General features: G+C 40.7%; 4 protein-coding genes and 1 long non-coding RNA gene across 7 annotated transcripts; 2 read left to right on the top strand and 3 right to left on the bottom strand.

The window, feature by feature from the left end:
• Positions 1 to 17,945: 17,945 nt before the first annotated feature.
• On the top strand, positions 17,946 to 26,513 carry shha (sonic hedgehog signaling molecule a). The gene is made up of 3 exons (XM_074693424.1): positions 17,946 to 18,708; positions 22,647 to 22,908; positions 24,778 to 26,513. Exons 1-3 carry the CDS (start codon positions 18,409 to 18,411, stop codon positions 25,449 to 25,451), a joined length of 1,236 nt encoding a protein of 411 aa, XP_074549525.1. The 5' UTR covers positions 17,946 to 18,408; the 3' UTR covers positions 25,452 to 26,513.
• Positions 26,514 to 29,260: 2,747 nt separating this feature from the next.
• rbm33a (RNA binding motif protein 33a) lies at positions 29,261 to 62,773 on the bottom strand. 3 transcript variants are annotated; one of them, XM_074693085.1, is made up of 19 exons: positions 62,558 to 62,773; positions 59,550 to 59,628; positions 57,918 to 57,966; positions 57,453 to 57,526; positions 57,075 to 57,375; positions 55,205 to 55,372; positions 52,636 to 52,804; positions 52,305 to 52,534; positions 50,916 to 51,240; positions 48,305 to 48,366; positions 45,689 to 45,818; positions 44,937 to 45,292; positions 43,751 to 44,014; positions 43,306 to 43,587; positions 42,179 to 42,892; positions 37,865 to 38,041; positions 36,810 to 37,001; positions 34,969 to 35,057; positions 29,261 to 34,858 (listed from the first exon to the last, which is right to left on the bottom strand). In XM_074693085.1, exons 1-19 carry the CDS (start codon positions 62,574 to 62,576, stop codon positions 34,810 to 34,812), a joined length of 3,729 nt encoding a protein of 1,242 aa, XP_074549186.1. In that variant the 5' UTR covers positions 62,577 to 62,773; the 3' UTR covers positions 29,261 to 34,809. The 3 variants fall into 3 exon arrangements, with proteins under 3 accessions (XP_074549186.1, XP_074549184.1, XP_074549185.1); XM_074693083.1 differs by having other exon boundaries at positions 44,925 to 45,292; XM_074693084.1 differs by having other exon boundaries at positions 44,925 to 45,292; positions 50,916 to 51,237; positions 62,558 to 62,772.
• Positions 62,774 to 65,737: 2,964 nt separating this feature from the next.
• Positions 65,738 to 86,555, top strand: LOC141807821 (uncharacterized). The gene is made up of 6 exons (XR_012599866.1): positions 65,738 to 65,997; positions 66,558 to 66,638; positions 68,432 to 68,488; positions 69,045 to 69,098; positions 81,989 to 82,061; positions 82,167 to 86,555. It is a non-coding gene; the product is annotated as an uncharacterized LOC141807821 (long non-coding RNA).
• On the bottom strand, positions 86,440 to 91,428 carry en2a (engrailed homeobox 2a). The gene is made up of 2 exons (XM_074694039.1): positions 90,568 to 91,428; positions 86,440 to 88,693 (listed from the first exon to the last, which is right to left on the bottom strand). Exons 1-2 carry the CDS (start codon positions 91,052 to 91,054, stop codon positions 88,374 to 88,376), a joined length of 807 nt encoding a protein of 268 aa, XP_074550140.1. The 5' UTR covers positions 91,055 to 91,428; the 3' UTR covers positions 86,440 to 88,373.
• A 12,981-nt stretch (positions 91,429 to 104,409) lies between these two features.
• Positions 104,410 to 112,992, bottom strand: insig1 (insulin induced gene 1). The gene is made up of 6 exons (XM_074693796.1): positions 112,808 to 112,992; positions 112,358 to 112,705; positions 110,350 to 110,474; positions 109,980 to 110,146; positions 109,496 to 109,595; positions 104,410 to 106,672 (listed from the first exon to the last, which is right to left on the bottom strand). The coding sequence occupies exons 1-6, from the start codon at positions 112,863 to 112,865 to the stop codon at positions 106,643 to 106,645; spliced, it is 828 nt and encodes a 275-aa protein (XP_074549897.1). The 5' UTR covers positions 112,866 to 112,992; the 3' UTR covers positions 104,410 to 106,642.
• Positions 112,993 to 130,832: the final 17,840 nt, after the last annotated feature.

Below are 130,832 nucleotides of genomic sequence, written 5' to 3' on the forward strand. Positions count from 1 at the left end.
TAATGTGCATAAAGATAAACCAAAGCATGGAGCAACAGTAAGATCAAAACATGCTAGCAGTAATTTTTTGTTTATTCTTTTAAGTGTAAGTGTTTTTTTCTGGTAAACTTATGACTTTAGGACTCTATTGTTTGAGATTTAATGTTTTCTCAATGACTTTTTGTTTCTTGTCATCTAGTTTTTGTTTAGATTTCATTCTTGATGTGGACATAGTCTCCTATAGAGTCAAGTGTCTAATTCAAGGCATAGCTGAGTTGACATGTAGTCTGACTTGACGTAGCTGTAAGACCTCACCAGCTCCTTTCCTTTGCTTTCAACGAGACTGATTAGAAGTTGTGGTGTAAAGTTTGCATTACCGACATGGTGACACTTACTGTTGGGCTTCAAGATGTATGTCTGAACATAACATCACAGAGATTTTTTTCCTGTTTGGATCAATCAAAGCTTTTTCCAACTTTTTAAGAGGGCAGGGCCCAAAATGTAAATGAAATATTGGGATACTTTGTATACCTTTACTAATAGGACAGCTGGGGAGACACTTGAAGCAATTGGTCCAAGCCAGCTGTGACAGTTACCCAAGCGGCAACACCAGCCACAAGAAACTGAGTGTCAAGAGCTGCAGTTCATTGAGAGTCCACTTGGGGCAAGCTCCAGAAGAATTAGTAACCAAAAATAATAAACATGTTTGCAGCTGGTACAAAATATAACTTAAGGCCAAATAGCTTATTTCTCTATGAGAAATTGCTCACCTGACCTGTTAGCAAAGAGGCTAAAGGCCTGCTCCTTTACCTCACACTACAACAGATGCTAGGTTGAGTTCAGCTTTTCTAATATGGTTACGATGGGCTTCATAACTCTGTACCAGAAACATAATGGGTGATGTCACAGAAACTATGTCCAAATAATATACTGTCTATGCAAGGACCACAGTTTCCTTACATGGGGCGCATACTCAAACTGCCAGGCTAAGAGCAGTTTTAAACCATTATAAACCAAATTTGATGGGGGGAGTGAGCTGCTATTTTTTTCAATTTATCACATCAACTTTTTTCTCAACAAACAGATTGTTTTCAAATTATGCGCAACCAAACTTTACCCTGGATAGTTCATTATTTAGAGGCATATAATGTCAAAATAAGGTTTCTCTGTTAAATAAATTCTACAGTTTTACTTTTCATGTTGAAGGGTTCAGCGAGCCTTTAAGAGAGTTTCTTCGTCCACTCTGGAAAGCAAAGGTTATAACTTGGTTGGGTTTTTTCTCCCAGACCAGCAGAGGTCAGGGAGTCGGAGACGCGACCCAATAACAATGATGTATGATTACATCACCATCAGGCCCCCAAACACAGACAGATACACACTCCATCAGCTCCCACATAACCTGTTCCTCCCGAGAAATACTGCTCACTCCACCGGCATGAGTTAGCAAATAATTGCTAGTCAGGGGAGGAGGTGGCTTATAATATGCATTGGGAATTTTAATCTTGACTTTTAATAAGCTTTTGACCTTCTTGCGTCTGTAGCCTATAATTAGAAACTGTGGCTGGGCCAGATTGACAGAATGCTGTGTCTTAGGGGAGGTAAAACCTTGTGCGACTGCGGTCAGCAGACCTTCTAAATCATGCGGCTGCATGAGAAATGTTTAATCTAACAAATTGGTTTCTGTTTCTCTCCTATTTCTTTTTTCATTCCTTCATGCGGGAGGTATTCTGAATATGAAGGTGATGTCATCGTCTCATCCTTTTAAGAGTGACTGTGCAGCATATATTCAGGGTGGGAGGCAGAGAATCAGGACCTAATGGTGTTCTCCCTCCTCCAGCCAAATCTAATTGTGCCCTTATCTGCTCCAAGTTTAACTGCTCCATTGAGGAGGATTGAGCTGGCTGGACTTAACTGTTGAATTGCCTTAGTGTAGTTTTAATATTTTAAGGTATCCATCAAACTGAGTGATCATTGACATTTCAGTATCAATATAAACAAACTCTCTTCTTCTTCTTCTTCTTCTCGAGTGCCAGGCAGCACTAAATTTAGCTGCTGCCTTTTATTTACTTTCTGTCCTTGCTGGTGTGTCCTTGCTAAATGAAGGCGAACAAAACTGTCACCATCCAGAGGACGGCACTGCCCAGCCTCTCAGAGCCTGGGGGGGTGATGGATAACCTAACGTGTGAACAAGAATATACATGCAAGAGAAAAATCTGAAAACTCCTCCTGCAAGATAAGAGTTTGCAGAAAATCTGACAGGAAGTTTGGTGCACACCCAGCCATCACAACAGGGCCTGTGTGCCTGCAGTCATACAGGTATTTGCCGCCTCTGAAGGTATTCTTGCTTCCATGAGGCATAGTGGTATTTGCACCTTTTGCTGTTTCAGTGTGTCAGCGTTGAGCGCTACACGGCGGTATGGATCAGTGCCTCTGTATGGATCCCTCGGAGCAACCCTCTTGTTCCTTTAACATTCCAGGTACATCCACGCCAGCTCCTTCCTGTCGCTCCCCTTGTGTGGCGCTGATTGACAAGCGTCCGCTTCTCTCAGGCGCGTAATCAATCTGCTAATTGGTGTCGGAGGGTCGGTTGCTGTTGAAGCGTTCCCCAGCTCTTTCTTTGGCTAATTTATCTTTGTCACCAACCAGACTCGCAAAGGTACATTAGTTTGGAAAGTTCAGCTTTCTGCCGAGCCTCATCTCTTTCTTTCCCTCTCACACAGTATGCTACTGTGCTTTGTTCATCTTTTTTTTTCTTCTTTTACTGCAACACATCACACAAAGGAGTGAGGGTAAATGTTAGCCTTGCACTGTTTCCATTGGTAACCGCTGCTCATGCAGGTCAGTCTCTCCCCTGCAGGATAATTGGTGACAACAATGAGCTTTATCATAATTCAGCAAACACCTCACAGAAGAAGAGACTTATAATTAGTGGGAAGGCTTCTCAAAGTTGTTAAATGCTGTTTTTTTTGGTGAAGGCTGCATAAATGTAGAAAAATGAGTCCTGATAGAAGCAGCATCCACCCTCAGAGAGCTGCTCGAAACACTACTTAATATCTGATTGATTTACAGGCCGTTTCTACCCAGGGTGCCAATCAGCCTCTGATTAGACATCACTGACTCGCTGATGACGCTTCAGTCGTGTCCGCGGTCTCAACGAGAACACAAGATTGATTGCATGAGGCTGGCTGCCTTGCCCCAGATTAATCTCCTTGCAAATGACAGAAGAGTGGGGAAGTTTCTCTAGCTTGCCTCGGTTTAACCGGGCTCACTGAGTGTTACTGAGGAAGTGGAAAGGAAAGGCATTTGAACTGCTGCTTGCTCCCACACTTGTGGATTAGGCCCCCAGTGCCCCCTATTGGCCCCCAAATCATCTGTTGATCCTCTCATACACACTGATCCTCTGCATTCATGGAGAAAAACAAGGCTACACTTTGAGAAGCAGCGGGAATGAGCTGTAAAAATTATATAACACAATAAACTCAGAGCATGTTTCACCTTTTTATACTCCTATTTGCTTGCTTCTTATTTCTAGGTGCAGTGATGAATAGGTGCAGAAAAAGGAGGGACATAATGGCGAGCAGCAGCAGGGGGGAGTAGTCCATATTCTTGCCCTGCCTGCTTCCTCGTCTGCACGCTGATCATACCGTCATTAAAGTTCTTCACTTTCTCCTTTTTCACTCTTATTTTTTTTCCTCCCTTTGATGCACTCACTGCTCTTTAAGTGCTTCGAGCGCCACGGCAGTCGCCTCTCTAAAAGTCTGTCTCTGAGCTGTTAACAACCACCTTTTCGACAATGTCAGGACGATCAGACGATGATTTTATGCAAACTTCCTCCGCAGATCGATCCGCCTCCATTACCTCCGCTTTTATTCACTTGCTACTTTCATATTAGTGCCTTAAATGCCTTTTCAATGCAAAATAAGGCTCTTAACATAGCTTAGGGATCAGAACGGAGCTGATCTCCGCGTTATTATTATTCATCGCAGTCGTGTGAAAGCTGTGCCAGTTTTCTGGGTTTTGGTTTGACTTTCAATACTTTTACAACCCTTGGTGTTAAGATAACTTCTTAAAAACTATTACAAATGTGGTCCTGTCATTCAAAAAGTCATCCTGGAAGTTTTTCTTTCAACATATTCTGCCCATGAATTACATTTCAAAGACTGTTCTAATGTCTGATTTAAGAGGTTTTTACAACCTAAGATTAGATACAGAGTGCTGGAAGATGAGATTTAAATGCGCGTAGATTCAGATTTCAGAGTAAATCTGTCATTTTAATGAGATTTGGGAGGACGTTGAGGTGCTTCTTACTCCACATCAAAGGACGAAAACGGCCGACAGGTCAGGACCAATTCTGTGGGGCCCAGATATCTTCAAGACACCTCCGATCAGCGGCACTGCTTCCTCCACCGGCCTGCTATACGTCATAGCGCACGTTGTTTCAACCTTCCTAATTCTATTCAGATGTTTTAATATCTCCACTGCTGTTCAGATGACAACACAATAGCCTCCACAGTCATCCAAACACCACTGTCAACTCCCACTTTTCTCTCCTCTCTGCGTCTCTGACTATATTTGAAGAAAAAACCATTCAGAGCAGTAAATTCAACACATTTTTCAATGCCCAGCTCCAGTCTTTTCGGCAGCTTCCTCCACATTGTAGCGGGTGGGTGAGTTTTTACACACAGGCGTGTCAGTTTTCAGGGAGCCGCGCAAGCAGAGGATGTGGCGAAGTCTCACACCGGCTCCGACCTTTTTTTTTTTTTTCTCGAAAACTGCGGTGGAAGTCGGCCTCTGATAGTTTGGTGAGATTATACGGAGAGAAAAAGAGACTTTGAGTTGAACAAAAACTATTCAGCAAATCTGGAAAAAATATCCCAAAATACGAGCATACAGTGGAGTTTTCTTACCAGAAGTGGCGTGAGGTGAGGTTATTCAAGACACAAAAGTAGATGGGAAAACACCTCCTTTGCAAGAAGCGAGCATAAACACCAATTTGCGCAGCACTAAACAATAATCAATGTGTGCTACTATTAAATAATAGAAGCCTTGAGTGAGCTAATCTCTGTGAGATTGGCTACACTGTGAGGTGTAACCGTCATCCCAGACTGAGGGAGTCCATTTCCTGTACTTTTGATGTGCAGACAGAACACGTCATCTCAAAGCTGAGAGGTAACGCACAATATGATATTATGCTCGTGGTGCTAAAACAGCCTTCAGTGCTCTGCTCAAACACCTGCACAGTCTCCTCTGTGATCCCCTCACCTGTGATCTAAGCCTTTTATAAACCTCTCCACCCTACAGTCGAGAAAACTTTAAACCCGTAAACTCCTCCCATTTTTTTTTCCTGACGGGGCGACGTTCTCTTCAGGCTGTAAAGATAAAGGATGAGGAGTTCCCCACCTGCAGACAGGAAGCGAGGTGAAGTTCAATTCAACACACACTCGGTCGTACTTTCACCTCTCAGACCTGATCCTGTCCAATTTAAACCAACATCAAGCACAAATGTAGGTCTAATCACAAAGAAATATGACGTTTGGGACTTGTCCTGACATGCCCGCGCAGCCCCTTCTTCTCCATATATCCTACCTCCAGCTATGTTCCACCTTCTTGTTTGTATTCTCCAAATGTATTGAGTTCTTGGGGTTTTTATTTGCAGTGTCAGGATGGGATTAGTTGCAGCTTACCAGGCTGTACACAGACGCATCGAGAAAGAGAAGCAGTCAGCTCTTTGGACTGTGTGAACCCTGTCTGAGCGTGAAAGAATGTAACCGGCCTCAGTTTGTACTCAAGGAAAAAGACGAATAAAGGAACTAACAGAATTATGTAATTCCAATGTTACATGGGTTGAAAGCAGTAAGTACGCTGCGACTCAATCTGTACTAAATATTTCTTTCATATCAAAAATGATTCAAATAACAAAATGCAGTGAAAAAAGATTACTAGTTGTTTGACGTTTGACCCTGGACTCTGTATTTCCCCGCTGCACTGTGAGCTTTTTAGCATTTTTTAGCGTAGCATTTAATGCTAAAATTAGCATTGTATCAAGCCACAAGAAGCACGTTTGATGGAGTCAACCCCCAAATACACTTCCTGACACATTTCAAAGCAGCAAACGGTGGCCAGCTGTAAAGGTACTGAGGCATTAAGGCACAAGGTGGTGGAGAACAAAACAGAGATAAAAAGAGGCGGAAAAGCATTTATGAAGTAGTGTTAGGACATGCTCTGATATATGTCAAATTATGTAAAAAGACTATAGTCACACCATAGTGGAAAATGTGACAATGAGCAATACATACTTTCGATGTGCAATGCTTCGCCAAACCTTTTTGAGCAGTTTGTCTCTATGTTAGTCAAAGACTACGTTAACACTGCAGGCCTGAATGCTCAATTCCGACTTATTACTCAAATCCAATTTTCTGTTTGGTTGTTCACATTTTATTTTTAAATGTGGCCTGTCTGCAGACTGCGATGTGAACTGCTCATTCTCTTAAAGTGACCACCATGCTCAGTTGTAAATTAAAGACGTCACGCACAGAATAGTGTTTACCGAAACAAACTTGACTCCAGGTTTTGGGGCTTGTCTTTTAAAGTGATGCTGCTTAATAGGGCTTGGTTAGGTTTCACTTTTGCTTTTCTTCGTGCACTTGTCTCTTCGCCCCTCCTATCTCCAGCTCCGCGTTCTTCCATATTTGTTTTTACTGAACGTGACTTCTGCTCCAGAATGACATCAAAGTTGCATTAGATACAACCTGGCTGTTCAGATCGTAGTCACATTAAAAAAACAAAACAAAACAGATACGTATGCGATTCAGTACCACATTTGAAAGTGGCCTGAATCTGATTTGAAAATGTCACATTCAACGTGACTTGTGCTGTTCAAACTGTCAAAAAAAAGACAGATATGAGTCACATTGCAGCAAAAAAATCAGATTCAGGTCACTTTTAACTGCAGTGTGAACATGGATGAATCGCCCATTAACTGGTACCACTATGTTTTCTGCTTGCTTTTTCACAGCAACCCTGAGTGTATTCTGTTCTACTGGAGCTGCTGTTGAATTTACCAAAAATTGTGACATAAGAATGGAGAGGAGAAATTGGAGGTAATGAAATGTAGGTTTGATGTACATGAAATGTTGTGAAATGTCAATGCTAACCAGTGGACCAATCACAAGGCTTGCATTCCTTGTAAAATTTTGGAGGAGGTGCATGTCAGGCTACATGTGTAGGCTTCTTCATTAGCAAAAGGCTACGCAGATCTACCACCTAGGCTATGATTTGACACAGTATAAAACAGAAGTAAGATTTTTGTATTTTTGACCCAGAATCAGAAATACTTCATTGGTCCCTGAGGGACAATTACATTTCAGTTTCATTCCTTTCAAGAAACACAAAAAGACGTTGACATATAACATGGGGAGTACAGGAGTGGGAGGACTGTGGAGGTTTCCAACTAGCAGTGCCCTGTTTTAAAAGATATCTAATGAAAAACAGGAAGGAGTGACCCAAAAGTATTGATCCAGCTTGTTCTTTTGGTCCAAAAAGACCCAAAAAATGTATAAAGGTTTGAGAGACTCTGACAAATTGGACTAAACAGTAGAAAATGAGCAGCAAAGTTTCTCTTTTTGATGAAAAATCTCAAGACTGGGTTTGTTGATTTGACAAAATGAGCCAAACAATGCAAAGTCGGTCACATCAAGACCGTTCTCAAGGGCAAGATAGTGATATTAGTGACTTAAAACAAAACAGATGTATCATTTGATGTTTTCTTCCCCTTTTAAGAGGGAACAATAAATAGTCCAAACAAAGGAATTGAATTGAAAAAATTTGTCTTATTTTCAAAGCCCACCAGATACCAAATGGAATTAAGATGATGTCATTTAACATCTTTAACATGATGGCACTGATGTTTGTTTGCAGCTTCTAAGATCATTTTTTCATGTCTTTTTAGAAGACAGGACAGTCTGAAACTGGGAAGGGGGAGGGGGTATGACCATAAGACTGTAAAAAAATGGACGTCATCTCGCTTGGCTCAAAGTGAGGTTGCCATAAAAACTGCTGGTCTCATGTCTACAAAGTCTGTAAATAGAGATTAAATGTGGTAAAACTCAACATCTCCCAGTCTCTACCGGGTATCCCACATCTAACCGATGATGTCTCTGTACACTAATCCACCAAACTTAAGGACTAATCATAATAATAAACGTCACAAAGCCCAACCTTAGAGAGATATCCTCTTTGAGGTTATTACAAGCCATGTGGTAGGAAGTGTGAGTCTGTTTTGTAAATAGACACACCCAACTGTGATGACACAAGTCTGATTTGATGTCTGCATTGATCCATCTATCTGTCAATCTGTCTGTGTTGCCGATCAGACATCAAAGGAGGTTTTAATGTAGGTCAGTGCCCGACATTTTCACTCAAGGGACACAAACAAAAGCCTCTTCCACAGAAGATAATTAACCCGAAACCTTCAAACCCACAGCAGATAAACAAATCATAAAAAAATAGTTATGACAGCTCAGCTGCTCTTTGTTTGGCAGCATTTTATGAAACTGCCATAAAAGGATTTGGTCTTTACGTGGCCTATTTGAAGTTTCACAGGAGTTGCTGCTTGTTAAAAAAGGGAGATGTCTGAAGGTAGATTTGGTTCGAGGAAAAGCAAAAGAGGTGCAAGGGTGATTGTTAGAGAGGAAGTGCAGCCTGGGTGCTAAATATGCTAAACATTCCCCATCACTCCTCATCTTAAAACCTCTGATCAGATGAATTGATTTTAAAGTGTCCTGACAGAACAAATATGTACTTTTAGTGTTTGTTTTCATTAGTGGTACACAACTAACAACACTTTTCAAATAGTTGGAAATTTCTAGAAGGGGTCCTGGATCTACTTTTTTCCCACAAACCTAACCAAACCTCCTTGTGGAACCTAAGAGGAACTGCCTCAGACAACGTGTTTCAAATCAAAAATATTAAATTGTTTCGCAGACCTCTGGTTAGCTCCTTAATTTCAGTAAAAAATTTGGGCCTTACCAGAGTCTGCATTTCCGCTGACAACCCAGGGCTATATTAACCACCATTGGCATATCAAACCAAAGTCTCACACCAAACTGTCTTTGGTTAAATTTGCATTGCGGGTAATTCAGGCTCCAGATTTTTGAAAAGGAGGGAAAATTCTTACAATATTCACAGGACAGCCATATTCTCTGACATCGTCTTTTGGTGGAAGTGTAAGGGCCTGTTCCCACTAGCAGCAGTTTTTGCACTAGTATCACCAACTTTCCATCAAAAACAGTTTTAACCAGATACAGCTATGTGTTTAAAATACTGAGTGCATCAAAAAAGCTCAACTTTGGAACAACGTAGCACTTATTATGTGTCTTATGCTACAGTTACTCATCTTAACCAGGAAGGGGCATGACTAAGTGACAACCTTGGGTCTGAAAATCTGCAGCTCATCAATTTGACTTCTAACTCTAAAGATATTAAGATCATGAGTTTGCCCAATCAGAGGTACTGCTAAATGCTGATTATGAGGCGGCTGTTAGAACCCCCTAATTTCTAACATGGCTTCTGCTGACAATTTGCTTCAAACCCCATTTTCAGAAATGGACAGGTGACATCACAGATACTACACCTGTCTATCGGTGGGACTTTTAGATCTCAATCAACCACAGTGATGAAAGTCCTTATGACAGCTACTGGTGTTCTTTGATGGTACAATTTCCAGCTGCTGCTTACACCAGGACAATATTTCTTTAACTGTCTTCAATTTTCTTTGTACATTTTCTTGTGAAGACAAAAGGCAAGTATTAAGTACAAGAAAAAATTTAAAACACATTTAAAGATAGAATTTTCCTAAAAAAAAAAAATCAACTTGAACAGGAATAATCCTGCTGTATCGTCACTTCTGGGCCTCTAAACATGTGCGTCAGTGTCTGTGTCTGCCTCAACCCCCTTCTCTGCTTACATGTTGATGTTTTGGTACATTTCGGGACGTTTCTGGGCAGGGGGTAGATGTGGCTTCATCAGCCAATTACAGCACGCTGAGTGCGCAACTGACTGCGCATTAATAATAGTCTGCAGAAGAAGCTCTCCCAAGCAGCTACAATAGTGGACATAGCACGGAGCAGGAAAAATACGACCAAAGTGAAACCAAAGACCAAACAGATAAAAGCTTTATCCTAAATGAGAGTGCAGCTTGGCTTGACTTTCACTCAATTTCGCGCACTTAGAGCACAGTACGGTATGAAGAGGGACACGAGTTGGCTTTCTGCTAACCAGGTATGTGTTACATACCATGACTAGCTTGGTGCTAACATGCCAAGTCTGGTGCACAGCTCTTGAGTCTCTCCCATGTAAAAATACCATGCTACAGGTGGTTGCTGGGTGACTAAGTGTGTTCACGGAGTTTTGGTTGAAGGCAGAGGGTGTGTGCTGCTGCTGGCACTGATCCAAGGAGGAGGAGCCCAGTTCTGCCCAATTCTGTGTTTACTAACAAATACAGAAAATTCCTGCAGACCCTACCTTTAACAGTGGTCATGCAGGGAAACAGATATTAGGCCTGAAATGAGGTTTGCTGCCACTGTATGTGCTTAAGAATGCATTAATGGACATAAGCCCTTAGTATTGTTATAATAAACAATAATGCTAACTAGCTAATTTTTTGTTAGCCTGGTCTTGTATCTTGATAGTCAATAAAGAAGCAGTGTAATAAGGATTGGGCCAGTTTCTGACATTTGCATACCTGGTGAAAGGCAATACTTCATTAAAAAAAACTTGAAGGCCAGGTAGGAAATATTTCCAGGAAACTTTTTGTTTTGAGTGGACTGAAGGTAAACAATAACCACATCTCACTTAAACACCAGAAACAAATTCCTGGATGAAAGTATTTGTATAATTGTGCCCCACATTTCTATCATTCCACAGGGAGCATTACTTGTTAAGCGGCCCACATTACTGGACACAAATGAATTGCTGCTTTCACTTTGAAAGGCCATCAAACACCCTGCTGACAAAGATCTGTGCTCATCCAAAGCCATAACTCACAATTAGATACGAGGCAAAGACGCTTCAGTTCAGCTTCCTTGTTCCATCCAGGCAATAACTTTGATAGGTGGTGGCAATTTCCTGGATTAGTAAAGTTTGAATGAACACATTGAGCGGGAAGGATGTAAGCTGCTGTGGAAATGATCGCTATCAAGTTTGATTTAACACAATCTGTTACACCGTGGCACTTCCTGGGCATATCTGCAGTAAATCAATGTGGAGCAGGTGTCAAGGAAATGAAGTTCAGTGATGCAAATATAGTAAAAGTTGAGATTGTGAAATGTGTCTTCATCCAAATTATGCAGAGCATCAACATAACTACAGGACGGAAGAAATATTTCGCAGATTCCTCAAGAAGACAGAGAAAAACCTGAGTAGCACGTTAGCATCTAATAATTGACTTCCAGACACACAGGTGGTTGCTGTGGTTAGCATGGGTAGTGTAGTAGCCTGCTAACGGGGTGTGATTTTGTTTTCCTGTTGTTTACCGAGTTTCTACACCTCATTTCAGTCAAAGGAGAATTATAACCATCAATTCTCTTGCCCAGGGTGAAATGGCAGGCTCTCAAAGCACTCAGGGCTCATTAGAGAGATAGAATCAGTGTCCCTACTTTAATGAAAGCCAGTGCTGAAGAGATCATGTTGAAGCAGATTGCTCATCACAAAGAAGTGTATTGCAACGCCGGTACTCTCACATTGGTGTGGTTAAGATGGGTGCATCATTAGGTGTAGACTGTTTCACAACTTCATGTCTTTGAGTCATTGGCGGTGTTTTGATTGAAACTATTTCCTGTTGATCAACACACCTGAATGATTAGTGCTTAATGAGTGGAGAAGAGAAGAGGTTAAAATGTATAAGCATCCAAAGCTTGAGGTCTAACTTTAAATCTGCATTATTTTGGAGCACAGGTTTGCTTATTTCATTTCACAACCATTGCACTCCTTTTCACAGAGAAACTTTCACACATGAAGCTCGAAGCATGAAGTCGTGCAGAATCTGTTCATCCTGTTTGAACAATAATGCTTTCTCTGAAGGCAGCTTTCTAAAGTCTGAGAAATAAATCCTGATGATGTCATTGGGTTATCTCAGATTAGGCTTGAGCCTTAAAGTTTTTTTTATAGAACCTGTGTTACAAACTGAGAGAGTAAAGACTGAAAGGCAGACAGGAAGGTTGGAACAAAAGACACTTTGGAGAGTTAACACTGGAAGTGTACACTGACACACTATTAGCCAGGGTAATTTAGACATAAGTCATTGTCAGTTTAACTCAAAGTTTGTGTAAATGGTTCATTTGTGACCTAGAATATGAGTCACAAGGATTAACCTAGACCAAAATATCACTGCTCACCACAGAGCTGCCTCCTCTCAGCTAGAAAGCTACTAGTTCACATCCTTTACTCGTGAGTAGAAAGAGGTAAACTGTGTAAACTAAACAGCTGAAGGGCAAAAAGAGATCCCCAGTACAGATTTGACTAAGGTACGATTAAAAATTCATTAAAATTTTATGAAAGCCAGAAAGCTAATTTTTTTTAGTTCAAACTCTGAAAGACTCATTTTTGGGGGATTATCTTGTGATTTTGGGGGCGGGGCTTAAATTATGTTAGACAAATTTTACCCTTAATGCTTTAATTTTGACTGGACTTTCCTCATAAGCTATAACTTGTCAGTCTTACTGGAGAGTCTCAAAATATGAGACAACGCTGAACTGCTAAAATTTGCTGTTACTCAGGCGTCTGCTTGAAGCTGGCTCTGGAAGTACTGGAAGACACACGCACCAAGCCAAAAAAAGCAGATTTCACAGCAGAAATAGACATATTTACAGTCTGGTGCAAAAATATTTTAAAAATAAAAAAAACATCTCGTGTGTGAATCCTTATTTTAACTTTCAGCACACACAATACGAGCTGATTTTTTTTCTAACTCAGCAGTTTAGAAGATATCAAGCTCACGAGTTTGCGCTATCAGAGGCTCAGCTCAGCTCACGTGACTGACGGGCACCTTGTAGCTGCGAGTGTGGAGACCCAAAGCCCGCCCCACTTCCAACATGGCCCTGCCAGCTGATTTGTTTCCAAAGTCATTTTCAGAAACAGACAAATGACATCAGGGAGACTACGTCCATTTATTATACAATCTATGGTTTTAAGTCAAAGTGCCAAGGGAAGCTAAGCTAATGACATTCAGACTTAAGGTTAAGGCTACTAAACTGGGCTTGAACTTCTCAGCTTGTGTATGCATATCTGAAAAGTGAGACTTAGTTCTTCAAAATGTGTCACCAAAGCATTTCTGTTACAAACAGAGGTGAGTTTTGATCAGCTTCGTGTAACACAGAAATAATTTAAAAACAAGTACCGATAGAAAGAGAAGACAAATTATTAAACATCAGTTCTGCTGTAATATCCACAACACATTTTCTCTTTCATTTTGATCTTCTACATCAAATTGGAATGTAGTTCATAACTCTGCCAGAGGGTGGGAGCTGGGATTTATTGTAGTTTGGTGTATTTAAAGATGCTATGTGGAGGATCTGTTTTCATTGCACTCCCTCGCCACCTTCTGGCCGGGAGTATCCGCACACTGTCGTAAATTACTCTTAGTGAGGCATGTGTTTGTTTTGGAATTAAATGGAGATTGGATCAAAACAAATTTTCTTTTTCAAGACGACTTTTTTCTGAATACGACGCCAAGATGAGGGACTTATCAGTACAGTTATGTAGCGCTACGGTTTGAAATGTGACATCAAGTAAACCTTGTAGCAGCAGGCTATATGTAAGCCCGGTGCTCCAACATATCTGTAGGCTAACGTGAAAACAAGTAAACACTGTAAGTTTGTAAGTAGTTTAGTAGCCATTTATATTTGGCACAGCTGGCAACCCGGTGCTCTAAGACATGTCTGTAATGACATTATCACAGTTTAGCTCCTGTGTTATTGAGTGATACAGCCCAAGCTAAAAGCTAATTAGCCTTTAGCTTGGCTGTATCACTCTCCCCTTTAGCTGTCTCCTGCTCTTCTGTCCTTTTACTGTCTGACAGTTAGGCTCCAGTGTCCACCATCACTACAAAATCGATCACAGAAATCAATTCAATCAATATTCAATATTATATATTCAAAAAAAATCAAAATTTTAGCAAAGAAAAACACAGATCTCTGTGAAGCAGCATTTTAAAATAACCCATAACCAACAATATTGGTGCTAATAATCTCATTTTCAAGAGTTGATTACGATCAGGCATATCTAGAAGGGAGACTTTTTAAAGATCACTTTCAAACTCCTCACAGCCCCTTTAAAGAGGTTAATGATACAAACTACAAAAAGTTGTCAACAAAAAAACAGAGAAAAGAGTAGATTCATCTGGTTTTGGATGTTTTTTTTTCAGCAAAGGTGTAACTTAAAGTAAACAGCCGCATATGTTGTGAGTGAGCCTGAGCCCTTCCCTTCTCCGTCACTCTTGCCTAAGACTGTGATGGTGTTTTCTCGGTGGCCAGCGCTGACTCACCTGGAAGAGTATCACACACACATACACACACACTCACAAACTCACACACGCCCCCTGCTCACCACTCTCTCACCTCCTTCCCCTCCCTCTAAGTTCACCCTGCTCTGTAGTTCAAAGTGGTTTTGCCTGTCTAGCCTTGGCGTTTAATGTTTAAGTATTGGGAGCGGCTGGAGAGTGCAAATAAAATGCCTTTACAGACTCCGGGGCACGCTGAGGGCTGTGATTCCACATACTGTATTGTGAAATTTCCATTGTGCTCCACGGCGTACAGCCTCAGGGCATGTGAATCTGTTCAGCTTGATTTTGACTCTTTCTCTTCTTCATAATACTGGATGCGTGCGGCTTAGATAAACCATTTAAAGGGGAGATTATTCACATTTATTAAGCTGACAAAAGGGTACACATGTTCACAGGATAGAGGGCAACGTGTCCGTGCTATAAAGCCTTTGTCAGAACTTCAGAGCAGGATAAAGGTTTGAATGGCGACCCCACCTGTGAGAGAAAGCCACAATGACTTGTGGTACAGCTGGAAGAAAGGGAACTCTATTTGCAGCAAAGGAAAACAACACAGAAAGCCTGACACTACTTATATGTTTGTGCGTGATTATTCTGTAGTTCTAATCCGTCTAACAATGTTACAAAACATTCAGACAGGAGGAGGCTTTAACACAGTAATTGGGGGGACTTACTTGGGTAAAACTCCACTCAAACACTTCCAGTCGCATCTCGCTCGTGCTTGATCGAGACTGCAGGACAAGAAATCAAACATGGGTGTGGATTTAGTCTGATTCGGAGCATATCTTTTAATTCCCTTGAATGTCAAGCTGAAGAGGGAGCTGTTTAAAGAAAAGAGTGGAGAAGAGGAGCTTCAGGATATGTGAGGGGAAGTGTTTTTTAAAGAGAGGGGGTCAGGTATTGATGTGACACAGAAGGAGCTCAAACCTGATGACTCATTGGCCGTTTTCACACCGGATTAGCCATCACATGCAACAGGCTTCTTAATATGAATTGTGTAATGCCCTCAATCCCCGGCAGAATTGTTTCATAAAACATCAGCCGGCGTTTTCTTTTCTTTCTTTTATTTTTTGCTGTGTCACCTTATCAACATACCCTTGTAAAGGCTTTTGTTTATACTTTTTGATGTTCTGAAGGCTTTTACAAGAGGCAAAAACTCGGATTATGCGGTTTTGTCAGGAGAAAATATCCAGTTTGCTTGTTCTAATTTAAAATGCAAGGATTATGTGCTCTTTTGTGGTTTAGCTGGCGGGCTTTTGAATTCCTCCTAACCCAATTTGGCAAACTGAAAAAGGGCTGAAGTGCGAACTCCAAATTGTCCATACCTGTGTGAATGTTATAATTGTGTCAACCTGTGATAGTAAAAAGTGTTTACATCCTTGCAATGTATTCACTAACAGAATAGTCGCCTCGAGCAGGTTTCCTGAGCTATTTTTAGACAGCTTCTCATTAAAAAGTTCCTCTTTTTAACTGATCTCAGATACTTTGATTAATTGTCTAAACTGTCTGCTGTGATTTCCCATTGCCCTGAGTTGCAGACTCCACCCTTCTGGCACAGGAGGAGGCCAAAACCAAACAACTAAGTGTAATGTTTGCAAATAGTATTTGCCCGGGTCGGGCTGATACACGGTTGGTTTCCTCTGTGGGAGAAACGCAAGTTCAAATCAAGTCTCTCACATCAGCACACCTTGCTCTTTAGGCTGCATTATTCATCGCAATTTCTGCATTATTCATTTCACTTAGCGTCACATTTTGTCACTTGGTTCACTTACAAGAAGCTCCTTAAAGTCTCTTTTATAACTTGTGTTATACTCTCATCTTTATTTGGTGTGAGGACTTTTCGAGCTCCTCCATCTCTCTGGTTTTTTGGGTGTTTGTGGAACATGTATGTTTTATCTCAGAGCTGTGACACCTGACCTAAGGAGCCGAGCTGAGCTTCAGATGTCCCTCAGGGAACCACAACTGCTGTCAGCTCATCAGTGTTTGAACAGTACACCTCTGCAAAAACAAGCGCAGAAATACATCTCTTAGACAGCTTTGTGACCAAAACGAAAAAAAAAAACAAAAAACAGGAAACTATTGAGTGAGTAGCGTGCCAAGTGCACAAACCATCTTTTGGCCAAGACTTGATGTTCACAGTCTGAGCGAGCGGCAGGTAGTCTCACCTGCCCCGGTTGCAAAGCTGGCGCAGGCTGAAGCAGACTGGAGGTCAGCCAGAGTGAGGTTTATAATGAGACTGAAGCCACACCAAAGGCTGCCGTATCTGTCCTCGCCTCAGAGCGCTTGTGCCACACCACTGGTGTGATGAGAGCTCAGAGTTGTGCTCAAACGGCTCCTCTTCCTGTAATTAGTCAAACAGTTGGTTTGTTATCACACAAACAACATTTGTGATTTCTTTTCAACTGGTTATCCTTTGAATGTGGATCCAGAAGTGCAGTTTTTAATCAACAATACCAACAGAAATCAAAGGGATATATCATTTAATGTGTGTTGGGGTAAAAACAACAAATTAGGTTGTTGACTGGAGTTTATTTAACACTTGAATTCATAACACAGATGGAGATTCTCCTCCAGTGCTGGGTGAGGAGCCCACCTCCTCTTTTTCTCCTTTAAAGGAAAAATAACACTAATGTGGCGACTAGGTACAGTGGTTTCTGAGGCTTGTGCTTCACCTTGAAGAGGGGCAGCATATTAGAGAACTTGTGTGTAATGTAAGAGCCATTACATATAAACACAGTCAAATATGTTAAAAAAGAGATTTTCCTTTGGATGACAGGAATAGGCTTGGATCAATTATATTTCATCATGTGAAGCAGGATGTTCCCCACTTTCATTCTTTAGGTGCAAGGAGTTTTCGAGTTTACCATAATAAGTTGAATATAGGAGACCACAAATTTCATTGGAATGAAAAATGAAGATTGATGCGTAAAATAGTTGGCGCGTAAGTACGCACAATGCGCACTCTCCACAAATACAGTGAAAATGCAGCTTTGAGCGCAACTGTAAGCAGAACAAATAGTAAATTCTTTTTTTGGTCTGAATGTCTTCAAATGGATGTAAATGGCACCAAGTATCTCCAAAGTCACTCCATGCGCTCATCCGCGTTCACGAGGGACTCTCATCTGAATGCTTTTACAATTCTAAATCCAACCACTTAGGTCATTTTGACGGCAAATAAACTCTTCACTGTGTTATTTCGTTTAATCGTAGGATACGGGGTCACAGCAAAAAATCATCCGGCACAGCCATGCGCAGTGCGCGTCCACGAGTACTTTTATTCTCCAAGGCAATGCATTCTGTGCGGAAAGTTGGTTTCCCTCCCGCGCACACACACACCGAGATCACTTCACCTAACTACAGCGCGTTGGATTTGCACTGTGTGGCACTGTGTCTGTCCTGCCTCCCCCTGTGAGATCTGGAAAATGGGAGGGTGAAAAAAGACGGTTTATAATTGATGTTTTCCCATGGAACAGCCCCTCCTCCCCGCGACACAGGCTCACCCTCAGGTGGAAGAAATCTTTTAAGATTTTTTTGTGGGATAACATCAGGAGGGTTTGTCTAGGCGAGCCAATCAAATCCCTCCCTTCTATAGATCGGTGCTATAATACAAAGCAGTAAAAGCGGTCGCCTCACACAAGCGGCTGCAGCTCGACTAGAGATCCCGTGGCTTTTAATTCCCTCACTACTTTTTTTTCCACCCTCCTTCGATGTGCCCCGTTATTGCCATTTGTCTGAGGCGTTCATTTCCGCACCTGCCACAGTAGAGACCAGGCGAAGGCGAGGTAGAGGAGGAGACAAGGACATTGCGAGAGCCGGGAGAGGCAGACGGTAGAGATAGCAGCGGCGACTCGTTTGAGATCTTTAAAGGACAAAAAATGCTGCTCTGGACCAGAATCGTATTGGTCGGTCTCATCTGCTTGTCCTTGGTGTCCTCGGGGATGGGATGCGGGCCGGGCAGGGGCTACGGCAGGAGAAGGCACCCGAAGAAGCTGACACCTCTTGCGTACAAGCAGTTCATCCCCAACGTGGCGGAGAAGACCCTCGGGGCAAGCGGCAGATACGAAGGCAAGATCACAAGAAACTCCGAGCGATTTAAAGAACTGACTCCCAATTATAACACAGACATCATATTCAAAGATGAGGAGAACACCGGCGCGGACCGGCTAATGACTCAGGTAAGGAGACTGAATTCTCTGTCTTCTTTTTTTTTTCCTCCTAACGCACCATCACTGCGCACTGCAACAACCTCCTTGTCAGACTGATTGCGCACCTTAAGTGAAGTCTGTTTTACCCGCTGCTGAACTCTCAGCCCGAGCCTTTTAACTTCACTGTGAAAAGCAGATGCGCTTTCTGCAGCAGCATGGGAGTTTTCAGCGGCTGCAGGCTGGAAAGCGAATGTAGAAATCCAGCTGGAGAAGTGATGTGCAGGCGGACAGTCAGGACACTCGGCCTTCATGATTGTGACAGTGGATTTAAAATATTAATGTGCCCCTCTCCTCATATCTATATTTGTATCTTTGTGAGGCTCTATTTGTTGTCTTCCAGGCGCACATCCACGCTCCTTGAACACATGCAGTATTTTGCTGCTTATCTCTGCTAAACATTGCAGGTGGTTTTTAAGCGCCTTTTTCTTTTATTCTGAACACAGAGAGCTGCTGATGCGCACCGCTTCAAACAGCCGGGCTTATTCAGGCATGGCGTGGCTCATTCAGACATTTTCTCGCACAGGCTGCTGTAATTTAGCCTTTCGCATGGTGTGCAGCAGCGCGTGAAGACAGTGACATTTCTTTGAGAGTGTCCTGAACACTATCAGGACTTCATTTCTGGGTGGGACTCGGTCAATTTTTAGGAGCGAGGCGCACGGGGGTGATGGAGCCTGACTTGCACGGATGATGACATCTTTCTTTAAATACTCCATCCTCATGGAGGCAGTTAGTTATCAAAGCTCGCGCTGTGCGGATGAGACCAGGCTCAGAGTACATGGCAGAGATGTAGCCTTGATTTCTCTCCAGGCTGCAGGATGCCACGTCTCTCCAGCATGACTTTTAGCACTCAGATGCTGGTGAATTATTAAAGGCGCTTGGGTGATATCGGCTCAGTAATAATAAAAATGCCGGTGGTGGTGATGGTGGTGGTGATGGTTGTTGCTGGTAAGCGTTAAAGCCAGGCGCGCGCCGGAGTCCCTGAACCCGTGCCTCGCACCATGCATGAGCACGAGCCGCGATGAAATATTCACGGTGCGTGCGGGCTCGGCGTCCCCTCTCCAGCCCTCCCCACATCTCTCCTCTGTGAGACTCCTATAGCTTCTCATACGCGGAGAGCGTGGCTTCACTGGCGCGTGGGGATGTGATGGAGGAAAAAACTGGGGTTCAGGGAGTCCACGCGCCTTTCAAGAAGTTTCAAAAAATCTCTAGAAAAAGGAGAACAGTTATTTTATTGACTACAGTGACACGCGTCTGTAGGGCTCTAATCTGGTGTTATGTTTACAGGTCTGTATAAAACCATTTACACGCACATGGACTCCCTCAGATAATCTTAGATCAAATCTGGCTTCTGTTGCGGAGATGTCTACTTAAAATCACATGTTCTGGTGCTGCTGGTTGTTTGGCAGATGCTTTTGTAAAAAGGTCAACAGTGTGTCTGGTGTATCCTCGACTTTCCAATCAGCATCCAAGCACTTCAAGAAAACAGCCTCCAAGTGAGACATTTACATGCAAGTGCCCCTAACTGTGCTTGGAACGCAATTTGAACTTCTGACCTTTGCTCCATGGGAGTTCACGGCCAGTTAAAACAGGCGAAACTGTCCTTTTCAGACATGGATTTGTGGAATTATGTGTAAAGGGTTCATCCTCCAAAAGAGAGGGACTGTGGCGTCTCTGTATGATACTTTGCCGCTGGCTAAGCATCATCACATGGTGGGTTTACGCTGTGCCAACTACCGTTGCCCTGTTCCACGGCTTTACGCATGTGCCAAGCGGGTTTTTACGCACGGAGTTTTACGCACGACTAAAAGTGGACGTTTTGTTGTCACAGTTTATAAAACAAAACTTGACTGATCAAACGAGGCTCGTGCCTGCAGAAGCTCATATAAAAGTGGGCAATAAATAAATGAATCAACTCTCTGAGGTCTAGCCAAGAGTGCAATAGTTGATACTTGGCTGCATCAATCACCTGCTCCCGTAACTGTGAAGACACAGCTCACTTAAAGGGGAAGCTGCCAAAAGAGGTGTGTTACAGCTGTTAACAGATGTTTTTCTTGGAGTTACAGGGTCTGAGATGAGCAGGGGAATCATTTTTTACCACTTAATTCAAGTTTTTGCTTCCTGTTTAGCAGTAAAATATCGTAAGTCGCAGTTTGTTGTTGTATTTTCGCACGTGGAGCAGTATCATTCGCTTTAGCTCAAAGTTTTTCTGGAGTTTGGTCTGTTTCAGGAATTTATCTGAACACTTTATACCAGATTTATTTTGTAAACATGATAATTATCTTGTGTGAAATATTGCTACGTGCTTTGGTAACTGGAAGTGTGACTCTAAGTAAAGATCAAATGGCTCTTAAAGGTGAGTTTAGATGCACTGTCAGGCTCCTGCAGTCTCTGGCAATGCACAATGCGGGGAAGAGATGAGCTGGTGGCTTGTTTGCACTGACAGGTAGCTGATAAGTGTTTCCTCTAACCAAATCATTTGTGAAAAGATTAACAGGGAGGCTGTTGAACAACTTTACCCCGAGCACAAAGCGCCGGTCTGGGGCGCCCTGCTGCGCTTCACGGTGGCTGAGCAGAATTTGGCTTGATTTGCGGCACACGACCTGATGAATTAATAAATAGGTTAAGCTTTACGGCTCTTGACTCCGACAAACCCACTCTGAATGTGGGAGGATTTTTTTAAGGGGTCGTTTTTTATACAACACATTCTACAAGTGTGATATCCTCATAAAACACAGACTGATAAACGAGGAGCTTCTTTTTTAACCTTTATGTGAGAACATTCTCACTGGACGCACACAAGCTGCTCATAGGGGGGAAAAGGACAGTGGGTCACACACATAGACGCTCCTCTGTGCGCCCGTACAACCCCTGGATATTTCACAAGTCTGTCAGTCAGCAGCCAAAACAGCTCGACTTAAGGAGGCATGTCACGTCTCTAAGACTTTGCAAGAGAGGGAGAATGAAAGTTTCCCTCCGCGGCTGCTCTGAAAAGCCTCTTTGTGATGTTTTATTTGACATATTGCTTGAGTGTCGAGAATAGTTGTCTTGGAGAAGGCCAAGCATCTTCATTGAGAGCGCGCGCGCAAGAGACAGAGAGGGGTTGGGGTGCGAGTCGACGACTTATCTATAAGACAACCTCCAGATATTTGAAGGCAGCAGCTGCTGGTGAAGATCATCTTCATATCATCTGCATATCAATTATTGATTGAAAGAAAACAGACAAGTTGCAACCAACAAAAGGACGCGCTCATTCCGTGGCCCTAATACACACTCATGAATTTGTAATGCGTGCATGTTGGGCTCCTGAGCAACTCTTTTGGAGGAGGGAAGGGAAGGGGATGCTGCTCGCACCTTTCCAAGACCAAAGACCCATATGTTATAGGCCAGTGAAGCGAATGCAGTGCCTTATCAATATTTCATCAGGCAGCTTTCTTATCCGAGATGTGCCCTCTGACGCTGCTGCTCACGCTGACAAATGTGAGCAGGACCAGAGGAGGCTCGGGCTCAGGGTTTCACCTCAGCTGGGGAGGAATCAGAAGCGGCAGGTGTGGATGGGGAGGCAGCGATGAGGCCTTGCATTGGTATCTAATAGTTAACTTCAACAAAAGCAGGAAAACAGAATAGATTTCCATTTCTTGGAGGAAGCTGACTTCAATTTGTGGTGCTTGTGGTTTAAAATTTCGTTCCCTCGCCAACCACGTGGTATTTTTTTTTTTTATCAAATCAGAGCTCCTGCTGCTCTTATCTAAATCAACTGTAGCAGCATCAGAAGGCCTTAGTGGCAGAAGCTGCTCAATATTCAAACTTTTTCCTCATTTTACGCACCAGGACGCTTCATTTCCTCTAAACTGTCCTCTAAACCGCACAACAGGTGACTAATGGCTCGTTTTTCCCTCCACTTCCTGCAGAGATGTAAAGACAAGCTGAACTCTTTGGCCATCTCGGTGATGAATCAGTGGCCCGGGGTGAAGCTGCGGGTCACCGAGGGCTGGGACGAGGATGGACACCACTTCGAGGAGTCGCTCCACTATGAGGGCAGAGCCGTGGACATCACCACCTCGGATAGAGACAAGAGCAAGTACGGCACCCTGTCCAGACTGGCAGTGGAGGCCGGATTCGACTGGGTGTACTATGAGTCCAAAGCGCACATCCACTGCTCTGTGAAAGCAGGTAAGACAGTGCGCACAGTGGAGAGGGGTCATGCGGATTGGGAGGGGGATGAAATGACCGGATGTGAAGGACTAGTGCGCACGTTGTTAGTACGGTGTTCTAAGAGAGAGGATTCAAGTGTGGAAAGCTTCTTTAAGTTTCTTGCTTAAAAATGTGTCACGTGTTTGGTGCCTTCTGTAAGGAAAGTGGAACAACTCATGAAAGTTTCCAACAACGAGATTAGTGATCATCATTACAGATGAGCACACACGTATAAAATTGGGTTGATATCCCCAAACTGAAACATTGCATGATCCCAAAATTCTCATTCAGCGAATGATAAATCACAAGAGCGCGCGCTCGGTAATCATCTGATGAGGTAATTACAGTGCAGAGAGACCCCATGTTTCAGCGCAGTCATTCATTTTGACATGATTTGTGTATTATGAAATCTCTTTCTATGAATGATGTATGGGCGCATCTCTCTCTGCCTGTAGGCTTGTGACTGAACATTTCCCATGCAGCTTTATTTCTTGATCTTACATCGCCCCACACTGTCTCCTGGTGGGAACCACGACCACAATCTCACAAGGTTCCACAGTGTGACCTAGAAAAGCAGATCAGTTTGTTCTCCGGATTTTTACGCGCAAGTATGTTGATTATTTTGGGCAATAGTGGGTTTAATTCGGATTTGATAGCATAAAAGGAGCGGAAAAAAACGTTTGGAAAAGCTTTTCCCCTCCGAGTTTGTATCACTCAGCTCTAAAATCCTGTTTTAATTTTGACACATTCTTCATTTTAGCTTCCATTTCAGTTTTAAATAATCTTCACTAAGCCAAAGGACACCTATTGCGCTTTGGAAACACTCCTTCACACTGACTGATGCCACTTTCTCCAGCTTCTTAGCGCAGACTTTATTGATAAATCCCTTACTTATCATTCAGCACACACGATTTGAGATCACAGTATGAACCAGGCCGACGTGTCATTAGGGGTCATGCGACTTTACCAAAAGGATTTGGCTGGAACAATGTTGAATCGGCCGGGCTAAATCTGGTTTTCAGTTGTCACCTTATTTCATGCTCAGGAATCTCAAAAGAAGATTAAAAGCCCCCAAATAGTGAGTAGGAAACCCTTTTTTCCCCGTGTATGTGTGTGTGTGTGCGTGTGTGGAGGGACAGTGTTATCCTAGAGACTGGTATGTGAAGAGCTCCACCAAGGCCAAAATTATTGTCATCAGGACTGACAACAAAGCAGGGAGAGGTGGTGGAGAGAGGGGACATTGATGTTGCACAACAGAAAGCATTTAAGAGTCCGGGCCCTCATTTAAATTCAAATCTACAACTCGAGAGGCTTGGAAAAGTGGCTCCGCTGGGTAAATAGTAGTTGTGAGTCGCCTATTTGTGTGAATTGTCACATAGAGGTTTCTGCACCTGAGTAAATATGGGAAGAGGAGCTGGGAAAGGCGTAAGTGTTCTTTACCGAGAGTCGCTCGATCCACAAGCTGATTTAGAATAACAATGGCTGCCCTTTATTGGGTTTTTTAATTAAGAATAGATGAGCCAAGGCTTTCAGTTTTTCAAGTCTCAGACAACGTGAGCCAAGCCAATACGCATTTGGCAGACAGGCATCATTATGCAAAATGCATATGGCCCACCATGATGTGTGTAGGCTTGAAAAATACAAATACGCGCGTAAAAAGGAGGTTTCTGAATGGGCTTTTGAAAACAGCTCAAAAGTGGCTCAAAGCACCTGTGATTGATTTTTTTTTTCACAGAAAAGTTCAAAAACGGGACAATCTGGATATTTCTTGTGATGTGATGTTATAAAATTTTGAGCAAGTAAAAGTGAGCTTGATTTTTCTTAAAGGCATTATCTTTGTTTTGACAGAAAACTCAGTGGCTGCAAAGTCAGGCGGCTGCTTCCCAGGATCCTCCACGGTCACCCTGCAGGATGGCACCAAGAAGGCAGTCAGAGATCTCCAAAAAGGAGACCGGGTCCTGGCAGCAGATGATGACGGACAACCGATTTACACCGACTTCATCATGTTCATAGACCAAGACTCCACGACCAGGAGGCTGTTCTACGTCATCGAAACCGACTCGGGCCATAAAATCACCCTCACCGCCGCGCACCTCCTCTTCATCAGCCGCAACAGCACAGAAGAGGAGCGGATGTCTGCGGTTTTCGCGAGCCAAGTCCAACCAGGACAAAATGTGTTCGTATTCGACGCCAATCGGCTTGAGCCTGTGACCGTAAAACGGATTTACACTCAGGAGCACGAGGGCTCATTTGCGCCCGTGACCATGCAGGGGACCGTCGTGGTGGACCAGGTCCTTGCGTCCTGTTACGCAGTGATCGAAGACCACGAGCTGGCGCACTGGGCCCTGGCACCTGTCAGGCTCGCCCACTGGGTGTCCTCGTTGTTTATCAGTGCCAAGCCTCGTGCCAGTGCGCAGAATGACGGGGTGCACTGGTACTCAAAGATCCTTTATCAATTAGGAACATGGCTCTTGGACAGCCACTCGATCCATCCACTGGGGATGTCAGTTTGCCCAAGTTGAAACCTCTTCCACGGGAGCAGAGTGAGACTGAAATGTAGGACACGCGGACTATCAGTAGACGAAAAAATAAAATAATAATAATAATTAAAAAACGAACGAACAAACAGACAAGACAAAGGCCCCAGCGGAGTTGGGATATTTATTTCACTGACTTTTCCATGTGTCCCCTTTCAAAGAATGAATGGAGCCTTAAAAAAGTTTCTCTTTGAATAATTTATTCTCATGTGAACTCGCTGCTGTCACACAAATGGATTCTGAAAACTGTGTGAGCGGCAAATTGTGCATAATCTATTTTTGTATATCTCAAATGCAAAGAAACAAAAAGGAAAAAAATGAGAAAAAAAAAGAAAAAAAGAAAATAAAAAGATCGCAAAGAGAAAGACGACCATGTAGAAAGGAGCTAACTCTGACAGGTTGTAATGTTCATATGTCCATATATGTGCAACTGACTGTTATATTTTGGGGAGAACAAACTTCGCTGGGTTCCATAAATTATATTTTTATACACAGAATTGTAAATTAGATTTTGACAGATCGCTACCGAATCACATTTCGTTATTTGAAATAGTGTAAGATATGAGAATATATTTTAATTTAAATACAGTAGTTGGGAAAGTATTGGAAAAATCTTGTACTGCTTGGTTTATTAAGATTTTTATTATTTTGGAAACTGTTGTTTTAAGTTGTCGGAGAGGGACAGATATTCTGCCTCGTGTCTGCATTCTCTGCTTTTATTTTGTGTTTCTGTTCTTCTGTTTTCTTCTGAGAAAATATTAAATGCAGATTCTGACAATTCAGTAACAGTTAAAGTAGTACTGAAACAGTTTCGTTAAATAAATTAATAAGTAACTCCTGTAAATGTACTAAAATGTATTTTTCTTTTCATATTTTGTAATAGGGAAATAGTTTTATAGAAATGACCTGCGGCAGATGCAAAGTTTGGATAGTCTATATAGCCAGACCATACCAGTTAACTTTCATAACAGGGCGATGCGTCAAAAATGTCTAGAGTTTATTATTTATATGTTTATTACAAAATGAGATAAAGAAAATCTTCAAACTTGCAGTTGTTACATGTCTTTGTGTGAATGAGCTTTACAGGAATAGTTTTGAGTAACTTCTGAACGTTAAGAGTCAACCTCTGGTCAAATTAACGTCATTTATTGGTTACTTAAACAGCTCCTTTACGCCTTAATTATTCCATTTACCACTCAATCACGAAAAAAAATGCGATTTTTGGTTGGTAATAAATGCTATCTAACGGTTGTTTCACACGGTTAAAAAGATTAGCTCAACCGTTACTGGGGGAGCTAGCAAACATTTTCAACTTGTTTGCTAGCTGGAAGAAAATGGAGAAAATATCGCTCTTTGAACTCCCTTTTGCCTGCTTGCGAAATGTTGAGAGCCCATGTCGAATTTAACGAGGTTTGCCCACAGCAAATAACTCCTAACATGCAGACAAATTAAACACGAGTGTGTTTGTTGGCCCTGAATGTGTCTTTCAGTGTCTGCTGGTTGTGTAGGCTCAGATTCTCATAACTGTAGGCCAACTAACGGTCCAAACTACAAGAAGAAACGCCGCCGTTTACTGAAATTACAGCTTGGTAAAACATTTATAAGTCAAAACAAATCGCTATAATCTTCCAGTATTTTAGGGACTTTAAGTGTGGATGTAAAAGTTAATACTAGGATTTTAGAGCTCTCTTTTTATGTGTGCTGTTGTACCGGGAGGATACATTATGTTTGAAATTGATTACAGCATCAGGCTCCCCTCAGTGAGCATAGTTTTAAACTGTGCGAGTGCGACACCATGTGGTGAATCACAAGTAGTGCTGCTCAAGAAAAAAGGGCCATGATCTGCTTTTTATGAGTTATGAGCCAAGTAAATTGATTTGAGGGTCGTTTTACAGGGTAGTGGATCAAACTTAAGTGTACTTAGTTGTTTTTCTTTGTTATCAAAGAATGTTTGATCACATTCAGGAGAGATAACTTACCACTAAAATACATTTACTAACAAAGTAATACAAAAAGCTACATTATTCCACTTCAAAACAGAAAAGGAGTCCCCCAAGTCTCCCCCAAGACATATCAAAGGCAGAATGCCCCATTGAACCTGACTTTTTGAACACTGTAGCAACATGAGCAGGAATTCCAGTTCCTTCACCCGGTCGTCCACATTGTGTTTTGTTGTTGATACTATGAGGTGGAAAAATTTGGAGGAGGACAAAGCGGCCCATCTTTGCCGTCGCTGTGACCTTGGGTCCCTGACAGATACAAAAGCGTCTGTGCAGGGCGGCATTCCTTAGAGCAGGTAAACAGAGCCTCCTCTAATCCCTCTGGGGGCCCTCAGTCTGCTGGAGCTCAACAACGGCTTTTACAAATGTTGACATTTGCAAACATGAACAGTCTGGCATTCTGGAAAACAAAACTCCTGGTTTCTAAGAGGGCTCTGCAAATGGCAGCGCTCTGGTCCTTTCAGGTAGCATTTAGCTCTGTGAGTTAGTGAGCAGCAGAGAACTCACATGGCAGCGGTAAGTTGGAAGAGAGACTTGTGGTTCTAAACATGGCGACACATCTTTATGGCAGCCACTCATGCTTATGAAGACAAGTAGACTATGCAAGTCAACTAAAAGCAAGTAGAGTAAGCAATTATCTGGACAGAATATAGAGTAGATATACAGGAAAAGATAGAGTCAATGATGTGAATGCTTTCCTATAACAGAATCATATCAGACCATATCTGAATGATCAAAAGCTCAACATTTGATCTTTTCTAATACTTTGACAAAGCTACTCATTGTCAGTGTAATTTGACAACTCAAGAATATACAGAACTCTCCCTTAAAAGGGTTGTATGGTACCAAATGGAACAGAAAAGAAAGAAAAATGTACATTTAGGACCCAAACATGGTATCAATCCTTTACTACTGTTTCTACTGACTCATCTCAAGGAATATACTGGATGTCTTTTTAACAATTCATACTGGAATAATGTGTAACAATTAGATGAGATTCCAACCTAAAACAAAAAATTAACCCTCCTTGGAGGGATTTTCAGTTTTTGGGGATGTTGGCACCCCTGATGACAAAGCACCACCGTTTGTCTGTTAGCTGATTGTGTTTTGCACAAGTGTAAGTTGGGTTGTCTAATCAAACATCTCTTTCTTCTGTCTGAAATAGTCAAACGTATCACTCACAATAGATCTTTGCTACAGAGTAGTATTATTTGCATTCTGGCAGCATGTTGGTCAGTGCTATGTCTAACTGTGCATCTCAGTCAAACACTTGACAACTGAAACTCCTCTCAAGAGCTTCTTGCAACTGTTTTGGTTGGTCTTGTCAACAGAAAAGGTTTGGTTTATGCTCAAGAGCAAAAACTTTCAGTTTCATTCTTAAAGTTTTGTATTAATTTCAGAAAGGTCATAGTTTTGGTCTTCAGAAACATTTAGATATTCGTCTTTGGTTTAACATTCATCAAACATGCTGCATTGTAATTTCCCTCCTCATTTTTTCCAGAAGCATTTTTTTGTTGAATAAATTGGAAGATTAACCAATGAAGTTGCAAGATTTTGGGTTCTAAGACCTGCCCTCTTCACAACTCCCTCCAATCCTTAGATTTTTTTTTGTCTCCTTTTCCTTTTCTGCTATCAAGGGAAAGATGGCCTGAAAAAAATTGAGAAACAGAGCTTCAAAGGATGTGTCCCCATTTTAGGTATAAGACCTTAGCCAAAGGAAGTCAGATCGATACAGAAATGTTGAAACTCATTTGAGTTTCACAATAAAAGAAGCGCAACACCACAGCTGTTTGTACCAAAGTCTTTTTATTTTTTCTCAAGTTTGATATCAAATTTAACTCATTTTATCTTTTCAAGATTGAGTCACGAGAAGAAACTCTTTAGAAAGTTGAATATTTCACATTTTCACAACATATTACAGTGATTTTAGGATTTTCCAACACAACATGAGTACTTTGTGTTTGACATTGAAGTGTGAACACATGACAGGCTTGATGTTTACAGTTTCAGTAAAACTCAAAGTTGGATCTCAGTCATTTTGCTTTTGCACCGTAAAGTTCAAGATCAGGAACCCAATCTCAAGTCTTTGTTTTCAAAATCCAACCAAACTCATGTCAAGAAGTCAGGATGACCTCAGGTGCAGTGAGAGCCATAAAGTGGCTTCAGAGTAAAGTGTCTGCTATGTGAGCCGTGCTGTCGTCACAGAGATGGAAACCTCCATCCAACCGCTAACAAACAATCCAGGTAGGCCCCCCCTGCTTGGTACAGAAGTCTTAAGTTCAGGATGAGTCATTTATGAAAGTTGGGAGAACAGCGGTGGCAGGAAAAGCAGTAATGGAAGAAAAAATGGCCCAATGTGGTAAGTAAAGTCTTCATTCCCAGGAGGAACGCTGCACAGCTCCTAAAAAACCTAAAGTGTTAAGTGAGGAAGAGAGGAATAAAAAGAAGGGGTGAAGAAGTATCGTCTGGTCCGACTACTCCGCTACACTGCAAGAAATGCATGTTGTGATTTAGTCATTTCAGGTGTGTTTCACCAAGAAGAAAATGTGCAGCCCTTCAAGTTCAAACCAGGTGCATCACAAGAGTTGGACCATCCCAAATGTTTAGCATGCTTTTGCAAGACTTTTCTGTATCTTATGTGAAAAGATACAAACTCAACTGAAAAAATACTGAATCCAGCCCATTTGACTTCCCTGGTTTTACTGGGTTTATAAAAGCATAACAGAAAAAAAGGAATACAGAAATCCAATCAAGTTTTCAGTTGAATTAAATCATCAACATGCAACTAATAACTCAACTATCCGAGGACCCAAACTGGGGAAAAAAGCTGCAGCTATGCTAACACAGGCTGAATTTTGTGTATTACTTCATTCAACAAAAGGCAAATTAATTTTTGTCATGCAAGCCCAATAAAAAAGCCTCAGAAAAATTTAAAAACATCTTAAAAATAATATCAAATGACCTGCTTGCAGCTGTCAGAATTTGTTTGTGTTACTGCACATGACTAACAACAAAATACCCAACTCAAATTACAAATGTGGGATCTTTGCTTGAGAGGCTCAACAAATAAAAGGAAGCCAATAACAAGTGCATTTTCACAGCACAAAAAGCAAACTTACACTTCAACATGACGTGTGTTAAATCAAGTTTGTATTTGTTCAGTGCTTCACAAACTGGAACCAACGGCTGAATTTGAGTTGAGAATTGTTTCAGTCATATTTCGCAAACCGTTTAGAAATTAAAGCTCCTGTGAAGAACTTTGGTTTGTCTTGGTTTTGTCACCCCCTGTGGACACAGTGGTATATCTTAACTCTATGATCTTCCAAGTAGCAAGAAAAGTTAACAAGAAATTTACAGCTATTTACCTCGACTATTTATTTGAGTACAAACGTTTACTGCGCTTGATAATCAATATGAGGCTCTTAAACTACTGTGGGTGAGAATGGTGCGCCCTTTGGATGAGAGATCAGCATAGATATGAGAAGAAGATATGAGATGACAGAGACATGGCGAGACAGTGCAAGTCAGAAAAGTTCAGGCAGCTCATGCTCGAACTGAGGATGTGTCGTGGTACGTCAGAGAGAAAATGTGGGTGAGAAGGCGATCTAAAAAGCACGTTTTCTCGTTTTCTAAAATCAAGAACAGGAAGAGAGACATGAAAGAGGAGAGTCTACTTTTCTTAGGTAATTTTGCGTTTACGTAGTCAAAGAACACAATATTCTGTGGGTTTTAGAGGGTTGTTCAAGATGCTCTGAAAAGGGCTGGCAGCCGATGAGTTAACACTAAAGTTACCCCCTACCCCTGCCAGTGGTTTCATTTATTTATTAAAATTGTATAAAAATAATTTATCTTTTAACTGGTCGTCTTCTTTGCCCTTGTTGGTCATAAAGAGGCATCAACATTGATTTCAGTTTGAGTCACAACAACCCAAAATCTCACCACAGGAGCTTTAATGACAAATTAAAAACCCAGATTTGTTAAATTGCTTTAACATGCTAAACTTTTAGAATGGTCCATTAATTTGACTTCAATTTCAAGGCTGGCAAACACACTAATAATGGAGGACAGACCTGCGGAAAAAAAAGAAAAGAAAAGAAAATCATTTTTCCAGCAGCTCTGCAAAATCTCAGCACCACGGATCATCATAACGACCTGTTAGGGAGAAGAAGTTTTATGTTAAGTTGTGGAACCCAAAGTGGTAAGAGCAACCCCTTAACCCAGAATGAACAGTCCAATGCTATTCATTAGAAACCATAATGAAGGTCTCATAAAAACATAAGAAAGCTCCAAGGATCTCATATAATAAATAACCATATTGGTATCATCTAAGGGGAAGTTTTAGGAAAAACAACCAGCTAGTTAAATAGCAGATAGTGGACCACACGCTCTTGGAGCAGCATTTTCCTCAAGGAAACTATATTGATAAATTGTCTTGAGGTTAAGAGAAATTGTATACATATGTGCTTAAAATTAAGATACAAAAAGATTCAATATGAATCTGTGTTTTCTCAACAAGACCAGGTGTCTTATAACCGTAAAACTACCACCGGCATAGCCGATACGTTTTCAAACCCACAGGATTTACCACAGCACTAAAATTCAAGTGCAACACACAACATTAAAAACATTCAATTCACATAATCATGGAACAAAAACCTCCACACAAGTTCAACTCAAAAGAAAAGGAATAAAAACATGAAGTCAGTTCAGAACAACATACACAAAAACTGGTTACCACACAACTACAGGTTTTACAAAATGAGGAAATGGAGAAGTAGTTGTGTTCAATGCCCCGTTTGCACTGGCATCTTTGATACTCCTGCATGCTTAACACATTGCAACCATTAAGAAAAACCACCTTCGAGCAGCTTTTTTTCAAATGTTTATCAAGTACTGGCTAATAAAGGGTAATACCACTGAATTTATTTTATTGATTCCTACATGCACTCAAACAACAAGGCCATTCAGCTTTCTTCTTTCTTAAAAACCAGTTGAAGGTCTTGGTATGTGATGTCATCTAGATGCACAGCTGGTTTAGAAATGGTGATTTAAAAAGATGACTGAAATTACAGTGGCATGATCAATTCAAACAAAACAAGTGAAAGAGTCATTTAAAGAGCAGTTATATATTTATAGCTTTACCCCTATTTGAAGAGACTGTGGGAACAGGGTTAGGAGCTGAACATCAGTATGACATCACAGTTCAAAGGGCAGGACTAAATGTCTTGTGTTTCAGTTTGAAAACACAGTATTTCAAGATTAAAATTCAGTAGCATCCCCCAAAACTTACATGAGGTAGTGTTTGTTTCCATTAAAGATGCTGTAACTACTTTTAAAGTGTATGTGATGTGCAATCTCCACACCCCAGGATTGTACAGAATCTTCACTGATATGAAAATTATAAAAATGTTGAACAATTAAGAAGATAATTGACCATAAAGGCACATGAACATCAAACACAACCACACATCTTTGGGCTAAAGTTTAACCGGCTTCACATACCTGCATGCTCAGGGTATATTGGCCATGTTTTTATTATTTTCTTGTTTTCCCTTAAGTCTGTGTCAAATATTGGATAGAAACAGAAATATGGTCCAGTCATTCTTCATTCTGGATCTGAATTAGAAACTAAACACTTGTAAAATCACCCACGTCTGGACACGTCAAGTTAGCTTTACATATAAAAAATGTTAAACTCCATACAACATGAGCAAAGAATAGCTTGAAAAGAATTTAAATACTGAGAGAAAGTTCTGGTCTACTTATGTACATGATTACTACAAAGATAATGGTTGCCCCCTCGGATACTAATATGTCACATTTTAGCGATTAAGGTTCACAAAACTTCTGAGCACAATTGGTAAATTTTAGACAACTGCTTTTGTTTGTCAAACTCTAAACTCTGGAAAGAGAAACACAATGAAGTGAAAAGAAATAAAATCAGACTGAATGTTTTGTGCAGTGAGAGATATGAGAAGTTAAAGCAAGAGCTGGAACTTAAAATTGAATATTAACATAAACAAGGGTGCATGCTTAGAGAAAATAGCAAAGAGTTTTCAACTGTACAAGAATTCCTAAGTGAATGTATTCAAAGGAAGAGTATGTTTTCAGTGTAATAAAGGTATTTAAGTTGATATATTATCATTATAAAAATTCCAGAGCATTCAATCCGTAAGGGACAGAATTGTGGTGAATTTTCTTCTCTATATTTCACTATTTACATTATCTGCTCAGTGTAAAGCAAGCTTTTCAAAGTGCTATCCCAAGAACACTCTGCAACTCAGATGTAGATTATTTTAGATCGCGTTAGCTACGTAGCAAGAGTAGAACAGGATGGATTCATTCCAAACCACCAAACTAACCATATGATGAATATTAAACTCAATTATGTACAAAAAAAATTATTTTAAAAAAGATTCAAACATGACTCACACATTCCTTAAACACACACTCAGCACTAAAGAGAGACCTAAATATAACCCATAATCACACTCACAACTAAAATATGCATCCATCAAGGCATGGGGGACACATTCAAAAAGGATTCCAGGTAACAGTTAAAAAGGACCAACAATGTTTCAAACAAGGCGCCAAACCAAATGACCAAACCATCAACGATTGATAATCCGCCAAACCGTCCAGGAAGCAGCACAACAGAATTTGTGCCAAAGTCGCAACATTTAACCGTCTAAAACAAAGAGAAGTTTAAAAAGAAACTCAGTCCTGCACCATTTGAGTCCCAGTTACTACCCTGTGCCAATACAATAGTTCTCCACTAGGTAGCGCCATTCACCCAAAAACAGTTTGGGAACACTACTGTGCTTCAAGGCTGGCTTCAATCAAAAAACTACAGCTGCATTAGTGATGAAATACTGCCATCTACAGGGGACAGGAAGAACTGCGATGAGAAAAAGGCTAGCCACAAACGTCCCTGCATTCAGACCAAGAGCGAGCCACAAATACTCCAAATCAACTTTAGAGGTTGTTAATTTAAGACTGTGTGTTTCTTTCGATCCAAGTAGTGAGGGGAGCAACCATTATCTGTTTAAAGTTCTACTTAGTGTCCCTGTAAGATGCTCTAAACATTCTTCAACATCAGAGGTGGATGTCCAGTGTCTCTCCAGACCTATTTCATAACAATGGACGTTTGGTGGACAAAGTCAAAGAGCTACGCGCTCAAGGAGGAAGTCTCTCTGTGCTCCTGTGCAGAGATGCTGACTGTGTTTGACCCGTAAAGAGCTGCAGGAATGATCCCACGCCAGGTGAGAGGCCGTGCATGGGAGGCTGAGAGAAAGTGACATCTTGTAACAGGGCCCCCTCTTCTCTTGGCTCTTTTGCGCTCCTCATCCGTCAATCAGCGACACATCAATGTGGGACAAATCAATCATGTGCCTGTGTGGTAATTGTGATGATATTTGTTTGAGGCGTTGTCTCAGGGGGTAAAGATACAACAGGAAATGCATTTTTCAGAGGATAAAAGAAGAAGAAGGAATCTGTTTTACCTATGGAAGCTCATTTGAAAACTTGCTGCGTGTTGAGGACTGGAAAATTTGGCAACTGCTTTCCTCTGTTGGGGCATCATTTTGAACATCTGCAATAAAGCAGAGATCTTATTGGTTAAACCCTTTCCCCACTGCGAAAGCTGCAGTGATTTATTACTGAGGCTGAAGTGTTATTACCGTCACTGTCACTGTTCGTTCAATCCGAACAAAAATCTTTGGCACTTTCCAGATATATACATAGTTCATAACTGTAATCACATGCATGCGACGTAGCTAGGGATGGGCACCTTTTACATCTGAAACGATACAGTACCGATGCCCAGTACCTGGCAACTGAAATCAATACTCCATGGTACTAATTTGAGGTACTTTTGTGTTTATGTGGTAAAAAATATTAATTTGTGTATAAGTAAAATTTCTAAGTTTTTTTAATTTGACACATTTATTTCTCAATATATAGACTTGCAATACTATGTTTATATCCAGGGCTTGGACGATATGCTATTCTCACGATTCCATTACAGTTTTTGGGGTGCCGATTGGATTTAAATGTCGATTCCTCGTTAATTACGACTTTTGCGATTTTTAGTTTGCTTTTTAACACCAGACCATGTGAAAAATGTAAATGAGGACGATAATGTCTACAGATTTTATCGGGAGCCATGTTTTCCCATAAATTGCACATCGGTTGAACCAGAGAGAAACATTTCACCCTCTGCTGGAGAAAAGTGGTCACTTTTTTTCAATCCAGTCTATAAACAAAGACTGAAATCAAGAATTTGAATTTGAAAAAAACACGTTTTTTTCTTGACATTGTCAAACAATACATCCTGATTTGTCGATTTTCATTTTTTTTTCTCCCACCCCTAATGTCCAGCATGGAAAATCGCCTACTCTTCCACTCCTTCACAGTCACAAGGATGTGTTTAGGCACCAAAACATGATACCATTTGACTTTATAAGAATTGATTCTCGGTATTTGGGTTGTTGCCTATAAAAGTACCAAATTCGGTACCCATCCCTAGGCACTGGAAGCCCAAGAAATTTGCACTTTCCAGTGATATATGGTTCATTACCATAATCACAAGCATGTTACATAGCCCTGCAAAGTTACACTGGAAGTATGGCAAAAGTGTTAGCCTCTGAATGCTGGAAGTCCTTGGTTTTGTCCCGATCCAAAAAAATCCAACTCTGACAAAGAGCTGACAGAGTTCTGTCTCACTGAACTCTGAAAAAATAAATCAATTTCATTTCTGTGTTTTTCTTCTTTTAGTTAGCTAATACTTCATATCAAATGCAATAACCATTTCCCAGATGTTAAAAGTTAAGTTTATAGATTACTGGAAAAAGGGGCCAAAGCACAGACTTTACTGCATTTTCAGACCGTTTTACAGCAATAATAACTATGTGCAAACAATTCAGCCTCAGTAGGTAGGTTAGGAGTTAAAAAATGTTGCATGAATGGATTCTCCTGTCATCCACATGAGGGAGTGAGGGTGGAGGATGAAAAGTGATTGAAACATTTACTTTCTCTAATAACGTAATCAGTACGACAGATGGCGCTGTGGGATAACGTTCAGAAAATGTGAGCAGTGAGTACAAGAAAACATCTAAAGTTACTGTATTCATCATGGTTAATACAAGATAAATATACAATGTTAGAAGAAAATGTGCATATTATAAAAAGCATCTCGAACTTCAAGGTTAATTTTTGTTAGTTGTTGTACTAACTGGAGTTAGTTTGGCTCATTTTGTACATATTTGATGCATTTATTTGAGTAAAAAACGGCATCAGGCTACGATTTAAACACCAATAAAGTAGAATTTAAAGCGGCTCCTACCTCTATGGGCCCGATGGACCTCAGAAGACTCTTCAGTTGCATGTCCGTTGTGGATGAGGAGAGGCCCTCTATGGACACAGTACAGCGTTCGCTCTCTGCACCTCTTTGGCTCTGTCTGGTGGACATCGGACGACCTCGACCCAGCGGACCACCCCCTCTCCCTCGGCCCCGGCCCCGGCCCGACACCACAACCTACACCAATGCCAGGTGTGAAAACTCCTTTTAACCACATTATTTGAGAAAAAAACTACGAGGGAAGGCGGAGGGGGGGAAACACACACGGAAGCTTTCACTCCTCAAACAGGCACGTTGATGTTTTAATTCTGTATCTGTGTGAGGGCAGAGGAGCTATATCGCTCTTCAGCACGCAACAGAATGTGAAAATGCTATGTATTTTCCTCGCAGACACACCAGGCATTCACATGATTGACTTATCATATTTCTACATAGAGCATCAACGTCAGAACGTGATGCATGTGGGATGGCATATCTTCATTTGAGCTTGAGAGCGAGAGGTATGTTTCCTCAGCTACAGAGGAAGAAGAAGAAGAAGAGGAGGAGGAGGAGGAGGGGGGAGACCTGGGGAAGATAGTAGAGGAGGAAGAAGAGGGGGTTTGTATGTGTGTGTGTATTGGGGGCGGGGGAGCATGAAAGGGAGAGGAGCTATGCAAGCGTTATGGTGACTGCCTTACCCTGTCAGCGTCAGTGAGTATGGGAAGTGTGACAGCAGCCTGGTGGTGACAGGCGTGCAGAGAGGCCAGGGGACCTTGTGTAGCCCCCCGTGTTACACTGCTTTCAGCTTGTCAATACTCCTGCACCTGGCATACTGTCCTGTCTTATTACCACTGCAGCTCGATTGGTATGTCTCCTGAATGCCAGGTTGGCGCCAGAGGCACGGGACAACTTTACAGGAGACATTTCAAGCTTCTTTCATCCCAAAGCTGTCTTTAACCCACCCCCAAACTCTACTGTATTAATATATATATCTTTTAGGAAGAACGCTTCCTGGTGTCCAAAGCACACGCAGAGGAAAGGGAGAGCTCATTATGACATACCCTGTTCTGCTGCGGGTTGCCCATTCCCCCTCGGCCAGCCTGCGGTGCTCCTCCAGGTCCCTGCTGCTGCTGTCCTGTCACGGTGACCTTCCTTTGGACGCCTTGGTTGAGCGATGATGCCGTCCAGGTGCCTTGTTGCTGCGTCGGGGCATCGACGGGAACTGACCCCATTCCAGTCTGGATGGAGGAGATAAAGGATGGGAGTAATTTAGCCAGTGGAGCAGAAATTCCAACTATTTATTTCTTATTTCAGGTGTCACAGACTCCAATCTGTGCATCATGCATCAGAAAACCTTTTCATGTTGCACCAATGACAGCAGAATGAATTGGTTTTAATGTTAACTAGCGTGGACGTATTATTTCTAAATATTTTTACTTCAGATTCTGTGAGATCTTTCTTTATAATCAGGGTTTCTGTGACATGAGACAAAAGTAGACCCATTTAGACTCCGGAGCAGGAGAGGACGCTGGTGTTGACTGTTCGCCGCTTCTCCTTGCCCAGTCTCCAAAACCTTGCAGACTCCGCCTACAAACTTTCCCTATTAGTATTGCACAAACTACGGGACTCGTTTCTGTTTTGGGCGATTGACAAGCCAGGTGCCCCTTTTTCAGCTAGGATGGTGGTGCTAACACGATGCTAGCTTCCTTACATACCCCAGTGCTGGCTGTTGAACCAGCCTCTCTCTGTCTCGCTGGTCTCCCTGGCTCCTGCATGTCACCTGGGCTTAAACTGATGCAAATAAGGGGACTGCTGTCCTTTTAGAAGCTTTTGGTCATCCTGAACTGTGCAGCTGTCATCCATCGTTGCTCGTTGGGATCCTGGCTAATGGCTAACTCTGCTTTTCCTAGCTGATGTCATTGTTGACTGTCTTTTGCTGTTTTTATTCGGGATGCAAATTATCGAGTAATACATTAATTGACAATTGTTTCATCTTGTTGATTGATGATTAATTGATAAGAGGTGATTTTTCTGAGAAGCTCCCTATGAATCAATAGGTTCCTTTCTACAGAAATGCTATCTTTCTTATAAAAGAGAAAATGCAAATCACATCCCTTAATAAAAATTTTTCCTAACAGCAGGGAGCAACACATTCACAAATGGAACAATGCAATGACAAGGCTCCCTTAAGGCTACCTGAAACATGGAAATAAATAAGTGCACTGTCTGTTAGAAGCAAAACAAACTCCTCAAATTGTACTTTCATAAATAGAACAAAAGTAAAGGTAACTTCAATTTGAAAATAAATTAGTGCACTGTCTCTTATATGGTAGTATAATAAGATATATAAAATAAATTGGTGTCACAAAATTGACTATTAGAACCGTTTATAATCCTCTTTTACATTGAAATACAGGCTGCCTGTAAACAACTTAAAACATCCCTGAGAATAATGGATGTGCCCATAAACAAGACAGAAACATCCATGCCATGGCATGGTCGACAGCTGGGGGCAGGAGAGCGAGTGTTGTATCTTCACAGAGAAGGCGCTGGCAGATATTTCTTGTGGTGGTTTTACTATACAGAACGAGCTTGTCTGTGTGTGTAAATGTGCGCATGTGCACGAAACAGCGCGAGGAGAAATGTGAAAGCGGCGACGCACAAATGACATCACGTCATGTAATTTAGATGGATATGGCTATTTAGTCTGTCAAACAAAAAAAAACAAGGTATAGACCAGATTCAAGAGAAAGGTAACGCTGAATCACTTCTGCTGTGATCCCTCCTCCATACAGTGGTAGGGAAACTACTGCAGCTAAGGGGCAACAAAGTGGGAAGTAAAGGGAAGGAGATAAGGGTGGGAGAAAGGCACCAAAGCAAGGGAAAAGTTAAACAAATATTTTGCTCAAGACTGTGAAATAACCCTGATGTTAACATCAGTGTTAACAATGCAACATTAGCGACATATCGTTTAACGTTAGTGATGTTAAGTTTCGCCTTCCCATGTCTTTTCAGATTGACGTTACGTTTCGAAAACAGAATGATGACTCTGTAATGACTCATTCTTGGTTGTATTTTCAGACGAGTAAAATATTTTCAGAGAAAGAAGAATAAACCCAAGGGAGGGGGTGAGATAACATAAGATGAGAGAGGTTCAATGTTCTTGAGTTATCATGACTTTATGTCCTCGTTTTTTGGAGGAATTGAAGTGATGTGGATGAGTACAAAGGATTGATGTATCGTTGTATCATGATTTTTTTGTTTAACGATTTTAAATTGTGATTTTTTTTTTTGTTCAATTTTTTTATTTGAATTCCTTCATTTTAGTCTTTGTTTATAAGCTGGGTTGGAAAAAATTTGAGATATCAGAATAAATACTAAAAACTGGCTCATGTGATGTGCATTTATGAAAATATGGCTCCTGATATAGTCTGTGGACATCTTGTCATCATTCAACTTTTTCACAAGGTCTGGTGTTAAAAAAGCAAACTAAATTAAGCAAAAATCAGTATTATTGAAATTGAATCGGCACCCCAAAAATCGTAAGAGAATCAAATCGAATCAGGAATTGAAACATTTAAATGATCCCAACGTTAATTGTCTGATATGTTTGGCTCTCAGCCTGGATGTAAACTGTGTCTGTGGCTAAATCATGTTTGTGTTCATAAAATTAGCTGTTTTTAAAGTTTTAAGTTGTGATGGTTTTTTCAGGGTGGGTGCAGCGGGGCCCTCCTCCATAGTTCCAAAAATCCTGGAGGAAACCCTGATAATGGTGTCTTGTTTGCCTGTTCGGGTCTGCTCATGTCATATTATTTATGCATGATGCAATAATCGAATCAATCACCAATCCCAGTCAATCAAAGAGTTCGAAACGCAACGCCGCAATGCAAACTGTTCCAGCCCTGGATCTGGATCTCTATCACACACACTCTGTGGGGAATAAAGAGCAACCCAACAAGGTGATGGTCTCATTATCAAATAAAGTCACAGCTCAACTCTGTCGACACGCAGCAAGGAATTGAAGGTCGTCCCTTCCCCGACTCTACGGAGAGAAGTGACAGATCAATACAGGGGGAAGAAAAGAGGCGATATCTCTGACCTGTCCCCAGTTGAGAGTAAATGGATTAATCCCTCCTATAGAAATCACAGCTCCTGATTGCACCCATCAAATGCTAAGCTGCATTACACTGAAACGACAGCGGCTCGATGTGTACCCCATCCCCCCTCACGCCCCCTCCCTCCCTCCTCCTGCTTTTGTGTCGTGTGTTGCTTTGTATTATCCCTGATGAAAATATAATTTGCCTCTTATCTGAGTGCCTAAGCCATACAAATCCAAATCCTCAAAAGTGGCAACTTTCTTACACAGGTATTACGCTCTTCCCCCCACCACCACCACCACCGCCGCAACAACCATCACCACCCCTGTTCAAGCAAGAAAGATTAATTACAAGGGACTTGGATTGGCATTCTTTTGTTGCCTCACACCTGAGAGATGGGATGATGGGAGGAAAAGCAAAAAGGAGAGCAGGAAAAGGGAGGAGAGGAGATAACATTGTCAAGCAGGCAGTGATGACAGCAGAACAATGTGGAAGAGGGAGCATCAGGACAATCTGCTTTTCACCTTCCACCGCTATAGGCTCTTTTTCCTCCACCTCACATCCCACTCCCTCTTTTCTCTCAAAGATGCGGCACATCAGATAGCTCGGCGCAGGTTTCCATTAACGCACTGACACCCAGTTATCTTCATCTGCAGCCAGACACAGATTCTGGCTCTGTGGCTTGATCCTCAGGGATGGAGACGGAAATCGGCTTATTTTGAATACTATCACATCCCACCGACATGTCTCATCAGCGACAAGTCTGAGTGTTTAACATGCGTGCCTTTTGTGGTTTTTCAATAAAGATTAATGTGTAATTAAGGCCACAGCAGTGACTTATGAAGTCAGTGCGAGATCGCCGGAAGTGCAATTCCCGACTTTGTTGGCGTTACTGTCAGTCTCTCTGCAAAGGAAACTCCTCTGCCCTTAAAAGAGGATATCAACCTTTAAGAGCAGTGATGAGGTGTCCCCAACTCTACAGATAAATGTCACTCTCCTCTCTTTAATGCCTTTCTGTGTTCTTAAAGGTAAAATCAACGTGTACGTATTGTACCTTAAATACCATTTCTCAAAGCTTGAGCGCAGAAACTCTTTACAGATCAATTTCACCAAAATGACACAGACATCACCATGTCAGACTTATAGGTCAGATATCTTTGAGATTACAAAATAGACATCAGTGGCATTTCAAGCCTGTCGTTTGGTTAAAATCTGCGCAAGAGTGTGAGGTGAAATAAATGTCGCTGAAAACAAGGAAAGATGAAAGAGAAATCTCACCGCTCCAGAAAGTTTGACAACTCTGACTTTTTGCGGCAGCTGCTGGTCAGTGAGTCCAGCGTCCTTGGCGCGCTGCATTACAGTTCTCTTAGCTCCAGGTTTTGGTCCTTGAGCCTGCGCGTGTCCAGGCCCCACAGAGGGGGATACAGGTATGCTCTTAAGGGGGGGCTGAGCGAGAGGGAGCTGAGCACCAGGTCTGCTCTGCAGAGCACTGTTCCTTCGCTGTGGCGGCAGCTGTTGTGGAGTCTGACGGGCAGCGGGGGTTTGTGGCTGCTGGGTGCTACCTTTAACCATCTGCAGACGAGCCTTAACATTAGGACGAGGGGTGGAGGTCTGAGGTTCACCATTAGGAGGGACAGGGGTGCCTTGATTGGGATTCTTTACTGATTGATTTAATGATTGCGGTGTTCTCTGGGGGAACTGTCTCTGCTGCTGTGGTTGTGGTTGAGTCTGCTGTCTCTGTTCCTGCTGCTGCTGCTGCTGCTGTTGGTGTGCAGGCAGCAGCGTTTGCTGGTTCTGTTGTTGTTGTTGATTCAGTGCAGGAGCTGTGCCTTGGCATGGAGTGGAATTAAGCCTGTCCAGCAGCTCTTTCTTCCTCACTCCCGCCTGCATCTGCCGTCGCATCTCCTTCCTCCTTAAGATCTCCTCTCTGAGTCGCTTCTGCTCCTCCAGCTTCAGTCGATACTGCCTCGTCTCCTCATCCTCATCAGGATCCTGCAAAGATACATTTCGAATCATTAAAACAGACAATGTGATTGTGTGGCTCTGCTTACTGGAAGGGGATTTTCCACTGTGTCCTTTTTGAACCATATTACTTGGCCTGGCACTCAGATGTAATCAAAGCCAAAACCCAAGAGGAAAATGCAAGAATATTGATCTGTTCTTTCCAATGAAATGAGACTGCAGTCATTAACAGCCTTATGATTGGGCTTTTAATATACGAGAGTGCTTCTCCGCACACTAATAAGCTCGGCTAAGCTTTAAATTTCTAGGTCACTGTATTAGGAGGGAAAAAAAACACAATTTACAAATCTATTCCAAGTGGATATTAAAACAAAAACACATTTATTAACATTAATTTACCACAATGAGCGTTTTTTTTTCATTTATAGTGTTGAAAATCTGACCTGTGGAGCTGTGCTAGCCTGAGATCTTGGGATTTCCTTGCGAACCACTGTCCTGCCTTCTCCTCCAGGCAGGGATTCAGCCTTGGCAGCAACTTGGCCTCTTCCTCTGCCACTGCCAGGCACCGGCTGAGTGTTCTGCCCAGGACGCACCCCCTGCGTTGCCTTGGCAACAGGCCTAACGTTGGTGGCGGGGCGGGCACTGTTCATGTTTGTGTTGCCAGGTGCTACGGGGAGCTCCCGTAGGTTGCTGTTGCGCTGCATTTGCTTGGAGACGGGTGTGTTCTGAAGAAAGGGAGAAACAGGGATCAATCAAGTGGATGTTTAGACATTTAAGACGCAATTTATTATGCAGACACGAACAAAGCTACATTCAGGAAGTGGATTTTGGAACAATTTGAGTTCCTTTTTCAGCTGGAACAGTCCAGAGAATATGTAAATGTCTCACCATCCTCTGCCTGTTGGACATGTTTCGCTGTTGGGGGTTCTGAGGGCGCGGAGTCATCTGCCTCGGGCTACCGTGTGCCTGCTGTTGGTGGAAGAGATTCTGGCCGTGGTGCATCATGGGGCGAGGCTCATTGACATTTAGCTGTTGCTGCTGATGATGGGGCAGATCCTGCCTGTGATGTTGCTGGTGCTGGTGCAGAGGCTGATGGGACGACAAGGGGTCGTGATGAGAAAGCTGGGAGACGGGTGGCCCGTGCATTAATCCCTGGGAAAATCAGAAGACAAACGGCAACATTCGTAAAGGAGCAGAACCAGGGCGTTTCAGAGCCACTTCATTGTTCATAAAAGCATGATAGAATTCATCACATTTCTCATCATCCCTGTGTGTAATTTAATCCCAACTTTTGTGCTCAAGCATTTATACAATAATAACGCTACAACAATAGTGATTTGTCCACTAGAGGGAGCTCTTGTCTATGTCTCCTGACAAAATGCAGAGGTGCCAAACACACAAGTCCTTCCTTGATGCCTCAGTTCCAGTGAATATGATCGGTAGTCTGATGTATTTGTAATACTCTAGTGCAGCTATTGCTTCCCCCAAAGTGGTTCTGATAATGTAGAGCAGTGAGGGTTTTGAAACACTAACGAAGAGGTCGGGACCTGCCAATCCAAAAGTATTCATAATGTCATATTTCATACATTATTGTAGAAATACAAACAAAAATTGTGGTTAAATTTCATATAAAATCATTTAAACAGGAAATGTTTAACCTGTTTATCAGATTTCTGTGTGGAAGATGCCAGCAGATGCAGTTTATTTCAAAACACAGATAGATAAAGTATCTTAGATCTTTTTTGTTTGTTTTTTATCTGTTCTGGATTGGCCTTTTGGTGTATTCCCACAGCAGGGGGGGATCACCGCTCTCTGGCATTGCTATTTTTTGGGGTGCCTGGCTGAAAAGTTTGGAACCCCCTGATCCAGAGCTATAAAGCAAGCAACAAACCAGACTGCTAACTCTTCCAAAAGACTTTAAGGAGCGTAAAACTGCTCTTATAACTTGTCACACTGATCAAATCACAATATTTTAAAAAAGAGTGTAAGACAAAATAAAGAAAAAAATGATTAACATGCCCCCACAACTACACAAACATCTACTAATTATAAAATCACTTACTCTTAGTCGTACCTGCATCCCAAACTGGACTTGTGGAGGAGGGAAAAGGTTCCCCTGCTGGCCAAATGGCTGTCGAGGGCTCATGAACGGTCTGGGCTGATTAGGGGGGCCTCCTTGTTGATTCAAGCCCACCATCCCCTGGTGACCTTGGTGTGGAGGGAGGTTGGGTCTTTGGGGTTCTCTGGAAAAAAGTCCAAGTGGACCCTGGTTGGGCTGGTTGAAGGTCGGTCCTGGCGGGCCGAAGCCCATGTGGCCCTGGCTAGGCAGCTGCTGCTGATGGTGGAGGCTGTGGCTGTTGTTCATCAGGGGGCTGGGGCCCTGGTGATCAAACATGTGCTGCCCAGGAAACCGTGTTGACTCTGAGCGCTCTGAGCACACACCAGAAAGGGAGAAAACAACAGAGATGTCAGTTTTCTGCCTTGTGAGCCAATTTCAATCCATCAACCCCCTCTCTGGATGTATGGAGAAAAAATGTTAGGAGACAAGATTCATCGATGTTAACGGCCAAAGCCAAGTGGGTTTGATCCATTTCTGCGTTAACACTGTCAGTGAAATCAGAGAATCACAATGTAAATGTTTAATGCAGTTTCCAAGGCTCATTCAGATGTATATGTATACACATGCATTTAACATGAGAGCTGCTAATAGAGCAGCAGAAAGCTAGCAGCATACCCTGTAGGTATACTGCCAGAGGTGATGTCAAATAGGATTAAATATGCTAAGAGAGCTTTGTAACCCTCGTCAAGGCTGGGTGTGGGACTCACCTCCCATAAAGAGGGGCTCCCTGTCTTGAGGGCCTTGAGGTGGCTGGTTCCGAAAGGGCTCCATGTGATGAGGAGGCCGCTGGGGCTGGCCAAAATTACCAGACATGTGCTGGTGGAAGTCTCCCGGTCCCTGAGAAAAAGAAAACGAATCGAGCGTTATGAGCTATACTGGGAACTGGGTAATCACAAACAAATTAAAGTCATGGAAAAATGGGAATTTGTTGCAGGAGAATCGCATTGTGCAGGGAGCGGCTGTAATTGAAAGGCTGGGGTCATTAAAAAGACGCAGAATCTGGGGTTGTAAACATCAATATGCATGCCAGTATTAAAGAAAACCCTTCAGCTTGAATTCATGAGCGAACCCGCATTAATGCTACTTGGGGCTTTGTTGCTAAACCTTCTAAAAGCCTGTCTCTAACAACGAAAGGGTATTTCAGAAGGGGATGAGTGCCCTCACCTTTGTTTCAACCACTCCGTCTGTTTCTCAGCTTTCTACTCAGTGCATGCACATTACTTCCAATCTATCTACCAAGGAAAACTAGATAACAACCCTTTAATCCCTCCTTGGAATTAGAATCCCCCTCATAACCGTCTCCTTTATTCTTTTAAACATCCATCCCTGTTGAAAAATTAACCTGCTATTCAACACGTGGCACTTCCACAAATGGGCTTCTTGCCTCCTCCAAGCCTATTGTAAATTACTTAAGATGCTATCAAGGCTTAATCCATCTTTATTCCACTGCTGCGTGGCGGTATTTAGAGAGGAGAGGCGTACGGAAAGCTAGAAGGCCAGAGTCCCAAAAACTTGCTTAACAGAAAGTTAATCAGAGGGGCTTACGAAGACAGGGGATCACAGAGGGGGGCGAGAATATACTGTTCTGAAAGGTCAGACAGGCAGGTTAGCGCAGTGAGGACTCTGGTGTCCATATAATTCCTCTTAAATAACAGCTCTCACTTTTAATCCTTGATAAACAGGCTGCAGGCTACTCCATGTGAGAGTGATGTGAGGATGGTTCTTAACAGGGATGGGATAACCAAGACATTTATAATGGAGAGTGGTCAAATGTCAAAGTATTTCAAGAAGAAAGGAAGTGGAGGGATGGAGGGATGTTTTTCTGTTGACGAAAGGAGAACAGGACTGAAGCGTATTCTTTCTGAATGTTCAGGGAACAATTCAAAGAGTTGGAAACATTCAATCATCTGTACAGGCAACAAAGGATGAAGTCACAGGTATGTGTGACTCTCTTTTATGAGTAGCTGCCATCTTTATTTCCTGGTTTAACTGAATATCATTATTAAAACAGATTAAATATTCTAATAACTTTAATTGGCACTGAGATTAATATTTCAAAACCAGTCTCCACCAGCAAGAATTTAATGCAGCGATCCTAGAGGCTATGACCCCCCATTCGCTTGCTCTTTTAACAATTAAATTTGATGGGATGATAATGTATGATAATCATGAGTAATCACGAGCCCACTGGTAAATGGAATGTTGCCTGCTGCTCTGTCACCTGCATTTCAAATTGTGTCCTTGGCAACGGCGGCCTAAATGCGATTGACAGCTGGGGAGTCCGGCACTACATTGCCGCTCATCAGCCTAGATTTCTGCGAAACCCTTCCAACCCCATCGTTGACTGTCTACGAGGCAAAACAGCTCCCCGCTACTGTGCTATCAATATCTCGCACAATCACAGACCTGAGGGAGCAGAAGCTGCGCAGTACTGACACTGAAGGTTGAAAAGAAGCAAATAAAAATATTTTTTTCTTTGTTTTTGGTGAAAGATTGACTCCAGTGTGGAGGCCTGGCTCATTTGGCAGCAGGGCTGTAAATCCAAATGAATGCAATTGGTTGCAGCTATTTTCCAATGGCTAATTAGCATAAATCCATACAAAATGCACTTTGCAGGAAGATGTCAGTCAGCAGCAGCAGCAGCAGCACCTGATGCCTCAGCATCGTTAAAGAGAAGGAGAGTAACCAAAAGCACTTTGTTGGACTTTCTAGCCAGATTCCCCTCAAAACAGTAATTTCTTCAAAGGCATTTCCCGTCATCTCTCAGATGGCTTCTTTGTGAGTGAAATAGAGGACCTTTGCGTACAGGAAATCACTGACTTTAGATCCCTTTTCTCTGACGTGAAATTCAGCTTTCCAAATATGTGGTGCTAAAAGGCAAGAGGCTCACCCCGAGCCCCATCAAACCACCAACCAGCATGTTTCATTACTTCAAATACCGTTCAAAAAAAGGTCTCGCTGCCTTTGGGACACAAACTTGTGGAAAGTGAATTTTAACTCGAAGTATATCCTGGTTTCACAATTCCATTAAGTGCCAAGCGGGCTAGTCTGAGCCCCGGCCCATCCATGAAGAATCACTAACTAAGTCTCGCCACTGCTGCCCTGACCTCCAAAAGTCGACCGCCTAAAGCCCCTATCATGCATTTCCAGTTGTGCAGCCAGACTCGTATCAGTGTTTACAGATTTGCTTTAACAGTGTTTGGCCAGGGCAGGCGGTCTAATTGCCGTAATGATATTGCCCTCGCAAAAAAGGGACGCGAACCGTGTGTGGAGCGGGAGAGAAAGTGAGGAGAAAGGGTGGTAGAGGAGCAGCTGCTACTCACAGGGAATCTCTGAGGACCCACAGCAGGTCTGGGCTGGCTCTGAGCAGGAGGCATCAAGGGCACTGCAATGAGATAGAGAGAGGGGGAGAGGGAGGGAGGGTGAAAGGGGGGTGGTAAGAAGGGGGGCAGTAGGCAGAGAGGGAGGTGATAGCAGAAAGGGAGGAGTCCATTAGATATCTGCATGCTAAAGGCTGTTTGACAGGCACACATGTTAAAATGTATACCACAGTCGCCTGTCGTGTCTCTACACAGCTGGGTGTGAGTCAGAGCTGAAGGAAAGAAGAATTACATGAGAAACCAGCCAAATTCAACAATTACAACTGGAATTTGTACAAACTGTGTTATCATACAGCAGGTTTTACAAAAAGGTGGCTGTAAAGTCTGTAAACATCTAAAAATAATAGGCATGTTCACAAACAATTATTCATAACCAAAGGCAATCCCTGATTTTCCAGGCATCCTCTCAGCAGCTAAACCCAAATCCCCCCCCCCACACACACACACCGACATAGACACACACACATATCCGCGCTAACATGCTTTACTAACAAAATTTCAATCTCGGCCCTGGACAGACAGGGCAGATAAACCCATCTCAGGGAATGAAATGGTGATGCCAGCAGAAGAAAAATGGAGGATAAACCCATTACTGGCTGAGAGAGCTATTCACGTGTCATTCAAGCAAACAACGAAATGACATTCTAATCCAGACACCTTTCAGGACAGTGTGAGGATCACTGCCAGCCGTGACAGCATCATACACCTCAGACTCAGCATCCTGCTGATTAGCTGGAGTTGCTCGATTGTGGACAAAACGAAGCTCGTGATTTTTTTTTTATGCTTCAAATCTCAATTTCAAATATTTTAACAATAAAACGGTCAATGAACCCTTGTGTAAAAACAAGGTATTTAGGTAAGATCATATAAGTTTAAAACAATATCATCAATAAGCAGCTCATATCTTACTACACAACTTAAAGCGTAAAAGAGCAGGTGCTATCTACAGAGAATAGTCTTTGCTGCAGTGGTTGCTTATTCGATTGCCAGTCAGTGACATCACCCATCTGTTTCTAATACAGAGTTTTGAAGCCTACTTCAAATTGAGCTTGTTTACTTGTACGATTTAGGCTTTTGGTATGTTGTATTAGAGAATTGAAAGCAACTCCAGGTACAGCACTCAATTTTGCTAAATGGCACTTAAAATGTTTTTCTTAAAACTTACTGTATCGGTGACAATACTGTTTTTTTGTTTGTATGTATGCTATCATTTTATAATGTTTATAATATTTACGTGGATGTTGTGCAGAAATGTTCCTTACATGCGCTGTTCTTTCAAGTAATCAAATTATTAAAAGAACTCGTCACAAGGGGGCCTTATTCAATATATTATTCAACCTTACCTTTTTCGGGTGCGTATTTGATTCAAACTGCGATTCCTTGATATTTCCAATATTTGCAATATTTAGTTTGCTTTTTTTAACACCAAACCATGTGAAAAAGTTAAATGATGATGATAATGTCTACAGGCTATATCAGGAGCCATAATTTTCCCATAAAATGCCCATCACGTGAGTCAGGGAAAAACATTTCACCCTCTGCTGGAGAAAAGTAGTAACTTTTTTCAATCCAGTTTATAAACAAAGACTGAAATTAAGTTGTTAAATTAGAGGGAAAAAAAGATTTTTGACAAAGAACCCTAATTTAGATATTGTCAAACAAAAAAATCTCCATACATTTGTGAATCAATTTTTTCTCTCACCCCTACTAACTTTGACTTTGGTAAAGAGGCAAATCTTAAACCCCTTTATAGACAGCTACAGGTTGCCTCCCTGTCAATCAAGCTAGCCATGTCCTTTCATGGGCAAAACTTTAAGGTCAAATTGATTCTATAAATTAATTCTTATTAGAAAAAAATCACCCCCTGCACAGCATGTGCTGTAAATCGTCATTTTCTGGTTGGTGTGTTGGCGGTTTCCAGTGTTTGTGCAGCCAGCCTCAAGTGGACACTCAAAGAACTGCAGTTTTTGGCGCTTCCTCATAGGCTTCTTTTCTCTTAAGGGTAATTAAGCTAATAAGGACATATTGAAAAAAAGGTAACTACACAAAATGACACTTGGGTGTTAAAGGGTGTAATTAACCATTTAACACCCAGGTATCTTACAGGCCACCTGTTTTCTTTTTGGCCTTTAAAGAGTCAGGATTCGTGCCTGGAAAGCTAATTTTCTCCTCTTTCTGGGACAGCTTGAGTTTTCTGCTAGCTGCTACTGCTAGCTTCTGAATGGCAGCGCTAGAGCTCTGATCAGTTTTCAAGGGTTTTATGCAGAGAGTGAGCCAACATCAGCGAGTACTTCCCAAGACTGTCCTATTAATACAGGCAAGATTCCCACAAAAATGCAGAAAAACACAAATCACAGTTTGATTATATGCACCTGTATACAAAGTAGGTTAAGTACACTAGACCTAGTTTTAATCTACTGCTCATACTCCATGCATGACCATTCGTTCCAATGGTTAATATCCTTGGCAATAAAAAAAACACTGGTTGGGCATCATCTTGGGATTAAAAGAGAATAAGCACATCCTTTATCTGAATGACAATGGATAAATGTACCTTGTAGAGAGGAGGACGTGGGCCCTCTGAAATGAGGGTTAATGTGGATGTTTTTGGGCTGAGGAGGCTGCTGCTGGTGATGCTGGGGGAAGCTGGGTGGCGGGGGGCTCATCATCCGTGGTGGTGGCTCCATCTGAGGCCGCATTGGCGGTGAGCGGTGAGACATGTGCGGGGGTATGAGGGGCTGGAGGGGCTGCTGGGCCAGCGGGCGCCCGTGGTCCTGAAAAGGAGGGGGTCCTCTCGGACGCGAGGGGTGGTGGTGCTGCTGGGAGTGCTGCTGCTGATGATAGAGTTGATGAGAAGGAGGCAAGCGGGAGGATTGCTGCTAATTGGAAAGAGATGGGGAAATAGAGAGGAGGGAAAAAACCAAGACAGGCTGTCAAAACATATTTCTTTATGGGGAGATTCTGATATTGCTGCTTGCAGGCATGTAATGACACACCGACAAGTCAATTCAACAAGAAGAGAGCAGACACGATCCTATAGGAAATGTATACAAGTGCATTTGCTTCTGACAACTAAAACCGAACTTTCTGGGATCATAACTCATGTTCACACTTAGTCAGCTATTTGCTATCATCGGGAGACGTCAACCAGAGATGCACAAACTGCTAAACAGACACTAACAACAACAGGTGATGTTTCAAATTGCTTCTAGATAATTGGCCTATCTGTTTTAGATAGCAAACAAACAATCAGGCAAACAAACAAACAAACATGCCAGTGACCAAATTAGTCCAGTGGTTAAACATGCAGTATGGTGTAAAAAGTACAAGCTCATTAACAGCAGTCAGCAGGGTGTTTGTGGTGTTGGCGTGTCGTCCGTCAGTCATTAAATTTTCATTTCCATTCTGGATGTGTTTGTTTTGAATTTTACGGCCTGTTATCATTAAATAGATTAAAAAAGACAATAACGAGGTTGAGGAATTCAGCCCAGAAAGCATCTGCTTTGACACAATCAGGAAGTCAACCTTGATTAAAAGCAGATATGTTTTTAACTCTCCTCTTTCTCAGGTTACATATGAGAACTTTTTGCATAGTCCTTCAAACGGTCTCACATGGACTGATGAGCCATGTAAACCAAAGGATTAAATGCTTGGGGAGATATCTCACGACAAAAGCCCACAAGAACCTAATCCTGGGCAAAGAACAAATCTAATTTTGTTTAACGCTGTCTAAATGGACAACTGCCAAATGCTGCTATAATCCATATATCAACATTGATACAGGAAGGTGTTTTGACATTTTTCATGAGCTGACGGTGATAGCTTTGGAGGTCTTACACAGTAAATACAGCAAACGTGGTACAAAGATGACACCCGTTGTTTTGATTGTGACAAAAAGAGAAAAAAACAAATCTTCCTTATGTGGACGACAACAATGACTCACCTGCATGCCGATGTTTCCCATCAGGGGGATTCGTTGGTCATTCATTCGTCCTCTGTTTCCGCCTCTAAAATCGACCATTCCAAAAGATTGGAAGCCTCCTCTCCCTCTGCCTCCTCGCCCTCCTCCTCCACTACCTCCTCCTCTTCCTCGGCCTCCATAGCGGTTTTGTCTCTTCTGACGCTCTTGTTCTTCAAACTGCAGCAGGTCTTGTTTGGCTTTCTCTGATAGCTCTAAAGAGAAAGAGAGATCACTTCTAGAAACACTTCTGATGATATAAGACAGCGATGTGGGTCTATTACAGAGGTTAAGGTTGGTTTATTCCAAGGTGTACCAAGAGTTTCAGGGATGTTCCTCCTCTTGCTGCCTGCATCAGCCAACCGTGCCACAGCTCCATCCTTTCTCTCTGATTTGAACCGCAAGCGACCAGACTCTTCATCCTCCTCATCTTCTTCGTCTGATTCGTCCTTTGTTTCAGAGTCGTGCAGAGCTTCGTTTTCCACCTGGAGACATTTTCACCGGTTTAAAATAAACATCTACTTTCACAAACGTGCAAACGTAAGACTCAAGAGTCAGTCAGTGCAAACCATTTGCTGATAATTTGAATAGTTACCGGCTTAGAAAACAAAACAAGATAAAGATCCATTTAATGACTGCGCAAAGTTGTTGTAGGCTGGAGAGTAGGGATTGAATGGTTTATGAAAAAACCCCAACTGCAGAAGATGAAATCACACAGGTGTGTGTTTCATTATGGTCACTTCTGCCGGTCCCCAGCCCAGATAAAGGAGGAGAGTGTTTAGACATTGAAAAAAAACAAGAATGAACAGAAGAAAGTTGATTCGTAGTTCTAAACATATGTATGAGGTTGTGTTTAACCTGCTTTCTGTCTCTCCCACGTTAGTTCTCTCTCCTACATAGTCCATGACAATAACAAAGACAGCACCATCATTTAGTGGCTTTGAGTGACTTCTGGGACAGCCAATAGTGACTTTCCTTACTGATGAGTTGGCATGTTGAAACTAGAAATGTTTCATTCAGCTTTAATGATGTTTCAAATGGGAAGTAGCCTGATTCTTTATGGTTTTTTAATGAATATACATGACAAAAATGATTTAAAACAATCTGTTAACAGTGGCTTGTTGGGGTATATGGTGAAAATAAAAGTGTTAAAAACAACAACAATGTACGATGAACCGAACCAAAAACTGTGACAAAAAAACTGTGATAGGAACCAAACCGTGGATTTTGAGAATCGTTCCATCCCTTGTAGATAGTGAGGTTTGATAAACTGATAGATACAATCTATATTTGCGTATTGTGTATCTAAAACATATGTATCTCCAGGTCGGATAAATTTGCTTTCCTACAGTATATCAGGTGCCCAGAGTCACCCCTGGCGACCTCAACAACCAATGGAAAGACATCTATTACGCTACCTGTACTTATCTCATCTTGCTGCTACATGCCTAAGAGGGGGGTTATTTTATGTCAAATAATGTATTCGATTTTGAGCAAAACACTGTATGGTTTCTTTCAACAAGGTATCAAGTAGTCCATGTGCTGTGTGGAATCATCAAACTATCTGCTATCAATCGTAAACCAATGCAATGGGACAAAAACCAGGTGACGCAAGGTTTGTAAAAACAGATTATTAAAACACTGCTTACAATAATACTCGGATTAGAAATCTAGTACAATGGTTTCATTTTGGGTCTTGAAAATGTCGAAATACAGTATTTCATGTTTATTTTAAAGTTAGTGTCTTGGAACAATGGAGTCTTTTTATGCTCTTGGAAAAAAGGCCATTTGGATATGCTTTTTTTCAATAGACTAGCTATACCTAACAAAGTTTGCACCTAACCTTTTTTTTTTTTTTTATTCTACTTACAATTACATTCATATTATTTGGAATTTTATTATTACACAAGTTTTTTGTTTGTTTGTGGAAAAACAATTTTTTCAGATGCTGACATCCACTGTCTGTCTGTTATAGCCATAGACTGTCAAAAAAAATGGACGCCATCTTGCTTGGCTCAAAGTGAGGTCACTACAAAACTGCTCCCCCTGGTGACTAGCTGCAGTATAGGTAAAAAAATGCAGCTCTCCAGTCATTCCTGATGGGCTGTGGTCAAACTTAAAAAAATTAATACACCTCGTAGAAATGTTTCTCATGTCCGATTGTTGTGGTGTTTTAAAGATATTATTGGCTGCCTTGTATTCAAGTCCTCTTTTTTCTGAAAAATTTTATTTTAATTAGTTATAAGAGGTTAAAAATGAGGTTTTACGTCACTTTCAATGATGATTGACAGCTGCTGTTCTTGTGTATTTTTTCAGGGATAGTAAAATATGACAGGAGGTAGAGTCAAAAAGTGATTAGATTCTCCGATTCTCCCAGAATCCCTCACAGTCACTCCTGGGCAGACTCTGGCTGCACTGCTACCAATGGCTGCACCTGTGACGGGGGTATTTTGGCTTCATAACCATGCAATGGTAAATGGCTGAGCCACGCTGTCCACTCTATATACAGTCTGTGGGTTTAGCCCATTACAACAGGGGCCATTAAGAAGAATCTAAAATAAAGACAATTTTAATGCGATAATTGTCATAATTTGAAAGTCATAGCCCTTTCATCTTTCAAACTGGTGCAGCTGATTTCAATGTGGGGTCAGACTTTTGATGTTTTGTCATGGTTCGACGTGCAACACGACATCTCTACCTGCTTTTCAGTTGCCTCTATTTGTATTACATCTTATCTGTAATTCCTCTGCTGTTTTAACCTGTCTGAGTTATAACAAAAAGCTTAAAGGTTAAGTAACCCAATGAGATCCTGAAAAATAAACTAGAATCGATGTGGATTGACATGAAAGTGAGCAGTGCTGAATTGATTGAGGGTCTCAGCGTACCTCCTCTGTGTCAGGGACCTGAGAGCCCTCGGCTGCATCTTCATCTTCCTCTTCCTGCTGCTCTCCTTCCCCTATCGCCTCCTCCTCCTCTTCCTCCTCAGGGGCTGCCTCCTGTTGGACTCCATGTTCATCCAGAGGCTCATCATAGGAGGTTTGATATTCATCATCCTTAAAAGATCACATGCATGAACCAGTTTAAAACATCTACCTGGAGGAGGAACATAAACAGGTTTCTGTATTTCAGCCACGGGTGGACAACTGTGAATGATGACTCCTATACAAACAGTAGGCATAGATGGATGATTCTGACTTACTTTCAAAGGAATATCTTAAGAAATAAACCATGTTATGTACATTAACTCATGAATATTCTGCATAACCTTTTTTATTCAGAAAAAGAAATAAAAAAACGAGCATACAGGCAAACATTTAAATGTTATGGAGAGGATTTTGGGAGACTCCATGTAAGCCCCCCTCCCAACTCAAATTACCATAACAGTGGGAGCTGGGCTTCATTACTATTCCTGACAGCATTTGAAATTCAATGAGATGTAAATGTTTGACATGATATACAGAAATGCAGGCCCTGATAAAACACTTCTCCCCAGTTCAATGATGTTGAAAATATCATTGACTGACTCTTCGCAAATCATGCCGTTATTGGTCGGGGCTGCGAGTTCATGACTCCCTGCCAAAAACATCACCCAGACGTAAACATCCGGTGAGATGACAAATCAGTTTTTACCCCTACAGGAAGAAATTAAGAGAAGAAATGTTATCGTGAACGATGATTCAAAATGTGAGCTGTCTTATGAAACACATAGCTCTGCTGCTCTTATAGAAGTTACAGGTGAGCTAAATAACCAATCAGCATAACAGGCTCTAAGAAAAACTCATTGCTAAATAAGGTCAGGCTGTAGGTCACACCAAAGTGTTTGGTGTTGCGCTCCATTAACCTGCCAAACAGCAGCACATATTAATGCAGAAAGGAAAAAAAACACTCAGCAAACTAGACGGATGGACAGGCAGCCCCAAGGGAACACAACCGCTTAATCCTTTAAACTGTTCCACACAGAACTCAATGAATACCGTGGCGAGCGAAATGTCAAGGCCAGGCAGGTTAATGACCTTGTAAACAGTTATTACACACACCTGCAAACCAAAAATCCCAAATAAGCACCCACTTGTGCTGCACGCCCTCTATAAGAAGGTCAACATCTTATCTTTGTTTGGAGAGAGGAGGAAGGCTAATATATCTCTGTCAGGTGCCAAACACCATCACACCTCGGTAAATGGACCATAACAGACATTTGCACATGGATCTGGTCTTATCTTTGATCCTCTTAGTCCCTGCTAAGAGGGGATGGGAAGCGAATGAAAGGAAAACTCGCATCAATCATTAGAAAACTGTATGGGGCGTCCACGGGAAGGTCAATAATCTTTTCACCTGCGCGAGACTTTATCAGATCCAGTCTAAAGCGCCAGATAAAAGCCCCCCACATTAACCTCCGCCGATTGGCAGCACATCTCCGCGACACAAAGCGGCTCCTTACTCCCTAAAAGATACAGCGCCCAAGGTCACAAAGGCACAGGGACATGGAGGCGACAGCAAAGCATTACCTCATGCCAAACAAGCTGTCAACACAAACTTTGTCAGCAAGACGGAGAAATTAACTGGCAGGAGGCGATAATGAATCTGCCTGAAAACGCCTACCAACATCTCCTTCACCTGAATAGATTTTCCATCCTGAGCGTCCCGAGAAAACTGACATTATCTCTGAGACACAATAGAGTCTGACAGAAAGGGAGTGGGAGCACGTGTGTGTGTGTGTGTGTGAGTGTTTTCTTGTGGGCAAATGTGAGAACTCACTTGAAATTCACCATCTAAGGGCTCATTGATTTGGATGTCGAGCACTTCATCCTGGTAACCGTCGTCAGCCTGCTCCTCGGTGTATTCCATTTGGTCCTCGTGCATCTCTGCGTTTCCGTCCTGGCTGTAGTCCTCCGTGTACTCCTCCCCCTCTTCCTGGTAGCCATCCCCCTCCCCTTCTTGACAGCCCTCTGCACCCATGTTCACAACGTCATCTGTGTAGTCTGCTTCCTGCGAGTTGTCCTGCTGCTCATAGGATGTACCTAAGCTGTATGTGGCATTGAAGCTCACATCCTGACCGCTAAAACAAGCAGAGGAGAGTAAAGTGAGACACGTGTAAAGCTTCGAAACTACAAACACCACACACTTCTTGCTCACCTTATGTTAATTTCTTCATCATCACTTTGCAGAAGGTCGTCATTCAGCTCCTCGTCGGACACTTCTGAGGGATTCTAGCAGAAAAACAAAGCAAGAAAAGCTCTTAAGTCTCTAGGTTTGTTTGTGTGTGTGTGAGGTGTGGGGGCAGGGGACCACCTCCCACCCCAAAGGATGCTCTATTCCCATGTGGTGAAGGCAATCTGGGCAGGTCAACAAGTCTCTTTTTTGCCCACTGTACTTCCTCCTGGTTCACATCAACACCTCCCCCTGTGGAGGAGCCACCTGCTTCAAGTCCAGGTCTATTTTCTGAATGTTCCACCAACACTAACACACAGATTCTCAGTTTTCATTTCCTGTCCGTATGTAGAGCAGCCACACTGGCAGGAAAAGTGTTTTTCAGACCTGAGTTAAAAAAAAAATCAGCGTAAACAAAGCGGTGATACTGTGCAGGATTTGTTTTCTTACCTTTTTACCTGACAGCCAGTCCTCCTGCAGTAACTCCTCTTCCAGATCACTTTGAAGGAGAAAACAACAAAAATAAAAACAGGTTAGCCGAGTCAGATAAAGCTGCAATTTCTCATCATGATAAAGTTGCGTCCTCTGTTGCTGAGGAAAATATACATGTAAACAGGTACATTATGACAACTCTTCCTTCTTTTTTTTATATAGAGCTGAATTTTAGAAGACTTTAAGTCCTAACATTCTTTCCTGCATTAATTATGTGCTTAAATCATTGTGTATCATCATGAAACTAAAGAAGAGACTGCTTAATGTTCAACTGGTGCGGCTCCCTGTAAGATCTTCATCCGCAATTGATGAGCTCTCTTTAACCCTTTGTTTCCATGATGCAAGCAATCGTAGTTGTAGACACAGAGATAATACATGCGTTTCCATTACACCTACAATTGCACAAAACATAAATATCGCAATAAAGAAATGGTAATGGAAACACCACATCTTCAAAAAAACTTAAATTTCGATAAAAAGTTTTTACGCTCTCATGAGGAGGTTTTTCAGATGTTTCGATACTGAACTGTATCGCAAAAGTGCAATGGAAACACCAAAAACATGTCACGTTGTCATAACAACGCACCTCCCTCACCTCCTCGTACATATCCGCTGCCACACATCCGAACTCTGGTGCTCATATTTTAACAGCTCTGCTGTAAGTAATGTGTTCAGAGCAGATATTTTTGTGTTTGACTGACATTTGTGGAGGCATCAGGACGGTTGTGAGCGGGTCAGAATCAGAGAGTAGCAGGAGCGAGGGGCAGAGCTCTATGTGTGTTTGATTAAGAGTATGTGAGCTGAAGATGATGATTTTTATTCAGTGTTTCTTTCGTGCCTGTTTTGAGTAGGCGTGGTTATGGCCGACAGTTTGACCAGAGAACAAAACGGTAATGTTCATGAATTGGCATCATCATGAGTGCAGCGTCCGGACAGACGTTACATTTTACTTTACTCAAGTTGTTCGCAATCCTAGTCGTAATGGAAACACCGGCAAGGCCCAATTATTCTTTATCCAAACTTCAGAAACATCACTTTAATTTTGCAAAAAAATATAATCAACTAGAGAGAGAAGTGTCTTAAGATTGAGGAGATACAGGTGTGTGTGTGTGTGTGTGTGTGTGTGTGTGTGTGTGTGTGTGTGTGTGTGTGTGTGTGTGCTCAAAAAAGCAAGCAAAAGTGGGGGTGAAAATGGAAAATTATGTTTACAGGACACAAAGCTAAAGATAATCATAATTACAAAAAGGAACATGTGATTCCTGAAATATTGTCATTATGTCTGTCTCCCCTCACAAGAAGATCAGTTATGTTTCAAGTATCTATAAGCATTTTCAAACTCTCCTTTAGAAATCAGTCAAAAGTTGTCCATCACTTGGTTTTTATGGCTAATTTGATTCAAAAAGTCTTTCAACTTTTCCTCCAAACCTTGTCGTGCTTGCTCTGATCATCCAAGTATCAGCTGGGGCTGTTTAAGTGACGATGATTCATAGCTGGCATGTAGCAGTTGGCTTAAATAACACAAATTCTGATATACAGCACTATGGAGTGTCTTGAGACTGAAGATTTACAAGTCTGTGTCAAACAGTTTACCTTTCCAGATCATCTTGTTCCCCTCTCCTCCTGCGTGACCGCTCTGCACCGGGTTTGTCGTATTCATCAAAGTCAAAATCTGCAACAAAAAGAAAGCTTGGCTTACACGCTGCTCTCATCATTACAAGAAGCACACTCTTTGTGGGACATCAGTCTGCTCAATCTGAAATGTGCAGACTGTGAGAACACTGATCGAGGATGCCACCTGTACCCACTTTATTTGAGATATGTCCACATAAATACCATAGGTAGCACAATTTATTTCCTGTAAACACATGTTCTCCATCTCAATTTCTGACAAATTCAGTTCATTACACTTTTGACACCTGTCAGGTGATGGTAGAGTAAGCTATGTTTTAAACACCACTGCAACCAACATAGCAGCAAAAAATGCTCAAAGAGAAACAGTATTGGGTTGTGGCGCTCAAAGAAGCAAGCGACCACCACCCTACCCCCCATGGATGTCAAATTCATTTTATTTTCTATACAGCACCAGATCACAGCCTAAGTAATTCAAGGTGTCCTCTTTCATAGATCAGGTCTATACCTTGTTCTTTTATTTAACAGACTAAATAGCCTTATGTTATTTATCTTATTTACACAACAGGATGTCATCATTGCACTTTCACAATTCTCCTCACAGACACACTAACACGTGCACTCACTCACACAGACAAGCATACTTTGTAGAGCAGACGGAGAGTCAGGAAAACCACCACAAGAAGAGCAGAAAAAAGGCATTTCCCAGTGCCACCTCTGCATGCTCTAGTTGCAACACTCGCTCTACTCCCCCCCCCCTTCCCCTTCATGCTGCCGCTGTGAACGTAGGGAAAACACTGCTAGGAGTCTTGATGGTTGACTGACAAACCAATAGCTCAGCGGCTTTAATTCAATAAAGTTGATTGTGGAGTCACTTGCTTTGTTATTTAGTTCTTGGGGCTTCTTTGATCTGGGAACAGCCTCTCTTCACAACCAACATTTTGACTTAAAGTAAGAAAAACACAACTTCTATCACTAAATCACCTGAGATTTACTTCTAAGTGGTGCAGTAAGGCCTTCTTCATACATCACAAACCTTCAAGACTAGAGAACTGTGGCCAGCAGGCTACATGTCCAGTTATTAAACAAACAGGACCATTAGTCATCACATAACACTATGGAACAGCCCATTTGGTAGTAGCATTAGCCGCATGATCCACTGCCAAAAATTTGCAGATTTATGCATCATGTAATATATGGTATGGTGGGTAAGACAGGTGCAGAACAATACATGTCCGTGGTGGATGTCAAAAATAAAATTTTAGCTCATGTTTTCTTTCTACACTTTATTGTTACCCCCGCCAAGAAGGTTATGTTTTTTGGAGAGTTTGTCTGGTTGTTTGTCTGTGAACAATATAACTCAAAAAGTAACAAACAGATTTTTATGAAATTTTCAAGAAGTGTTCAAAACGAGATAAAGAGCTGATTATGAACTGGATAACTGTCTGGATCCGGGTTTTTTAAAGGGTTCTTTTTCATTGTGAGGTAGGGCTGTTTTCACCATATGTGTATGTAACTCCATGATAAGTGCTTTGCAAAATAGCACAAGACAAGGTCACAATAATTCCTAAAGCATGTAAAAGTATACAGATTCTGCCAATATTCTGGATACTTAGATCAGGAATAAGAAATATGTACTGGGCCATCACAATTTGCAACACTGTCAGGTAACAAATTATCATACAAACCTGCAACTAACACCAAATTGTAGCAGACAGTCGGCTGAAAGAGAGTATAACATTAAAGTAGGACTAAAGTGTTGTATGACAATCATAATATGCTTGGTAGAGTGCTTTTCTAGTCGTTTCTTATTTCGTGTTATGTTGTCAATTCTTTCCCCAAAAGATCCAGAGACCCTGCATGTTCATCATATAAGCATCGCTAAACTTTGTTATGGTCATTCATTCACTCTATTACAACATCTCAGCACAAGGTCAGCTGTACACATCTATATAAAAAACTCACACATAGCCATCTTTAAAGTAGAAAATGAAAGAGTATTTGTGAAAATAACATACAACCATAAACTCAGGAAGAAGCAGTTTGCCATAATTACTGGATAACGAAACTCAAACACATAAAACCATTATTCACATGAACATGGCTTTCATTGAGGTTTTGTTTGGTTCATTCATTCATATTTTCTTTTCAAGCAGCAAAACCTAAGAGCAGGCCAAAAATTTGGGCTCACTAACTTGCCCCCAAAACTGACACGTATGTATATCACCACCATCAATAATAAAGGTTTAACAGTGTTTCCCCAACAAACGTAAAGAAAGCACCAAACTGCGTCATATACAGATGCCCTTACACACATACTCGGAGAGAGAGGGCTACAAAAAAATACGACACAAACTAAAAAATAATCATGAGTTTAGAGCCACCAATTACATGTCTGAACTACAATTCTTCACTTAATGTTCGCTCCAAATAAAACCGATACATCCGCACCAATTAGGTTAGCTGTGACTGCTAACGTTAGCTTCGTAACGTTCGCGACGTTCTCCATATCCTTTGCTGGTGTTAGCAACTTCGAATGTGAATTAAAATTATTAATAAGACGCCAGTGCTGCTATCGCTCAATTACTCGTGGAGATAACGTTCTCACACAAAATCACAAGTAAGTATGTTATATCTGACTAGCAGAATTGACACAAAATTCAAAGCCCAACAACAAAACTAGCGCCCTCATGCTTACGTTAGCATCTGTCTTCTATCAACCAATGACTTTATCTACGACGGCATACATTTCAGCCTAATAATGCCGATATAGTTCGGTTACAGTAAGCTATTTTCAACCAATAGTGTCGACCAATCACTGGTTTGGCTATTTTCACCACCACAGTTGTTATGTGGCCTACAGTCGTGTTTTTTAAAAAAAAAACAAAAACACAGCAGCAGGCAGTGTTAGCATACTTAGCTTCACTGCTAGCACAGCACTATCGACAAAAGTCGCTAGCAGAACTCACCCTGAGCGTTGGCTGACATGGTGCAAGACGCGACCCGCGAACAGTCAGACTTTTAGACAACAGAATGCATCTACTCTATAATATTTCGTCTTAAAGACGATATAAATCAAGAGACTTCTATGGGAATAGTGTCTATGCGGCAACGACTTCCATCCACGGCCAGAGTACAAACATGGCAGCAGAGCTGTGTTTGCAGCGATGATGCATTGTGGGAGGGAAACACTGCTGGAATCGGTTTGAAGCACAAAGGCGAGCTGCATAACAACCACAACCTAAAAATCTGGCTGGCTGATCATGACTTGTTATTGGCATCAAACTGTATTGAAAGAAAAACATCTACTTGAATGAAGGTCTATATTACAATTGCTTCAATTGATCAATGTGCTGTTTCCATACAGATTTGCCACATTGATTAGGGAGGATTGTTACATCATTAAAACTATTCATGTTTGAGTTTAAAATGATCATGAATTGTAACCAAAGTAAGTGCTTTGTTTTCCCAACATTATTTGAAGATATAATAGATGGATTTGCTGTGAAATAGAAAAAAAATGTTTCAAAGGATTCAAAATTGAGAGGAAAGGTCATACAGATCAGTGCTTATCACCCATTGATTATAATCAATGGGTGATAATAAAGTCATCATTTGATATATCAAATGATGACTTTATTACCATTAAAAAATATATAACAACATCATGACCTATAACTAATAGAAGTAGAATTTTAGGAGACACATATTAACACATGGACACGTTTCAATATATGATACCTTATTGCAGTCTGCGAAGTATTTGGTTTGGATCATCAGCATAATGGCTTTGCTTTAACAAACATACCTGAGTTTATAGATGAGGGATAGGTTGTCCAACAATGGTGTTTTATTTGTCTGCTCACTCCACCTTTCTTAACCGTCATAGGGAATGTTTAATCCCAGTGACCAAGTGGATAATCAAATCTTAAAAATGTGGTCAAGGTTTAAAAATATTATTGTTTTATTAATTCTGTATGTATGAGGATCTGAACGATTTTCCTTTGGCTGAATTCCAATACAGTACTTAATCGTTATTCAATTAGCTTCTTGGATTCTTCTTCCTGTAAGGTTCACCAACTTTTATCCTCCCTTATGCTTAAGTCTGGGAGTCAAAGTTGCCTTCTGAGTCTCCAGCTAGACTACAGCAGATTTCTAACCCCCAAATTCCTTCTAGGCTGACAAACGTCAACAAAGACCCCAAGAGACACCAAAGAGAGGTGCGCAGTGAACTGGAGCCTCATTGTATTGGCTCATTATGGGGTCCTGCAGTGAGGAAGAAGCTATTTTGTAGCACCACAAGGTCAATATCTGAAAGCCAGGGCGATGGAGGGGATCAGCCGTGAGATTTTTAATTTGCAAAAGCGTAAAGGGGCTTTCCTGGTGAAAACAGTCTGTGAATTCTAATAGACTGTACAGAGAAGAGGATTGTACAGGCAAAAACACTGAATTAGCAAAATCTCTTCCCCCTTTATGCATTTGATATCAAACAGAGTTTATTGAATTACGATGTCCAAGATGCTTTCTTGAATGTATATATATATATATATATATATATATATATATATATATATATATATATATATATATATATATATATATATATATATATATATGCCATTTACTCATTTGAAAAAAAAACAGGTACAACTGACATCATTGTGTATTCCTCACTGTACCAAATATTTACATTCAACAGTTGATCTGAAAGTTGTAAGAGATATTTCTGCTCTCCCTGGATTCCCTTTCCCAGGAATTTTGATTTTACTTCCAAATAGATGTGAATGGGGCCCTGTCACACTCTATTATGGTGACCTCAATGATTCTGTGCCCAGTCCAAATCCAGTGGTTTTCCATAACAATGCAAATTAAAGGGTGCAAAGCTGAAGGGGACAAGACTTGTTATTTTTCATCCAAAGGACAGAGGTTCTTTACAACAAACTTGTCAGTACGCCTTGTGTATTCTTTGACACAATTGGAAGTTGTTTCTTAAAAGACAATAAGCTGTTGATTTTAGTTCACAGGGATCAGCAACTGTCTAGAGAAAAGTGGTGCCTTGAGCTTTGGATTCTGATATGAATCGTGAATTCATAAATATAACATCAATCAAAATAATAATCAGATGTTTTCAAAAAACATTTTCAATCAATTTGGTTTGAATTTTATCATCTCAAACTTCTTGTGGGATTTCAGCTGTTTTTTCTAGAATGAGAGGTCAAACAGTAATGTCACCACATGGTCACACGGATATTTTAAGTAGTCTTATGAATGTCTGTTTATATCTAATATTTTTGGGTTTGCATATAAAAAAATCATACTGGATCCAGTATCCAGTAAGGTGCTCTAAAGCCCTAGGGCATCTTTAATTCAGAAAACTTTTCAAATCTAAGGTCTTCCAGCACAGCACATGTGCAGTGTATAACAAAATTTGTTTGGCTTGCAGTCTCTCTTTGATTATTACTATTATTATTATTATTATTATTTATTTTATAGTTAATTAAATAGTGATGTATTCTTTTCAAACTTTTTTTTTTAAATTTTGACATCCCTCTACTTCTCTCTCTGTAATAGTAATTAATAAAACTAAATAAAAATCATCTGGAATGATTACACTTATTTTTGCTGTTTGAGTTTATAGGTGTAACACTAGGTTCCAAGTCTAGATATCTTGATTTTTTTCATGTCTACTTAAAAGGAAAAGTATATGTTACTTGTCCAACTTAACAAGTTTGATGTGTGCTCTCAAACAATAGTTGGTGCACACATACATAGGTCTAATTGTGGTTGTTGTTTTTTTAGTTTTTATTGCGAATGTTTAAAATGCAAAATTACAAATTTACATTAAGTGACGTCGAATTAACCGTAATTTATCTACTCGTATAAAGTATTCCACAGCAATTAATAACATCATGTAATTTTCCCATTGAGGGCAGACTGCAGTCAGTGACCCACATCCCAGTGCAATGAACTGCTTAACTCAGGCTGTTGTTTTATTCAGTGCACTGTCAACAGCCGGGTGAGGAGGAGGCGGAAGGGCGGGATTTAAACTCACTGGCTACAATAATTGGACACAAAATTCAGCTGTGCTTCGTGATTGGCTGTTGTTGCTGTCACTCTGAATCTGTTATCACTGCTTCCCGCGCCATTCGACGTGCACGCGCAGGACGACCAGGCACGTAACCGTTGGGAGACTGTCTGGAGTCTGTCTGAAATTGATAAAATTGGAGATGGAGTTTTGCCTCTGTTTGAACGTTTACGAGGAAGCCGCCCGCTGGAAATGGGATTTTTTGCTCACCACCTCAAACGCCTTCGCCCAGGAGACGCCAGGCTGAGCCGAAAATATTTTTAGATAAACGGTGTGAAAGTTTTTTCTTCTGCAGTCTATCAGCAGACGGCTCTTTATGTACAGGTAGGTGAGACAGACGCTGGAGTGCAAGTTGGCTAGCTAGCCGTTGATACTGCGTTAGCCAAAATATGTACATTTCAGACTGTTAACCGCGGTTTTTGTTCCAAAAACACGACTCGCTAGCCTAAATTATTAACTGCCGTGCTCTCCCACAACAAACCGTAACTAACCCGATTAAAAGCGGCTGTAGAAATAATGCGCATTTTAGTCATGTGCATTTAGTTGTTTTTGTGACTGTGTAGCTTTCATGTTTTGGAGGCTTGACCTCATTCGCACTACTTCAGGAGGTTGCGCAGGTGACGCACCTTTGCTGACGTGAGGTTGTTGATTAACCCCACGCGCGCTTAAGCTACCTGTTACTCAGCAGACACCTGGTGGTGGTGGGGTGTCTTCTCTTGACTCATCGATTCAGAGTTGAATTAAGAGTTAATGACAAAAACGACAAATGACACAGTTTTACTCACACGTGCTGCTAATTCTTATAGATCAATCTATGTGGCCCTGATTTAAGATTAAGTGAGCCGTCTTGATATATTTATATGCCCTTTCCTGTCCTTGTTCAGGCTCCTCAGGGGGCAGCTATCACCCCTGGAGTTCAAGAGGAGTGCACCATCCAGTATGCAGCCTGCACCAGCTCATAAAAGGTTAGTTGCAGTGCACTTGCTGGGTTCAGGCAAGGGTTGTGTTGTTTCTTTAACCTCTTGAATCCTTGACACTTCTTTTTTATTTTCATCTTTTTACCGTAAATTCTGAGAAGTTCTCAAAGCTGATTAAAAGCTCTTACCACACAGTGTGACAAACAGCTTTTTCTTCTGACTTTTACAAATTTATAAAATATATTTTAATGTGTTTTCATCCAGCTGCAGTGCCACATCATATTGAAAATCCCAGATGTTCCGTGCATTGTTTTCTACTTCTCAGAGATTAAGCCTCACAATCTTTGCAGAGCTGATGAAACTTGGAGCACTGCTTGTCAATACTTTTTAAGAGTTTCAATTTAATATTGATTCCGATCAAATTGCCCAAAATTTGCTTCCTGTAAGGGAGAAGATGTGTTTGATTTAATATGTGTGCCCTTAAATAAAATGGAGGCCAGAGTTGTCTGTCACTGATCCACTGCTGCCTCAGACCTGTCTAGACGCTTTTGCCCTGTCACTGCAGCAGTCTGCAGACAGTGTAGTCATATGACTGGAGGGGGAAGCCTTCCTCCCTCCTCTCAGTGTCTGCTCTTTTTTGGCCAAGATGGCTGCTATAGCATTGTTGTTGTAACCCATGACGTATATAGGTTGATGTGAGCAAAGAAAGCGTCTGGAGCAGAGTGATATGTTCAGCTTTGATGAAACGGTCCACAGCTGCTTTAGCATGTACTGAACACAAAACAGGCCGTGAATGTTAACTCTTGGATGGAATCTTTTTAACCCCTGTTTTGTGTATGTGTGTGTGTGTGTGTGTATGTTTAATCGTTTCGATAACTGTTTTCTTACAAATCGGCAACTCTCGGTCCACACATGTCCAAAAGCGGTCAAACCCGTTGCTTTTTGTCATTTTTGACTTGATCGCAGCTTATACCTGACCTGTTTCTCTGTTGTTTCTTACCTGCGTGTTACTGGGATGGGTGGTAGCCATTTTGTCTGGATTGTTACTCCTAGGATGTCCCAATAATTTTTGGAAGCAACTGCTGTCTTTGCATTTTATTTAAATTCCAGCTGCTACTTGTAATTATGAAATGGATGTTTTTTCTTTAAACTGGTGTGTGCAGTTTGCCGTTGATCAAATAGTAGGAGCTGATAAACTCTAAACTGCTTTTTTCAAGATATAAATTACAGTCCCTTCCCATCGTGAAAAATTATTCCTCAAAACTTTTTTTTTTCTGATTCCATATTGATTTAGGACTCTTTAAATAACTACTTATTCAAAAAAGCAGAGCGTTACATTGAAGATACAGAGGTTAATGTATGTCTTGTGACTTGTTACATTCTCCACATTTCATTACCTGTATGGGGATTTTAAAAACTAAAGTCCTCTTAATTAAGCCGAGGCTCAGGATCTCGTGAAGCACTAAACAAAATATATGCGAGTCATATTTTAAATCTTTAAAGCCTCACATTTCTCACAAAGCAACAAATGTGTTTTCGAATAGAGAAAGCAGCTGCTCCAAGTTTTTCACTTTTGCTTCCTAAAGTGCCCCCCAGCCCAACCCTGACTTCACAAGTTCCTCTCCCCTCACTGAGTCTGTGATGTTTATCTGTTTGCTGTATTAGTGACCAGCCTGGACAGATCTCTTCATTATCTCCTACTTAGTGCATACTCGTCTTCTCTCTGACAGCTTAGTCACTCTCGTCTCGTCTCATTGTCAAATTGTTTTCCAGTGCCTGTTGATTGAACTTATTTCAGTGAGGCGTCCAGACCCATTTTAAAGCACAAAATATCTTTGCAGGGGTGTCCAAAACCTTATCCAGTACCTGGAGCAATGACCAAAATTCCAATCAAAAAGGTAAGGATGTGTGAAAAGTGAAGCTTTTCAAACATTTCTTGAATTGAATTTGTAATAAAAACACGACATGGTGTTCATTATCACACCTTTTCAGCTTTTGAATTTTAATCATTTGTTTTTTTTTGTGTGAGTGATGCCTTAATGAATTTTCTAATTATAAATATAGTAACTTTTTGTTCAAAAAAACTTAAAACCAAATTTATGTCACTAAAATTTACTACATCCAAAATTAGATATGATCCATTTTGGAATAGTTAAGTAATTTTAACGAGAGTCCATGTTTTCATTTTCAAAACGGCAAAGTCAGGTTGGCAGTTTGAGTTTAAATTGTCTTAGCAATTTTTACCTTTGCAACATCCTATTTTAAAAAGAAACCTTTGAAAGTGCATTATCTATATTAAAATGCATGCTGGGTTAATAAATCTGTAAGCAAAATAAAATTATAAATTAATTAAATCCTCTTGCATTTATTGTTTGTCAGTATTTTTTCCTAATTTTCCGTCTCAGCAGCAGTGTTTTCTGACCACAGTTTCTTTTCATCTTTTATTTTCCACAGGTGATCCCTGTCATACACTGTTGTCTTCGACACTTCAGCGTGTCCGCTCTAATGGTAAGATCTGTGTTGACCTGTTCATTAAAGCACATTTGGGCATGTTAAAAGTTGAGAGAAGCAATCTGAGGAATGCTTTAAGTGAGAGATTGGGATGTCCTGGGGGAAATGTTAGCCTGCTGCACACACCAGTATCAGCAGAGGTTGAGCTCTAGCCTGCAAACACCAACTCTACATGATGTAACGTCGAAAAACAGTTCGTCACGTTCAACCCCATTCACTCATGAGTAAAAATGATTTTTATTTACATACATTTGTGATCTCTTCATAATATAATGATGGGTATGGACCTCAAACTTTCTCTTGAAGCTGAGCTGGAAAATGCTGATGCAAGAATGGCTCTGAATCTTCCTCCTGTATTTCTATTGGCTCATTGTCTCCACCCACAGTGCAGTCACAAGGTCTAACATCATGATGATGTCTGGAGAAAACAGGCTTTCATCTGGGCTCTTATGCAGCCTGAGCTGTAATAAAAAGGTTGCTTGCTTTATTTCTGTGCACACACAGAGTAAGATTGGAGCATGTTTCACAGATCGTTCTGTACAGCAGCGGCACCTGCCTTTGTCTGTCCTAAACGCTGGCTTGTTTATCTCAGCAGCCTCTGCTGCGTAATGACGCAGTTTCCTCTGACATTGGCGTGGCATATTTTAAATCAAGGCCTTCACTGTATTTTAAGGAGTCTGCTGGCAGTGTGCCAAAACATGGATCCATTTGCCCATTCCTGCTCTAAGAGCACAACTGCACAGCTGTGACCCTAAGCCGGGCCTAGCATTGATAACTCAAAGCCAGCAGCGTCCATTTTAGGTTGAGGCAGTGGCAAAAGAGCTGAGCTATGATGTAGAAAAGAAATCTGAACTCGCAGCAAAAATCCTGCACAGTTTCTTTCATGGCAAAATAACTTTTTGTGTTCAGTTCTAAGAATAACAAACAATGGACCAAACAGGCATGCACATATAAAAAAAAAATGAGTGTTTGAATTAAAATTTCAATACTTTTGGAACAGTGCTTCGCGAACTATTTTTATTTGAATTATGTTTTTTATTTTATTTTGAAATAGTGTTTCATTAAAATTCAGTGTTTTTCGATGGAATATTAAATTTAATTTTCAAAAAACGTTTTTTAAATAAAGATAAAACGTTGAAGCAGAATTTAGAGTTGACGTGTTAAAAATACATTCCGCAGAAACAATCGTATACAAAAAAATATTTTATTTAATGAACGATTTACGCAGTTCGTTTGTATTTTATTTAAGGCAAATTTTGACTTGGCAACGTCATCTAAAACATGCTGAGTAGGTCAGTCGGTACTAAGCAATGCTAATAATAATTATAAAAAAAATAGATATGATTGATTTCAAGAGTTTTAAATTTTCCTAAACATAACGTGGAACAAATTTCAAGTCCTAATGTACTTTGAGTACAATTTACGGTGTTTTTTTCACAAACTGATCGAAAAATAATTCTTATTTTTGATAAAAGGCGATTCAAGCATTTTAAATCAATTCAATACAAAAATATCTGTTTCAGTTTCTCACTCAAGCAATCAATAACAAAAAAAGACATGGTTGTTAATTTTCAACAATGAATACAACTGTATTAAAAAAATATTTCACATGATTTTATTTTATAAATATGGTCCAAATATGCCTGTTGACATTTTTTATTTTGTTGTAATGGACGCTATTATTTTGTTGTTAATGGGCGCGTAAATATATTGACTGTCTCTTTTTTTAATGCTTAATGAGAATTTAAGTTGTTGTGTTGTGAGTTTTTCATGTGGGTATACAACAATTCAAGGTTCTAGAAATCGATCTTTACTGCTGTATAATGAAGTAGCTCAGGATGTAAATGCACTCTGAGTTTCAAACCCGCCCATTACAACATTAATTTAAAAGTGCTGTATTTTGCGTTGTAGACCTTGACCCATTGAGAGCTTTGGGTGACCTTTGCTGTCCTGAATACTCACTCTTGCGCTGTTAAGACCTCTGCGTGACAGGCGGACTGTGTTCTGATGCCACACAACACAACAGTAGCTGTCAGTAACAGAGTAAGCTGGGCCTGTGCTCCGCTGCCTTGAAAATGGAGAAAACAGGAAAAAAAGCAGGTGGGGTTTATCCACATGTTGAAGAGGCAGGTCAGAAAAACCAACGTTATTTTGAATTTTAATGTCATTGATTTCTCTGCACACTCAGACCTGTTAGCTTTTTGTGGACGGTTCACAGAAATGAAAAGTTTACTTTGTCTTGTTGCACTGAAAACACCGGCAAAGAGGAATTACTTTGGTTTTAAAAATGAAAAACTATTTCATCCTCAATCAGATTTAGACTGAAACTCTGCTTTTATTAAGCACAGCTTTACATTGAAGCTTCAGTCAACCAGAAACACTTTGGTGAGACAGTAGTTTTTTTTGCTGCCGATCAGTTACAGCTGCCTTTTTCCCCTTTATTACAATATTCATGATGCACCTTTATTACAATAACAACATGAGTGACTCGTTTATCGTGTGGATTTAGCAAAATATCTCTCCTCAAACACAATTTCTGAGGTATGAAATTGATCTTTTGTAAACACACAGATCTTAACCTGGAGATATTAGACCTTTGTTTATCATTAACAGAACCAAAACACACCACTCACTGACTGACTGAGCAGAGTGCAGCCACAACATCACTATCAACATAACATGATTTTTAGATCCTCTTTAGGGGAGGGTAACCATCCTGAAAACTGCACTGTCACTGACACATTTTCATACAATTACTTTGAAGGCTTTTTAAAAGGTAAGTAAACAACTGGATTTCTTTGACTGCAGTGATGTGGCGATTGTGTATTTGTTTCCTCACTGTTTGTGACCCCCCCTGCTCGTCTTAAGATCTGCACAAGTGTGTAGCGTGTCCGTTCCCCACTCAGTTGTGTTGCTTTGACAGCTCCAGCGATTCCTCCTGTTCTAATTTGACTGTAAATCCACCACTGGCTTTTCAATGGAGCGTGCTCGCCTATAACACCCCTCATAAATGGTACAAAGAAGGCTGTAGGCCTGGGTGATCACCGTTTGACTGCAGTGCAAGGCTGCATGCCTGCTTTAACTCCACAGCAGCCTGAGCGAGTGCTTACTCTCTGGGAAGAAACTTTTGGCCTGAGATGAACTTCTGCTGTTTTACTTTACTCCTGAGTCCTGAGCACATACCGCTGGACCGAGGGCTGGAAATGGAGATGAGGAGTCCAGTTTGAGTTTCCGTTTTCAAAGAAAACAGTGGAACAGTTACTCATTAGCATCAAAGTGCTTCATTGAGATTCTTTTTGCTTCATAAGAATTAAAGTCTTTTATACAAAGGCAGATGGAAAATGATAGTGGTCGCTTTGATGAAGCATGGGTCAGCTATCTTAGCCTGCTCTACCTCTGTCTCAGCTGAGTGTCCAGCACTGATATAAGAACATGAAGTGTCCCTGAACTTCTTTACTTGCTGCATAGAGCTTGATGCATGCTGGATTTTGGAGCTTGAAAGTTTTACTAAGCAGTGCATATATTTGTTGTGCATTCTTGAAGTTTGATTTTGTACAGCTGGTCCATAACGTACCTGCTTAAAACCTTCTGCTCTGACCTTTATGTGACTCTGAAATCAAGCTGAATGTATGTCAGAAAATCTGAGTTCATTTTAAGTCATCTAAAAGGAAGCTTCAATAAAAGTGTAACCCGATTAAAGACCGTAATATTAATTAATATTCTCCAAAGAGAAACTATAGAGTGAGACACAGTTTATCTTCTCTCTTGTCTTGAATCTAAGCTTTAAAAAAGTGTCAAAAACAGTTTTGAGAAAAAAAACATCTATCCTTTGTCTGTTAATCCTGAAAGCCCAGCATTTTGTATATTTTTGAGTTTAAATGTAGAAGCACTTCTGCAAAATCCCAAAGCATTTCAATTTCCCCTTCCAGGAGCTTTACTGAAACTTTCCTTCAGACTTGGATCTGCGAGTCTTGAGGGTGTTCTTGCATTTTTCCCTAATTGGGGCTTATTTTAACACACCTGGACTACCTGCTTCTTCTTTGCCATTTGACCTTTTTGTGAATTAAGACGGCAAGGCAGAGTTTGAGATCGTCAAACCCTGTGGTTCATCATAGCAAAGGGAGGCTGCACCATGACTAATTAGTAAATCTCACTCCTCTCTGAGGTAAAAAAAAAAAAAAAAAAAAAGATTTCCTTTGCAGGGAGGTTTGGGGCTGATGAGTAAATACCCACCTGCACATAGTTGGAGTAACCTAATAAGTCTCCCTGGACTTTGAAAGTGAATATTTCATTTTTCACTGATCTCCAACAGCTTTTCTTCATGTCTCATACTCCACTCCCCATAAGTCATGTAAGATGGGTAAAGGGGGAACACAGACTGCAGGGTCTCTATCCTGTCACACAATGGCTCGGAAAGGTCAGGCCTAATGAAGTCAGGGGTGTGACCCCGAGTATTCAGTGACTTTGCATAGGCCCCCATCCTACCACTGCAACCATGCCAGTTAATCCTTTTTTGATCCTAATTGATAGGCATTAACATGATCCTTATCCAGGAGCTGTGTTTTGTCTTCCACAGCCCTCCTCTCTGGGTGTCAGTGACACAAAGTGTGAAAGCGTTAAACCAAATGTGAAATTGATATTTTTCATGTTTGTGTGCCGTGTATCCAAACGCTCACACAAAGTGCTCGGTGCGAGGCGTTTGCCCTTTGAGGCTCTTAACAGGACTTAGCTCATGACCTCTAGAATCCGACTGCGAGGTGAATGGTACCAGCCCATTTCCAGTTTGTTTTCCCCCGACTCCTTTCATCTTCATCACGAGGTGATTATGGCTTTAACTGTGAACTAATTACCCTCTTTAAAATGTTTGCACTGGCTTTGAGTCAGGGCCTTGTCACTGGAAGTGCAGCCAGTAGATAAGTTCTGAAGTGGACATGTTCCAACAATTTTCAAGTGCTTTATCTGAAAAACTCTTTTTAAAGGTATTTGTTCACGTTCTGTAAAGTTAAAACAGCCATACACAAAAAGAGGAGTAATCATCTTTGTCTTAAAAAAACACGAGTAAACTTGTGTTTCTCTTAAATTCAAATTAATACCATGCACAGGCATTGACTTATAAAATGTCTTCATCGCCTCTTTAAGCTGACCTTTCATTAGTTATGTTTCGTTACAGCAATTAGAGGTCAATGAACTGTACCAGAGCGTTCACACTACAACATCAAAGCACATCCATACTCTCACAACCACTTTATTTACATTAAAAGCAGCAAATGCTCCAATTTTCAACGTAGCTCTGCTTCAGAACGGGCTGGTCTTGATTCATTTGATGAAATTCAGTTTTCATGAGGTAAGCTGAGAGGTAAAGATAAACAGAAGGAAATATTTTGAATAAAGTTTTGTTTTGGTTTCACTTTGAACATTGGAATAGAAATGAAGTGAGTTCTCATTAAGTTACCAAAAGTTTGACAAATTTTTGAATGAATGAAAGGTGCAGCATGTTTTTTTTTTCAGTAAATTCACTGTAAAAGTGACTTTCGATTGCACTTCTTTTTTTGTACAATATTATAGTTCACATGATAAAATTAGAGAATTTGCAAAAAAAAAAAAAAACCATTCATTCTTTTTTTTTGTATCGCCAAAATGTAGCATGTGACCCTTGAAACCTGGCTGATAAAGTTTTATCAGGTATACCGTAAGAAAATTAAAAAAATTGCAACCTCACGTTTTTTCTGCAGAGGCTCAAACTTTGTACCCTGTAATTAAAATTCAGTCTTTTTGTGAAAACTTTGTCAATTAAAAAAAAAAAAACTCAACACATCCCCTTCATCCGATACACAAGTTTATGTTTTTAATTCATGCTCACTTGCATCTAAATTTTCTCTGACGGTTCCTGTGGAACATTTTGGGGGCTGTGCCTTTTCAGCTGGGTATCACTGTCGGCAAACTTCTACTAGACAAACGGATTCACTTATCAATACAAAGCTTCAGTATCAAACAGCAGTTCTGCTAAATGAGATTCAGAATGTCACAGTTGGTATGATTTAATATACTGGTCAGCTATTGGCAAAATGATGGTATTATGATTTTTTTTAATGAATTCAGAAACTGTCATGCTTTATAGATCACCAAGTTGTTCCTGCAATCTGAGCACTATGTTAACTTTTCAATGCATTTGAAACAGTGGGGTCTGTGTTTGGTTTAAAAATATGTCCCAAAGAGGCTTAATTAAAAACTGCAACAGTGTTTTGAGTTGTCAATACTGTTGATAAGGCAAAGATTACAATAGTCAAATGTTGTGATATCCTTTCTACATTTCCTGTCATATACCCTCAACTGATGCTGACAGTAACTTTGTTTGTTTTTAACCTCTATGACGATATCTGTAAAAAGTGTCCTTGTTAAAAAAAATCTGTATTGGGACGACATATGTGTGATTTTTGTTCCCCCTCAGTACTCTCAAAACTTGAACAATTAAGAGGCATATCTCGCCATGGTGCTCAGCAGTGTGCAGCAGCCCACTTTAGCTGGAAAATGCCAGGTGTCGTGTTGGTTCTTGTTGGTTTCACACGGCGACTCCAGTCCCTCCCAGGAATGCAGCTCTCAGGTCTCCATAGGATTGAATGTTATTTCCAGCTTGTTTGTTGCAGTGAATAATGAGTCCTCTGTAAGGCCTGATGACATTATTTAGAGATGGTTGTGAAAAAACAAAACAAAAATGTAATTATGGAGCTAAGAAAGTACAGATTGGGAGTATGCTTCTGTACACCACTTGACTGCCACCACCTGCCCCCTATATGTCACACCTACTTCACTCATCCAGCAGTTGTGAATTGGAGCTGGTCTCTGCCATGTGCAACCCCCAGCAGACATCATGAATCAGTCGAGGGTTGAAGTTAATAATGCTGCTGTTGTTTAGAGTAAAACAAAAATCAGATTTCACAAAGCATTGAGAGTGTGGTGGAAAAGTTACTCAGTGATGGCAACAGGAGAGCTCCCCTTAGTATTGCTGTTTCACTTAGCAAGTTGTTGAAAAGCTGTATTTTTCCAGGTGTGTAGCAGCACTCATGGACTACTGGACAGTGTTTGTCAGATGTGGCTTGACCTGCTGGTGAAAGAACTCTCCTGCATTTCCTCTGAAGTGTTTTGGGAATCAACATTTGGCAGGGGAGGAAAATGGTGTGTACCATCAGCACCACTCGCACCACTGTATGTTGAGGTTTCTTCATCCCTAGATGCGCTTGTGAATCTTCTTTCTCTCCATTAATATTTTTTTCCAACATCACCTGCTTAAAAAAGAAAAACCACAAATTCATAGATATAAAACTTTTTATTTTGTTGCTCCACTTCAGTTGAAGACCGTCCAGCCTGAAAAAGCAGATCTAGTTTTTTCAGCTTTGCACTGGCATAATGAGTTCAAGTATAAGTAATTAATGGAAAAATTCAAAGGTGAAAACACTCCTGGAAGCCTCAATGCACAGCTGACGCCCACACTTTAAATAATTATTTACTTTTGCAAACTTTACTGGTAAATTGCCATCCTGCAGCATTTAGCCTATCAACCTTAGAATTTTTCATTATTTTCTGCTGTACATGATTTTTAGATTGTTTGAATCAATAAAGTGAAGGCCAAACACTAAAGTTAATGTATACAAAGAACAAGCTGAAGCAGCATCAAGTTATTTTATTTTTTGAGAGACTTGACTTGCCAAAATAAAAGCTCGGCCATGCTTTGTTATTCTACATCGAATTAAAATTTGAATTGAAGTCATTCTCATAGAGCCGTTACCTTTCTCCTTTCTGAAGTTTGGAACTTTCACCCAAGAAGACAAGAAAAGCAAAGACTTCCCAGCTCCTCACCTGCTGCACTTTAATCTCTCCACATTGTTTCTAAATTAAGAGTTTCTCTTCGAAATGACAAAGCTGGAGGAAAAAAAGAGACATCAAATACTTTCTAGGATGTTGCTGCATCACAGCAAGGATGAGAGGAGCTCGTTGTCATGTGTGAAGCAGCTCTGTAAAAGGGGCTACAGTAATTTCCACCTTTCTCAGGATGTAGCTGTCAAGAGTAGCACCAGCAGCCTGTCATTGTTTTCTGCATGTTAATTTCAACAATTTGACCATTTTTCAACAGCTTAGAGAAGTGCATGCTTGAAATTGTCTCCTACAGTTTGAGGCTGTTAGCTTGTGCAGCGGCTAGTTTTACACTAAGTTATTTACATTTCAATTTATAAACTGAAAAAAATGAAAAAAGAGCAGAGAGAGAAATAGCTGAAAAGTTGTCAAATAAAAAAAGTTGAAAGTAAATGCTTTTCTAAATTCCTCTGTTATTTAATACCTTGCATAAAAAATATTGCTGACTCATTCCAAGGATACTGTATATTCAACATTAAAGGTTAAGTTGAAGAAATTATTGAACTTGAATGAATTTCAGTGTATGAAATCAGCTTTGCATAATTTTTCTACAACTTCGAGCAATGAAAGAAACTTTTTTTTCTGAAGTTGTTCCTAGGCGCATGAATTTACCTTGGATATTTGGGATGACCTAGCTCCAACAAAAATATGCATACATCTTATGTTCTATTTAAGCTTTAGAGTGATGTTGCAAAACTATTAAAGTGGATTTTTTTTAATCCGCCATATCTACCTTTAAACTCAAGGAACACTTGAATTTAAAAAAGTTGTAGGTGAGATAGTTTAGTGTCCTCTTACCACTCTTGGAGTGAAACTCTCAGAAATCAACTTTATGGTTTTGAAAATATTTTTAATCATCAGACAACCATCACACTCTTCTCTATTATTGGAAGCCACATGTCTGCAACACATATGTCCTCTTTGGTAAGTTTTCCACTCTCACAAACTGCTCCCTACATCCTCCTCTCTTGGCTAATGCCAGCCAAGAGCTGAATTCAGATTTTCAGCTTTGTTAGTTTTCATAACAAAGCTGGTCGTCCCACATGGGCAGACTACTCAATCCAACTTCTCTTCTCAATGCTGCACATTCACCTTTCTCCTGACAGAACCATTCAAAATCAAGGGCGGCATCACCTTTGCCACTAATGAGGTTGTTTATTTACCAAATTTCCTTGTGGACTGCGAGTAGAAAAACAAGTCATGCATAGTGGAGCATATAATCAGTATTAGGAAAATAGAGCTCCAGAAGCCTGGATTCCTACTTTCCTACGTCAGATAAACACCATGTAGCTCACCTGAAGAACCACATTGTTAAACCTTCTAACTGAAGCTAAAGATAGTAAAGAAATAACCTCCAAAAGATGTGATTAGCATATTTAAGTTACACATACTGCTTTACATTCATTCCATATCACATTGCATTCATCCTCATATTTAAAAATATCAATTACACCTTTTTAATTTTGTAATGATGACAAAAATACTGTTTTCATTTCAAAAACCCTGTCATGATTGTGTCAATCTACAACTCACATACAGGACTTAGAGGCAGCAATAAACACTTAAAAGCTAAACATAATTTACTGAAAGAGAATCCCAACTCGAAACTTACTTCATCACAATTTTAAGCAAGGTTACAAATACGAGTAATATTACATGGAATACCAGTTAGCAGCATTTTTCAGCTATAACAGAGCTCTAAAAATAATCAGCTGCTGGATTTTGTGAGGCTTTTCAAGGCAACGTGAGCTGCAATTAGACCAAATAATCTGTGCCTAAACAGTAGCAGCACTGGCTTAACAAAAAAAAAAAAAAAAAAAATCATGACGCCACAAGCAAAACACTGACACTCAGCTTTGGCAAAGGGAGCTGGATGCATTGCTTTTCTTTTTTTTGGTTACTTTGTATTGTCTGCATTGTTGAAAACTGTACTATCCCGAATGGTAGTCTTCACGTTTTAACCACAGATCTGGTCCATGTTAGCATCACAGTGATTAGCTGAAACTGATGGAAAGCCCCTGGGCGTTGATAGTTTGTGAAAATGATGATTTATGTGTGGCACTGTTCTTTATTTGGTGCACAGCAGAATTCCATTTCTGGTTAAATCCATCCGTCGTTTGCAGACCTGCTCATCACAGCGCTTGCACACTGCTTTATTTGCTGATTTAGATTGGGTTCCAATCTCTGCGTAAACGCGTGAGGCTTTACTGTATGTTTGCTTATCTGTCCAGCCATCCCATCTATTCAAACAGCGGCCCTTTCATTTAAGGCTGGGTGCTGGCTGGGCTTATTCCTCTTCTTCTTCTTTTTTTTCTGGGAACTTTTCTGTTATTTTGGGACCAGATGGCGAGGGGCACGGAAGCACCTCTTTTGTCCAGGCGCCTCAGTGAAAAGAGGCTGTCCTCCCTAATGTAATCAGCGGCACCGGAAGGGTCCATTTTGGGCTGTGAAAGAAGACAATCGGGTCTGGACACGTCTAGATTACAGAAACGCAGAGTTCATCTCCCAACCCTGCCCCCTTTGACCAAACCCCTGGCATGGAGGATCCTCAGCTTTGATCAGCGGAGGGTGGAGGAGCTGATCCGACCTCACTGGGGCCAAAGGCCACCCCCTCTCTGCCCTGTTTACCCTGCACTTGGCTGCTGCTGACACCTCCTTCCGGAAAGAACCAGGGGGTGCTGGGTTAGCTTGGGCATAGGGGGGATACCATGACCTGTCTAGACACCGTTACTTGTTGCCCTGGTGTTGCCAAGGGGACATGATGAACTTTGACCTCAAATGTAGTTGGTTAGAAACCACTCAGGTCATCTGAGGAAGTCATTTTTTTTTTCTTTTTAATTTCCAGGATTGGGGGTGGGGAAATGGGGCGGGGGTACGGATGTGACCCACATAATACACAATCTGCTTTGAGGGACACAAGAATGAATTTGTTGGTGAAAGTTCCTTTTGTGGTTTCAATAAATTTAACATTTTCTGTCAGGAAACGGGACTATGGGATGGTTAGAGTACAACACGACAAAGGGGTCGAGGTTAAATCTGAAACTACAAGTTACTTTCTTTGACTTCTTCTGATGCCATGATGACATTTTTTGAGGGACTGATGTTTTTTTTTTCTCTTTTTTTTTCCCAATTTTTGATTTAATATTTTTTTTCCTTTCTCTGTGAAACATTTTGTTTCTTTTCTTTACATTATGGAGAGTGTGCATACCATGTGCAGTAAGTTCGTTTTCATTTTTAATCTGTCTGATCTCATTTGATCTCAGATGATAAAATCAGTGTGTAAGTAACTGTAAAAAAAATATCCTTACATTTTTATGTATTTTCTCATGTATTTAAGACCTTGTTATTAATAATAATGACTTTCAGTTGAGTTATTTTATGTTGCATCTAATTTTTTAAATGCTTGTATTGATTAACCAATGAAAGATTCCTACCTTGGGCCTGTATACTGTAATTTTACTGTATCTTAAGCTTATTTTTTTATCATTTTTTCACTAAATTGTTTGTGATTTTCAAACTTAAACACATAAAACATGCAGTTCTTGGGAATGTGCTTCCTTAATTTTCATTTTCATTTCATTTGTATTTGTAACTAATAGGACTTATAAAAACACAATGTGGAGTTCAAGATATTAAGTATTGCTTATTGATGTCTATTTGAGACCAAATGGACACAAATGCAGAATTACAGTTTAGAAATGCTTTGTGTCTTAAAATTCAGGCACCCAACTGTCTCTAGTGTTACAGATAAAGACTTTTTACAGGAGTGTCAGCATATAATAAGACTATTTTTTTGCTACCATTTAGAATTTGCTGGGATTATATAAATCTTTTTCTGGAGATGTTTGGCCGTGCACGCATAACCCTGAGTTCACGTAGTTTTAAGCTTTCATATGTTGTAATTTGTCCAGAATTCGTCCTCAAACCTAAGCTCTGACCTGAACCACAACATGGCCCTATGTGTGAAGTAGCTTTGATGTTGAGGCTGCTCCTCAGGAGTGGGTGTAGCGATCCCACCATCATGGCCGCCATCATTCCCAACCCCGCCCTCTCGCCTGCCACTCAGGAACAGTTAAAATGGCAGCATGCAGGAAAGTGAGTGAGAGGGGAGAAGAAGGAGAGACGCCCACTACTGCGAGCTGTGGCATGGTTGACTGAGCCGCCTGCTCGCCTGTTTGCCAACTCAAACCGAGATGATTATTTTTGGCGTCTTTGGCCATTTGAGAACAATGTCGAACCTGAGGAAGTCTAGACAGGTGGATGGAGCTGGAATCAGTGAGGGGTTAACAGCTTTTGTCAGCGCTTTTACCAAAATAAGCAGTTCACAATAACGCTCCATTTCTCGCCACCTCTTATCACAGTAACTAAATGTTCCTGAATGTTTTTTATTCAATTGTTGCATTTTGATACAAACAGAGCTAGCGGAGCCACGGCTGCTGTATTTTGGTAGCACACATGTAACCAAACAAACCACACTGATGCGTGACCCTTACTTCAGTATGAAATCTGCTTTTTGCTCTTCACTTCAGTCTTTGGCGAGCTTCCATTTTATTGTTCAAATTTTCACTTGTAGCCTGGCACAAAGTGTAAAGGCCCTTGCATCTCTTTTTTTTTTTGAAGCATACAAGATGTAAAAACTATCTTTATTTTACATACACTGTGCGCTCGTCCTTGAGGTAATGTCTCAGTCTGAGTTTTAGCATTAGCCTCATTTGTATTCCCAAGTGATACTGTACAGTATTTCTCTGCTATATTTATTTTTAATGTACAGAGAACAAAGTGCTCTGATCAGTGACCATTCAAAGCTTCAGCTCTATGCATATTCTTATTATGTCATCCAACTAATACCAATTAAAGGCACACCAACCCAACGAGTTGGAGACACATTTAACTGGATCACAGCGCGTACATGTGTGCAACCAGCTTCAGTAAACACTCTGAAATTAACCATCACACCCATTCATTGTGAATCCTCGCAGGTCAGGCCTCCACTTCTTCACTGCTCCATTGCAAGGCACCCCACATCCAAACTGCAAGGAGGAGAATTTTAAGGTAAATGTCCAAACCCTCTATTTTTAGGTCTTCCTACTCACTTTGAATGACATTTTATTATTGGCTCGTGGTGTGAATGTGTATTTTTCTCTTCCCCCTCTGCAGTGCAGAGAGCTGCTGGTGAATCTAGGAAGGAAGATGTCATGCTAAGGATGGGTTTTGGTGATGATGTTTTCTGCTGTTGATGCAGCATCGAGCTCTCACTTTGTGCCTCTGTCAGCTATGATGCGTAACCACAAAGTGAGTGACAGGCCGGTCCCCCGGGGAGAGCAGGGGGCCTGAGGTGAGTCAGATGTATCCTTGACCCTGTCGAGCTGTGTCAGCAAGCAACACAAACTCAGTAAGAAAAGCCAGAAATGGCATGACTGTACACTGTACAGCTTAATTTCGTATGTAGAAGATGAATCTAAGACAACCCAAGAAACACCACCACCTTGACTGTTCCTGTTCAAGAAATCTGTTTTTTTTTTTTAACTGAACAAACTCCCTCAACTTATGAATTATGAAATTATAATACAGAATTTCACATTAGCAGTCATACCTTTGGCTCCTTCCCTGAATTAATTCCGCCAGACGACACAAAGTTTCAGTTTTCTGTGATATTACTGGAAACCGGTTGGAAATAGGAACGTTATTTCCATTTTGCATGTTTTTAACAGTCTTTAATTCAGGGAAGGACACATGCAGCGTTGAACACATACAGGATCAAACTTTGACAAAAGATTTCAGAGGGGGGAAATATTTCTGTATTGTTCTAAGGAGACAAAATTTATACCTTTTAAAGTTTTGCTTAGTCATGTAATGTTTGCTTCAATCAAAGTTACGACCTCAGAGATTCTCAAGGCAGGTAAGTACCCATCTGTTACATTCTCATCAGTTTAAAGTTTGGGTAAAGATGAGAAAACTTCTGATAAAACATTTTGTTTTAAGACATTAAATTTAGGACAACACAAAGTTATGAGACTTCAATTTGTACAAAGAGAAGGAGTAACTTTTTGTGTTTGTCAAACATTTTGAAAAAAAACATCCCTCGTGTTGGCTTTTCTTTTAAAAAAAAATGAACAGCTGGCATTCAGTTGTTATTTTTCCTGTTCGATGAAGAAATTTGAGAGAAGATTCTCCCTGCTTCTTGATTCTCTGCTTTACTCGTGCTGTATGGGAGAGCAGAGAAAGGCCACTGTGGTGTATTTTTCACAAATTATAGTTTTATTGTTTTATCACTCGTGCTCTAACTTTCATTTTATTAACTTGTTTGTAAATGAACAGAAAATGAAGAATTTCAAACCATCAATAACCAGAAGTGTCAGAGGTGAAAAACTCTTATTGGCTCTGTCTCGTAAACTTTGAGTATTTCTTTTTTCTGTTTCACATCTTGAACAAAAAGATCTTCAGGGTTTTTTTTGATATGTGTTGAACAAAAACAAGCAATTTAGAGACACCTCTAAATTGTAATGGGAACATTTCGAATGTTTTTTCAGTTACTTAAAACTGAACCCCGAACTAATAAAGAAAAAAATGAAAGCATTAAAAATTGTTTCTTGCAACTTTCACTGTTTATGCTCCACTGAAGCAGAAACACTTAACGTTTTAACACTTTAAACATTTCATGATCTTAAATAATAAATTTACATGCCTTATGAAAAATGTTTGCTTCCATTTGGTGAAATTTGAACTCATTACTTTACAAAGTTTGAAATGAGCATCTACGCTTAGTTGTGGGACTTTTGTTTCGATCTGTTTTCATTTCACAGCAGGAGGTTTTGCAGAAGACAATGTGAAAGTCTGCCAACAAACATGATACAGACTGAGCAAATGACACACATTTTCAATCATCAATCACTCTTTAAATTCAAGCCTTTCTGTTCAATTGTTTCCTCATCTCCCACATCACTTCCACAGTTTTCTATGATATAGGTTATCCTTTCAGCGGCACATCCTCAACACTCTCTTTAGACAACAAGTGCTTTCGGTCAACAACGTTTTAAACAACTTTACAGAGTTTAAGATTCAAGAGTTCTTGTTTTTATTCACGCCCGAAGCAGGAAACATTTTTGCTGAACTCAGACATCATAGCTACATGGGAAGAAGTACAAGGACACTTGTTTTCCTGAATTTCGTTAAAGTGAACAAAAAGAAAAAGTCTTGCATCTCTCTTTTTTTTTTTCTTCTTTTTCAAAGAGGTCGCTCAAACACCGTGTGTGAAATGAGAGTTGCCTGGGTGTGACTTTTCCAGAAAGCATCCGCTTGCCATTGTCTGCCTAGTCAACTTCTGCAGGCCCCAGCGCCCTGACTTCCATACATGAGAGATCAAGGGTTACCAAGGTGCTTTTGAGAGAGGAGGGCTCAGTGTGAGCGGGGACAAACCGGTCCACAAAATACTCATTTCCTTTGCATGTTAGGTGCCCTAGTGGGGCTTCAGACGGGGTCACTGACAGCCTCTGGGGTAGAGTTTTCTTTCCCCCTCTCCCTCTTTCGTTGTTCTTAATGAAAACTGTTGCTCGCCTTTTCAGTGGCTTGCTTTCTGCCTCCTGTGTACAGTACAGGGCTTGATAATGTGTTGAGTTTGTCCCAAAGAAAGTTTGTTCAGACTCTAGCTGTTTATCCGGAGCCAGACAGAGGCACCTCATGTAGAAAAGGTAAAAGTAATTCTGTCCACCTCTCATTCTTGCCGAAAAGTTCAGTCACTGAGCCACGGCATTAACTTGTATTCTAACAAGATTAAAATATATTCGTCCTGGGGATTAGCATAGTTAGGTGTCCTTTTGCCTCTTTTTTTTTCCTGCACTGGTGCGGTGACAGTGGGCTTTGATCTGTGTTGCGAGGCAAGAGTCCTGGCTTGGACCTAGCCATTCGAGTGCCAAGTGTGAAATTGGCCTGATGTCATCCCCATTCTTCACCTTTTACATCTTTCACCACTTTAATTATGTTTCCGCCACAAAGCCCGGGCACCTCTGAGCAGATTCCACTCTGGCCGGAGGAAGCATTTAGAAACTGTGGGTAAATGACACAGTAGGGGAAAGGGGGGGTGGGAGAGGTCATAGCAGGATGGGGGCTCTTTTGTGTTTGGAGGTAGACATTGATACTTTCCTGATGTCTCCTGTGCTCACTTCCATTTTTTGCGGCATGAGAACTTTCCGCGATCCATCTCCAGAAACCAACTTTTGTTTCGGACGTTTTCAAAAACTTCTTCACACAACCCCAGAAGATGTTTTTATTCCACAATGATATCTCCCCAGATTACTTACATTTCATGTTGTCATTTTTCACACATTGGAGCGAGACTTTTCCGTTAAAGCTCCAAACACGCTCCATTTCTGCCCACTTGACCTCTTTAATTTTCACTTCCAGACCAATAACTCTCCAATAAAAGCTTTTTGTTCCAGCAGAATGTGCCCATGCATGCAGCCTTTTTTCAGCTTCAGCTATTGTTCATGCATTGGTGTCCCTATCTGAACTTCAGGGAGCTCTCCTGCTTGTGAATTTTTTGATGAAGGTTCCTATTGATGCGCTGAATGAAGCACCAAAACAACAAGGGGTATGTGCGCATGTGAGGAGGAAGAGAAATGAATGAAGTGTGTGGGGACGTGTGCGTGCCAGGCAAGAATAAAATAAAACAGAGTGATAGTATGATGTGTGTGTGTGTGTGTGTGTGTGTGTGTGTGTGAGTGAGTGAGGGGGAGAGTAAGAATTGGTGAGTGAGAAAGCAGTGTGTGGAGAATGGGTTACTGAGGGGAGGGGGGGGGGGGCAGCCACCTGCAGCCATGACAGGCTTTGACCTTCATTGCTCTCCCTCTCTCCCTCTCTAGTGTGTCCCCCCTCCCCTCCCCTTTCCTCCCCTCTCTCCCCTTTCGACTCTCATTTCTGCCCTGCGATAGAAGCCCAGGCTCTTTTCAGAAGCGGCGAGGAAGACTGACCGTCGTGGAGACAGTGCTGGGAGCAGCCCTATCTGCTCCAATGCTAGTCACTGGCCGTTAGACATGGCGTTCAAAGACTAGCGGTGCAAGTATGGAAATGCAGATCAGGCATTGTTGGGGAAAACATGCCTGGGAATTGTTCAAGGCTTTCCCTTGCATAATGTTTGGATGCTTTTGCGAATGTTTTAATCTCAAAACCCATGAATTTGATCCTCCATGAATGTGATCCTGAATGAGTGGGCGTCTGCATGGAAAGGATTGTCATGCTGTGCAAAATAATGTTTGTGATTACATTTGTGGGTATTTGACATCTGGCAACATTTATTTGAAACAACCATTGTATATGCCCTTCTGTTTTTGGACAATTTTAGCCATTGATGCATTTTTTGCATGAATTATTATTAAAAATTAGATCTATTTCTTGACAGAAAGCTGCGAGAAACTTGTTTGTGTATAATCTTCAAGGTTTATTTACTCTTCTTTTGCAGTTTTCAGGAGGCAGTTAATTACACAATTAATACATGATACAAATTATGTACATTTATACCAAAGAATACTTCAACATAAAATAAAAAATAGCATTGTATTCTACAACTCTGTGTTGTAATTTCATTTAAACATGTTCATATATAGATAGATATACGCTGATGAGTAAATTCAATATGTCGTACCAGCAGTTTTCATAAAGGCATTAAACTTGAATAGTCTGCATTTGAAGTAATACTGCTTCTCTGATTCGGCACAGTCATGTTTCATAAAAAGTTCACACCTGAACTTTAAGGCAAAGTGTGTTTCTGTTTGGTGGATTTTAATTCACACACACTTTTTGCAGATACACAACAAAAACACTTTGAAAGGCAAAAAAGTCCACAATTTGGTATGGATACAGTCTAAAACTTAGCTCGATCATACTTTCCTGTCGATAAAGACCAAAGTTTAAAAACACAGATGTTTTTTTTGCCCCAAGTACAACAAATTGCAGCTCTCATGCAAAAGGCCCCATAAACTATTTTCATTCACAGAAAGAAAAGAAAAAAGACAAACCAAAAAGAAGTTATTGCAAGATAAACAAGCAGTGTAAACACCTCAGATATCTACTCTAAAGCAACACTGGTCATTGGATAGATTTTTTTCTCAATATAATCTATATAAATACACATGAAGTCCTTTCAACAACAATAAGAGATTTCCAACATTTGTAGTACAGTCACTGACGGATTTGCCTTCTTTTATGATATATGGATATGCAATAAAACTGTATATAGAGAAAGATTTGACAAGAACATCCAATAACCTGCGTTTAAAGTCTATACTCGGAGTGCGCAAAATGGTTGTCATCATTGTCTTTATGCTACAGTTGTTCTTGTGACTTTAAAGGCAGCATCATAGCCTTCAATGCATTTAGCTACAAAACATGATTCATATTGCTATTTCAAAACTATAGCTGCACTGATGTGTTGGCAAAACGAATGAAATACGCACAGATTTGTTTAAAGGCTATGAAACGAGCACACATGTAAGCAAAAAAAGCCTAACCTTTAGTTATGTTAGAAAAATCGCTACCTCTCTCAGTCACGTTGAAAAACTGTTCCTGTGAATTTATTTTTTTAATTTTCATTTTTTAAAAAGCGTATCAAAATTCAGATTCCGTCCAATTAAGGGTCTGACATTTTCCAAAATAGAAGCACCGTCCAAAATCCTCTGTCCGTTTTTTTTTTCTTTTTACACAAACACAACAAAGGAAAGCAACAAAGCGTGGACAATAAACACTCGAGTTAGCATTTATTTAAATTCACAGTAGCCTGGATGCAGCAGAAAAATATTCTTTGGACTTCAGTATGCTCACTTCACTGACAGATCGAAGTGTCAGCTTCAAAGTATGATGACAATCATGGTTAGCAGTAGGCCTATAGAAAAAGAGGGGTGTTAGCATTTGAAGCTACCTCCTGGAGGGGTGGGGGACAAACAATGAAAACATACCTTTATACAACATCTTTTATAGACGTGATATTGCAGAAATATCTCTATTATTTTTTTAAAACAATTTATGCTGGTATACTCTACACACTGGCCCTTTATTCGATGAAATTATTGCATTGTAGGCTTAACAAAACCTCCCGTATAACGAAAAATCGCTATAATATTCCTGTAGGAGCCTATAGAGAGCTATGGTGCCATTAAATATTCCAGTAGGGACTCTTACTGTGTCTTTGAAGTATCTCTGTGTTGTTTTGGGCCCTTGGTGTATCTGCAGTGATAGTAATAGAGCTTTATTGTATTTGTATCTGCTGTGGTATCATTAAATATTCCTGTAGGTAGTGATATCTCTATATAATCTATCATAGGATCACTATAGGTTCTTTTTCGTCATGGAGGCTGCTCGTGACTTCTCTGGAAATCAATCGCTGTCTGATTTTTCGTCCTTCGACGAGACGGTGGCGTGATTGTACAGTCCCTGTGCCATCAGGTGCAAGGCCAGGGAGTTCTTTGCGCCGCTGGCCTTCTTGATTTTGGCCCTCTTGTTCTGAAACCAGATCTTGATCTGGGACTCGTTCAGGCCCAGCTCTTGCGCCAGGTTCTGCCGCCTCTGCTCGGTCAGATAGCGGTTCGTCTGAAACTCTGATTTCAGTCTTTGCAGCTGCTCTGCTGTGAAGGCCGTACGTGGTCGCTTGTCCTCTTTGCTAGTCGTTTTCTTCTTTGGTTTGCGAGATCTGGGGCCTGCAGTTGGAGGGATGCGGGGGTGGAGGGGGTCACAGAAACATAAACATCGTTAATTTGATATTCATCATTTATGATATTGCTGGAAAAAAATAAAACGTTTTACAGTATCTGTAAGGTTTTCCACCAAAAACGCACTCACGTAGACCTACATCTACATACTACTGCTGATTTTGGGTGGAATCAAAACGTGCGTAAAGTCTGTTTGGGAAGAAAAACTTCCATCTTACACAATTTTAGTATCCAAAATGAAGAAACAAGTAAAAACACATGTTTATACACACATTAAATCATCAGCTAACTTTATTTTGGAGTCCATTTTTGACACCAAAATAAGTTAAATTGAATCCCTGAAGCATTTTTGGCACACTGAAAAAAAAGGAAAAAAAAACAGATTCGAGTGTAAAATGTTGAGACGTCCACTGAAAATATACACGAGAAGCAGCAAACTCCCCTCCCCACCCTGTTTCTATCTCTCCCTGACTTATACACACATGCGTACGTACGTACGTTCATACACACACACACACACACACACACACACACACACACACACACACACACACACACACACACACACACACACACACACACACACACACACACACACACACACACACACACACACGTCTCTTTCTGTAGTAATATGGAATTATCAACCAATAGGACAACAGTGTTGGGGCAAAAATCGTAGCCACTGTTTTTCAACTTAAATCCAAGATTCATTTCAGTGCCACTACTCTACATCTCAGTTTTTGTGGGTCACTTGAAAAAAAAGCTCCTCAATGGGACAAAACGTGAGCAGAATGTGAGCCGCACACATTATATCCACATTAATTTTCCATCCGGATGGAGGCCTGTTTTGGACGAGCTTTGGAGTGACTGAGCGCTTCTTTGCCCCTTTTTCCTTTTCAAAGAGAGGAAACTCCTAACAAAACAACATAACGCAGGCCGAACCTCTACTGATGAATCAGCGGGTGTGTGTATGTGTGTGTACATCAAAACTGTGCGGCTACAACTCGTAGTAGTCGCCTACGCCACACCATACAGCGTTACATAATGCATGAGAACAAGTTGTACTCCACTTTTGATGTATACTTAGATAAAAACACAACATATTAGTCCCCCTGAAGGCTCCGAGGCAGTAGCATTTGTTTTCTTGTAAATAAAGTTCATAAATGGCACCAAAACTCTCAAACATGGATGGGCTATGCTATGGCATCGTCCATTGCAAAAACATGCATTTTTGATCCATCCCAAACAGAACTCACAATCTGAGCAACAAAACAGCAAAGACATGAGTACCAAAATATTTTGAAACGCTGCACATGATGCAGAAGACGTATAACCGGTCAGCACGTTTAGTATATGTGGCACCCTAATCTTATCATATGCATAACCCCGAGGAAATATACAAGGAGATTTCTGAATGGGAACATTTTGCAGCAGAAAAAATCGTGCGTAAAATCAAAACAAGTGGCTGTTTTCCCGATTTTATTCTCTAAGATTGAAACTTAAAAATTGAAGTTACTCCGGCGTTTTCAAACTCGAAAATTTTCTGAATCAAAAACAAAACAAAACAGGCCCCACTTTTACAGCGACAGATTTAATTTTAATTTTTACGTAAGTTTTATTCTACACTGAAATATGATTCGCCGTGTCCGTAATTTACCATGTGCCTTGTGTCGTGCGTAAAATGTTATTTTAATAAATTCCGGCTGCTTTAATATTCAGAAAATTGTCTGTTTTTCGCTGCACAGCACGGTTCGCTTCTCTCAGCTCGGGAGAAGTCGGTCAAGGCATCCGGGGTCAGTGTTACGGGGTATTTCAGGTTACTGATAGTACAGAATACAGTTAAAAACGTATGCACCAACCTGAAGAAGGCCTGTCCGAGTATCGGGTGCAGTAGACCCAGGCCGGCCACAGCATGGGCTTTGACTGGCCCGGGTTTGAGCTGGCTTGGGAACTGTCTGAGTCTGAGCTTAGGCACTGGTCTCCGTTCTCCCCGCGGGGTTTCAGGGGCTCCTCGGCGGCTATAGCGGGCTTCTTGGTCCCGGTGACCGTGTGAGGAGTGGAGGTCCCTTCCGCCGGCACCGTGCTCCCCACAGGCTCGGTCTGAGGGGCGACGGGGCTGTTGTGGCTCTCCCGCGATGCCAGGCTACTCTCTTCACGGTTTGCGCCCCCGTCCTTTTTCCGTCCGAAATCCGGCCGCAGGATGTTGTCGATGAAGAAATTGGTGACCCTGTGAGGGATCTGCGGGTTCCCCGGCGCTTGTAACAAGGGAAGGATGCCTCTGTTGGATTCATCCGCCGACTCCTGCCGCTCCACCGCGTCTCTGTTGCCGTGATCATTTTCTTCCATACTGATTCCGCTTTACTCTCTTTAACCCCTTTATCGCTCTCGCTGTTGCAATAAAAATTGCAAGGAACTTCAGGAGGGAAATATGAAGGAAAAACTGCACGCGGAAAATAAATAAAAAAATAAACTCAAATTCTATGGAGTGCCTCGGACACCATGCAAAGCCTTGCGGTAGTGTCCTCTGAGAAAAGCATACTTTTTCACATATATTCCCTCACTCTCGGGTTACAGCTGCTATCGCAGAGCTACAACATGTGCCATTTGCGCACCATGCAGTTTCTGCTTATCCAGTTTGAGTGCGCTCTGCAGTGCCTACGCCTAAGCTAAACTAAGGGTAAATAAAGAGGCTGCTAAACTGATGCTCTAATACTCTCACTCTGGAGTTTTGTTCTTATTTTCAATACGAGCCCCCCGAGTGACGTTTTCCCACCGTCCTCCCAGACACGTGCCTTGGACCAATGGAAGGGCAGAAACTAGGCCACGTGACGCAGACTCCAGAGCAGTCCACAAACGCCCATCCTCGCCTTAGTAAAGGGAAAGAGTCCTGGACTGACGGAGGAGAAGCCTCATTTAAATCCAGTGCATGCGCCCAGATACTCCCATTAATTCACGTGTGTTTAAGAACCTGTAACTTAATTTTTTGGAGTTTAAGTTCGAACAGAAAACATGATGCGCATCACATTGTTTCTGTTCGGTAAAACAAAGGCAGGTTGAAGCATCGCTTGTCAACCTGGGCTGTGGGGACCCCCGGGGTTCCTGCCTGCAGGGCAGGGAGGAATTCCCAGTAAAATGAAGAGTAGTGCAATTTTTACAACATCTTAATGCGCTTTAACACAACTTCCATGTGCAAAAGTTTCAATCTGACACCCTGACCCACAGTCACGCATATTTCAGCACAGTCTGAAAACAGCACGTGCAGGCAAAATAGCCAAAAGTGAAATGGCCTCATGTTGATGCATTGGGTTGTTCTTCTTTGCATGGACATTTTTAATTAATGTGTCCTTATATTGACCAAAAACAGTACTACAATCACACGGATGCGTTGGGAACGATCTACACTAGTCTCTTTGAATTAAAGGTTATTTAAACACCTGTAAGGAGACTAACCAAAGTCAATTCGCCGTGACCAAGGTTAAACACAGGAAACAAGACTTCTGTGTTTTCCGTATGTCTCCACGCTCACATTTTCAGCCAAAGGTTTTGCAAAGACGTAACATTATGGGTTTTATCAGATTTTTTCCTTTTTTTTTAACAGATACCAAGACGCCCTTGGCTGCACAAGAATTGCTCCCCTTCTGTTTTGCAGGATAAATGACACTGCGTTCAGCTACCTCGTGATTGCAGTAAAATGCATGCAAACTGAAATAAAACACCCAAATAGGCTATCATGTTGACTGCTTTCAAACTCGTTTTATGTGTTTTATGCATAACTCCTGACACCCTCAAGCTCGCCTGTCGTGACGCTGCGCTCCACCAAGAACTGGGTCCATATCCCTTTAAAAGAAATCAGTGATGCAAACAAACTGTTTTGTGCACGGTGCTCAGGGTACCGAGTCGCGCCAAAGACAAAACTTTGAGTAACTTTGCTGACCAGCGCGAAGTTTGTGTTCTTCCCCTTCCAGGGCTCCACCGAGCTGCAGGGACGGACCTGCCGCTCCTCCGCCTGCGTGGTGCTTCAACCGGGGCTGCGCGTACTGAAAAGGGGGCACCGAGGAGGACCAGATGAGCTGCAAGACTGAGACTGAGTGAGGAGAATTTGAACAACCGGTCGGAAAGTCACTTTATAGCATTTCTTGAAAATTATCTCTGCTAGCATCTTTCACTTTTTGGGTCTTTTGAAGGGAATGGAGTTGATCCAAATTTCTTTGAAGCCCACATGGAGCTACTTAGTTGTGGTGTTATTGTTGTGGACAAGAGGCCAGATTTATGTTGTGATATGATGAGATATTTTGCATTTATCGGAGGTTTGGAGACTAGCGATTAAATGTTGCACTTTTTAGATACTTTCTGCAGTAATCTTTTATCTAAACTGTTGTATTTAATCCAATTTTTGGCACAAAAGCTATTTTTTTTTTAGAAGTGATGGTCTGGTCTTGTCAAGTGTAAGTCACCTCATTCCAATTCTTTGTTCATTTCAAGCTTTGCGTAGAATTGCAAAAACACAAAAAAGCCACGAATGAATTTTGTCATTGTTTAGTTTGGTTGTTGCGTCCAAACGCGCACTGCTAATGACAGCTCATATGCACACAGTCTTAAAATGCAACATCACAGGCTCCAAAATGATCTCTGGACATTTTACACCATCTAAATTGAACTCTGTCCTCTTCATGTTGCTACTATTGCCAGAAAACTCTCATCCAAAAATCTACCTGTGCACCAGCCTCCTAAATAATCTCGCATGTCCACATCACAAAGGGCCCATCCGAGCTCTCCCGTCGGCTTCTGCAGCGAAAAGTTGGGAGTGAAAGATGTAATTAGACAGGCCACTCTCATGCTGCGATTGTTTCTCACTTGTGAGGGGAAGCGCAGATTAATGTTGAGCGCTAAATAAGCAGCAGACAATGGAGGCACAGACAGGCCGCTACCGCCTGGGCTTGGCCTCTAACCTCCCAGCAAAACAGGGGCTGTCTGGAGGAAATGACACCATTTCAGCCTCTGAATTATAATAAGAGGCCGGGTGTGCGCAGCAAAATCTTAACATTTAACACCCAAAAGTGTCTGTATTATACCCCTGGAATCCTATTATCTCTTAAAAATGACAAATCTCACGTTTGGCTCTGTTGCTTCTGTGTTGAACACAAAACTAGGCTGGATTGATCGGGTTTGGTCATTTTTACGCACAGAATCTCTCCCTTTCAAGGAAATCTAGAAATATGTGGCTTTTATCTTTCTGTAGCATAATCTAACTCTATTGGACATTTTTTTTAAAACAGGGCACACAAGAACTGAGAGTATTTTTTTCAACCTTTAAGAGGACAATCCAACTACTAAATCCAGCTATTGTGGTGTTGTGATTGTCAGGTTGTAAAAATTGACCAAAAACAGTGTCATATTGCATAGAAAGCCATCTTCATAATCTCGATCTGCAGTGTAATTTGACTCTTGCGGTTTGACTTTCTGGCTGTGAAGAAATGAGCTGTGCACTGTTGATCCTGGTTGGCTAAGGGTTAAAATCGGCATGTAAAGTCAGTTAATTTGCGTGGAACGGCATTGTTTCTGTTGCATTTTATTTTTTTCCTGTGAAACGCTGAAAAATCGACTCATATTAATCAATTACAGTCTCACTTCTACTACTCTGCCTTATTTTAACTATACGCCATTGTTGTAGTTTTATTGTGCTTTATTGTGCTGGTTGAAACAGCTCTCCACTCAACTACAGTATTGTTTTTTTTCGTGTCAATTAAATGGACTACAACACAATGAATGCAGTTATTATACAGCAAAATCTGTGATCAAAGCTCAACTTTAAACGCAGTCATTTTTCAAATCTGCACCCTCGCCTGCTTTGCGCACACGCGCTTATTTGGAGATAAGACTCAGCATCATTTTTTACTGAAAATCTGACGCACTGAATGTGCATCAGCGTCTTTCCAACGTGTGCCAAACCATCATGCTACAGTCGCTCGTATCATAGACATGTAGTTGTTATTAGTAGTGCAAAAACCTGTGCACTTGCTGTGGTTTCACATGTTGCAGGTGGAGACAGATAGTCTTGCAAAAGCGACCCATTTTTGATGATTTTGTACTCATATATGTGCAGAAATCAAAGCCTGATATCCCTCCCCCTTCCATGCGCTCAATACAAATACTATTTTTATTAATATTAAACATTATTTGTTATAATTTGCTCCCCAGCAGCTCGTCACGTTATCTTCAAATAGCCGGCAGCAGGCCCACTTCAATCGATGATATGATGTTCTGTACAATCCCTGTTAAAATGACTATTAATTCCTCCACGCGTGATCACTCTATCTTTAAAGCAGCTTGTTATTTCAGACATTTTAAAAGTTCAAAATTGATCTTGAAGCTTCGTGTTTAAACAGGAAAACGATACAATAGTAATTTGTCATGAATATGTTGTGTTCTTGTTCGTGGAGGCCGGAAATATTGAATATCTCACATGCAATGTTTGTCAGCTTGAACTTAATGAGTGAATCTTGCAGTTTTGCGTCCGTCAAGAAAAACTTATTAGATTCCTTGCATTAAAGGGTTAATTCTACGTTTTTACGCACAGATTGCGCATCTGAGTTTGTTTCTATGCAGCTTACAAATTGGCACTGGATCTATTTCATATTCACTTATAGCTCTCTATACCCCTCCCTGCTCTTCCTCTCTACTCACACACATATGGAACACACCCCCTCCTTCTTCTACTATAATAGATAGTACGCATTGTGCGCATGTGCCCTGTCCTTGAGTTCCTATAACCTATTTTCTTGCTCTGTATTTTCCTTGGTAGGATTGTCTTACACGTCACCAGCGCTCAGTACTATGGAGTACTACAAAAGGTGACGCGCAGAAGGAGGATTTGTGAATGGACGCCGTGATGTGTGCCAGCTCACAGATCAGAGGGCGGTGGGACCTCTGCAGATGCACCCTGAGCCCCCTCCCCTCCTCTCCTCTTCCTCCTCCCCCTCCTCTCCCTCTTGCGCTTCTTGTACCCCACCCTTGCCCCAGTACCTCCCCCCTCCCTGTCCCTCTCCCCTCTTCCTCCCTTACTCCTTTACTTCCCCCGGTCACCATCCCCTCCCTCCCGATGAATGGGGGTCTCTAAGATATCAGCCCTGTCACTATGCAGGGGTCGCACCAAATCCTCGCGCTTCCTGTGCCTTTCAAAACCTGAAAGCACGTCTCTGCTATTTGATGATCCTGTATGATTTTTTTTGTTGCGCTTTTGTGGGCCTGGAAGCTTGGCTGCCCCCGGTTTTTCCTTTTTTTCAGCCCGGGTCAGCCAACAGCACGGCAGCAGAATTAGCACGGATTAGAAGTGGGCGTAATTACGCGAAGTCTACGCTGCGCAAAGTTTAATGAATTGGAAATAAAATGTTTGAAATGAATTTATAGGTTTTCAGAGGATGCCATATCTTTTCCCAATGCTTCGTTGTTTTCTAGTACAGTGTGCTGAAATAGTTGAGGTTGAAAAATTCGCTTCTTATTGGAAACAAGAGGAACTATTGGATTGTTATGGGACATTGCCTCGTGCATAAAGATGTAAATATTGTTGCAACGTAATATAAAAATTCCTGCCTGCTACGAGGATGATTAAACCTCATTTTAGTGCTTACCTAAATGTTGTCACCTGTGTATAGATATACACGTTGTTTACCCTTTTCCTTCTTTTAAAAGCTTTGATCATCACAAAAATTAAAGTAAATTAAAATTTGGCGTATTTAAAGAGGAATTTTGATTTCAAACTCTCAAGTCATTCTTTTTCTATCAGCGAAACAAGATATCCCCCCCTCCACCATTGATTTGATTTTACATCAGTGCATGTAGATGATGTCTATATGATTTTTTACTTTTTTACGAGTCTTCTGCATAGAAATCCTCCGGGTTGCCACACAGCGGACTTTTGGGCCGCAGAATCTTCTGGTCTGAGCCCTTTATAGGTTTTAATAACTCTTAATCCGTCTGATCGCTCTGGCGTAGATAAGTCTCATTTGAATTGGGATTGTTCTTCGGGAGCAGCTCGTCTCAAACTGAGCCGAGCACAAACAACTGCAACCACCCTGAGCGCAATTAAGGCCTCAGCTAAATGAGATGATGCTAATTGAATGCAGCTGAGTCCCCATCAGCAAACTCTGCAATGCTTCACTAGAAACACGGTCAGTGGGAGATCAGTGGATCCCTTTGACGTTTTTAAGAGTCAATATGTCTTCAAATGCCAATAAAAAAGATTTTCTTCAGAGGAAGGTTCGAGAGGAGGGGCAGGAATTAAGACGCAAAACAAGAGCAGGGAGTTTGTGTGTTGAACTGCGTCTGGCTTGGCGCAGAGTGGTGAGAAAGTAATATTAAAAGAGCTAAAAAATAAACATTTTGTTCAGTGCCACGCTTAGTTATTTATAATTTTGACGCTTAATATTTTAGTGTGATCTAACATTTCATGTGTGGGGATTATTTCAGTTTGCACAATTGTTATTGAGGTGTCATTGAGACAGTCCGGCTCAAGTATAACCTAAAATTAAACCACGAATCTAAATTGCAAACGCAAAAAGTCACAAAAGTAAAAGACACAAGTGGGATAGGAAATGAATAAAACTGCAGCACCCTTTTTATACATAATTTGACCAGATTTATGCTCTACATTGACTGATATAAATATACAACAGACTAACAAGCAATCTCCATTTATTTTTTGTTGTTGTTGCTGTTGTTTTTTTTAATATAAATTTATTTCAGTATGAACAAAAAGATTGCTTTTTTTAACAGCCCGATCTTAATCATCACCCCACGCCCCATGCAAGAATTAAGTATCAAAATTTGACTCCAAGAGGGAAAATACGCACAGAAAACGCACGAAGGTGCCTCAAATTTGGGCGTCTGTTAAAAAGAAAAATAATATTCCATATCAAAGAAAAAAATTTAAACAGAATCAGTGACTTATAATCTTACACAGGGTGTATAAGCCACAGATTGCAACCCCTCTTTGTGGATTAGGGAGATTTAGTTTGACGAAACAGCGTGATATTCAACTGGTGTCAGGCCCTCACTGCTACTGTACTTTTCTTCTTGGACGTCTTACTTGTGACAGCAAAGAATAAACCTACACGTGGTGGCTATTTCCGTCAGGTTAATGGGTTTGCATTCTCAGCCCTAGCCTACAGAACAAATAGGCTCCCATGTTACACGAAAGGGGGGTGAGAGGCGCTTTAGGGGTGCATGCCTAATGTAAAGCACCTGATCTTAACTCACTCAGCCTCTGCCTATGCGTCCTAAAGTTTGGCTCGATGGTGCCCCATTCGTGAGTTTACAGGATGCTTTACGGGGTCTGCGTGGTCCAGATGCCTCGTGCACCTGTCTCGAGGGAGGAACAAGTGGGAGAGCGAGACAGGTGGAAAGCACTTGCTGCAGAGTAAACTTTAAGAGCAGGTGAAGCAGGGAAATTTCTGGAAGTTATTTGTTACCAGACACCACACCGAACATTAATAGCAACATTTATGCTTTGAGATCATTTATTTAAATGTCTTTACATTTCAATATTGCAAATTAAATGTGAAAGAAGAAAGTTTCCTTTTACTGTTTTACTCTTTAAGTTGAAGATGTATCTGTGTTCATACTGTCAGCCCCCAAGAGCAGAGTTTCAGCTTTCCAAATTTAACGAAAGTTCTCCCTCCAATCAAGTTTTCCTCCCGTTTATTCCCGTTTCATTCTAAATGGGACCAAACAATTCATGTTATGTATCCGGGTCCAGCGGAGGTCACTCATAAGCAGTCACCCGAGCCCTCTCCCTGTGTGGCATCGCACCCTGCGCCGTTTAAAACTCGCCAAAATAGTGCTGGACTCCCCTGAACGCGCCATGTGCGCCGGACTCCCTTTCACCCCTCTGAGCACCTGAGTTGTTTTTACCCCCCCAGCTGCGGGTATGTTGTGAATTTGTCACTTATCAGGGTGGGGGGCGGCCAGTCAAAGGCCATTTTAAGGCGCAATAACTTTCCCAGATGGCTCTCAGCCCTGCCAACTTTGTGCATCTCTCAGCAGCGAGATGGATGAGCTGCGGGCCTGTTGCTGCTCAGAAACACATCTTACGCCTGCTAATGCAGACTAATTAAAACGTGACAAACACCGACCTTTAGTGCAGCATAAACAGAGCTGCTAGCATGATTTGGATTATGCAAATGAGACCTGCGTTATTTGACAGCATTCCAGTTTGTGACAAAGGACATGTTACCTGAGATTACCGCCAGACAACAGGTGTCTGGGCTGCAGATTTGCAGGATTTAGAGTCAAGCTGATTGACTGTCTGTCTGTGTTTCATATTTGATAACATTTTAGCAATTAGCATTTGTGCAGATGATCAATATGAGGAATACTTAAGGCAAGCTGGATTCTGAGATCATTTGCAACTCAAGCAGAATTTGAGAGTATTTGGATGCGTTGTATTTGCCTTTATCATATTGTCAACATTGAAATTAGCCTGTTTTGTCTCTTGTTGGGCATTTTAAGGCACAATTAGGCAAGATCATCATAACTTAGCTTTGGTTATGAGCAGAGAGTGCCATCAGTTATTCAATTTCCCCTCCAGGATCAAAAGAGACATTTTTCCACCATGTTTGTTCCTGTACAAATAAACATGAAATAAATACATAGAAATGATAATGATAGATGTATCATTTATGTAATTTTAGCTCATAAACACAGTTGCACTTCTACCCGATGGGTGTATCTTCATGTCTTATATTTTACAGAACCCAGGCTGTAATCCTGTGGTGTAGTTTTTGCCTTCTATCTGTTATCTCCCACATTTTGGTTGTCTCCCTCTAAGGACACATCACCCAGCTGAAATGCTCACCTTGATTTATTCCATTACCTTCCTTATTATTATTATCATTATCATTGCCCTGCTCCATTTCCAGACTCTGATCTGGCTGTGAGATGCACGCTGTGTGTGTTTAATTTACACTAGGAGGGATTTGTTTGGATGGCGTGCATAATGTGCCATCACCTCAGGTTTATGCTGTCATTTCTTTTTTTTTTTTTTTATTATTGACCTGCTTGGAGGAAGAGGAGGGTATGAACAGGAATGGCACACAAGGCTGAGCATGCTGACTGAACTGATAAATCCCACTGAGACGTTGTTTACACTCTTGTCTCTGTAGCTTGACATTCCTTGTGTTGTTGTTTTTTGTGGTTATATTTGGGCGTTTCATTCTTTTGTTCCTACTTTGATTTCAGCTAAAAGAACTACAGGATTATCCCAAATATATCCATGAAGAAAAGGTGTAATAATTTCACTCCAGACAGGAGTGTGTGGAGCAGCCTGAGTCTGCCATTTGAATGGGATCTGAGAGGTAATTTGAGCTAAAATGGAGTCCACTTCACTCACTCAGCCCCCCATGGCATCCTCTGTAATTCATTATTCCTGGCTAGCTCTGGGAAGAGGCAATGAGAGAGGGCAGAGGACAGGAGTGGACCCAGCTCTGGTGTAATGAAGACTCAGTAGACCTAAACGGCCCAAACGCACACACACACACTTCCACTCACGTGCACGCACACACACATACACATAATATCTTTCATTATATATCACAGGGCGAGCAGGGCATTAATGCCACTCAAGACCTTTTGGCAGAGAAATAAAGAGTGTGCAGTGATTTTCTCCACACTCAATCCATTTCATTGACCTTTTCTATCATGCATGTGACTCTGCCTGCTCTCTGCAGTGTGAGATAAATATTCCAAGAATAATATTCAAGCTGCTGTTTAATAAAATATCATTTTTAAAATCTGAATTTTAATGCTCTTTTTTTAAAAAGTCATTTAGCATTTTCAAAAAATTATCCACTAAAATATTCTCCCAAGTTTTCTTGTGAATTCGTGAAAGCACACAGGCAGTGATATGAAATCAATGACAAGAAATACCTATTTATGCTCTACCTAAAGGCTCTGGAGGTCTATGTTATCGTAATTTAAGTCTGCACTGGAGCAGGTTTTATTAGACTGTGAAATCATGCAGTGCCAGACATTGCAGTACCATGCCTCTCCACTAGGGGTCCATAGATGTCATGGTGATAATGTCCAGACAAGAAGAGAGGATAAATGCTGTCATCTGGTGGCAACAAAAGCAATCACTAACAAAGTGACAGATCTCTGCTTCTATCAGTTTTAGCCCACCTGAACCTTTAACTCCTGTTTCTCAGCTTTTTGTGACACATTGACCTTTAGAAATCACCTTTCAGGATGAACTCACACCAAGCCCTGGAGGACCAAACATAAATTTATTATCTTATTTTTAAGGGTTCATGCTCAGTGTAAAGCATACATTTCACTATTGGGTGTAATGTACACCAAAGCTTATTTACATCTGTCGTTAAGAAAAAGCAGTATGTTACAAACACATGCATCAGCAACAAGTTTATGTTTTTTAAGTTAAAAGCAGAGATTTTAAAGTAGTGGTTATATCAGTTTGATTTTGAAGCTCTTTAGTGAATTGTAGTTTTTAATGTCCTGTGAAGTTTTGCTTTCAGCAAGAAAGCCAAACACCCAAAAACCAAATGTGAGGATACTCTTGTGGATTCTTATGAGTGAAAGATGGCATCACAGATAACACAATTCTAAACAAAATATTGAATTTATTACATTTATTCATGATTTCACAATGTCAGCCAGTTTTGTAACTTAAAAGGAAGAAATGACTTAGGGGAATTTTTGATTATGTCCGTATGACTTAAGACTTTTCAAAACCCCAACAATTAAGCATAACTAACTGAAAAAAACATCCCATGTACACTAGTACCTTAAGGCTGCTCAAATGATGCAACAAGTAATAGTATTATGTAAAAGTGAGATTTAAAAAAAATAATAACCCAAATTTAAAGAGGGTCCTTGTTGTTTTTTTTGTGATACACATCACATGAATCACATGATCTGTTCAAAAGAGGATGGAGAAGATTTTAACAGATGTAGACAGCATTATGAGGGGCTGGTTTAGACAGAAAAAAATGTCTCAGGCCATTATTAAGGACATTATTTGAGATAGGACACATATTTGAAAACAGTCTTATATTCTCAAAATTTGAAAGTAACATTAAGTAGATATTTTTACTGCAGTGCTTTTAAAGTTTGTTTTGACAGAAAGTCAACAGCTTTAATGACCATTTTGTCAGCCTGACCTCACTATGAGTCTCAGGTTGACATGAGAAAGAATCACAGCAAGCGTAAACTTCTTGATTACATCCACCAATGTGATAACTTCTATCATTATTATATACGTTTGCTGTTTTATTTTAGATTCTTTTAAAAAAATGTGTCTTAAAAATGAGGTTTTAGAAGAACAGCTACTTCAAGGTCTGGAAATATGTGTCTGTAAAAGGACCTGAGAGACTTTTAGATGGAGTGAGGAGGTCTGGATCCATTAAGTCAAACCTCTGAGTTCTTTGAAGGTGAGAGAAAAATGTCCAGTCAGAAAACTGGCCTGGCAGTTTTAGATTCCTGTAATGTGAAGGTAATTCAAGTTTCTGAATTCACCATGAATGTAACATTTTCTGTCCTAAATTCTTAAATCTTTGTATTCCTTTGTTTCTTTTACCCATTTTCTTTTGGTTTTGCTTCCATGAACACCAGATTTTAGAGAAAAGAGCTTTTGACAATTGATTTTTGATGGTTGTGAAGAAATTCTGTTTTTTTCATTGTTGCCTTTTTGAGAAAAAACTTTGTATTTTACTGTAAATGTGACAAAAAAAATCAAATAAAATTAAATGAAATTTAACAAAATCACGTACCTGAACTGTATTGACTCCTTATTGCTCCTTGAGATGTTACATGACAATCGTACTCTGCAAATGCACACAGCTCACTCAACCTCAACAACCCACAAACAGCCACTAAAAACAAAGAACAACACACTGACCCAGATAATGAGTCAGTGTATTCACACCACCACAGAAATGAAGCAGTTTGTCTCCATGTGTAGTGATAGCACAAATAAACAGACGCATGTGACAACATGAATATGAAAAGAAGAAACAGGGAATTAAGCGAGAGCCACAACATCTCAAGGAAGGGGGATTTTTGTTGTTGTTGATCTTCTTTGTTTACAACATTCTCTGTACTCAGTCAAATCAAAAGTTTGTATTTGGGGGTTAGATTTTGAGAAAACACAAATGTTTAAAAATAAACCATGTTCAGAAATGCTAGATTTAGCAACTAGATGGATAAAAAAAAATTTAAAAATGTTTTGATTTTTCTTTCATTTTTGTTGCAAAAGAATTCTCAGTCTGCTCTGTCCTTTTATAAAGACTGGCTTAAAAATTCCAATATTTAACAAAAGTATGTCTGCACCACTAAAATACTTATAACAAAACCACTTTGCAAACAGTTTTACAAAATTTCCTTTTTTTTTTTGAAGAACATTTTGTTTCCCAAACTTTGGCTTTTCAACATTTGCAAATTTGTCTTTGAATTGGCAAACATTTGATTTCACATTATGATTCTAGACCCACAGCACACCTCTGTGCTGTCTTAAAGTGACCTCTACAGAGACTTTCCATTAACTGTTAACACCATCTCTGTCATTTTTCCTGGCAGTCGACTTGCTGCATTAATCAAAAGGCCCAGAAACAGCAAATTTGAACACATAACCAAAACACAAAGGTGTTTCAGAGGAGATGAAATTGGACCGTCTAGCAGACAAACCTATAGGCAGCTCAAATCAATAGATCAGATTGGCCTGGGCCTGTCTGCTCGCCTTGAAGAAAACGCACGAGGAGGAAGAGGAAGAGGGGAGAGGAGGGGGGTCTTTTGGCAATAAGAGGCGCTCTAATGGAGTCTTTCAGTTTGCTGTGGCTGGAAATGAAAGGAGGTTGAAGCTCGGCCAATTATTCTGCCCGAGAAGAGGAGGAGACTGAGAGAGGAAGGAAAGAGGAGAAACGGCGTGTGGCGCCTGATAGTTGGCCAGATAGATAGATAGATAAATGAAAAGATGGATAGTTGAAGGGAGGCAGAAAGATGGATGGATAAAGAAAAAAAAACAGATAAATGTAAATGTACAGTGTCTCAGAACGAGGGGTTCATTCAGAAAAGCCCACAGATATTGGCCCCACTCCCAGAAATTTCCCCCAGTGCAAAAGGTTAACTGTCAGTCCCCCGCTAGGTATAAATAGAAGTCTGCCCTCCAGAAAGGCGTGTTCAGAGAGGGGGTAGACAGAAGAGGAGGGGGGGCAGTTCCTCATGATCCCAATGACACGCAGGGGGTGCATGGGGGGGTGGCTTCAGTGTTTTTTTTTTTAATTTGAGGAGGCTGGGAGGGGTCTTTCAGAGGGAAGAAGCAGCCAAAGACGATATAATGGCTCTGGAGACTGACAGACCCCAGACAAAAGAGCGTCCTCGTCTATTCAACTTGACCGTGACAGCAGACACAACAAACTCCAGCGTCAGCACCACAGAAAGCCACAGTGTAATTGAGCTGCGGCTTCGTGTGACAAGCAAAAGATAGAAAAATCTGTGGGATTTTGTTTTACAAGAGCTGCTGAGATGTGCGGTTGGGCTACTGTAAAACAAAGATTGCGTTAATGTCTGTTTTTGTGAGGTTCTGTTTTGCGCTGCAGCCATGAGTAACAAAGTCATACACATAGTTCTTAATCTTTATTTAACAAGTGTAAATCCTTTAATCCTTAAAAAAGGCATGTCAGTGAAGACTTAACACAAACATCCTGGTCAGGTGTTTTTTATTTTTCACTTAAATCCATGGTAGCAAAATGATACACATCTGAAATATCAGACACACAAAAACTCTAAAACATCAACACAAAAAAGGTGCTTCACCACCTCGAAAAATAAAGCTTCCTCTTCAGTTAAACACACCTGAACATCAGCAGATTCAACCCCAAAGTGATCTGCCTGGAAAAGTATTTAAAAAAATAAATCAGGTTTCCTTCCATTATGCTACTACGTGAGATTTCTTGTTTGACACAATGAATGAACTCTATGTCGTCATTGGATGACTCTGAAGGCGTGTAATCTCTGACCAAAAAAATAAAAACACAAAGATGTTATTGCTCTTTCTGAAGTATCATCACTGCATATTCTTACACGTTACGTCTTTTTTAGCCTTTGTCAGAAATAATAAATAAGGAAGAATAATCGGCTCATGTATAAACTGATTGCACTTAATCCTCTAGACCCCCAAACACAAACTAACCTACTGTAAGTCTAGTGTGGTAATAATACCTGTCTGAATACATCGGCAAGCCATTATACATACAAGCAGTAATGTCATAATGTTTGTACACATGATAAAACTAAACTGTTATAGTGACAAAAGCACTACATTCTATAATACACTGGCAATCACAGATTGCAAATCTTAAGTTATAATGTCCTGCCTTTGCTTTAACTGTTCCCAAACTATCGTTTGAAAATAAAAATTGAAATGGGAAACGTGTGCCTTCATATCGGCACAGTGAGAGTTATGAGACATTTAACACTTGGTTGCAAAGGGAGAAAAAGAGTTTCAAACTAGTTTATAAAAGAAAAATAAAAGATGCTGAAATTAAAAAAAAACATCCACTGCTGTGAGTTTTCCTGCCCTGATAGTCAAAAACACTAAATATGCACCGACCGGCAGACTTTCATCCAGTCAGATGCTTTGAGGTCTCACCTCTCCCTGCTTCCTTACACAACAATCTTCTGTCTCTCTGTCTGGAACTTACCAGAACAGACAACAAACTGAAGGTCTCAGGAGAGTTTTCCAAAACACATGTGACAGCTAGCTGTGAATAAAACACGATCCAAAGCTAAATACGGCTAATTCTCCTTCAAGAGTGAATATCAGCTGGTACAAAACTGGTATCAAACTACTTGGCACTCCTCAACACATTTCCTGTAGCTCCTCATAACTCTCCAATACACTCTAGAGTCTGTGCTGTAAGTACGTAGCTAACGCTAGTTAGCTTAGCAATCCAAATTTGAATAAAGTATACAAAATGTGTTAATTACTGAGCTTTAAGGGTGGTGGTTGGTGGATTTTGTCAAGTAGCATTTCCTTACTTCCAGTTTTAACTAGCTTGTTTAAGCTAGCAGCTAGCATTGTCTATTCTCTTGTTCATTCAGTACACATCTGGTTAATTATTGACCTTTACATATGCTAGCAGGTAAATTTTGGTTCCACAAGCTAGCTGAACCCTGTTTCCAGTAATTGTGCCAAACTTCAACAAGCTAACCCAAGTCTTGTGCTAGCTAGCTACGTATTTAGCAAACAGATCGTACTGTCCAAAACAAAAGAAAAATCTCTGTCTACGCCTTCCAAACTGGAGGAGTCATTCATTGTCCATCATGCCATACATTTGGTTTAGGGATAATTCAAAATTTCTAAAATAAATACTTAATTTGGTTTGACTGGGAGCAAACATCTACTCTGTGCTTCAGAGTTGCAGCTGAATACATTTCTATGAGAGAGTGAAGACACTGCCGCACAAAATTCCCTTTTACGATCATATAATAATGGGGCTAAAAGTTATAGCACCCCCTGTCACTTTGCAACTGCCCACATCAGGATACATTCACACTAAATCATACACTCAACCTTTGAATCCATAAACTACGGAAAGATACAAATTTTCCAGCATGAAATAAAAACACTTCAAAGAAAGAGAAAGTAAGGCAAACACTTTCCACCGGTCTCAGCGTGAGGGAAGCCATAATGCTAGTGGAATTCAACAGAGGTGGCAGGAGGAGGAGGAGGAAGGAGTTTGGCCACAGGGAGGTGCAGAGGACATGGCACGTTAGATGAGGGGCTTCTTCTGACCCGCACTTTGTTGGGAGAACAAAGAATGAAGTAGAAACAATGAGTCTCTTTTCTCCTGTTGCTCTTCTCGTTCTTAACATGACTTGTCCATTTTTTTTACGACTGCTGTCCTTCGAGTGATTTTCAGCTGCTCAGTCCATGTGGGGTTTCTCTGGACCACCCTGTGGAGAGACGGGAGAAGAAGAGTTAAGGGTAGAAACAGAAATGTCACCATAGAGTTTCTCCATGTTGAACCTTTGAAAGCTGGAGATGAAAATGTCAGTCAGACTTAAATGTGAAATCACCACAAACGTCATTGTTCAGTTGTTTGACGCTAAATTAATCTATCCTGAGCAAGAACTTTCTTTTTGTAGCCAGAAGCCCTGAGCAGACTTTTTGGTGGGAAGCTGTTCCGGAAACAAGAACACATCCTGGAAACTGAAACTTTCAGACTTTCACCAAGACAAAACTCTGAGGCAAATCCTGACACACTTTTTGAAATCAGTAACTTTTACAGAAATAAGTTCCCGCTTCTTCTTTACCTCGAAACAAATTTACTTTCTGTTCCTTTTTTTCTCATTGAGGAAACTGTACTGCTTTCTCAGCTCTTCTCAAAGCTACTCTTTTCAGCAGGTCTCAGCGTAACATATTCTGTTCAGCTGTTTGCTCATTGGATCCAAAATGGCACACTTGACTGTAACTGTAAATAAACTTGTAAAATTAATTGCCATCCAGCTTCAAAGCAGATCTAATGAGTGCAAGAATTGGACGGACCAACGCCTTTTTTATTCTGCTTGGTCAACGCTGCCAAACAGATTGTTTCACTGGAATCTACATTATGCAAAAGGAAAAAAAAAGTTCAGGGCCACAAAGAAACAGATTTGAGGAAGAGTCTCATGTTCCTCCAAATCCCTCTCATAAATGAGTCAGTGGAGCGAAAGCGAGAAAAACAAGAGAACAAAACCACGAGTGCAGACTTGTGCCAACATTCCTCAGGCCTCATCACAAACAAAAACATCGAGTAGCAAATGACCCTCTGGTCAGCCGAGTCCTGACTGGCTCTGTGTCCCGCCATGACTGTGAAAAACAACAGCTCTTAATCTGCTTTCACGCTTTCACTGAGTCAAACTGAGGGAGTGATGGGACTCTTACTTTACAGACAGAATGAGGTGAGGCTTCCGGGCACGGGCTTAATGAAGATGTCAAAGCTGACTTGATGGGATAATTATGAAGGAAGGAGGGCGTCCGATGCACTTTCAGCAACTTTAAACCTTTTGACAATGTTATCAGCTGTCAGGGTTCTGGTGAACCCCGGCAAATAAAGCTTAAGTGGTGCAAAGGAGACCTTCGACGTCAGACTTTCTGTCAACCGGTTTAACACAGAGAACAGAGCAGTTTGACATTTACAGATTTTAAAGCCTGATAAAGACAAACGTGTAGGGATGGAAACAACAGACTGGATCACAGGTGTATTTTAGTGAATTAGATCAAGATATCAGATATACTTTAACTGGAGAACATTTATATGAAAACTGACACTTCCTATGGTTTTTAGACAAACATGTTTAAACGACCAGGCTAATGGCGTCCCACTGGGATTTATCTTTGGTAACTTCATATTCTTTAAAGTTATTGCTGCTGTGTTTTTTATGCCTGTATTCAAAGAGGACAGGACAGTGTTTAGAGCAGGGAACAGGGCAGGAGTAGGGAGTGACTTGGAGGGAAGTTAATGCAGGATGGTTTCGAATACGGGGCCACCTGCTCAAGGGCTAGCATCGACAAAGTGTTTGTTACAACAGAGTCTCTAATTAACTTTTAGATGCTGAAAAACACCCAACTCTGCTAACATATCAAACACAAAATGATTTTTTTAACATCAAAAAACAATCTTTTAATCTTTGAACAATCAAATAATATTTTGTGCGGAGTGATGGCTTTATTATGCTGGTGAAGTGGGTGCCCCCTAGAGGCTATTATCACATAATTTATTACTGTTTTGATTCCTGCTTGCTCAGCTGTCCTATCAAATAAAGCCAAAACACCAAAAAAATAATAATAATAACAAAAAAATGTGTAATTTAGGATATCAAACTCTCAAAGAGATCATTTAGTTGGTAAAGTATTCGTACTTGACACTTTTTACTGTGGCTTAGTCGTCCCAGGAAGCTGTTGATCATATTTGTGTCAAAATGAAGTTCGACTGGGGTGAACTTTTTTGGACTTCGAAATGGTTTGATATCATACATTAAATCTTTGTAACAAGAATAATTACTTTTTCAATAAGGTTGGAGGGAATTCAGTTTTGAGAAATTGCCTATCTTTTGTTTAAAATTGCTTACATATTTCCCTTTTATTTATAAAGGAAGGCAATCCATTTGCTTTGTCATGTTGTGTAATGAATGATATTAAAAAAGGCGGGTAAAAGAAAACATGGATCATACTGTAAACTTATCTAACTTGAGATGACTGTGTTGCTTTTGAAAAATAATCCTAGGCAAATAAAAAAATGAAATAAAGGAACTATGATTTATTTACTAACACAAAGTGTTAAATATATGTCAGTGTTCATTCAGAGCTCTTACAGTGGCTCGTCTGACTATTGTGCTTCTGTTGAAACGCATCCTACTGGCTGATTTTTAAGCAATCCACTTTGTTCTTTCGTGCAGGGTCAGAGTTGTTAAATTCCAGGGTTAAACTCTGTCACTTTTGCTGTTAAGGGAACTTTATCCTCACATTTTTACCAAATGCCTACTAATGTCTGATTGTTATTTAAAGGAATAAAATCAGCTCATAAAGATACAAGAAATGTGGGGTGTCAGCTGGCTTAGTGGTCGCAGCAGCTGGTTGTTTGACTCCTGGCCTTGACCTTTTCCTGCACGTTTCCTCCCGCTCACCACTTCCCATATTTCCCGCCTCCCTTCAGCTGTCTTATCCAATACAGCCAGAAAATGCCCTCAAAGATAAATGATACACAACCATGGGTTTATGAAAGGTTTAGTCTTTACCATGGCAAGTTGTCGTCCGATGTTTCCCACGGTAACACCGCCTGAGAAGAATATACAAGGTAGCCAGGAGCGGACGTACAGGAAGTCTGGAGACGTGTACCTGAAAGAGACAAATGAAATAATTGTGAATTTATGATGTAGAAAAGGTTAACTGGAGGTGCTTAATGGTAGATCTTGACCAATGACCTCTTTGCAAATCTAAAGCTAAATCAGATGTAAGAAGAACAAATCAGAGGTTTATGTCACAGAAAAGGAAACACTGACTTCTTTTATTTCCCTCTCTTTCTTACCCAGATGCTTTGGCACCTTGAATTGTGGCCAACACTTCCCTCACTGAACTGTGTAATAAATAAAGGAACCTCCCAAAACATGACTCAGTACTTTAATCATAACCTGTCATATCCTTTTAATGGGTGTAACAGGAAGCAGATCTCTGTGATTAATCATCTATGACAGCATTAGAGTTTCTTCTAAGCTAACTTACTGGTAGACTCCGTTGTAGACCAGCAGCTGTGTGATGATGGTAGCCAGGAAGGCTGTAGTGATCCCCAAACCGAAGCCACTCCTGGACCTGTCAAAGGTCCACCACAGGCCCAGTGACAAGGCTGCAAGGGTTAGGGAGAGCTGCACATTGTTGTCAAAGTCTAGTTTCTGAGGTATCAGGCGGTTAAGGAGAAAGACAAACAGGTGTGGAGCTAGAGTGGGGTAAGTTCTTGTGCAAATATTTGAATGACCTCTTAGATCCATCACACGGGAAGGGTAGAGAAAGATTTCTTTTTGCGTTAACTTTGCAAACTTGTGATGAAACAGTGCTCTTATATGAACGTGTAGGTCAGTTCTGGACAAAAGGATACAGCACTGGCATGGTTGATGCCTACAAACACTGCGATGCACCTCATGACGCTGGCCCACTCCCTCTTGAACTTATGTGGCTCTCCCAGATGGCTGTCAAGGCAGGGATACAGCAGGCCGACGACAGCTGAAAAAAACGGAACAAACCAAAATAAGCAGAAGTCCAATGAAACACCAGGAGAGAATATGCTTTTAGAGAGTTATTTTATTTGCTGAACATGCACTTCTGTAATTCCTCACAGAGACCTGAATACACTTATAAAAAGTGAAGGGCTCATGACTGAAAAGAGCTGTGAAATATAACATTAATGAACTGTTTAGTGGTTCAAAGCTGTCTGAGTGGCAGGGAACAATGTATCTGGGTTGATGGCTTAACATAAAGAAAGGTGTCCCGCAAGGGTCCATATTTAGGTCCTGCTGTTTTTGCTATTTATGTCAATAACTTATTTAAAAATGTTAAAAATACAAAGTTTCATTTCTATGCAGATGACACCATTCTTTATGCTTCATCATCTTGAGTTTTGAGTGCAGTTAATCATCTATTAAAACCTATGTTTGAGTCATCACACCCTGAGCATAACCACAAACCTGAGGGTGAAGTTGAGTTTCGTTTACAGAATCAAAGGCTGTTTTAACATTTGTTGCATTAAAAAAAAAAAATCATTAAAGAAACCTTTTTGTCTGTATTATGGTGGTATTCTACCTAGGCCTCTCTGAAAATGCCGGAATCACTGTACCATGCTGCATTGTGTTTGTCTCTGGTCTAGGATTCAGCTCAGATCACTGTAGGTTTTTCTTCTTTACATTGGTATATTTTCTTTATAAGGCTGTACTAAATGATCTGCAAGTCTTATTTATGTTCTTTACGGACTTCTATGGTTGTCACTGTCACCTTTGTCCCATGGACAGGTTGTCTTGACCTGTCTTTGGTCAAAGTGTGTTCAGTGTTTTTGTTTCTTCCTTTATTTTAAACCTTGTTTTAAGGATCATCTTTTGTGTGAAATTTTATATGGTTCTGTTGGCCAGGACTCCCTTGTAAAAAAAAGTCTTACAACCCAGCTGGAATATTTACGGAAAAATGAAGGTTAAATTGCATACATATTCATTTTGCACCCCAAACCTCATTATTTTGTTCCTCAACATAACATTCCTAAAAATAAACTACTATTTTTTTTATTATTATTAATTTTTAGCTTATGGAATTCTATAGGTTTAATTTAGGGTGCTGACTCAAAAGCAATAAGGTCATGGAAAACTAGGCTGTGACCTAGTTTACACCATGAAGTCTTCCAACAAGTCCTTACTTGGCACTGACATCCATTAATTCAAAACTTAGTGTAAACAAACTGTCAAGACTAGAAGCTACACCTCCACATTCTCCTGTTTTCTGCCTTCAAGCACATGGGGAGAGGAGGAGGAGCCTCAGATAGACGCGCTTATTTTTTTTCCTCATTCCGGGTTCCTGGCCTTAAAGTACCGCCCCCTCAGCTCACCCGTTATGACACCAGCCAATGAGCGCATAGCTCACCTCTTGTCCTGTTGTTGCAGCCAATCAGAGCTCGAGAATCGCTGCCATATGTACTAAGTCATTTTTTTCACAACTGTGCCAGACAAAACCATCAAGACTATTATAGCACTTGAGGCTTATATAATAGCCAACAAAAACAAGGCCGAATAATGAGTCATAAACACATGATAGTGTGGAAGCTGATAACAGTAGCACACATACAAAACTGTTGCTTTTAAAGCTCAAATGGAGACAAATTGCACTTTTCTGCTACATAATTTGGTACGTGTTTAAAATTAACTTTGCAGGGATCATTTCAAGACTCCCAGAGGATGATTTTGTTTGTTCTTGAGACTAGCTGACTTCCTTTTTTTCGTGGCTGTTCTATAGGGAAAAAAAGCAGCACTTCACCCTCCCCTCTCTGCATTCCTTTGTCCCAAACTTTACAGCACAGTGTTGTAACTCTGCCCAGAAACACAACACACTATCAGTATTCGACTCACCAGCTCCTGTGCCACAACACGGAGGGATCCACCACGCAGATGAGAACAAAGTTGTCATCACCTCTTCAGGAAACAGTGTGACATGTCTTTGTATCTGCAGTAAGTTGAGCACCAGGGCGAGAAACGCTCCCACGGTGAAGAGGACCAGACCCCTGCGGATGAGGTTAGCCGTCCGGACGTCGTGCAGAGAGCCGTAGGCATTGCTCAGCACTGAAGTGATAATGGACATCATTTCTTCAGCTTTAGATGCTAACCAGTTTGCTCCAGATGAGTGCTTAGTTTCAACCCTTGATGCACAGGAGCAGCTCCAGCAGTGATCCTCCAGTCTGGGCATTTGGCACTTTTGGGCTGTGGAAGAAGGGATAGGAGAAAAGTAGCGAGTCAGATATGACATACATTGTTTGGAGACTGAATCAGTACCATTACAGAGAGAAAATGTGTGATTCTTACCTATATCTACAGACGTTTTCAGTGTCTGGTCCAAGCAGAAAGCTCCACACCTGTTCATCAGCACCCAGGATCCCCTCCTCGGTCTCCTGCTCGGTACAACAGTGACTTCAGTCACGTTATTTGTTCACATCATTCGTTAAGCAGACACACATTGACCGAAAACAACACACGGTGCTGCTCCGTTCCACAGCACACAGCTCATACCGGGGGCAACAGCTTCCTCTGCAGAAAACAATCACAGCTGTGTCGGGTGAGAATCCACAGCCAATCAGAGCGCGGCGGCTGATATGACGTGGCGCCACCCCACCGCCCCCTTCGTCCGGAACAGACGCGCTGAGTAGACCGGGAGGCTGGAGAGCTGAAGTGAAAGTGGAAACAGAGAAGTGCTTTAAATGTTGCAGAACATAAGTAACCCCTTATGTAAAGAGTATTTCAAGAGCTGTTATAAAACCAAGGACAGTACAGGAGCTGGTTTACACTTGCTTTTGTCTTAAATCATGCATTTAATAGCTTTTATTTAGCCTGATATTTCCTGCCCCTCAAACAGGGTAACTAGACAAGATGTCCACAACATACTTAAAAAATGTATCAAATATGTGTTATATCATGACTTTTTCTAAGCTCTAGAAACAAAAATAAACAACCTGTAAGCACGACACTGCAACTACTCCATGTTGTATTTTGATGTTTATTTCATATCACAGTTTTTTTTATTTGTATTTTAATTTTTGTGACTCATTTCATCGTGGCATCTATATTATCATCATATTTTTTTCCTATACTTTATTCTTATTACTTTTTTTATGCTTCATAGCATTTCTGTTGCCTTCATAACTCATTCTTACCTCTAGACCCCATTGTGTCAGTTTGTATTGCAAACAGTTTTTAAAGGTTTTATTTAGCTATTGTGTTGGGAAAGCAGAAGCACCAGCTATACATGAAACAATTATAATAGCTTATTAACTCATAATCTATCCCCATAATCCACTGATGTAATAGTAACAGAGATTACATGAATGGATTCAGTGACCTTATTCGAACTCACCAGACTGATGATCCCACTTGGATGAAGTTTCAAGCCTTCACAGATCTCATCCCAGACAGCAAACTCTCCTTTCTCAGCAGCTGTATCTTGTCACTCTGCCTCATTCACTCCACCTGCACCTTTATACGGGCAGGGTTTGTGAAATGGGATCAGTGGCACAACACTGTTTTTTTCTGCTGTTGCCAAAAAGTTGTTGAACTCACATGTTGGAGGAGGCGTGGTATGCTGGGAGGAGTGTGCAGAGAGGGCATGTAGGGCCCCTGCACGTCAGTCAAAGATAATGAAAATGCAAAAGGTTCACGACCTAGGTGACACAGTCTTTCAAGGACCGACAACAACATGGAACAGTGTTTTGCAAGAACACGTATGAAGTAAGAGGGAGGATATAGGGCAGTAGAATAACAAACCTTCACCCATAGTTCTATAGGTGCATGTTTTGATTTTCACTGCATATGCTCATGCACAAGTAGCAAAACTCTTCCTAACATGAAAGTACAATAACAAGAAATGAAAATGTTTGCACGTTTTCTTTCATAAGTCGGATTTCCTTCTTTTAGCTGCTGGCAGTTTGAAAATAATACCATGGATGAATCATTTTTTTCATGCATGTTAGCTTTCATAATTACATGATGCTCCATGACCAACAGCAAATCAGTGAAAACAAAAACAGAGCATGTCAATCAGATAACATTTCTATTCTGTAATTTCAATTAAAAACTTACATTGTGTGTTTTTTTTCCTTTTCAGTGCACTTGTCTCAGGGGGTTAAATTTATGGTTTGTTTGTCTTTTTTCACACCAAAATGAAACATCAAGGAGGAACACTTCACTTAAAGAGGGTACGTTTTGTTTTCTGGTTTTGAAATACGACTAAGTGCCAGGCTCCGGTGCCTCAAAACAGAACCTAAATTTATCTTTTTGTGGCTTATTTATTATGCCATGGAAACTGCCCCAAAAATTATAAAAAAAATAATAAAAAAAAGATATAAAAAGTGTGTTATGAAAAAGGACACAAAAGCCTTGAGGCCTTGAGACTTTTGTGACTCTGACATGGTTTATGGAGAAAGCAATGACAGCCAGTCCCATGGTGCTCCACTTTGGTCAAGGTTGAAATATCTGAACAATTATTGAGTGGAGTGAACACAAAAGTTTGTGCAGACAGCCCTGGTATCCATAAAAGAGTGGCAAGTGAAAAGAATAACCTTTCTGTTGAAATATTCATTTTTTTAACGACAGCAGTAATGGCTCAAAAGTTTTTAATGGATGTGATTTTTCAAAATTCTTTGCTTTTGTCTTCTTCTGCTTTTATCTTCACTCAAGTTTTTTTCAGTGAAACAAAGAGGGTAATTATTTGAAAATAACCACTCACAATAAATTTAGATAAAGAAAAACATCTGTATTTACAACGTGAAGCTATATGTTAGCTCTTTATGTTAATGTAAGCTTAAAACAGCTAACTTCACCCCTGTGTTGCTAACAACAACAACCTCAACAGTGCTTCTCATGGTTTTAAATCATCACTTTATAAAATCTGAAATTTAAAAGGTGGGAAAGTCAGCTTTTAGTGTTTACATAAAGTCAAGAAAGCTGTTCCCCATATTCCAAGACTTGGTGTTAAGCTAGGGTAAACTAAGATATGCTAAACTAGATTAGTTTGCAGTAACTAAACATCAAAAGCATGTAGGTTTTAAAAAAATCTCTACAAGACATTTTATTTACCTGTCAACTGTTAACATACAAATAAGAATGTGATTATCACACGACCAGTTTTGAAAATTACAATGCATTCAAAATGGTGAAAAAGTTGAGTGTTGAGCGGTGGACACTTTTCAGCCGTTGCCATATTGGCAACGTAGCTGCCAATATGGTGAGCTGCTATGATGTTAAATAGTAGAAAGGAGGCTGGTTGGTCCCAAAAAAATATTTAATGTAAAATTGCTACACAGTAAACCTCATTTGTGCATAGCAACATGATGTTAGCATTGATGTTTTGAGTCATGAGATACTAACTTGTGTTAAAGCTGTACCTACAAACAATGATGCTAAACAGAGTAGACTGGAACCTAATTTTATTTATTAAATTGAGTGAAAACATATTTGTGCTTTCTTTTGAGCATAGGCAGTATGATGGAGGGGTTTGGATGCGCTCAAGCTACCCTATGCTAGCTAGTATAGCAACCTCAAAAATAATCATCTTCACATCAGTCTTATATCAATTGAAGTCAAGGTGTGCCTTTGAGTTCTTTGATTGCTTCTTTGAGTGCAAAATTTAGCTAGTTCAGCAACAATATGCAGCTTTTATTTTATACAACTCTGCATTTTGAAACTACTATAGAGACGGGGTACCCAAGTAAGGCTCCTCCAGGTGCTGTTTGGGTCTGTTGAGGAATCTGGCATGAAGACAGTAGCTATCATCCATGTGATGGTCCATGTTTTCATTATAACAATACCCATACCTTCACAGTCTACCACAAAAACAGATGGATTATTTTACTGTCACATGGTAAGTGTGCATTTCCTGGCTGCTGTGCATACGTGTAGTGCACCATAGTGGTGGGAGCACATGTTTTGAATTCCTGTAGGCTTATTGCTATACGCTGCTCTTTATGTAACGAATATGGAAATGCTTATTGTGGGTTTTGTTTGATCTTTTTGTCTCAGTAAGTGGTATGTACAGCTTGCTGTGTGTGCAGGCCCTGTAATTGGCTCAATGGTTGCGCGGAGCTTTATGCAGAAATGTTTGCACATGGGGTGGTGTCATACACATTGTAAGACTGCTCGATCTGCTGCTGGCTTGGCTGTGGACCCACCTAAAACAGCAAATGTTAAGTGAAACCTATTTTATCCCAGACACTTTCATATAACAGACTACTAACCATGTCATCCTGTTATCTGAAATATAAAAGCCCCTATTTAACCCCACAAGAGCAGGTCCAGAATGAAATTCTGAATGCTAGTGTTACATATGGATGTGTAAGTCATCTTGGAGGTATTACAGCCCCCCAGACTGTGCCTCTAAATTGACCGAGTTTAAACTGGTTCTGCTTGAATAGAATGAGAAAATGCTTCTTCTTTTTTTCAGAAAATGGCAGTGATAACTGAATGCTTAAATAAAATGTCACAGCTGCACTCCACTGGAGCCCGTTTCACTATTTTGTACCAAACAAGTCAAGCATGAAAGTATATTGAGGGTTGAAAAGTTCGTATTTTTTTACGCGCTCTCACTTTGTATTGGTGTATGCAAAGGGCTTGAACAAATACAGCGTGTCTTTTTAGACGATAAGAGGAAATTCTGCTATTTAGTCATTCTTTAAACACAGTTTCTTTTTCTTCCTCATTCATTTCACAGCTTTTAAGATCCTCTCCATCTAATAGCTGCATCCTCATCCATCGCCTTTTCAAAACACACATTTGCTTTAGTGCATAGATAATGACATCAGTCATATTTACTCTACCCAAATTTAAGTGGGCTGTGTGCTGAAAACTGATAAAGCCTTAAAGTTTTATAGAAGGCTAAAAGAGGTCAAACAGAAATGGCTGCACCCACAGTTTGCTCCCAAAGGCCTCAAAACTACCACCTCAGTGATCCAACAATGGTATTGCTCTCCGCCTCAGGTAAAAATGAGTACGATGAAGGCTTTTCCCTGGAAAGCAGTGTTTGTATTTTCCCCAAACGAATAAGTTTCTCCCTATGCAATTCTTGGCAATCCTTGTGCCTGAGGATAAAAGCCTACAGCAGTGAGCGTATGTGTAAATCACTACTTTGCTTTAGCACATACATGGTGAGTAAAAAAATAACTTACTGTCAGATACGTGTGACCTGGGATTATTCCAGCTCAAGAGGAAACATTAAATTTCTTGTTTTATTAATGGAAGAAGGAAAATAAGAACAACGGTGAGATCCTGGGAGGATTCTGATTCCTAATTAAGCTTCTCATGCCGCTCCTGACAGAAACATGTGCATTAATGTGGAATCCCGAGTCATATGTTGGCTAATGCAGGGATGTGATAACCATGAAAATTACATATAGCAAACAGCTCCTAGCAACCAGGAGCGCGAGCGTCTACACAGAGGAGGTCTCAGCCTCATCAGAGGAGAAAGCAGGATGCTACGACACTTCAAATGAATAGCAGATCAAGCGTGTCACAGATTATGCTGTTAGACTGGGTGGGATTGAATTATAGCTTAAAGGAAAAGCCCGCTGAAACAGCTGGGTAAATTGATCTATCAAACTGGAGGATGACAATTTCTTTCCTCAGCTCTGTGTGGAATTATGAAGGGGAACATCCTAATCCCACCTTTCGTGGGGTCGAATTTGATGATACAGTTTCAGATTCCCACTCTAATTCATATTGTTTCATTTAACAATTAAAATGGGTTGAGATGCTGCATATTACAGGATTTAAAAGATTGTTTCAGGCAATATCATTTTCTGTTAATGACACCCACTTCTTTTTTTTTCCACAATTCAAAATTTGTAAAAAAAATCTCCAACCATATCTCATTCATTTCTTCACTCCTGCTGCTTCAATGCACTGCAGTTACTCTGGATACAACCACCTTTTCAGCAGCTCTTTTCTCTCCCTCTCTCTGTGCCATGGAAGATGAAAGCGGATTCTGGTTATAGAGTGTATCAGGCAGCTTAACAAAGGATGCCATAAAGGCCTTGACTCCACAGCCCGAGGGCGTGGCACCAGGATGCAATCTCCCAGTGCCTTTGTTCTTTGGCGTTGAGCTCCAAACTTGTTTTAAAGCAGCTCACCTTTTTTCATGAGCAGATCCTAAACTCACTCCTGGGTAGCATCTTTATTTTTTGTGTGCTTTGTGGAAAAACAGAGAATGTGTTGGGTTTTAATGGATAAATACATTTTGGATTCAACAAACTGTTGTAGTATTTTTTTTTTCACCCTTTACAATGTTAGAAAGTGACTTGCATCAAGGTTTTGTTCAGTATTTCAACTTCTCTTGCTAACAGATGATGCCCATGTCTGCAGAGCTAATGCATAGTTGCTAGCTAACTAAGTGGTGAAAATAATGTGTATGCACATGTATAGTCGTGTATCATTGTAAGTCCAAAATTCTTGAAATATTTGGCAGCTGTTAGTAAAGAGGCTCAAAGCCTGCACCATTTCCAATATGGCCGCGCCAGCTGATTTGCTTCAGAACTCCAATACTAGAAACAGATGAGTGACATCACAGAGACAACTTTCATTCATTATTCAGTCTACTGTCCACATCCATTCTGAATAGCAAAAATAAAACAGCCTGGTTCAAGAGACAGTTTGGGACATGGGTGGAGGATTTGTTATTTAAATTTTTTTCTTTTTTTTTTTAACTCATTACATCCGCCAGGGAGGTCATGTTTTTGGGAGAGTTTTTCTGTTTGTCTGTGAACAACATAACTCAAAAATTGAGGAACGAATCTTGGAGAAATTTTCAGGAAATGTTCAAAATGGGATAAGGAGGAAGTGATTAAATTTTGAAGGTGATCTGGATCACCGTCTGGATCCAGGACTTTTCAAAAGGATTCTTTATTATTGTGAGATAGGGCCGTTTTCACCATATGTGTATACAACTCCACGATAAATGGTCAGATTGCTTTGCAAAACAATTTAAGGCAAGGTCACAATAATTTCTGACAGATGTCAAAGTACGATCCAGATCCTTCCAATATTCGGGATACTAAGATCCAGAATATGAAATATGTGAGTCATCATAATTTTCAACACTATCAGGAAACAAATTATTGTACAAACCTGCAACTAACACCAAATTGTAGCAGACAGCCTGCCGAAAGGGAGTATAACATTAAAGTAGGACTATCTATCTATCTATCTATCTATCTATCTATCTATCTATCTATCTATCTATCTATCTATCTATCTATCTATCTATCTATCTATCTATCCTCGCAACAAATCACAACTCACAAACAAATAGGCAATGTCACAAACACAACATCGATATATTAAATCTATGGGCTATGCTTTCTGCTGCTGTGTGTGGCCTTTTATTCAATGAATATGCTTGGGAGCTGTTTCAACATTTGAATCTTACCCAAACAACGCTCAATTTCCCCTTCAAACTTACATACTGTGTCTTTAACTCCTGTCTGTTTTGAATAACCTACTGCTGCTCTTATCATCTGTGAACCTCAAAGAGAGCCCTGCTTATTGCTGCCGTTGACCTTTCAATAGCCTCCTCAGCTTCAAGAAAAACACTTTTGTTTGTTATCTTCTGTCAAGGAAATTGCTGAGAGGTGATAGTGCATACACAGATAGCGACAGTGTTTTAAAGTGCTTTATGGTGTGTGCTGTCTGTAGACGAATCATCTAACACCACTGAAAAGTTATCACAAAGTTGAACTAAAGGAGCTATTTTGCCGTTCACCCGCTTTAGATCATCCCATGTGCTTGAGTGATGATGCTCCCGACAGTGTGTGTATGTGGGATATTTACACAAAAGCTCTATTCAAAGCAGCCACACTGGAAGTGCCCATGAACAGCACAGTTTCAGCAGCCAATCAGACATCTAAATTACCCCCAGCTGTCTGCTCAGGTGTTATTTTCAACCAATCACAGCGCCCTCTTAAGTGGCTACAGTCCTGTATGAGAAAAAGAGGTAGCTGTCCTAAAACACACACATCACCTGATTCTTTTATTTGCTTCATTATGCCACAGTGCCTCCTGTCTCTGTAGAGACTCGACATAGTGACGTAATCCACAGACAAACCCTGCAGCTGCTTCACAGACAGTGAATAATGCGACAGCTCACTCTGACAGTAAAATCAGTCACTTTAAAATGAACATAACTGGGCCAGTTTAATGCCATTTAGGGTCACCTAGTTTCATCATTTATCAAGAAATGTAAATTAAGTCATTTGGAACTTTCCAGAAAAGGGAGATGAGGCGATTATTAAGAGTGACAATAGTAATCTGCATTAACAGGAGCTCTATGCTGCTGATTCAGCATGTCAAACAAAAACATGTAGGGGTCGTGGGAAATGTATGGTATGTCTCTGTAAAGTTTGTTTAGCTGCTACAGATCAAGGTGTAGTAGAGGTGGCATTTGGTTTGACTTATAAGCAATAAGAATAGGGTCACATTTCATTTCCCTGCCCCTTTGGTCCACTAATCTCTCAGTTTAAATTTATGTCAATGTCAAGAAATGAAGAAAAAAAAAAAAGAGTATAGTTAATGTTTGATTATTCAAGTAATGGGGAAAAAATAATCGTCAGATTAATGGATTATTGAAATAATTGTTTCAAATTCAAATTTTAGTGTGATTTTTTTGGCATTTCTTGTAGTAAATATATTAAATATATTTAATCTTTAATAACAGGCTTTCTAATATTAGTGTTTAACACTCTCCTGTTTTTTTTGGGGACAGCCTCTAGTGGACACTCAAGGAACTGCAACTTTCTTTTTTTTTTTAGTGTTCTGATTTTTGGGGGGTGCTATTTTTGACAGATGAGGACAGAGAGAAATTATGAGAATAAGAGAGCGGGAAAGGGCATACGGCAAACGGTCTTGGCCGGGAGTTGGACTAGCGACTGCTACTACCACAACTTCAGCTTTTTTTGTTTGTTAAACTATCTCTTGGCTAAAGGTCAATATCTACCTCAGAAACACCACACATCAGACTTATATCTATTTTGAAGGGACAAAAAATAATGTAGAATACTTTTAACAATTGTTAATTATGAGCTGAGAATGCCTGGCCATTTCTTAGCTTCTTAGCTTTGCTTAGCTTGACATGGGTACAAATGGTACAAATATGAAAGCAGCATTACCATCTGCCTGAAAACAATGACCAACACCGTCTGAGACTTATACAAAAACATAAAGTCAGTAACATTCAAAGTTTGTTTTCTCTCATAAAATGTTTATCTGTTACAGTTTTTTGACAGGTTATTTAAACTGGTCCGTCATGTTAACAGTTCTCTTTGTCAAGCACCTTTGAAAGGTTGTACCACCTTTACCTGGGGTGACCTCATTCTGAGGTTGGTCTGCCCGTAGTTTAATGTTTAACATGTGCTGAACAGCCTCTTGCCAAATAGGATTAGTGTGGGAAAAAAGTTCATGAGTAAACTCACCTTATTTACTGTTCTCAAGCACTTTTCACCTGACCTCTTTAACAGGGAAAACAGCACAGTAACCGCACAATCTGGATCAGAAGTGATACACTTTTAAAAGGTTATATTGATAATGTGTAGTTTTTGAATGAAGTATGATAGAATAAAGAAATTTAGATAAAGTTAAACAAAATGAAAAGATAACTACTATTATGAAAAGATAATAATTTGCAGCATGTACTGAAAAGTAATAAAAAAACAGAGCAGAATTTCCTCCACAGGAAAAACACAAAACGTCTTTGTGTCCCTGTGTAATCATTGAATCATCATCCTTTTCTTTTCAACCCAGCGTAGTCAAAAGAGTTCAAACCAGTTGCCCCCTGCTGTTTCTAGTTGTTTGATTTTTGCCACAGCTCACACCCAAACCCCTCACTGCCATCATGTGACGCTAAGAGTCACATGGTCGTCTGGAGATTTGAACAGTGTGTCCCGTACGACTGTCCTGCCATTGTCCCCACTGGCTCTGCACATCTGAAGCCTGGATGCTCTGAAATCATGTGATTTCTTTTGTTTCACATGCTTTCCTCTTCAATCAGCTTACGAAACATTCTCCAACAGTGCACCTTTAACAATTTAACACAATAAAAATCACATGACCAAACCACAAATATTAAAATTAGAACTCTTATGTGCTATGGTGCAAGGGTTTCCCAACTTTTCAGCCTGTGACCTCAAAATATTACAGTGATGGAAAATGGCGACCTCCGGTTGTGGGAACACAGTGACAGGCCACTCCAAAAACAAACAACAACAACAAAAACAAAAGGCTGAAGATACTTAACTCAGCAGATTGGTAGAAAATTAGACAACCTACTGTATGTCCTGACTTTATCCTTGCTTAGTCATCTGGATAAAAAGGGAATCTAGAAAAAAAAACAGCTTGGCACTGTTGGCATAGTTTACCTAGAATGTAACCTCTCTTTGTTTATATATTTTATAATAATGGATGAAAAATTTGATTTTAAAAAGTTTCTGATTTCCAAAGGCATTTCGTGACCCTCCCTGTCAGTGTTTCTAGATCCCATTTTTGGAATCCACTGTTAAATAGATACATTTTATTTATTCATTTATCTACTTTTCTTTTCATTCTTTCAAAAAAAAGAAAAAAAAAGAATTAGTTTTGTAGCTCAAATTATAGACTGTTGTCAAACAGAATTGGTGTAAGATGGTATTCACTCTTTTTTTTTTGTATAAATTAGTGAAGTAATGTTTTCCTTGTTGCTTAACTTCAGCACTTTTATTAATTACAAGTTATTTATCAAGATATCTTTTAACTTGAATGATTGATACCAGTCTTTAGTTCCTCCTCTTAATGAATTTCCCGCAGTTCTTCCCTGTTTTGTGATTATACCTCAGTGAATTCAGAACAAAGATATTTTCAGAAGCCCATTTTCCTCTTATAAAATACCATAATTCACAACTTTGCTTAAAAATTTAGGTTTAATTCTGAGAGGAACTTTTTATTTTGTTATGGCGGCTGCAAAACTTTGGAAGGAGTTACCACAGCATGCTAAACAAGGCTCTTCTCTGTCTGTTTACAAAAATCTCTTCTTAAAACCCACCTCTTCCTTGGCCTTTTGGATTCAGTTTTAGAGTTCACTTCAACAAGAAAAACAAAATAAAAAAGAGTCATTATTATGTAACAAAACTTTATAAGGCCTTAGACAAGAGATAATAAGAGAAAGCACACATAAAGATAAGCGTTGCTTATACATGAAAATGTAGTAAACCTTCCTCACCACTGGAAGGAAACGATAAAGTCAGCCAAGGGTGACTGATTAGATAACATATAAATGATATTTACAGCATTTACACTAATGACAAACACTACTGATTTAATACTAGGTAACTGACACCAGGAAATGGTTATCAAGAGTGTCATAATGTTAGAAACATAACTTAGAAACATGACTGTGATGTTTGTCCCATCTCACATTACATCATTTATTAATCATTAACATTGGCCTGAAATATCTCCTGTCTAATATTCAATTTGAAATATAATTCAAGGAGCATTTTATTTCAACAGTAAGAGCATGTTCTTGCATGTGTTATGTGTTTCTGACTTCTTATTGTTGATAAACAGCTGCGTTTATTGCAGGGTCATTGTTTGACAGAGGCAGGCAGCGTTATCTGTGGTCAGTCAGAGCAGAGATAAAAAAGTGCGGCTTTATCTGTGAAGAGTGAGGAGAGGAGCTCTGGACACAGCAGGGTGTGTCCTTTAATTGTACAGCGTTAATCCAGTGTGTGTTTTAAGTGTTTGAAGACTTTAAATCTGCCCTGACATGCAGGAGTGAGGAGTCCCCCTGGTGGCCGAACGGTGTAAAACACAGACAAGCTCCTGCACTGGAATTACCAGCAGATGGCACACAAATAACAGGAAATGTCGGACAGTTTGAAGCTGAGTTTATTGTGTTGTTCTCACCTGTTTTCAGTGTTTTATTAAAACCACATGACTGATTTTTATTTTCATTTTTTTTGTCTTGGGTGAAAGATTACTCATTTGCACTTGTTTCAGGTTTCTTTGCACTTGTGATGGGCTCCTGGTAATTGCTGAAACAGATGCATGACTGTTTCTACGACACCAGAACAAAAAAAAAAAAAAAGGAAAACAATCTGCTAAGTTTCTCTGAAGCGTTTTGAAAAGAAAACTTTGCTTTAATTTGAATCCCTCTTTCTCCTCCAAACTTTCTGACACTCACACTCGAGCTAATTAAACACTCGCATGCCCACTGTCGCTCCCTAAATTGGAAATGAAAGTGGCAGAGAAAGTCACAAGGGGACATTCTTTGTTCAAAATGTGTTTATTTCTCCCCGTGTGAGTGGAAGCAGACGTTTTCAATTTTGGGGCGAGTCCCCCTCCCAACTCGTTTTAAAGATGGTGTGTGCACGAGGCGACAGACGGATTTGTCGATAGCTGCTCATCTCCTTATTGGTGGCTGAGGGGGGCAGGAGAAAAGGGAAGGACTAGCTACAGAGTGTGCATTACGCCTGAATGAATTTTACTTTGAACAGTGAAATCTGCTGTTGTATCTATTCCTTATCTTTTTCTTACTCATTGCTTAAAGGTCCCATATTATGCAAAAATCACTTTATTAAGTCTTTTAGTGAAATTTGTGGGTCTTTGGCTTTCCTCCCAGGCCACAAAATGTGATATTTAATGACAAAACCTTTACTTAGTAGTGCTTGTGATTGTAAACTCCTGACCTAAAACGAGCTGTTTGGAATTTCTGTGATTTGCGGACGTCAGCGAGTCCCTTTTTTGACCAATCAGGAGCAAGTCTGACCTGATTGGTCCACCGGAGCAGATACCCCAAACCCACTCACCTTCCTACTGCTGGAGGGGAGGAGAATACCAAAGTTAGAGAGCCATCACTGCTTTGTTTTTGGCTGTAAACAGCCACATAGTTCCATGCACAAGCTTCCCATCTCGGAAGAAGACAAGACTAAGTGGCTAGAGTTTATTTATCAAGGAAACGTGCCAGCTACACTCAGTAAAACTGTGCATGTGTGTGCTAGTCACTTCACGGCCGACTGCTTTTCTAACTTTGGACAGTACAACAGAGGGCTAGCGAATAGACTGGTCCTGAATCCAGGCGCATTACCAACCATCCACCAACAAACTTCGGACCCTGGAAATGTGAGTATTTTAAATGCTGTATGCTGTGGAGCAGATGTAAGAGCTTTTCCTCAGTGTCCCCCCTGTCTCTGTGTTAGCTTCAGGATGCTAACTTTAGCTGCGGTTAGCCTGTTGTTTTAGCCGGTAATGTTACAGTAAACGCGCTTTGCTGTTTTCTAAACATTGTACACTCGAAGCACGTGGCGCCGCTCTAAGAGACGTGGTGGAGCGGGGCGGTATCAGCGGTGGCTCATTTACATATGAAGGTCACGCCCACTAAATCAGAGCGTTCTGAACAGAGGGGCTATGAGAGCCTGGAAACAATGCTGCTGTGCTTGATTTATTAGCTTTTTGGACCACAACATGTTCCTACCATTTCATGAAGACATCAATGATCCATATTAAGCTGCAGAAAGGGAGCATAATATGGGACCTTTAATTGATACAAGGTTGTGTTCACCCAAAAAACGGCCACATTATGATATGAAACCTCTCCTTTTCTCTGTTGAAACCATGTGTGCTGTTGCTGCAGGAGCAGGTGAATTGTTCCCCCCTTACACTGTCATTACCATCCCTTTAAAGGTAATTGTTCCCACTAGATCTATTACACTCGGCTGTTTACACGCCACTTTTAAACCATGAAACAAGCAAAATGCTAATGGGCTAGCCAATAATTGCAGGCAATTATTACCAAAGTTCCTTTTTTCATTTGAATCGCAGGTAATGAAATCATGAGATGCTGAAACAAGGATGGCAATTTCAGCGAATATACATATCAAACAAGCCCACTTCCACTGTCAAGTGTGCTACGTCAGCCCACTTTGATTAGAAATGCCTCCTCTACAGGAGCTCAGTGTTTCAAAAAGTGGAGATGTTTGCTATTATATCCTCGCACGTCCTCCAAAACATGAAACATTTCATAACTCGAGAGCTCCACATTGCTCCCCTTCATGTTACAGTGAAAGGTCAGTTGAGCCAGACAGTGAAAGGGACTTTCATCAATGCCCCTGAGTGACCAGGAGTCGAGCTGAGGAGAATCTCCTTTTGGTTTTGAGAAGAAGCCCTGAAGGTGGAGCAGAATCCACCAGGTCAGATGGAGACTCAGATGAGTTACGTTTCACTCTCACTTTAAGGTTTCTGAACTCACATGAGGAGAAATGTACCAGGGTATCAGAGCGTGCGCACGGGTGTGTGTGCGTGTGTGTGAGTGCACACAGTCTGTCATTAATCATCCTGAGCAAACAGAAAGAAAAATGAGCCGAGAAATGTCATCAGTGCCACATACGGGAGCACATATTATCCAAGTCCTTGAGATAGAGAGACGCTGGAGGAGCTGGGTGACACAGCTCAGAGAGATTAAAGAAGAATAAAGATGATTACACGCTTTAATCAACTGAAGGTTATTAACAGATGGGGGAATTTAACGTGTTAAAGAACAGTCATTGGGAAATTGATAATAAAGCTCTGCAGGATCCGCACCCTCACTAATTAAAATCTGAGCAGGAGTTTGTGAGCAGTACTTTGAAACTTGAAGGAATATTTCTCCACACACTGACCATGCATCAGAGTCAGAGGACGTAAACACACACAACCTGAGCTGAAGCTCCAGGAGCACCTTCACTGTGGCCTTCAGATGTTGTGATCTGTTTCATGTGGCAGCTCAGTTGTGCACAAGTGTGGGTTTCAAAGTCTAATTCACCTGAATGTTATCCAGCTGTTCAGGGAGACATGGAAGGAAAGGAAAAAACACAACAGTGAAAGAATTTGGCTTGAGATGTGCTTTTAACTTTTTTTCAGCAACAAAACACAACATTCAAAATCTGCACATAGCAAAAGGGTCCAAAGCCCATGAGGTTCTTTGGAGCAGGACACCAGCTTTTGATAAATACACATTCCTATGAGTGAAGGCAACATTACATACATTATCCAAGCCATTCTAAAATAACATACTCACCTTTTCCCCTTCCCAAAAAGTGATAACTCTCCTACAACATCCATGAAAATTACATGCCAATGGCCAATTAAGCAACTTAGGGTGTGGTCACACCAGCCATCCAAACCGTGCCGTGCCTAATTACGATTGGCTCCCCCGCAGCGCCGTTCCCCAGCCGGAGAGTACACTACCCCTTTATCAACCAGACTTTAGCAAGTATCTCACATGCGCATGGCCTGCCTACGTCATCTTGAAGCGTCTGTTTACATGAAGTGCGATCTCATCAGAGTCAGCACAATAAGACGCAGAGAGCACTGCTACAACTTTAGAGACTTTTGGACTTATGGTAAGTCGTTTTCACCCGACACAGCCCTCTAACAACCCTGTTGTTAGAGGGCTGTGTCTCTCGACAAAATGATTGTCGAGAGATGCGCTTGCGGCGATCATACGTCATGGATCACACGCGCTGTCCTCGTGCTTGTGCCGAAGCGTGCCAAAGCAAAGAAACGAATCGTGCTTGAGCAGTGTGACAGTTGCGATCACACTGGCTTTTCCAAACGTGCTATAGGGCTGAAGCGTGCTTAGGCACGGCACGGTTGGCCAGTGTGACCGCGTCCTTAGTTGATGGCAACATTTAACGACTTCAAGGAACTTCTGGGACAGCCATTAGCTATCTTCCTTGCTGGGAGGTTGACAACATTGCCCACCTTTAATCAGAATTTAAACTGATAAAACAACTCGGACCTGGGGGTTAAGTCACTTTGGCAGTTAACGTCACCCTTAGCTTGCTAACAATAATTCAGTTACCAGTCCAAGCAGGCTAGCTTTAGCATCTCACTGAGGCTGGCAACACACTAAACCAGGGGTCTGCAATGTTTTCCCGCAGTACAACAGTACCATCGTTACGAATATACTCCCATGTTGTGAAATTTCTCTGTTTTTTTCCCATATGGGGAAGCTTATACACAAACTGCAGTTCCTCTGTTGTCCACTTGAGGCAAGCCCCAAAAAGTCTAAGAAGCTCCATGCAAACCAATTCAAAGAAGTCTGTCTTTGTAGCAAAAATAAACATGATCATAACCCAATAATTTTTAAATAAAACTCATCAGTTCTGGAAACATGAAGTCACAATTTTTGCAGATTTTTACAGATCCATACTTAATTCAGTCTACCCAACCAGGCTACCTTCTGATTGTAAAAGCAGTCAAGTTTGAGTCAGAGCCCAAGTCAAAGTCACCTGTGAGGGAGTCGAGTTATTAGATTTTAATACGACACTATATGCGGTCAAACCAGGAGAGGAAGTCAGGGTTCATGTTTGAAGACACCCTCCCCCCCAAGTCATTCTCACCCTCAAGATTGTGTGCTCAGGGTGTAAGACATCACTCCTTGGATGAAACACTCCAACGCATCACTTCGGCAAGTAACAACAGTTTGTTTTCCCATATGTTTCCCCTTGAGTCTCACCTCGAAGAAAAAAAAAACAAAACAACAAGGCACTTAGTAATAAGAGCTGAGAAATGAGCTTTGACACGAGCACACAGTCATCAGTCATGTTGTGTTTACGTCAGGGTCTCTTCAGGATACGAGCAGGGCAGCCCTGTTTCTCCTGGACGCTCACTCTGGCAGGTGCAGAAACTTTTGATCTGTCCACAGAGTGCCTGGCTGTGATTACCTCAAGCCCGCTGCCTTTGATTCATTCGCTGCTGCACCGTGGAATCCATCTATTTTAGTCCGGCGTGCGTGGTTTTCTCTTCTGTCTCAGATGATTGTGGTGGTGAGAGCAGAAAGGCACAGCACGCCAGAGCTGATGAGGAGTACTCCCACACTCTGTCATGCATAGATGTATATTTAGTTTGCAGGGAAAACTCACCATTCATGTGCTCGTTTGCAGCAGTGTTGAGGCTGCATTGGAGACAAAGTGGACGTTTTTAGCTCCTTAGAACAAACGTTCACAATTGGGACTTACACTGCAGTTGCTTTCCTTATGTGTTCTCAACACTTGAGGTTGAATTACATTTGTTTGCAAAACATCATGAAGAATTTACCAGATTTTTGAACATGTGAGTCGATAACGCCTGAGAAATTATGCAGCCATCGACTGGCTTTTATTGATCGTGGTGAAGACAGATTATAAAAAAAGGGGTGAAGTGACTGTGTTGTGCAGAATTTTCTTTTTTACTGGGAATGATAGAGTAAATATTTGGATTATGCTCTATGAGGACACTTTTGTTTTTAGATTTCAACACAAAGCGAGGGCAGAACAGAGGCGAAACCTCAGCGGATCCTCTGAGCTGGTTTCTGCCTTTGTGGATTTTGTGTTTGTGCTGGTGGCAGTGTAGAGAGGTGTGTGTGTGTGTGTTTTTCAGGTGAGTGATGTTTTTGCCCCTGAGTCAGACAGCACAGAAGTCATACTGCCATACAGATGGGATTTCCATCCTCCATCCTCCAGCGCCTGAATCCTGAGTCCAATGTGGGCACGTTTAAACTCCTTCATCTGTAATCATACATTTTAATGTGACTGACTGATAATACAGCCACGACTGACTAATAACTGACTAATAAAGCCTTTGTGATAGTATAATAAGCAGGAATCAAATAAAGCAGCAGTGGATTGTGACATGTCATTATTATATCCAACTTCCAGCGATCAATACCCGCTCTGCAGTTAATCACATCAAACAGATTCATTAGAGGTGACACACACATCGGATCTGCTCCGCGCTCACTCTCTTTTGAGGCTTTGCTCGGTCTGAATTCCTCGATTTCAGCTGGTGTGTTTTAAGTCATTTCTCCTCTGTCAGTTGCTGAAATCATAAGCAAAAACACGCATTTGCTCTAATGAAGTCACCACAAGCGCCTCGTCATTTCATCTCCAGGCCAAAAGCTGATAACTGAAGCAGGAAACTCAACTTGTTGCATTCATTTTTGAGTCTGTGGATTTAAAACTAAGAAATTCTGCCTCATCCATGCTCTGCGATTTTGATAGTTTTTCCACAAAAATCCATTACCAAATGACCAGACAACGGCAGATGCCGCTCAGAGCGCCGTGATGGTGTTTCAGATTGTGTCATCAAACATTTATTTCTTTATACATCAAATCTAAAAGGAACAGGCCCACAGTGACATTCTCTTTCTTCACTTTACACCTTCCAAAGATTTCTTCTGATTGAATCAAACCTTTTTTTTTTCATCATTTTGAAATATTTTCCTGTAGTTAGATCCACTCCTTTGAGACACGTTTGGTTCATTTATCATCAGATACCAAGATGAGTCTACACAGCCATGTTTCCCGCT

The sequence above is a fragment of the Halichoeres trimaculatus genome, unplaced genomic scaffold, assembly GCF_033239565.1.
Source record: "Halichoeres trimaculatus isolate MK-OKI-2021-1 unplaced genomic scaffold, fHalTri1.1 fHalTri1_scaffold_18, whole genome shotgun sequence".
Lineage (NCBI taxonomy): Eukaryota > Metazoa > Chordata > Actinopteri > Labriformes > Labridae > Halichoeres > Halichoeres trimaculatus.

What these genes read in the sequence shown, in the direction of transcription:
- rbm33a (XM_074693083.1), bottom strand. An exon ending in ACTGGCTGTCAGGTAAAAAG is followed by an intron (nt 57,527 to 57,917) that starts GTAAGAAAACAA and finishes TTTTTCTGCTAG; the next exon opens with AATCCCTCAGAAGTGTCCGA. An exon ending in TTGTCAAACTTTCTGGAGCG is followed by an intron (nt 38,042 to 42,178) that starts GTGAGATTTCTC and finishes TCCTCCATCCAG; the next exon opens with ACTGGAATGGGGTCAGTTCC.
- shha (XM_074693424.1), top strand. Translation starts at nt 18,409, where the DNA reads ATGCTGCTCTGGACCAGAATCGTATTGGTCGGTCTCATCTGCTTGTCC. An exon ending in CGGACCGGCTAATGACTCAG is followed by an intron (nt 18,709 to 22,646) that starts GTAAGGAGACTG and finishes CACTTCCTGCAG; the next exon opens with AGATGTAAAGACAAGCTGAA. An exon ending in CCACTGCTCTGTGAAAGCAG is followed by an intron (nt 22,909 to 24,777) that starts GTAAGACAGTGC and finishes TTGTTTTGACAG; the next exon opens with AAAACTCAGTGGCTGCAAAG.
- en2a (XM_074694039.1), bottom strand. Translation starts at nt 91,054, where the DNA reads ATGGAAGAAAATGATCACGGCAACAGAGACGCGGTGGAGCGGCAGGAG. An exon ending in CTCGGACAGGCCTTCTTCAG is followed by an intron (nt 88,694 to 90,567) that starts GTTGGTGCATAC and finishes CTCCAACTGCAG; the next exon opens with GCCCCAGATCTCGCAAACCA.
- insig1 (XM_074693796.1), bottom strand. Translation starts at nt 112,865, where the DNA reads ATGAACAGGTGTGGAGCTTTCTGCTTGGACCAGACACTGAAAACGTCT. An exon ending in GAAAACGTCTGTAGATATAG is followed by an intron (nt 112,706 to 112,807) that starts GTAAGAATCACA and finishes CTTCTTCCACAG; the next exon opens with CCCAAAAGTGCCAAATGCCC. An exon ending in GTCTACAACGGAGTCTACCA is followed by an intron (nt 109,596 to 109,979) that starts GTAAGTTAGCTT and finishes TGTCTCTTTCAG; the next exon opens with GTACACGTCTCCAGACTTCC.